We start from the raw sequence: 143130 nt of genomic DNA on the forward strand, positions 1-143130 counted from the left end.
AGGAATCCGCCCTATTACATGGAATCCGCCCACTGTGTACCCCAGTCCCTCCCCATTACAAGGAATCCACCCATTGTGCACCCCAGGCCTGCCCCATTACACGGAATCCACCCACTGTGAACCCCAGCCCCACCCTATTACATGGAATCCGCCCACTGTGCACCCCAGTCCCTGCGCATTACACGGAATCCACCCACTGTGTACCTGAGCCCCGCCCCATTACATGGAATCCGCCCACTGTGTATTGCAGTCCCTCCCCATTACAAGGAATCCGTCCACTGTGCACCCCAGTCCTGCCCCATTACATGGAATCCGCGAGAGAGGGCGTGAGTGCACAAGAGGGGGCTTAAGTGCACAAGAGGGCATGAGTGCGCAAGAGAGGGCGTGAGTGTGCGAGAGGGTGCATGAAAGAGGGCGTCGTGAGTGCGCGAGAGGGTGCATGAGAGAGGGCGTGAGTGCGACAGAGAGGGCGTGAGTGCACGAGAGAGGGCGTGAGTGCACGAGAGAGGGCGTGAGTGCATGAGAGGGTGCATGAGAGAGGATGTGAGTGTGCGAGAGAGGGCGTGAGTGTGCGAGAGAGGGCGTGAGTGCGCGAGAGCGGGCAAGAGTGCGCGAGAGCGGGCAAGAGTGCGCAAGAGCGGGCGTGAGTGCGCAAGAGAGGGCGTGAGTGCGTGTGAGGGTGCATGAGAGAGGGTGTGAGTGCGCAAGAGAGAGCGTGAGTGCACGAGAGAGGGTGTGAGTGCATGAGAGAGGGCGTGAGTGCGCAAGAGAGGGCGCGAGTGCACGAGAGAGGGCGTGAGTGCATGAGAGAGGGCGTGAGTGCACAAGAGAGGGCTTGAGTGCACAAGAGAGGGTGTGAGTGCGCGAGAGAAGGCGTGAGTGTTCAACAGACGGTGTGAGTGCGTGAGAGGGTGCATGAGAGAGGGCATGAGAGCGCGAGAGAGGGCGGGAGTGCGTGAGAGAGGGCGGGAGTGCGCGAGAGAGGGCGAGTGTGCGAGAGAGGGCGTGAGTGCATGAGAGAGGGCGTGAGTGCGCGAGAAAGGGCGTGAGTGTTCAAGAGAGGGCGTGAGTGCACGAGGGGGTGCATGAGAGGGGGCATGAGTGTGCGAGAGAGGGCCTGAGTGCGCGAGAGAGGGCGAGTGCGCGAGAGAGGGCGTGAGTGCACGAGAGAGGGCGTGAGTGCGCGAGAGAGGGCGTGAGTGCGCGAGAGAGGGCGTGAGTGCACGACAGAGGGCGTGAGTGCACGAGAGAGGGTGTGAGTGCACGAGAGAGGGCATGAGTGCACGAGAGGGTGCATGAGTGCACGAGAGGGTGCATGAGAGAGGGCGTGAGTGCGCAAGAGAGGGCGTTAGTGCGCAAGAAGGTGCATGAGAGAGGGCGTGAGAGAGGGCGTGGGTGCGCGAGAGAGGGCGTGAGAGCATGAGGGAGGGCGTGAGAGAGAGTGTGAGTGCGTGAGAGAGAGCATGAGTGCATGAGAGGAGGTGTGAGTGCACAAGAGAGGGTGTAAGTGCGCAAGAGAGGGCGTGAGTGCGCGAGAGAGGGCGTGAGTGCGCGAGAGAGGGCGTGAGTGCGCGAGAGAGGGCGTGAGTGCGCGAGAGAGGGCGTGAGTGCGCGAGAGAGGGCGTGAGTGCGCGAGAGAGGGCGCATGAGATAGGGCGTGAGTGTGCAAGAGAGGGCGTGAGTGCACAAGAGAGGGAGTGAGTGCATGAGAGAGGGCGTGAGTGCGCGAGAGGGTGCATGAGAGAGGGCGTGAGTGCACGAGAGAGGGCGTGAGTGCGCGAAAGGGTGCATGAGAGAGGGCGTGAGTGCGCGAGAGAGGACGTGAGTGCACAAGAGAGGGCTTGAGTGCGCGAGAGGGCGTGAGTACATGAGAGAGGGTGTGAGTGCACGAGAGTGTGTGAGTGCACAAGAGAGGGTGTGAGTGCATGAGAGAGGGCGTGAGTGCACGCGTGAGTGCACGCGTGAGTGCACGAGAGAGGGTGTAAGTGTGCAAGAGAGGTCGTGAGTGCGCAAGAGAGGGCGAGTGAGCGAGAGAGGGCGTGAGTGCATGAGAGAGGGCGTGAGTGCACGAGAGAGGGAGTGAGTGCACGAGAGAGGGAGTGAATGCACGAGAGAGGGCGTGAGTGCGCAAGAGGGTGCATGAGAGAGGGCGTGAGTGCGCGAGAGAGGGCGTGAGTGCACTAGAGAGGGCGTGAGTGCACAAGAGAGGGCGTGAGTGCACAAGAGAGGGCGTGAGTGCACAAGAGAGGGCGTGAGTGTGCGAGAGAGGGCGTGAATGCGTGAGAGGGTGCATGAGAGAGGGCAGGAGTGCGCGAGAGAGGGTGTGAGTGCATGAGAGAGGGCGTGAGTGCACGAGAGAGGGCGTGAGTGCATGAGAGAGGGCGTGAGTGCATGAGAGAGGGCGTGAGAGGGTGCATGAGAGAGAGGGCGTGAGTGCGCAAGAGAGGGCGTTAGTGCGCGAGAGGGTGCATGAGAGAGGGCGTGAGTGCGCGACAGGGCGTGGGTGCGCGAGAGAGGCCGTGAGAGCATGAGGGAGGGCGTGAGAGAGAGTGTGAGTGCGTGAGAGAGAGCATGAGTGCATGAGAGGAGGTGTGAGTGCACAAGAGAGGGTGTGAGTGTGCAAGAGAGGGCGTGAGTGCGCAAGAGAGGGTGTGAGTGCGCAAGAGAGGGCGTGAGAGCATGCGAGAGGGCGTGAGAGAGAGTGTGAGTGCGTTAGAGAGAGCGTGAGTGCGCGAGAGAGGGCATGAGTGCGCAAGAGAGGGCGTGAGTGCGCAAGAGAGTGCATGAGAGAGGGCGTGAGTGCGCAAGAGATGGCGTGAGTGTACAAGAGAGGGTGTGAGTGCACGAGAGAGGGCATGAGTGCACGAGAGAGGGGGCATGAGTGCGCGAAAGGGTGCATGAGAGAGGGCATGAGTGCGCGAGAGAGGACGTGAGTGCACAAGAGAGGGCTTGAGTGTGCGAGAGAGGGGGTGAGTACATGAGAGAGGGTGTGAGTGCACGAGAGTGTGTGAGTGTACGAGAGAGGGTGTGAGTGCATGAGAGAGGGTGTGAGTGCACGCGTGAGTGCATGAGAGAGGGCGTGAGTGTTCAAGAGAGGGCGTGAGTGTGTGAGAGGGTGCATGAGAGAGGGTGTAGTGTGCAAGAGAGGGCGTGAGTGCGCGAGAGAGGGCGTGAGTGCACGACAGAGGGCGTGAGTGCACGAGAGAGGGTGTGAGTGCACGAGAGAGGGCATGAGTGCACGAGAGGGTGCATGAGAGAGGGCGTGAGTGCGCAAGAGAGGGCGTTAGTGCGCAAGAGGGTGCATGAGAGAGGGCGTGAGTGCGTGAGAGAGGGCGTGGGTGCGCGAGAGAGGGCGTGAGAGCATGAGGGAGGGCGTGAGAGAGAGTGTGAGTGCGTGAGAGAGAGCATGAGTGCATGAGAGGAGGTGTGAGTGCACAAGAGAGGGCGTGAGTGTGCGAGAGAGGGCGTGAGTGCGCGAGAGAGGGCGTGAGTGCGCGAGAGAGGGCGTGAGTGCGCGAGAGGGTGCATGAGATAGGGCGTGAGTGTGCAAGAGAGGGCGTGAGTGCACAAGAGAGGGCGTGAGTGCACAAGAGAGGGAGTGAGTGCATGAGAGAGGGCGTGAGTGCGCGAGAGGGTGCATGAGAGAGGGCGTGAGTGCACGAGAGAGGGCGTGAGTGCGCGAAAGGGTGCATGAGAGAGGGCGTGAGTGCGCGAGAGAGGACGTGAGTGCACAAGAGAGGGCTTGAGTGCGCGAGAGAGGGCGTGAGTACATGAGAGAGGGTGTGAGTGCACGAGAGAGGGTGTGAGTGCACGAGAGAGGGTGTGAGTGCATGAGAGAGGGCGTGAGTGCACGCGTGAGTGCACGAGAGAGGGTGTAAGTGTGCAAGAGAGGTCGTGAGTGCGCGAGAGAGGGCGAGTGAGCGAGAGAGGGCGTGAGTGCATGAGAGAGGGCGTGAGTGCACGAGAGAGGGAGTGAGTGCACGAGAGAAGGAGTGAGTGCACGAGAGAAGGAGTGAGTGCACGAGAGAGGGCGTGAGTGCGCAAGAGGGTGCATGAGAGAGGGCGTGAGTGCGCGAGAGAGGGTGTGAGTGCACTAGAGAGGGCGTGAGTGCACAAGAGAGGGCGTGAGTGCACAAGAGAGGGCGTGAGTGCACAAGAGAGGGCGTGAGTGCACAAGAGAGGGCGTGAGTGTGCGAGAGAGGGCGTGAATGCGTGAGAGGGTGCATGAGAGAGGGCAGGAGTGTGCGAGAAAGGGTGTGAGTGCATGAGAGAGGGCGTGAGTGCACGAGAGAGGGCGTGAGTGCATGAGAGAGGGCGTGAGTGCATGAGAGAGGGCGTGAGAGGGTGCATGAGAGAGAGGGCGTGAGTGCGCAAGAGAGGGCGTTAGTGCGCGAGAGGGTGCATGAGAGAGGGCGTGAGTGCGCGACAGGGCGTGGGTGCGCGAGAGAGGCCGTGAGAGCATAAGGGAGGGCGTGAGAGAGAGTGTGAGTGCGTGAGAGAGAGCATGAGTGCATGAGAGGAGGTGTGAGTGCACAAGAGAGGGTGTGAGTGTGCAAGAGAGGGCGTGAGTGCGCAAGAGAGGGCGTGAGAGCATGAGAGAGGGCGTGAGAGAGAGTGTGAGTGCGTTAGAGAGAGCGTGAGTGCGCGAGAGAGGGCATGAGTGCGCAAGAGAGGGCGTGAGTGCGCAAGAGAGTGCATGAGAGAGGGCGTGAGTGCGCAAGAGATGGCGTGAGTGCACAAGAGAGGGTGTGAGTGCACGAGAGAGGGCATGAGTGCACGAGAGAGGGGGCGTGAGTGCGTGAAAGGGTGCATGAGAGAGGGCATGAGTGCGCGAGAGAGGACGTGAGTGCACAAGAGAGGGCTTGAGTGTGCGAGAGAGGGGGTGAGTACATGAGAGAGGGTGTGAGTGCACGAGAGTGTGTGAGTGTACGAGAGAGGGTGTGAGTGCATGAGAGAGGGTGTGAGTGCACGCGTGAGTGCATGAGAGAGGGCGTGAGTGTTCAAGAGAGGGCGTGAGTGTGTGAGAGGGTGCATGAGAGAGGGTGTAGTGTGCAAGAGAGGGCGAGTGCGCGAGAGGGCGTGAGTGCACGAGAGAGGGCGTGAGTGTACGAGAGAGGGTGTGAGTGCATGAGAGAGGGCGTGAGTGCACGCGTGAGTGCACGAGAGAGGGCGTGAGTGTTCAAGAGAGGGCGTGAGTGTGTGAGAGGATGCATGAGAGAGGGTGTAAGTGCGCGAGAGAGGGCGAGTGCGCGAGAGGGCACGAGTGCACAAGAGAGGGCGTGAGTGCGCGAGAGAGGGCATGAGTGCGCGAGATGGTGCATGAGAGAGGGCGTGAGTGCGCAATAGAGGGCGTGAGTGCACGAGAGTGGGCGTGAGTGCGTGAGATGGTGCATGAGAGAGGGCGTGAGAGAGGGCGTGTGTGCGAGAGAGGGCGTGAGTGTGTGAGACAGGGTGTGGGTGCGCAAGAGAGGGCATGAGTGAGGGCGTGAGTGCGTGAGAGGGTGCATGAGAGAGGACGTGAGTGCATGACAGAGGGTGTGAGTGCGCGAGAGAGGGTGTGAGCGCGTGAGAGGGTGCATGACAGAGGGCGTAAGTGCACAAGAGAGGGCGTGAGAGAGGGCGTGAGAGAGGGCGTGAGTGTGTGGGAGAGGGCGTGAGTGCACGAGAGAGGGCGTGAGTGTACGAGAGAGGGTGTGAGTGCATGAGAGAGGGCGTGAGTGCACGCGTGAGTGCACGAGAGAGGGCGTGAGTGTTCAAGAGAGGGCGTGAGTGTGTGAGATGATGCATGAGAGAGGGTGTAAGTGCGCGAGAGAGGGCGAGTGCGCGAGAGGGCACGAGTGCACAAGAGAGGGCGTGAGTGCGCGAGAGAGGGCATGAGTGCGCGAGATGGTGCATGAGAGAGGGCGTGAGTGCGCAATAGAGGGCGTGAGTGCACGAGAGTGGGCGTGAGTGCGTGAGATGGTGCATGAGAGAGGGCGTGAGAGAGGGCGTGTGTGCGAGAGAGGGCGTGAGTGTGTGAGACAGGGTGTGGGTGCGCAAGAGAGGGCATGAGTGAGGGCGTGAGTGCGTGAGAGGGTGCATGAGAGAGGACGTGAGTGCATGACAGAGGGTGTGAGTGCGCGAGAGAGGGTGTGAGCGCGTGAGAGGGTGCATGAGAGAGGACGTGAGTGCATGACAGAGGGCGTGAGTGCACAAGAGAGGGCGTGAGAGAGGGCGTGAGAGAGGGCGTGAGTGTGTGGGAGAGGGCGTGAGTGCGCGAGAGAGGGCGTGAGTGAGGGCGCACGGGCGTGCGCAGTATGGAGCGGCCCATCTTTCGGAGCACTCGGGTACCAGAAGACTTCCGAAGCCTCCTTCTGAGGCAGATTGAGCAATATTTGTACGACTTGGTTGAATACTGGTACCAGGAATCAGCAGTGGAACGCGGAGATCGAGAAAGGAGTGGAAAGGGTCTATAGGACCCAGAGCTGTCCCTCTCCTTAGGTAAGTGTTTGGCTGATTTTTTTTTCTTTTTTTTTTTAGTTCTCATTGACTTTAACCCCCTTGCCGTTCCAATTCTGACGGCAAGGGGGCGGCGCTGACAAGCGGCATCCCCCTACCTACTTCGATCGCCGCCGGCGATCTTTGCAAGCAGGAAATCCCGTTCAGAACTGGGCCATGGCGACGGGGCGGGAGGACGTCACCGACGTCATGGACGTCAGAGGGATAACCGTCAAGAAGGTTAAAGATATTAAAGTTTGGAGAGTGACAGATGTGTTGTGGAAGGGGATTCCAGAGGAGGGGTGAGGCACGTGAGAAATCTTGTATACTATGTATACGTGAATGTGAGCAGGTAATTCGAGAAGATGAGATGGGGATGCTCATGTCCAGATCTAAGATTGCGGTTGGGTTGGTATTTGGAAACTAGTAAATAGATATACGGGGGAGAGAGATTGTGGAGAGCTTTGAGTTTGAACTGGATCCTCTGGTTAATTGGTATCCAATGAAGAGCTTGGCAGAGAGGAGAGGAAGAGCGAGAAGAGAGATGAATGAGACAAGCAGCCGAGTTCAGTAAAGATTGGAGGGGTGCCAGTCTGTTAGTCAAGATGAGATATTATAAGAGCATATATTAATATTTTAGTTGTGTCCTGAGTGAGAAAAGGTCAGATGTGAGATATGGTTTTGAGTTGGAGATGACAGGAGCTGGTTAGGGAGTGAATGTGAGGAATAAAAGAGAGAAGGGAGTCAAATATTTCCCCTAAGCACCGGGCTTTGGAAACTGAAGTTATGGGAGTGTTATTGCCTACATCACATCAAGGCTGGACTACTGCAATGTTTTCTATACGGGCCTTCCAAACAAAGACCTGCACCGCCTGCAGCCAGTACAGAATGCCGCTGCAAGGCTGTTACCAAGCCAACCTCGCCATTGCCACATAACACCAACCCTTCCCTCACTACACGGCCTTCCGATAAAATGGAGAATTCTGTTTAAGATTGGCTTATTGACATTCAAATCCTTGCACAATCTGGGCCCTGGGTACCTGAAGGACTTGTCACAACTGCATCACCCCCCCCCCCCCCCCCAAACTTAGATCAAAAGGATCTAATAACTTGGTCACCCCCAGAGTCCACCTCAAACCCTCTGGAGACAGAGTCTTCTGTCATGCTGCTACTATACTCTGGAACTCCCTGCCACACCCAATCAGGACTGCTCCATCCCTGGAAGCATTTAAGTCCAAACTGTAAGGCCACCTGCTTAGTCACCTGACTATTCCCTCTGTAACACAGTCCACCCTGCAGCCCTTTATTGATCTAACCATATCTATGGGCTTTGAGTCCTATGGGAGAAAAGCGCTTTACAAATGGTATTGTATTGTATACAGGTAGTTCCTGACTTACGAACTGACATACAAACGACCCGCCCATACAAACGAGCCGTTAATTCCATCACGTGACGTCAGGGACTCCCCTTGTGCCTCCGTCCGACCCCGTCCTGCGCACCCCGAGTAGAGTGTAATGTAATCTAATCACCTCTATGCTGGAGTCCATGGCCGGGTGACATTCCTTACAGCTTACAGCTCACTCTAGCGTCCAGCATCAACTACTGTATGAGGCGTGTAATTACACGTCATGCAGGAAGAAATGCCGGGCACTAGAGTGAGCTGTAAGCAGAGAGGAATGTCACCCAGCAATGGACTCCGGCATGGAGGTGAGTGTGATGGACGGATTCACCGGCGGAAATGCGCCATCCGCACAATCATACAAAAATACACAAACAAAAATATGAGTTGGAGCGCCCCTTTAATTTTGTAACTTTGTTTAAAAGAAAAACAGTGTTCATTTCAGCCCAGACCTCTGCTAGACAGGAAAGGGTGTCTGTCTATCTCTCCCGGGCAAGGGGACATAAAGCAACACTTTACAGTCATTGTTCCCTAGAGGGAGCCCCATAAAGCAATAAAAAGTTAGAGAGACATTGGAGAGGCCTGTATGCTAGAAGCAGCCAGTGGCCCTTAGATACACTTTGATATATAATTCCACATGATTCCATAATTCAATGGAAATGCTGGAACCGCGGGGGCCCAGTGGTCCACAATTCCCAGAGCATCATGCAACCAGTGCAGCACACCTTCTGAGACGTTAATCGATCACATAGCCGTGTCACAGCCTGAGATATCGATTCCCTAGACAGAGATGGTGTCACCCCAAGCGAGTTATCGATTGGTTCAGAGCATGATGACGGAATGTAAAATGCTGGTTTTTATATCATATGTCTGATATCCACCGAGTTATGGCATAATTGGAGAACATACCCAATTCGGCCCCAAAGACAATAGGGGCCGGACTCAGCCTGAGGACAGATTGCTGAGGGTGGGGGAACCTCTCTTGTTACCATCCCCACCCTCCTGCGGAGAAAGGGTTAACCTCCCTGGCGGTCTATTAGAAACCGCCAGGGGGCAGCGCAGCACCATTTTTAAATTTTTTTTTCTTTAAATCATGTAGCGAGCCTAGGGCTCGCTACATGATGGCCGCTGTGCAGCGGCATCCCCCCGCCCACTTCGATTGCCTCCGGCGATCTTTGATCAGGAAATCCCGTTCAAAGAAAGGGATTTCCTGAAGGGCTTCCCCGGTCACCATGGCGACGGGGCAGGATGACATCACCGACGCCATGACGTCTAAGGGAGTCCCGATCCACCCCTCAGCGCTGCCTGGCACTGATTGGCCAGGCAGCGCACGGGGTCTGGCATGGCGCGGCAAACAGCGGCGATCGAGCGCGGAGCGGGGGCGATCGGAATGCACACGCAGCTAGCAAAGTGCTAGCTGTGTGTTGCAAAAAAAAAAAAGTGAGCAAATCGGCCCAGCAGGGCCTGAGAAATCCTCCTGCGCGGCATTGCCCGAGCTCGGCTCGGGCTTACCGGCAGTAAGGTTAAAATGGTTGGACACACAGGCTGAGGGAATGAGAGCCCATTATATATGTAGAAAGGACCATATAAAAGAAGCAAATTGTAAGGTCTTGCAGTACAAAAAGTCATAAAAATCTTTATTTGACATAAATATAAGGTAATTCCATAAAAAAGGGGCTCCATATTTCAATGGGAAACATCCAAAGACAGGGATATAGTTATCAAATAACAGTACAGGCTTAAACCACTGAACGACCGCCTAACGCCGAGCGGCCTTTCCATGCCAGGTCACGGAGGGTGTCTCCGTGAACAGTGTGCGAGCCGCCGATCGCGGCTCGCACGCCGAATGTAAACACGTGGGGAAGAAATCCAACATACGGCACAGCAGTGCCGTAAGGCAGATCGGCGATCCCCGGCCTCTGGTTGGCCGGGGATCGCTGGCATCTGATAGGCTAAAGCCTATCCTACAATGCGCAGGACGGATATCCGTCCTGCGCAGCTTACAACCAGAGGGAGAGGACGGTAAGGGCAGAGAGGGCGGAAATCGCTGCGGAGGGGGGCTTTGAAGAGCCCCCCCCCCTGCAAAGCGCAGCAAGCCGGCGGCGATCAGACCTCCCAGATGGGGGGGGGGGGGGGGAGTCTGATCGCCGCTGTGGGCTGGAGAGCCCACACAGCACCGATCTAAAGAAAATAGCCCGGTCCTTAAAGAGGAACTCCAGTGAACATTTTTCTGCTGGCAGGTGATGTAGCTGCTGCATGGTTTTTGGCAGATGGAAACAGCTGTAACAGCTATTTCCCACAATGCAACAAGGTTCACAGACAGGAAACTGCAAAAAAAAAGTACGTACTTTTCTTGTGGAAGAGGTTTCTTGTGGGAGGGGTTTCACCACAATATCAGTCATACAGTGCCCCCTGATGGTCTGTTTGTGAAAAGGAATAGATTTCTCTTGTAAAAGGGGGTATCAGCTACTGACTGGGATAAAGTTCAATTTTTGGTCGGAGTTTCTCTTTAAGTGGTTAATACATTCAATTTAGGCAACGACACGCTCATTTCGGGCACACATAAGCCCTTCGTCGGGAAACTGTATAAAGCACAATCTATAGACCCTGCAGGCAAGACATGGTAGGAGCAGCAAAGAAGGATGGAAACTGCACGATCCTAATGGCCGGCAGACCTTCACTAATTACTGCCGGTGTAATGTCTGATTGTGCTGCCCGGAAGCTTCCTTCCACACTGAGTAGCATGCATGCTGGTTCCGGGGCTCCCTTCCACACTGAGTAGCACACATGCTGGTTCCGGGGCTCCCTTCCACACTGAGTAGCATGCATGCTGGTTCCGGGGCTCCCTTCCACATTGAGTAGCACGCATGCTGGTTCTGGGGCTCCCTTCCACATTGAGTAGCACGCATGTTGGTTCTGGGGCTCCCTTCCACACTGAGTAGCACGCATGCTGGTTCCGGGGCTCCCTTCCACACTGAGTAGCACACATGCTGGTTCCAGGGCTCCCTTCCACACTGAGTAGCACGCATGCTGGTTCCAGGGCTCCCTTCCACACTGAGTAGCACGCATGCTGGTTCCAGGGCTCCCTTCCACACTGAGTAGCACGCATGCTGGTTCCAGGGCTCCCTTCCACACTGAGTAGCACGCATGCTGGTTCCAGGGCTCCCTTCCACACTGAGTAGCACGCATGCTGGTTCCGGGCTCCCTCCCACACTGAGTAGCACGCATGCTGGTTCCAGGGCTCCCTCCCACACTGAGTAGCACACATGCTGGTTCCAGGGCTCCCTTCCACACTGAGTAGCACGCATGCTGGTTCCAGGGCTCCCTCCCACACTGAGTAGCACACATGCTGGTTCCAGGGCTCCCTCCCACACTGAGTAGCACACATGCTGGTTCCAGGGCTCCCTTCCACACTGAGTAGCACGCATGCTGGTTCCAGGGCTCCTTCCCACACTGAGTAGCACGCATGCTGGTTCCAGGGCTCCCTCCCACACTGAGTAGCACACATGCTGGTTCCAGGGCTCCCTTCCACACTGAGTAGCACGCATGCTGGTTCCAGGGCTCCCTCCCACACTGAGTAGCACGCATGCTGGTTCCAGGGCTCCCTCCCACACTGAGTAGCACGCATGCTGGTTCCGGGGCTCCCTCCCACACTGAGTACCACGCATGCTGGTTCCGGGGCTCCCTCCCACACTGAGTAGCACGCATGCTGGTTCCAGGGCTCCCTCCCACACTGAGTAGCACGCATGCTCAGTGTGAAGTTAATGATGCTGCTGGTGGTAAAATACTAAATATCTCCGCTTCATTACATTCTATACTCCTCAAATTTTCAGGGTAGGGAGGGGACCCCCAGAACTACCTCTATGCCAAACTGCAGCCCCCGAGACCGGCTGGTTCAGGAGATAGATTAGCGAAACCTCTCTCGGGAACCAGTGGGGCTCGGGGGCTGCAGTTTGGCATAGAGGTAGTTCTGGGGGTCCCCTCCCTACCCTGACAATGTGGGGAGTGTAAGAGGTGGGGGAGCGGAGATATTTAGTATTTTACCACCAGCAGCATCATTCAATAGGAAATGTGGCCGCACAGTCTCCTACTGCGCATGCGGGGCAGCACAAATTATTAACAGCTTACCTTGAGAAAATGTATGCGTGCTCAAACACCAAGTTTTAACCCTAGCAAGTCTGGCTTTGCAAATCTGGCCTAATTGGCTATTCATGAGGCAATGCTCATGCAAATATGCATTTGCCTTCGCATGCCAAACTATGCAGGGTCAGAAAACCAATACTGCAAAGCGGTTGCCCTGCGGGAATTAGTTCATGCTACATTAGCACTATCCAGGAGCGCCACGGGGAGGCTTCCCAATGCCCCCATACAACCGGGGGGACTGCAGGGTCCCAGGCTCTCTCACTGCCTGGGAACCACAGCGGCACCCCGGAGGGGGAGGCTGGGTGGCGCAGGCGACCCCCCCCAAGCGTGGCCAGCACCGGGGAGAGCCGTCCGCACCCACCTCCCAATATTACAAACAGGCACTTACCTTAACGTCCATTGCGTTCTGCTACATGCGCATTAACTTGGGGGCACCACATTAGAAAGGAGTGAAGCATGGGTCACCTCGAGCTTTAGAGCTCAGGGCTGGCTCGCATACAGCACTCCAGAGGGGGGGGGAGGGGGGGGGGGGAGGACAGGCGCAGACAACTCACTCCAGGGCTCACACCACCAGAGCAAGCCATCCACCACCTGCCAGCAAAAAATGCTTTCCATGAGAAAATGTATGCATGCTCAAACACCAAGTTTAACCCTAGCAAGTCTGGCTTTGCAAATCTAGCCTAATTGGCTATTCATGAGGCAATGCTCATGCAAATATGCATTTGCCTTCGCATGCCAAACTATGCAGAGTCAGAAAACCAATACCACAAAGCGGTCGCCCTGCGGGAATTAGTTCATGCTACATTAGCACTATCCAGGAGCGCCACGGGGAGGCTTTCCAATGCCCCCATACAACCGGGGTACCGCGGGGTCCCAGGCGCAACCCCTTTGCGGTATTGGTTTTAACCCCGCAAACTTTGGCAAGCGAAAGCAAATGCATATTTGCATGAGCTATGCCTCGTGAATAGCCAATTAGGCCAAATTTGCAAAGCCAGATTTGCCAGGTGTTACTTGGTTTGATGCACATATAAATTCTCTATAAAGTGTAGTGTTCATTTTTATCCCCCTTTGGAGGCAGGTGGTGGATGGCTTGTTCCAGGAGGTGAGAGCCCTGGGGTGAGCTGTCTGCGCCTGTCCTCCCCCCTCTCGGAGTGTTGTATGTGAGCCAGCTCTGAGCTCCAAAGCGAAGTTCTCATATGGTGCCCCCAAGGCATGCACATGTAGCAGAACGCAATGGACGTTAAGGTAAGTGCCTGTTTTTAATATTGGGAAGTGGGTGCGGATGGCCCTCCCTGGCGCTGGCCACGCTTGGGGGGGTTGCCTGCACCACCCAGCCTCCCCTTCCGGGGTGCCGCTGTGGTTCCCAGGCAGTGAGAGAGCCTGGGACCCCGCGGTACCCCAATTGTATGGGGGCATTGGGAAGCCTCCTTGTGGCGCTCCTGGATAGTGCTAATGTAGCATGAACTAATTCCCGCAGGGCGATCGATTTGCGGTATTGGTTTTTGGACCCTGCATAGTTTGGCATGGGAAAGCAAATGCATATTTGCATGAGCATTGCCTCATGAATAACTAATTAAGTCAGATTTGTAAAGCCAGACTTGTCAGGTGTTACTTGGTTTGATGCACACATAAAAATTCTCTATGAAGTGCAAATTATTAATAGGCAGCTCAATCATACCTCCCAACTTTTTCAGATGAGAAAAAGAGACACTTAAGCCACACCCCTGGCCACACCCTCACCACGCCTCTAGTCACGCATACCATAAAGATTTCCTAAGAAAAATATGTTGTTTTATAATTGAAACCACACTGGTCCTTTCTATCCTGGTTCATTTTCCTTCATAGTAACATTTTAAAATTAGTAATATTTAAATTTACAGGATGGGAATAAAGTTTAGAGTCAAACACATTTTTAGTAGAGAAATATATATATTTACATAGAAAGAGGGACACATGAGGGGGACAGAGGGACAGTTGGGAGCCAGTATGCGCCCAATCAGACACATCACCTGTGTAATAGTGATGGGTCGGTCGGGAACGAGGCACCTCTAAGAGCCAGATCTTTGCTGCGAACGACAAGAGCCGGTTCTCAGTTTTAAAAGAGCCGATGCCTCAGCCGCCCCACACAGCTCTGCTTTGCTGTGTAATAAAGGGCGCTGAGGCATGCTGGGAGATGTAGTCCTCCTCTTGCTCAGCCGCCCCACACAGCTCTGCTTTGCTGTGTAATAAAGGGCGCTGAGGCATGCTGGGAGATGTAGTCCTCCTCTTGCTCAGCCGCCCCACACAGCTCTGCTTTGCTGTGTAATAAAGGGCGCTGAGGCATGCTGGGAGATGTAGTCCTCCTCTTGCTCAGCCGCCCCACACAGCTCTGATTTGCTGTGTGATAAAGGGCGCTGAGGCATGCTGGGAGATGTAGTCCTCCTCTTGCTCAGCCGCCCCACACAGCTCTGATTTGCTGTGTAATAAAGGGCGCTGAGGCATGCTGGGAGATGTAGTCCTCCTCTTGCTCAGCCGCCCCACACAGCTCTGATTTGCTGTGTGATAAAGGGCGCTGAGGCATGCTGGGAGATGTAGTCCTCCTCTTGCTCAGCCGCCCCACACAGCTCTGATTTGCTTTGTAATAAAGGGCGCTGAGGCATGCTGGGAGATGTAGTCCTCCTCTTGCTCAGCCGCCCCACACAGCTCTGCTTTGCTGTGTGATAAAGGGCGCTGAGGCATGCTGGGAGATGTAGTCCTCCTCTTGCTCAGCCGCCCCACACAGCTCTGCTTTGCTGTGTGATAAAGGGCGCTGAGGCATGCTGGGAGATGTAGTCCTCCTCTTGCTCAGCCGCCCCACACAGCTCTGCTTTGCTGTGTGATAAAGGGCGCTGAGGCATGCTGGGAGATGTAGTCCTCCTCTTGCTCAGCCGCCCCACACAGCTCTGCTTTGCTGTGTAATAAAGGGCGCTGAGGCATGCTGGGAGATGTAGTCCTCCTCTTGCTCAGCCGCCCCACACAGCTCTGCTTTGCTGTGTAATAAAGGGCGCTGAGGCATGCTGGGAGATGTAGTCCTCCTCTTGCTCAGCCGCCCCACACAGCTCTGCTTTGCTGTGTGATAAAGGGCGCTGAGGCATGCTGGGAGATGTAGTCTTCCTCTTGCTCAGCCGCCCCACACAGCTCTGCTTTGCTGTGTGATAAAGGGCGCTGAGGCGTGCTGGGAGATGTAGTCCTCCTCTTGCTCAGCCGCCCCACACAGCTCTGCTTTGCTGTGTGATAAAGGGCGCTGAGGCATGCTGGGAGATGTAGTCCTCCTCTTGCTCAGCCGCCCCACACAGCTCTGCTTTGCTGTGTGATAAAGGGCGCTGAGGCATGCTGGGAGATGTAGTCCTCCTGTTGCTCAGCCGCCCCACACAGCTCTGCTTTGCTGTGTGATAAAGGGCGCTGAGGCGTGCTGGGAGATGTAGTCCTCCTCTTGCTCAGCCGCCCCACACAGCTCTGCTTTGCTGTGTGATAAAGGGCGCTGAGGCGTGCTGGGAGATGTAGTCCTCCTCTTGCTCAGCCGCCCCACACAGCTCTGCTTTGCTGTGTAATAAAGGGCGCTGAGGCATGCTGGGAGATGTAGTCCTCCTCTTGCTCAGCCGCCCCACACAGCTCTGCTTTGCTCTGTGATAAAGGGCGCTGAGGCATGCTGGGAGATGTAGTCCTCCTCTTGCTCAGCCGCCCCACACAGCTCTGATTTGCTCTGTGATAAAGGGCGCTGAGGCGTGCTGGGAGATGTAGTCCTCCTCTTGCTCAGCCGCCCCACACATCTCTTTTTTGCTCTGTAATAAAGGGCGCTGAGGCATGCTGGGAGATGTAGTCCTCCTCTTCCAGCTTGTAGGAGTGTATGGGGCGGAGCAGAGCAGTAACAGGAGGGATTGCCCCAGTCAGAGAAGCCGTCTGGAGTTGTCATGGAGACGGGGGCGGGGCTTTTACTCCTATTCTGAGTGGTGTCCAGTGATATTTCATGAAGAGCCGATTGAGAGCCATAAGAGCCGGCTCTTTAATGGGAGCCGATTCAGAAGAGCCGATTCTCCGAGAAGAGCCGGAATTCCCATCACTACTGTGTAATGTCTGATACAGGCGGCGCTAGGTAGCAGGTAGGGGCGGAGCTAGGCAAGAGGTAGGGGCGGAGTCTATTTGGTCGCTCTCAGGGGAGCAGAGACGAGCAGGTGTCAGGTTTTGCTACCCGATAGGTGGGGATGACTGAGCGACTAAGAAGCTGTTGTGCGCATGCGCCTTTCGCTAAGGAAAACGTACACTGCACTGGATTTCAAGTGAGGCGCAGCGTTGGCGGAAGTGGCTGCGGAGCTCGCAGTGAGGGCGGAAGTGATGCGGAGAAGAGATGGGAGGTGTCAGGCGGCGATGCCGGAAGTCAGGTGAGGCGCAGCGCTGGCGGAAGTGGCTGCGGAGCTTGCAGTGAGGGCGGAAGTGATGCGGAGAAGAGATGGGAGGTATCAGGCGGCGATGCCGGAAGTCAGGTGAGGCGCAGCGCTGGCGGAAGTGGCTGCAGAGCTGGCAATGAGGGCGGAAGTGATGCGGGATAGAGATGGGAGGTGTCAGGCGGCGATGCCGGAAGTCAGGTGAGGCGCAGCGCTGGCGGAAGTGGCTGCAGAGCTGGCAGTGAGGGCGGAAGTGATGCGGGATAGAGATGGGAGCGGAGCTGTCAGGCGGAGAGCCCCGGTAGAGGTGGGTATTGGAGGTATTGGTGATGGGAAGCCCCTGTAGTCAGTGCAGCCCCTCCTCTCAGCGCTGTGATTGGATGTTCTGCCAGTGACGTCATACATGTAGGGCAGGGAAACAGGATGATGTCTGTCTATAGACCGGCATGAGCAGGTAACTGTCACCTGAGCCTACATGGGTATCCCTCATCCAGGGAGTGTGTGGGGGGGAATGGTGTCACCTGTCCATGGTGGGCTGGGTTGGGTGTCACCTGTCCATGGTGGGCTGGGTTGGGTGTCACCTGTCCATGGTGGGCTGGGTTGGGTGTCACCTGTCCATGGTGGGCTGGGTTGGGTGTCACCTGTCCATGGTGGGCTGGGTTGGGTGTCACCTGTCCATGGTGGGTTGGGTGTCACCTGTCCATGGTGAGCTGGGTTGGGTGTCACCTGTCCATGGTGGGCTGGGTTGGGTGTCACCTGTCCATGGTGGGCTGGGTTGGGTGTCACCTGTCCATGGTGGGCTGGGTTGGGTGTCACCTGTCCATGGTGGGCTGGGTTGGGTGTCACCTGTCCATGGTGGGTTGGGTGTCACCTGTCCATGGTGGGCTGGGTGTCACCTGTCCATGGTGGGCTGGGTGTCACCTGTCCATGGTGGGCTGGGTGTCACCTGTCCATGGTGGGCTGGGTGTCACCTGTCCATGGTGGGCTGGGTGTCACCTGTCCATGGTGGGCTGGGTGTCACCTGTCCATGGTGGGCTGGGTGTCACCTGTCCATGGTGGGCTGGGCTGGGTGTCACCTTTCCATGGTGGGCTGGGTTGGGTGTCACCTGTCCATGGTGGGCTGGGTTGGGTGTCACCTGTCCATGGTGGGCCGGGTTGAATGTCACCTGTCCATGGTGGGCTGGGTTGGGTGTCACCTGTCCATGGTGGGCTGGGTTGGGTGTCACCTGTCCATGGTGGGTTGGGTGTCACCTGTCCATGGTGGGCTGGGTGTCACCTGTCCATGGTGGGCTGGGTGTCACCTGTCCATGGTGGGCTGGGTTGGGTGTCACCTGTCCATGGTGGGCTGGGTTGGGTGTCACCTGTCCATGGTGGGCTGGGTTGGATGTCACCTTTCCATGGTGGGCTGGGCTGGGTGTCACCTGTCCATGGTGGGCTGGGTGTCACCTGTCCATGGTGGGCTGGGTGTCACCTGTCCATGGTGGGCTGGGTTGGATGTCACCTGTCCATGGTAGGCTGGGTGTCACCTGTCCATGGTGGGCTGGGTTGGATGTCACCTGTCCATGGTGGGCTGGGTTGTATGTCACCTGTCCATGGTGGGCTGAGTTGGATGTCACCTGTACGTGGTGGGCTGGGTTGGATGTCACCTGTCCGTGGTGGGCTGGGTTGGGTGTCACCTGTCCATGGTGGGCTGGGTTGGGTGTCACCTGTCCATGGTGGGCTGGGTTTAATGTCACCTGTCCATGGTGGGCTGGGTTGGGTGTCACCTGTCCATGGTGGGCTGGGTTGGGTGTCACCTGTCCATGGTGGGCTGGGTTGGATGTCACCTGTCCATGGTGAGCTGGGTTGGGTGTCACCTGTCCATGGTGGGCTGGATTGGGTGTCACCTGTCCATGGTGGGCTGGATTGGGTGTCACCTGTCCATGGTGGGCTGGGTTGGGTGTCACCTGTCCATGGTGGGCTGGGTTGGGTGTCACCTGTCCATGGTGGGCTGGGTTGGGTGTCACCTGTCCATGGTGGGCTGGGTTGGGTGTCACCTGTCCATGGTGGGCTGGGTTGCAGTGGGGTTACGGAAATACGAACTTACACACGATTTCAGGGTATAGCTGCCACCACCACTGGTATGGGCCAGTGGACCCGACTGACTGACTGGTCCTGCGAATAAAAACGGTTAAACACACTCTATTCTGTCTAGATATCAACAATAGTAGTAGCGTCTCTCCAGAGACCTGGGATCAGTTTCTGTGTATGGCTAAAAAGCAGGGTAGCGGAACAGTGAATGACTTTAATAAAGTCTTTTATTCACGGCAATATAAATAATTAATATATACAGACAATTATTAAAATCAACAATTATTGAGACATGAGATAACACAGTAGGAAAATAAAGAAAGAGAGAAAAAATACTTAGTTTCTGGAAAGATGTAATTTAGTGGGAAGAATCAAAGTTCCTTGGTAAAGTCCTTTGTTTAAGCTCAATTTAAAATCCAAGCAAAATGGAAAATGTCCTTTGTTTCAGTTCAGAGAAAGATGGCCGAACAAGATGGCCGATAGCCATGTGTCCTCTGGCTAGCACCAGACAGCTTTCATATAGATGGAATGTGGAGGACTAAATTGCCCGGGCAGCTCATTCACTTTTAATGGAGCTGAGTTCAGAGGCGGGCTTCCAGAGTCGGCCCCTGGGCCGGATTATGGTAATCACATCTGGGCAGGGGCTTTCACCAGCCCCATAACCCTGACATTTTCTGTAGGCCGACCTACGCGGCCGGCACACAAATAATAATTACATATTCATATTTCTCAGACTAGGCCAGTTCATATGACACCAAACTTGGGCATGTTTGCATGCCCGGTTAAAAAACGGGGGAATCCCCCGAGTTCTGGTTATGCCAGTGGCCCCAATTTAATATCAAAATACTCCCAAGATCCGGACCAGCAGAATGATATAACTTTCACATTTCTCACCTGAACGGTATTGCTTAAACATGCTCAAAATCCTAAACTCCATGCTTTCTTATTCTGTCTATATGGCTCCGGCCAGTCTGGGGGGGAGCAGGTTTTGAATAGCCCCCTGCTGGGATTAGCTTCCTGAAGGAAAGGGTTTGTTCCTGCTCATTAGCATATCAAAAGAGCCATCCTGCAGTTAAGTTAGGCAGGGGAGAAAAAAAACTTGTAGTTTAAAAAAAAAAACAGGACTGTCGGTTCTGCTTGCTGCAATGACTGGCAAATCCGACCAAGACATCGGAAAGTCGATGGCGAATCGGCCAGATTCGCCACGTTCCTTCCGGCTGTTCTGTGACAGCTGGGAGGAAGAGAAACTCCAGGTTGCTACAGGTAGCCCCTACACAACCAATCCAGACTCTATTGATCTGAACTGCAATCGATGCAGAGAATCGGGTGCGATTTCATTTTCTTCACGGGCGGTTCCAGGACGCGTCTGCGGCCCCGCAACCGTCCGTGACAACCTGTACATGCTGGGTTGGGTGTCACCTGTCCATGGTGGGCTGGGTTGGGTGTCACCTGTCCATGGTGGGCTGGGTTGGGTGTCACCTGTCCATGGTGGGCTGGGTTGTGTGTCACCTGTCCATGGTGGGCTGGGTTGTGTGTCACCTGTCCATGGTGGGCTGGGTTGGGTGTCACCTGTCCATGGTGGGCTGGGTTGAATGTCACCTGTCCATGGTGGGCTGGGTTGGGTGTCACCTGTACGTGGTGGGCTGGGTTGGGTGTCACCTGTACGTGGTGGGCTGGGTTGGGTGTCACCTGTCCATGGTGGGCTGGTTTGGGTGTCACCTGACCATGGTGGGCTGGTTTGGGTGTCACCTGACCATGGTGGGCTGGTTTGGGTGTCACCTGACCATGGTGGGCTGGTTTGGGTGTCACCTGACCATGGTGGGCTGGTTTGGGTGTCTCCTGACCATGGTGGGCGGGTTTCGTTGTCTCCTGTCTATGGCGGGCCCCCATGTCCTATATGTGAAGCAATGTCCTGTGTCATGTTAGTTGTGTGTGGGACCCCATATCCTTTGTTAGGTAACGTTTCCTCATACACAGGAAATGGTCACTGAGATGATGATATTCATGGGGTTTTATTTATTTTTATTTAAGTATTTATATAGCGCCAACATATTACACAGCGCTGTACAGAGTATATTGTTTTCTTACTAACTGTCCCTCAGAGGGGCTCACAGTCTAGTCCCAACCATAGTCCTATGTCTATGTATGTATTGTGTAGTGTACGCATTATAGTCTAGGGCCAATTTAGGGGAAGCCAATTATCTGTATGTTTTTGGGATGTGGGAGGAAACCGGAGTGCCCAGAGGAAACCCACGTAGACACGGGGAGAACATACAAACTCCTTGCAGATGTTGACCTTGCTGGGATTCAAACCAGGGACCCAGCAGTGCAAGGCGAGAGCGCTAACCATTACGCCACCGTGCTGCCCATGGCTTGCATGCGGATTTCATGCATCTTATGTAGAGCAAGGGCCGTGGCTGCAGGATGTGGAATTAATGGCCCCATTTCAAGCTGGGAACAATTTCAAGCTGGGAACAATTTTTGCATGACACTTGCATGGGAACTGGAATGATTTGCAAATTTTATAGTCATGTGACCATCTTGTCTCCTCCTCCAGGACGTTTGAAGCTGCTGGTACTGGAGTTGGATGGAGTCAGTAGAGATCTTCTCCCCGGAGCGGGATGTGGACGAGGATGAGGACAATGCTGGAGTGGAAGAAGAGGATGATGGGAGGAAGGCCAAGGATGAGGACAATGCTGGAGTGGAAGAAGAGGATGATGGGAGGAAGGCCGAGGATGAGGACAATGCTGGAGTGGAAGAAGAGGATGATGGGAGGAATGAGGAGTCAGACCTTGAGCAGAACCCGTTTGATGGGCTTCCCTTCTCTTCTCGCTATTACCAGTTCCTGGCCAGGCGGCGGGCGCTGCCAGTGTGGTCTGTGAAGTACCAGTTCATGGAGAGCCTGCAGAACAGCAACATTATTATTGTGAGCGGAGAGCCAGGGTCCGGGAAAAGCACCCAGGTGGGTCCTTCAGCAGATGTCATCATGGATGCCTGGTGTGTACTGGAGTATATGGTGTGTACTGGAGTATATGGTGTGCTCCTGGTGTGTACTGGAGTATATGGTGTGTACTGGAGTATATGGTGTGCTCCTGGTGTGTACTGGAGTATATGGTGTGCTCCCGGTGTGTGTAATGGAGTATATGGTGTGCTCCTGGTGTGTACTGGAGTATATGGTGTGCTCCCGGTGTGTGTAATGGAGTATATGGTGTGCTCCTGGTGTGTACTGGAGTATATGGTGTGTACTGGAGTATATGGTGTGTACTGGAGTATATGGTGTGCTCCTGGTGTGTGTAATGGAGTATATGGTGTGTAATGGAGTATATGGTGTGTAATGGAGTATATGGTGTGTAATGGAGTATATGGTGTGTAATGGAGTATATGGTGTGTAATGGAGTATATGGTGTGTAATGGAGTATATGGTGTGTAATGGAGTATATGGTGTGTAATGGAGTATATGGTGTGTACTGGAGTATATGGTGTGTACTGGAGTATATAGTGTGCTCCTGGTGTGTAATGGAGTATATGGTGGCACTGCTCCTGGTGTGTACTGGAGTATATGGTGTGCTCCCGGTGTGTGTAATGGAGTATATGGTGTGCTCCTGGTGTGTACTGGAGTATATGGTGTGTACTGGAGTATATGGTGTGCTCCTGGTGTGTACTGGAGTATATGGTGTGCTCCCGGTGTGTGTAATGGATTATATGGTGGCACTGCTCCTGGTGTGTACTGGAGTATATGGTGTGTACTGGAGTATATGGTGTGCTCCCGGTGTGTGTATTGGTGTATATGGTGGCATTGCTCCTGGTGTGTGTATTGGTGTATATGGTGGCACTGTTCCTGGTGTGTATATGGTGGGACTGCTCCTGGTGTGTACTGGAGTATATGGTGTGCTCCTGGTGTGTGTATTGGTGTATATGGCAGCATTGCTCCTGGTGTGTGTGTTGGTGTATATGGCGTGCTCCTGGTGTGTGTGTTGGTGTATATGGCGTGCTCCTGGTGTGTGTGTTGGTGTATATGGCGTGCTCCTGGTGTATGGAGTATATGGTGTGTAATGGAGTATATGGTGTGTAATGGAGTATATGGTGTGTAATGGAGTATATGGTGTGTAATGGAGTATATGGTGTGTAATGGAGTATATGGTGTGTAATGGAGTATATGGTGTGTACTGGAGTATATGGTGTGTACTGGAGTATATAGTGTGCTCCTGGTGTGTAATGGAGTATATGGTGGCACTGCTCCTGGTGTGTACTGCAGTATATGGTGTGCTCCCGGTGTGTGTAATGGAGTATATGGTGTGCTCCTGGTGTGTACTGGAGTATATGGTGTGTACTGGAGTATATGGTGTGCTCCTGGTGTGTACTGGAGTATATGGTGTGCTCCCGGTGTGTGTAATGGATTATATGGTGGCACTGCTCCTGGTGTGTACTGGAGTATATGGTGTGTACTGGAGTATATGGTGTGCTCCCGGTGTGTGTATTGGTGTATATGGTGGCATTGCTCCTGGTGTGTGTATTGGTGTATATGGTGGCACTGTTCCTGGTGTGTATATGGTGGCACTGCTCCTGGTGTGTACTGGAGTATATGGTGTGCTCCTGGTGTGTGTATTGGTGTATATGGCAGCATTGCTCCTGGTGTGTGTGTTGGTGTATATGGCGTGCTCCTGGTGTGTGTTGGTGTATATGGCGTGCTCCTGGTGTGTGTGTTGGTGTATATGGCGTGCTCCTGGTGTATGGAGTATATGGTGTGTAATGGAGTATATGGTGTGTAATGGAGTATATGGTGTGTAATGGAGTATATGGTGGCACTGCTCCTGGTGTGTACTGGAGTATATGGTGTGCTCCCGGTGTGTGTACTGGAGTATATGGTGTGTACTGGAGTATATGGTGTGTACTGGAGTATATGGTGTGTACTGGAGTATATGGTGTGTACTGGAGTATATGGTGTGTACTGGAGTATTGTGAGAATCCGCTCAGCTGCCTGCGCAGGCAGGCAGCCTTTTGACCATTGTTTAGGTTTGCATGCTGCAGGACTCTGGAACAGAGACCTGTCTTTCCATTGCAAGTTCTGGTCTGTCCTCTTGCTGGGGAATTTGCATACATTCGTTATGCAAATCCCCTACCTGCCTTCTTTGATGACTGGCACTATAAGAGCTTTATGTTTCCCAGAAGGCTTTGCTGGACATTTCCCTTCCATGGTCTGTTCCTGATGGACACTGCTGGAGTGTCAGCCATTGCTATCTAGTATAGTTAATTCCTGGGGGTTGCTTTAGGCTCCCCTTCTAGCCCAGTCAGGTTGTATTATCTGTATTGCCTGTTCTGTCTTGTCTTGCCTGTTGCCATTATCCTGTCCCAAAGGTGGTTGACAGGAAATGGTTCTGATCTCTGTTCTTGGAGTATAGCTGGTGCAGCGGTTGCTACCAGCTATCTCTTCTGTTCTGTCTCCTGAGATCGCGCTAGCTACTTTTCGCTAGCGCTGGGGATCCTTCTGTTCTGTCTTCTGGGATCGCGCTAGCTACTTTTCGCTAGCGCTGGGGATCCTTCTGTTCTGCTACTCTGTACCTGGATCGCGCTAGCCACTTTTCGCTAGTGCTTTGGATCCTATCTCTCGCTTGTCCCTGTTTTCGTGTGTCTGTCTTGTCTGCTACGCTTGCTGGAGGCTCGGTGAGGTAACCGTTAAGCAAGTGCTCGCGTCCTCTGTTTCATGTTTGTCTGTCGATGGTTAGTTAGGCATGCTTGTCTCTATTGTGCTTATCACGTGGAGACCGCGCATAACCGCGTGCACTGTTGCGAATGAGTGCGGTGTTCGCGGTTAGCTAGCATTTGTTATTTTCCGTATCTCCTTATTGTATTATTTGCTGTGCCTTTGCTACCCTCGTATTCTATTCTGATCTGCCTTGTGTCACGTCTGGCGATCGCACCTCTCGCGATCGCGTTCCTATTTCATATCTGCTGTTGTGTGTGCGCGGTCGCGGGGTGGCGACTGGATTGGCGCACACACATACAACCTGTCCCTTTGCTCAATCTCATTCGCAATCGCCTCTCTTGCGATTGCGTTCTGCGCTTCGTACAATTCCTGTCTGGCACTTGTGGAGGTACAGAGGATTGGTTCCTCTGCACTCCCCAGCGCCATCTGCCAACAGGAATTTCCCTCTACAGGTACGTAGCACCTTTTGCTGGGTGCCTGCAAATATACGCTTGTGGAGGATTTCCGCCGTGTCAGCGCACGCGTTGTGAGCTGATCACGGAGAAAGTTCCACAATCGTTACAAGTATATGGTGTGTACTGGAGTATATGGTGGGTACTGGAGTATATGGTGGGTACTGGAGTATATGGTGGGTACTGGAGTATATGGTGGGTACTGGAGTATATGGTGTGTACTGGAGTATATGGTGTGTACTGGAGTATATGGTGTGTACTGGAGTATATGGTGTGTACTGGAGTATATGGTGTGTACTGGAGTATATGGTGTGTACTGGAGTATATGGTGTGTACTGGAGTATATGGTGTGTACTGGAGTATATGGTGTGTACTGGAGTATATGGTGTGCTCCTGGTGTGTACTGGAGTATATAGTGTGCTCCTGGTGTGTACTGGAGTATATAGTGTGCTCCTGGTGTGTACTGGAGTATATGGTGTGCTCCCGGTGTGTGTAATGGAGTATATGGTGGCACTGCTCCTGGTGTGTACTGGAGTATATGGTGTGCTCCTGGTGTGTACTGGAGTATATGGTGTGCTCCCGGTGTGTGTAATGGATTATATGGTGGCACTGCTCCTGGTGTGTACTGGAGTATATGGTGTGTACTGGAGTATATGGTGTGCTCCCGGTGTGTGTATTGGTGTATATGGTGGCACTGCTCCTGGTGTGTGTATTGGTGTATATGGTGGCACTGCTCCTGGTGTGTATATGGTGGCACTGCTCCTGGTGTGTACTGGAGTATATGGTGTGCTCCTGGTGTGTGTAATGGAGTATATGGTGTGTAATGGGAGTATATGGTGGCACTGCTCCTGGTGTGTACTGGAGTATATGGTGTGTACTGGAGTATATGGTGTGTACTGGAGTATATGGTGTGTACTGGAGTATATGGTGTGTACTGGAGTATATGGTGTGTACTGGAGTATATGGTGTGTACTGGAGTATATGGTGTGTACTGGAGTATATGGTGTGTACTGGAGTATATGGTGTGCTCCTGGTGTGTACTGGAGTATATAGTGTGCTCCTGGTGTGTACTGGAGTATATAGTGTGCTCCTGGTGTGTACTGGAGTATATGGTGTGCTCCCGGTGTGTGTAATGGAGTATATGGTGGCACTGCTCCTGGTGTGTACTGGAGTATATGGTGTGCTCCTGGTGTGTACTGGAGTATATGGTGTGCTCCCGGTGTGTGTAATGGATTATATGGTGGCACTGCTCCTGGTGTGTACTGGAGTATATGGTGTGTACTGGAGTATATGGTGTGCTCCCGGTGTGTGTATTGGTGTATATGGTGGCACTGCTCCTGGTGTGTGTATTGGTGTATATGGTGGCACTGCTCCTGGTGTGTATATGGTGGCACTGCTCCTGGTGTGTACTGGAGTATATGGTGTGCTCCTGGTGTGTGTATTGGTGTATATGGTGGCACTGCTCCTGGTGTGTGTATTGGTGTATATGGTGGCACTGCTCCTGGTGTGTATATGGTGGCACTGCTCCTGGTGTGTACTGGAGTATATGGTGTGCTCCTGGTGTGTGTATTGGTGTATATGGCAGCACTGCTCCTGGTGTGTGTGTTGGTGTATATGGCGTGCTCCTGGTGTTTGTGTGTTGGTGTATATGGCGTGCTCCTGGTGTGTGTGTGTTGGTGTATATGGCGTGCTCCTGGTGTGTGTATTGGTGTATATGGTGGCACTGCTCCTGGTGTGTACTGGAGTATATGGTGTGCTCCTGGTGTGTGTAATGGAGTATATGGTGTGCTCCTGGTGTGTGTAATGGAGTATATGGTGTGTACTGGAGTATATGGTGTGCTCCCGGTGTGTGTATTGGTGTATATGGTGGCACTGCTCCTGGTGTGTGTGTGTGTATAGGTGTATATGGTGGCACTGCTCCTGGTGTGTACTGGAGTATATGGTGTGCTCCTGGTGTGTGTATTGGTGTATATGGCAGCACTGCTCCTGGTGTGTGTGTTGGTGTATATGGCGTGCTCCTGGTGTGTGTATTGGTGTATATGGTGTGCTCCTGGTGTGTGTATTGGTGTATATGGTGGCACTGCTCCTGGTGTGTGTGTTTGGAGATATAACAACACTTCTGTTGGATTTCCACCTTCATGCTCTGTGTACTGATTTGGGTTTGTGTCTGGCAGGTGCCGCAGTGGTGCACAGAGTTCGCACTTTCCCAGCAGTACAGTGAAGGTTCCGTTACCTGCTCCCAACCACACGCGGCCGCGGCCTTCAGCTTGGCTCTCAGAGTTGCCGATGAGATGGACCTTAACCTGGGGCATGAAATCGGGTACTCCGTACCCCATGAAGACTGTACCACAGCTAATACTATACTGAGGTGAGCAGTGGTTCCTGCGAAAGATGGTCTCTCTGGTCTCTGTGTGAGGAGTATCTGAGGTATCAGTGTGGTGTGTCCCATGTGGACAGTGTTGGGGGTGTTTGTGTTATACGGTGTCTCCTGTATGTGAGGAGATCAGTGATGTACATTTGTTAGTTGTATCTATGTTCCCCTTGTCGTCTTATTGTGCTTTGTAAAGCGCTGCGGAATGTGTTGGCGCTATATAAATAAATAATAATAATAATGGACCTCAGTGGTCTCTGTGTGAGGAGTATCTGAGGTATCAGTGTGGTGTGTCCCCACGTGGTCAGTGTTGGGAGTGTTTGTGTTATACGGTGTCTCCTGTATGTGAGGAGATCAGGAGGAGGACCTCGGTGGTCTCTGTGTGAGGAGTATCTGAGGTATCAGTGTGGTGTGTCCCATGTGGACAGTGTTGGGGATGTTTGTGTTATACGGTGTCTCCTGTATGTGAGGAGATCAGTGATGGACCTCAGTGGTCTCTGTGTGAGGAGTATCTGAGGTATCAGTGTGGTGTGTCCCATGTGGACAGTGTTGAGGATGTTTTTGTTATACGGTGTCTCCTGTATGTGAGGAGATCAGTGATGGACCTCAGTGGTCTCTGTGTGAGGAGTATCTGAGGTATCAGTGTGGTGTGTCCCATGTGGTCAGTGTTGGGAGTGTTTGTGTTATACGGTGTCTCCTGTATGTGAAGAGATCAGGAGGAGGACCTCAGTGGTCTCTGTGTGAGGAGTATCTGAGGTATTAGTGTGGTGTGTCCCATGTGGACAGTGTTGGAGGTGTTTGTGTTATACGGTGTCTCCTGTATGTGAGGAGATCAGTGATGGACCTCAGAGGTCTCTGTGTGAGGAGTATCTGAGGTATCAGTGTGATGTGTCCCATGTGGACAGTGTTAGGGATGTTTTTGTTATACGGTGTCTCCTGTATGTGAGGAGATCAGTGATGGACCTTAGCGGTCTCTGTGTGAGGAGTATCTGAGGTATCAGTGTGGTGTGTCCCATGTGGACAGTGTTGGGTGTTTGTGTTATACAGTGTCTCCTGTATGTGAGGAGATCAGTGATGGACCTCAGTGGTTTCTGTGTGAGGAGTATCTGAGGTATCAGTGTGGTGTGTCCCCATGTGGACAGTGTTGGGAGTGTTTGTGTTATACGGTGTCTCCTGTATGTCAGGAGATCAGTGATAGATACTCCTCACACAGAGACCACTGAGGTCCATCACTGATCTCCTCACATACAGGAGACACATTATAACACAAACACTCCCAACACTGTCCACATGGGACACACCACACTGATACCTCAGATACTCCTCACACAGACCACTGAGATCCGAGGTATCAGTGTGGTGTGTCCCATGTGGACAGTGTAGGGAGTGTTTGTGGGATATGGTGTCTTCTGTATGTGAGGAGATCAGTGATGGAACTCAGTGGTCTCTGTGTGAAGCGTATCTGAGGTATCAGTGTGGTGTGTCCCATGTGGACAGTGTTGGGAGTGTTTGTGTTATACGGTGTCTTCTGTATGTGAGGAGATCAGTGATGGAACTCAGTGGTCTCTGTGTGAAGCGTATCTGAGGTATCAGTGTGGTGTGTCCCATGTGGACAGTGTTGGGAGTGTTTGTGTTATACGGTGTGTCCTGTATGTGAGAAGATCAGGAGGAGGACCTCAGTGGTCTCTGTGTGAGGAGTATCTGAGGTATCAGTGTGGTGTGTCCCATGTGGACAGTGTTGGGGATGTTTGTGTTATACGGTGTCTCCTGTATGTGAGGAGATCAGTGATGGACCTCAGTGGTCACTGTGTGAGGAGAATCTGAGGTATCAGTGCGGTGTGTCCCCATGTGGTCAGTGTTGGGGGTGTTTGTGTTATACAGTGTCTCCTGTATGTGAGGAGATCAGTGATGGACCTCAGTGGTCTCTGTGTGAGGAGTATCTGAGGTATCAGTGTGGTGTGTCCCATGTGGACAGTGTTGGGAGTGTTTGTGTTATACGGTGTCTCCTGTATGTGAGGAGATCAGGAGGAGGACCTCAGTGGTCTCTGTGTAAGGAGTATCTGAGGTATCAGTGTGATGTGTCCCATGTGGACAGTGTTGGGAGTGTTTGTGTTATACGGTGTCTCCTGTATGTGAGGAGATCAGTGATGGACCTCAGTGGTCTCTGTGTGAGGAGTATCTGAGGTATCAGTGTGGTGTGTCCCATGTGGACAGTGTCAGGAGTGTTTGTGTTATACGGTGTCTCCTGTATGGGAGGCGATCAGGAGGAGGACCTCAGTGGTCTCTGTGTGAGGAGTATCTGAGGTATCAGTGTGGTGTGTCCCTTGTGGACAGTGTTGGGGGTGTTTGTGTTATACGGTGTCTCCTGTATGTGAGGAGATCAGTGATGGACCTCAGTGGTCTCTGTGTGAGGAGTATCTGAGGTATCAGTGTGGTGTGTCCCATGTGGACAGTGTTTGGGGAGTGTTTGTGTTATAAGGTGTCTCCTGTATGTGAGGAGATCAGTGATGGATCTCAGTGGTCTCTGTGTGAGGAGTATCTGAGGTGTCAGTGTGGTGTGTCGCATGTGGTCAGTGTTGGGGGTGTTTGTGTTATACGGTGTCTCCTGTATGTGAGGCGATCAGGAGGAGGACCTCAGTGGTCTCTGTGTGAGGAGTATCTGAGGTATCAGTGTGGTGTGTCCCATGTGGACAGTGTTGGGGGTGTTTGTGTTATACGGTGTCTCCTGTATGTGAGGAGATCAGTGATGGACCTCAGTGGTCACTGTGTGAGGAGAATCTGAGGTATCAGTGCGGTGTGTCCCCATGTGGACTGTGTTGGGGGTGTTTGTGTTATACGGTGTCTCCTGTATGTGAGGAGATCAGTGATGGAATTCAGTGGTCTCTGTGTGAGGAGTATCTGAGGTGTCAGTGTGGTGTGTCGCATGTGGTCAGTGTTGGGGGTGTTTGTGTTATACGGTGTCTCCTGTATGTGTGGCGATCAGGAGGAGGACCTCAGTGGTCTCTGTGTGAGGAGTATCTGAGGTATTAGTGTGGTGTGTCCCATGTGGACAGTGTTGGAGGTGTTTGTGTTATACGGTGTCTCCTGTATGTGAGGAGATCAGTGATGGACCTCAGAGGTCTCTGTGTGAGGAGTATCTGAGGTATCAGTGTGGTGTGTCCCATGTGGACAGTGTTGGGGGTAGGTGAGATCAGTACCTTGGTGGATTCTACTCAGTGATTGGTTCTTATAGTGATCTCAGTGATCTGTTCTAGCTGTTGCATTGGTGAAGTAGCTTCTAGTTGGACACACAAGGGCAGAATCATGACTCAGCATCCTTAGTCTCTAAGCGTTGGATGAGTAGAGCGTACAGAGTTCAGCTTGTTGTGTATTTTCCGGTTTGTCTGCCCTGATGGGACTCTTCAGCCAGTGATTATAGTGCAGATAATTGGACAGGGAGTGGAGAAGATGACACCGCATCTCCGCCACGTTTATTACAGTCCAAGGTGCAGCTGACACAAGCCGGCCGTGTCACACAGAGGAGGCGTGAGATCATAACGGGCGTCTGGTTAAATAATAGCTGGAGATGTATAAATCTGCTTATCTTCCATGATGACATCAGAGTCCAGAGCTCGCACCAGCACTCCTCATCAGATAAAGTGTTCCTGCAGTGACACAAACACACGTAATTGCTGTTCCCAGTCTGACCTAAAGCCTTGAGGAACAAGCATGCAGCTTACTGGCCAGTAAACTGTGTGATGTAATCAGTATTGGTTCCGGGCCCAACACAATTCATGTTGAAATACCCTGTTTGTACTGGTAGCGGTATTCCTCAAAATTGTTAACTGTTCCTTTCAATCAGGGATATTTCCTGCTTTACTGAAGGAAGCAATCATCAGGCCTCTCCTCAAAAAACCCTCCCTGGACCCAGATGCAATGACCAGCTACAGACCTGTCTCTAACCTCCCCTTTCTGGGAAAGGTCATTGAAAAAGCTGTATACCTCCAGCAGGGCTGTGGAGTCAGAGTTGGGAAAAAATACTCCGACTCCTAATGAATTTGTAACTGTAATTCAAATAGAAAATGTGATAAAACGTTCTATTCTCAGATAAGTCATTAAAAATAATTTTATATATACAGTAATAGCTGTGCTTAGTCCACAAAAATGAAATAAACCAATCAAAATGAGTTACTTGTGCTGCTTCAATAAAGCAGTCCCCGTATTTTTAAAGTCAGATATACAGATCTGATTGTAAGTGTACAGTGGGATGAGAAAGTTTGGGCAACCTTGTTAATTGTCATGATTTTCCTGTGTAAACCGTTGGTTGTTACAATAATAAATGTCAGTTAAATATATCATATAGGAGACACACACAGTGATATGAATATATCATACAGGAGACACACACAGTGATATAAATATATCCTATAGGAGACACACACAGTGATATAATTATATCCTATAGGAGACACACACAGTGATATAATTATATCCTATAGGAGACACACACAGTGATATAAATATATCCTATAGGAGACACACACAGTGATATAAATATATCCTATAGGAGACACACACAGTGATATAAATATATCCTATAGGAGACACACACAGTGATATAAATATATCCTATAGGAGACACACACAGTGATATAAATATATCCTATAGGAGACACACACAGTGATATAAATATATCCTATAGGAGACACACACAGTGATATAATTATATCCTATAGGAGACACACACAGTGATATAAATATATCCTATAGGCGACACACACAGTGATATAAATATATCCTATAGGAGACACACACAGTGATATAAATATATCCTATAGGAGACACACACAGTGATATAAATATATCATATAGGAGGCACACACAGTGATATAAATATATCCTATAGGAGACACACACAGTGATATAAATATATCCTATAGGAGACACACACAGTGATATAAATATATCCTATAGGAGACACACACAGTGATATAAATATATCCTATAGGAGACACACACAGTGATATAAATATATCCTATAGGAGACACACACAGTGATATAAATATATCCTATAGGAGACACGCACAGTGATATAAATATATCCTATAGGAGACACGCACAGTGATATAAATATATCCTATAGGAGACACGCACAGTGATATAAATATATCCTATAGGAGACACGCACAGTGATATAAATATATCCTATAGGAGACACACACAGTGATATAAATATATCCTATAGGAGACACACACAGTGATATAAATATATCCTATAGGAGGCACACACAGTGATATAAATATATCCTATAGGAGGCACACACAGTGATATAAATATATCCTATAGGAGACACACACAGTGATATAAATATATCCTATAGGAGGCACACACAGTGATATAAATATATCCTATAGGAGGCACACACAGTGATATAAATATATCCTATAGGAGACACACACAGTGATATAAATATATCCTATAGGAGACACACACAGTGATATAAATATATCCTATAGGAGACACACACAGTGATATAAATATATCCTATAGGAGACACACACAGTGATATAAATATATCATATAGGAGACACACACAGTGATATAAATATATCATATAGGAGACACACACAGTGATATAAATATATCCTATAGGAGACACACACAGTGATATAAATATATCCTATAGGAGACACACACAGTGATATAAATATATCCTATAGGAGACACACACAGTGATATAAATATATCCTATAGGAGACACACACAGTGATATAAATATATCCTATAGGAGACACACACAGTGATATAAATATATCCTATAGGAGACACACACAGTGATATAAATATATCCTATAGGAGACACACACAGTGATATAAATATATCCTATAGGAGACACACACAGTGATATAAATATATCCTATAGGAGACACACACAGTGATATAAATATATCCTATAGGAGACACACACAGTGATATAAATATATCCTATAGGAGGCACACACAGTGATATAAATATATCCTATAGGAGGCACACACAGTGATATAAATATATCCTATAGGAGACACACACAGTGATATAAATATATCCTATAGGAGACACACACAGTGATATAAATATATCATATAGGAGACACACACAGTGATATAAATATATCCTATAGGAGACACACACAGTGATATAAATATATCCTATAGGAGACACACACAGTGATATAAATATATCCTATAGGAGACACACACAGTGATATAAATATATCCTATAGGAGACACACACAGTGATATAAATATATCCTATAGGAGACACACACAGTGATATAAATATATCCTATAGGAGACACACACAGTGATATAAATATATCCTATAGGAGACACACACAGTGATATAAATATATCCTATAGGAGACACACACAGTGATATAAATATATCCTATAGGAGACACACACAGTGATATAAATATATCCTATAGGAGACACACACAGTGATATAAATATATCCTATAGGAGACACACACAGTGATATAAATATATCCTATAGGAGACACACACAGTGATATAAATATATCCTATAGGAGGCACACACAGTGATATAAATATATCCTATAGGAGGCACACACAGTGATATAAATATATCCTATAGGAGACACACACAGTGATATAAATATATCCTATAGGAGACACACACAGTGATATAAATATATCATATAGGAGACACACACAGGGATATTTGAGAAGTGAAATGAAGTTTATTGGATTTACAGAAAGTGCGCAATAATTGTTTAAATAAAATGAGGCAGGTGCATACATTTGGGCACCACAAAAAAGAAATGAAATCAATATTTAGTAGATCCTCCTCCTGCAGAAATTACAGCCTCTAAATGCTTCCTGTACATTCCAATGAGAGTCTGGATTCTGGTTGAAGGTATTTTGGACCATTCCTCTTTAAAAAACATTGAGGGAATCCATGCGTCCCTCAACTTTGACAAGATTCCCAGTCCCTGCACTGGCCACACAGCCCCACAGCATGATGGAACCACCACCATATTTTACTGTAGGTAGCAGGTGTTTTTCTTGGAATGCTGTGTTCTTTTTCCTCCATGCATAACGCCCCTTGTTACGCCCAAATAACTCATCAGTCCACAGCACCTTATTCCAGAATGAAGCTGGCTCATCCAAATGTGCTTTTAGCATACCTCAAGCGGCTCTGTTTCTGCTGTGGGTGGAGAAAAGGCTTCCTCTGCATCACTCTCATACAGCATCTCCTTGTGTAAAGTGCGCAGGATGGTTGAAGGATGCACAGTGACTCCATCTGCAGCAACATGATGTTGTAGGTCTTTGGTGCTGGTCTGTGGGTTGACTCTGACTGTTCTCACCATTCATCACATCTGTTTATCTCAGGTTTTGCTTGGTCTGCCACTTCAAGCCTTAACTTGAACTGAGCCTGTGGTCGTCCATTTCCTCAATATGTTCCTAACTGTGGAAACAGACAGCTGAAATCTCTGAGACAGCCTTCTGTATCCTTTCCCTAAACCATGATGGTGAACAATCTTTGTCTTCAGGTCATGTGAGAGTTGTTTTGAAACTCCCATGTTGCTAATCTTCATAGAAAATTAAAAGAGGAGGAAAACTTACAACTGACCCCCTTAAATACTATTTCTTATAATTGGATTCACCTGTGTATGTAGGTCAGTGGTCACTGAGCTTACCAAGCCAATTTGAGTTCCAATAATTAGTTCTAAAGGTATTGGAATCAATACAATGACAACAGTGCCCAAATGTATGCACCTGCCTAATATTGTTTAAACAATTATTGAGCACTTTCTGTAAATCCAATAAACTTCATTTCACTTCGCAAATATCACTGTGTGTGTCTCCTATATATATTTAACTGACATTTTTTATCATAACAACCAACGTTTTATACAGGGAAAGCACGACAATTAACAAAGTTGCCTAAACTTTCGCATCACACTGTATATAGGATGTGTACACAGGAATCTTTTATATATACTAAATAACATCTATGCTGTAAGAATAAAGCCTGATGTGTAGCTGTGTCACTAATAGAGATGGTCAATGAGATGGAAATAATTCTGCACTGATGCTGATTTATGCAAATTTATGCACTCCCTTTGGGGTGGTTTGGTGACAATGAATCTTCTGCTATGAGTCCTGGTAATTCAGCCAGTCAGCGCTGTCCGGCCGCATGCCGCTCCCACAGCCAGGAACATTCTGCATCTGTGCAATAGTGCTGCGCAGGTGTAGTACGCTCTCGGCGGCGAAGTGTTTGCATGCAAACTAAACAAGACTGGCTCAAGTACCTGGGCTCATAGCAGAAGATCCAGGTGGTGGAGGAGGACAACGAGGGACTGATTAGCCTGAAGGGCGCTGGAGGAAGCCCCAGGTATGTATAAAACTTTAATTTCATCTGTCTCAGGTTTACTTTCTTACACAGTAGTACTAGACACTACATATGCACTCCCCACAGAGCTGCAGGGAATCCACTGAGAATGCTGTGCACATTGAACACAGAGGTGTTGTCTGTCACCGATAAAACTTGTTCAGATTGTGCACGAAGAATGTGTGATAGAGGAAGAATCCCCTCATTCTTCTGCAGAGTACCTGCACATCACTCTTACATGTACCCACAGTTACATTGCCTAGGGCCTGATCCATGTTCAGATTGTGCATGAAGAATGTGTAATAGAGGAAGAATCTCCTCATTCTCCTGCAGAGTACCTGCACATCACTCTTACATGTGCCCAAAGTCACATTGCCTAGGGCCTGATCCATGTTCAGATTGTGCATGAAGAATGTGTAATAGAGGAGGAATCCCCTCATTCTCCTGCAGAGTACCTGCACATCACTCTTACATGTACCCACAGTTACATTACCTAGGACCTGATCCATGTTCAGATTGTGCATGAGGAATGTGTAATAGAGGAAGAATCCTCTCATTCTTCTGCAGAGTACCTGCACATCACTCTTACATGTGCCCAAAGTCACATTGCCTAGGGCCTGATCCATGTTCAGATTGTGCATGAAGAATGTGTAATAGAGGAGGAATCCCCTCATTCTCCTGCAGAGTACCTGCACATCACTCTTACATGTACCCACAGTTACATTGCCTAGGGCCTGATCCATGTTCAGATTGTGCATGAAGAATGTGTAATAGAGGAAGAATCTCCTCATTCTCCTGCAGAGTACCTGCACATCACTCTTACATGTACCCACAGTCACATTGCCTAGGGCCTGATCCATGATCATATTGTGCATGAAGAATGTGTAATAGAGGAAGAATCTCCTCATTCCCCTGCAGAGTACCTGCACATCACTCTTATATGTACCCACAGTTACATTGCCTAGTGTCTGATCCATGTTCAGATTGTGCATGAAGAATGTGTAATAAAGGAAGAATCCCCTCATTCCCCTGCAGAGTACCTGCACATCACTCTTACATGTACCCACAGTTACATTGCCTAGGGCATGATCCATGTTCAGATTGTGCATGAAGAATGTGTAATAAAGGAAGAATCCCCTCATTCCCCTGCAGAGTACCTGGACATCACTCTTACATGTACCCACAGTTACATTGCCTAGGGCCTGATCTATGTTCAGATTGTGCATGAAGAATGTGTAATAGAGGAAGAATCTCCTCATTCCCCTGCAGAGTACCTGCACATCACTCTTACATGTACCCACAGTTACATTGCCTAGGGCCTGATCCATGTTCAGATTGTGCATGAAGAATGTGTAATAGAGGAGGAATCCCCTCATTCTCCTGCAGAGTACCTGCACATCACTCTTACATGTACCCACAGTTACACTGCCTAGGGCCTGATCCATGTTCAGATTGTGCATGAAGAATGTGTAATAAAGGAAGAATCTCCTCATTCTCCTGCAGAGTACCTGCACATCACTTTTACATGTACCCACAGTCACATTGCCTAGGGCCTGATCCATGTTCAGATTGTGCATGAAGAATGTGTAATAGAGGAAGAATCCCATCATTCCCCTGCAGAGTACCTGCACATTACTCTTACATGTACCCACAGTTACATTGCCTAGAGCCTGATCCATGTTCAGATTGTACATGAAGAATGTGTAATAGAGGAAGAATCTCCTCATTCTCCTGCAGAGTACCTGCACATCACTCTTACATGTACCATCAGTTACATTGCCTAGGGCCTGATAGATGTTCAGATTGTGCATGAAGAATGTGTAATAGAGGAAGAATCCCCTCATTCCCCTGCAGAGTACCTGCACATTACTCTTACATGTACCCACAGTTACATTGCCTAGAGCCTGATCCATGTTCAGATTGTACATGAAGAATGTGTAATAGAGGAGGAATCCCCTCATTCTCCTGCAGAGTACCTGCACAACACTCTTACATGAACCCACAGTCACATTGCCTAGGGCCTGATCCATGTTCAGATTGTGCATGAAGAATGTGTAATAGAGGAAGAATCTCCTCATTCCCCTGCAGAGTACCTGCACATCATTCTTACATGTACCCACACTTACATTGCCTAGAGCCTGATCCATGTTCAGATTGTGCATGAAGAATGTGTAATAGAGGAAGAATCTCCTCATTCCCCTGCAGAGTACCTGCACATCATTCTTACATGTACCCACAGTTACATTGCCTAGGGCCTGATCCATGTTCAGATTGTGCATGAAGAATGTGTAATAGTGGAAGAATCTCCTCATTCCCCTGCAGAGTACCTGCACATCACTCTTATATGTACCCACAGTTACATTGCCTAGGGCCTGATCCATGTTCAGATTGTACATGAAGAATGTGTAATAGAGGAAGAATCCCCTCATTCCCCTGCAGAGTACCTGCACATCACTCTTACATGTACCCACAGTTACATTGCCTAGGGCCTGATCCATGTTCAGATTGTGCATGAAGAATGTGTAATAGAGGAAGAATCCCCTCATTCCCCTGCAGAGTACCTGCACATCACTCTTACATGTACCCACAGTTACATTGCCTAGGGCCTGATCCATGTTCAGATTGTGCATGAAGAATGTGTAATAGAGGAAGAATCCCCTCATTCCCCTGCAGAGTACCTGCACATCACTCTTACATGTACCCACACTTACATTGCCTAGGGCCTGATCCGTGTTCAGATTGTGCATGAAGAATGTGTTAGGCTGGGTCCACACTAGACACAGTTGCAGGACGGACACTGCAGTCCGGATCAGGGGGAAGTACCACCGTACTGCAAACTGATGAAAGTGCATCAGTTTTGCATCAGTTTCCGTTCAGTTTTTCCCTGACAGAAAACGTCTCTATCATTAGGAAGGAGTGGGAGGATTTTTTTGGGCCAATCATAAAGCTCAGGCTATCCGTTTTCACATCAGTTTTTTGCCTGTGGAGCTGGAGATGCGTTTTCTCATTGCTTTTCACTACCCCTGCGTGTATCCGTGGTCCTGATCCATTGCGTGAAAATGCAGCAGATCCGGACCTTCCGTTCAGGTTTTGAAAACGGATCCCCGCAAACGCAGACGGATCCGTTTTTTACTTGGGTGTGGCTGGCTGCTATTTTGAACATTAGTATCCGGGACTCCGTTTTTCATCAGGTTTGAAAAACGCAGCCACGGATACGTTTCCGGACCTAGTGTGGACCAGGTCTAATAGAAGAAGAATCTCCTTATTCCCCTGCAGAGTACCTGCACATCACTCTTACATGTACCCACAGTTACATTGCCTAGGGCCTGATCCATGTTCAGATTGTGCATGAAGAATGTGTAATAAAGGAAGAATCTCCTCATTCCCCTGCAGAGTACCCGCACATCACTCTTACATGTACTCACAGTTACATTGCCTAGGGCCTGATCCATGTTCAGATTGTGCATGACGAATGTGTAATAGAGGAGGAATCCCCTCATTCCCCTGCAGAGTACCTGCACATCACTCTTACATGTACTCACAGTTACATTGCCTAGGGCCTGATCCATGTTCAGATTGTGCATGAAGAATGTGCAATAAAGGAAGAATCCCATCATTCCCCTGCAGAGTACCTGCACATTACTCTTACATGTACCCACAGTCACATTGCCTAGGGCCTGATCCATGTTCAGATTGTGCATGAAGAATGTGTAATAGAGGAAGAATCCCCTCATTCCCCTGCAGAGTACCTGCACATCACTCTTACATGTACCATCAGTTACATTGCCTAGGGCCTGATAGATGTTCAGATTGTGCATGAAGAATGTGTAATAGAGGAAGAATCCCCTCATTCTCCTGCAGAGTACCTGCAAATCACTCTTACATGTACCCACAGTTACATTGCCTAGGGCCTGAGCCATGTTCAGATTGTACATGAAGAATGTGTAATAGAGGAAGACTCCCCTCATTCCCCTGCAGAGTACCTGCACATCACTCTTACATGTACCCACAGTCACATTGCCTAGGGCCTGATCCATGTTCAGATTGTGCATGAAGAATGTGTAATAGAGGAAGAATCCCCTCATTCCCCTGCAGAGTACCTGCACATCACTCTTACATGTACCATCAGTTACATTGCCTAGGGCCTGATAGATGTTCAGATTGTGCATGAAGAATGTGTAATAGAGGAAGAATCTCCTCATTCCCCTGCAGAGTACCTGCACATCACTCTTACATGTACCCACAGTTACATTGCCTAGGGCCTGATCCATGTTCAGATTGTGCATGAAGAATGTGTAATAGAGGAGGAATCCCCTCATTCTCCTGCAGAGTACCTGCACATCACTCTTACATGTACCCACAGTTACACTGCCTAGGGCCTGATCCATGTTCAGATTGTGCATGAAGAATGTGTAATAAAGGAAGAATCTCCTCATTCTCCTGCAGAGTACCTGCACATCACTTTTACATGTACCCACAGTCACATTGCCTAGGGCCTGATCCATGTTCAGATTGTGCATGAAGAATGTGTAATAGAGGAAGAATCCCATCATTCCCCTGCAGAGTACCTGCACATTACTCTTACATGTACCCACAGTTACATTGCCTAGAGCCTGATCCATGTTCAGATTGTACATGAAGAATGTGTAATAGAGGAAGAATCTCCTCATTCTCCTGCATAGTACCTGCACATCACTCTTACATGTACCATCAGTTACATTGCCTAGGGCCTGATAGATGTTCAGATTGTGCATGAAGAATGTGTAATAGAGGAAGAATCCCCTCATTCCCCTGCAGAGTACCTGCACATTACTCTTACATGTACCCACAGTTACATTGCCTAGAGCCTGATCCATGTTCAGATTGTACATGAAGAATGTGTAATAGAGGAGGAATCCCCTCATTCTCCTGCAGAGTACCTGCACAACACTCTTACATGAACCCACAGTCACATTGCCTAGGGCCTGATCCATGTTCAGATTGTGCATGAAGAATGTGTAATAGAGGAAGAATCTCCTCATTCCCCTGCAGAGTACCTGCACATCATTCTTACATGTACCCACACTTACATTGCCTAGAGCCTGATCCATGTTCAGATTGTGCATGAAGAATGTGTAATAGAGGAAGAATCTCCTCATTCCCCTGCAGAGTACCTGCACATCATTCTTACATGTACCCACAGTTACATTGCCTAGGGCCTGATCCATGTTCAGATTGTGCATGAAGAATGTGTAATAGTGGAAGAATCTCCTCATTCCCCTGCAGAGTACCTGCACATCACTCTTATATGTACCCACAGTTACATTGCCTAGGGCCTGATCCATGTTCAGATTGTACATGAAGAATGTGTAATAGAGGAAGAATCCCCTCATTCCCCTGCAGAGTACCTGCACATCACTCTTACATGTACCCACAGTTACATTGCCTAGGGCCTGATAGATGTTCAGATTGTGCATGAAGAATGTGTAATAGAGGAAGAATCCCCCCATTCCCCTGCAGAGTACCTGCACATCACTCTTACATGTACCCACAGTTACATTGCCTAGGGCCTGATAGATGTTCAGATTGTGCATGAAGAATGTGTAATAGAGGAAGAATCTCCTCATTCCCCTGCAGAGTACCTGCACATCACTCTTACATGTACTCACAGTTACATTGCCTAGGGCCTGATCCATGTTCAGATTGTGCATGAAGAATGTGTAATAGAGGAAGAATCCCCTCATTCCCCTGCAGAGTACCTGCACATCACTCTTACATGTACCCACACTTACATTGCCTAGGGCCTGATCCGTGTTCAGATTGTGCATGAAGAATGTGTTAGGCTGGGTCCACACTAGACACAGTTGCAGGACGGACACTGCAGTCCGGATCAGGGGAAGATTAGGGGAAGTACCCACCGTACTGCAAACTGATGAAAGTGCATCAGTTTTGCATCAGTTTCCGTTCAGTTTTTCCCTGACAGAAAACGTCTCTATCATTAGGAAGGAGTGGGAGGATTTTTTTGGGCCAATCATAAAGCTCAGGCTATCCGTTTTCACATCAGTTTTTTGCCTGTGGAGCTGGAGATGCGTTTTCTCATTGCTTTTCACTACCCCTGCGTGTATCCGTGGTCCTGATCCATTGCGTGAAAATGCAGCAGATCCGGACCTTCCGTTCAGGTTTTGAAAACGGATCCCCGCAAACGCAGACGGATCCGTTTTTTACTTGGGTGTGGCTGGCTGCTATTTTGAACATTCGTATCCGGGACTCCGTTTTTCATCAGGTTTGAAAAACGCAGCCACGGATACGTTTCCGGACCTAGTGTGGACCAGGTCTAATAGAAGAAGAATCTCCTTATTCCCCTGCAGAGTACCTGCACATCACTCTTACATGTACCCACAGTTACATTGCCTAGGGCCTGATCCATGTTCAGATTGTGCATGAAGAATGTGTAATAAAGGAAGAATCTCCTCATTCCCCTGCAGAGTACCCGCACATCACTCTTACATGTACTCACAGTTACATTGCCTAGGGCCTGATCCATGTTCAGATTGTGCATGACGAATGTGTAATAGAGGAGGAATCCCCTCATTCCCCTGCAGAGTACCTGCACATCACTCTTACATGTACTCACAGTTACATTGCCTAGGGCCTGATCCATGTTCAGATTGTGCATGAAGAATGTGTAATAAAGGAAGAATCTCCTCATTCTCCTGCAGAGTACCTGCACATCACTCTTACATGTACCCACAGTTACATTGCCTAGGGCCTGATCCATGTTCAGATTGTACATGAAGAATGTGTAATAGAGGAAGACTCCCCTCATTCCCCTGCAGAGTACCTGCACATCACTCTTACATGTACCCACAGTCACATTGCCTAGGGCCTGATCCATGTTCAGATTGTGCATGAAGAATGTGTAATAGAGGAAGAATCCCCTCATTCCCCTGCAGAGTACCTGCACATCACTCTTACATGTACCATCAGTTACATTGCCTAGGGCCTGATAGATGTTCAGATTGTGCATGAAGAATGTGTAATAGAGGAAGAATCCCCTCATTCTCCTGCAGAGTACCTGCAAATCACTCTTACATGTACCCACAGTTACATTGCCTAGGGCCTGATCCATGTTCAGATTGTGCATGAAGAATGTGTGATAGAGGAAGAATCCTCTCATTCTTCTGCAGAGTACCTGCACATCACTCTTACATGTACCCACAGTTACATTGCCTAGGGCCTGATCCGTGTTCAGATTGTGCATGAAGAATGTGTAATAGAGGAAGAATCTCCTCATTCCCCTGCAGAGTACCTGCACATCACTCTTATATGTACCCACAGTCACATTGCCTAGGGCCTGATCCATGATCATATTGTGCATGAAGAATGTGTAATAGAGGAAGAATCCCCTCATTCTCCTGCAGAGTACCTGCACATCATTCTTACATGTACCCACAGTTACATTGCCTAGGGCCTGATCCATGTTCAGATTGTGCATGAAGAATGTGTAATAGAGGAAGAATCTCCTTATTCCCCTGCAGAGTACCTGCACATCACTCTTACATGTACCCACAGTCACACTGCCTAGGGCCTGATCCATGATCATATTGTGCATGAAGAATGTGTAATAGAGGAAGAATCTCCTCATTCTCCTGCAGAGTACCTGCACATCACTCTTACATGTACCCACAGTTACATTGCCTAGGGCCTGATCTATGTTCAGATTGTGCATGAAGAATGTGTAATAGAGGAAGAATCCCCTCATTCCCCTGCAGAGTACCTGCACATCACTCTTACATGTACCCACAGTTACATTGCCTAGGGCCTGATCCATGTTCTTTTTTCCTGCCTGTACCTTTTACAAGTACTCTTACCAAGGACTAGTTTTAGGCCTCGCTCACATCTTTGCAGCGCAGATGGCCATGCGATCGGAACGCAACGTGTACGATCGCACGCCATCCGCGCTGCTACCCGCTGCACTGCTGATCCCATCCATTGACAGTGAATGGGTCAGCTCTGCGCTTGCGGGCAGAATGCATGCAGCAGTACACAAGCACATCATAGCGCATCGTACTGCTGCGCAGCGCATTTATTGTGAACGGCAGAAGTGCTGTCTATACCCTTCTGCCTCTCTTGCATGTTACCACGTAATACGTGCTTCCAAATGTGCACCACAGCGCGCATGATGTGAACGAGGTCTAAGTCTATGACTGAAAGTATTAGAGGCAGAAGATCAGCAGGACAGCCAGGCAACTGGTATTGTTTAAAAGGGAATAAATATGGCAGCCTCCATATCCCTCTCACTTCAGTTGTCTTTTAAAATTCCTAAGCGTTGGCAGTTAAGCGATGCGTTTTATGTTACTTTCAATCAATAAGATTGTAATATGCAAATTAGAGGAGTCGGAGTCAGTGGAATCCTAACCTGAGGAGTTGGAGGATTTTTGTTCCGACTCCACAGCCCTGACCTCCAGCTAGAAGCCAGAATCCTACAAAACAACAATTATGACCCATTCCAGTCTGGCTTCAGGAAACACCACAGCACTAAAACTGCCCTCATCCAAATATGCAACCACCTGCTCATGGCAAGAGACAGAGGAGAGTGCTCGATCCTCATACTGCTAGACCTTTCTGCAGCCTTTGATACAGTTGACCATGACATCTTGATAAACAGGCTACAGGAATACTGCGGCATTGATGGCATAGTTCTTCAGTGGTTCCAATCCTTCTTGAGTGGCAGAACCCACAAAGTGTCTATGGGGCCCTTCCTGTCCACCCCTGTATCACTTAAGTATGGGGTGCCCCAGGGCTCAATCCTCTCTCCCCTGCTTTTCACGATTTACATGTTACCGCTTGGGAAAACTAATCCAAAAACATGGCCTGACATACCACTGCTATGCGGACGACACCCAACTATCTTTCCTTCAAGCCTGGTGTGACAGACCCAACTCCAACTATAAACGCCTGCTTACGTGAACTACAGAACTGGATGAATGACAACTGGCTGAAACTAAATGCAGACAAAACTGAAGTCCTTCTGATAGGAGGGCAGAGCATGATAACAAAACAACTTAACTTGCAGTCTTCACCACTGGGAATAGGAGGCACGGATCTGCGCAGCTCTGATCATGTGCGTAGCCTGGGAGTTCTAATTGATGGGAATATACACTTCAGAACTCAAATCTCTGCTGTGGTGAAATCATCCTATTTTCACCTGAAGAACATTGCAAAAATCAAGCACCTCATACCCCCAGAAGATCTGCCAACCTTAGTCCATGCCTTCATCACATCCCGACTGGACTACTGCAATGCTCTCTACACTGGCCTTCCAAAAAAGGTCTTGTACCGCCTACAGCTGATACAGAATACTGCTGCCAGACTGCTAACCAACCAACCCCGTCACTGCCACATAACGCCAGTCCTGCACTCCCTTCATTGGCTACCTATAAAATGGAGGCCAGTGACAGGGGGGACAGGGAGGGGAGGCCAGTGACAGGGAGGCTGTAGGAAGGCCAGTGACAGGGAGGGGAGACAGGGAAGGGGAGGCAGGGAGGGTGCAAGGAGGCCAGTGACAGGGAAGGGAGGCCAGTAACAGGGACGGGAAGCAGGGAGGTTAGTGACGGAGGAGAGGCAGGGAGGGTGCAGGGATGCCAGTGACAGTGATGGGAGGCAGGGTGTGGGGAGGCAGGAATGCCAGTGACAGTGATGGAAGGGAGGCTAGTGACAGGGAGGGAAGGCAGGGAGACTAGTGACAGGGAGGGTGCAGGGAGGGTGCAAGGAGGCCAGTGACAGGGAGGGTAGGCAGGGAGACCAGTGATGGAGAGAAGGCAGGGAGGACAGGGAGAGGGAAGGCCAGTGACAGGGAGAGGGGAGGCCAGTGACAGGGAGAGGGGAGGCCAGTGACAGGGAGAGGAGGTAGGGAGGCTAGTGACAGGGAGGGTCTTGGCCACCATGGTATGTGTAGGATCGGGCCTTGTGTGTTCACGGCCACCGTGGTATGTTTAGGATCGGGGCTTGTGTAGTCTTGGCCACCGAGGTATGTTCAGGATCAGGACTTGTGTGGTCTTGGCCACCGAGGTATGTTCAGGATCAGGGCTTGTGTAGACTTGGCCACCGAGGTATGTTCAGGATCAGGGCTTGTGTAGTCTTGGCCACCGAGGTATGTTCAGGATCAGGACTTGTGTGGTCTTGGCCACCGAGGTATGTTCAGGATCAGGGCTTGTGTGGTCTCGGCCACCATGTTATGTTCAGGATCGGGGCTTGTGTGGTCTCGGCCAACGTGGAATGTTCAGGATCGGGGCTTGTGTGGTCTCGGCCACCATGGTATGTTCAGGATCGGGGCTTGTGTGGTCTCGGCCACCATGGTATGTTCAGGATCAGGGCTTGTGTGCTCACGGCCACCATGGTATGTTCAGGATCAGGGCTTGTGTGGTCTCAGCCACCATGTTATGTTCAGGATCAGGGCTTGTGTGGTCTCGGCCACCATGGTATGTTCAGGATCGTGCCTTGTGTGGTCTCGGCCACCATGGTATTTGTAGGATCGGGGCTTGTGTGGTCTCGGCCACCGTGGTATGTTCAGGATCGGGGCTTGTGTGGTCTCGGCCAACGTGGAATGTTGAAGATCGGGGCTTGTGTGGTCTCGGCCACCATGGTATGTTTAGGATCAGGGCTTGTGTGGTCACGGCCACCATGGTATGTTCAGGATCAGGGCTTTTGTGGTCACGGCCACCATGGTATGTTCAGGATCAGGGCTTGTGTGGTCTCTGCCACCATGTTATGTTCAGGATCGGGGCTTGTGTAGTCTCGGCCACCATGGTATGTTGAAGATTGGGGCTTGTGTGGTCTCCCCACCATGGTATGTTCAGGATCGGGGCTTGTGTGGTCTCGGCCACCATGGTATGTTCAGGATCGGGGCTTGTGTGGTTTTGGCTACCATGTTATGTTCAGGTCGGGGCTTAGGTGGTCCCGGCCACCATGGAATGTTGAAGATCGGGGCTTGTGTGGTCTCCCCACCATGGTATGTTCAGGATCGGGGCTTGTGTGGTTTTGGCTACCATGTTATGTTCAGGTCGGGGCTTAGGTGGTCCCGGCCACCATGGAATGTTGAAGATCGGGGCTTGTGTAGTCTCGGCCACCATGGTATGTTGAAGATCGGGGCTTGTGTGGTCTCCCCACCATGGTATGTTCAGGATCGGGGCTTGTGTGGTCTCGGCCACCATGGTATGTTCAGGATCGGGGCTTGTGTGGTTTTGGCTACCATGTTATGTTCAGGTCGGGGCTTAAGTGGTCCCGGCCACCATGGAATGTTGAAGATCGGGGCTTGTGTGGTCTCGACCACCATGGTATGTTCAGGATCGGGGCTTGTGTGGTTTTGGCTACCATGTTATGTTCAGGTTCGGGGCTTAGGTGGTCCCGGCCACTGTCCTGTGTTTAGAGTGGGAGAGGGTCCATTACTGGTCAGCTTGATGATTCATTTCTCACAGAGGCGCCTGGTGTCACCCGGACCCGTTACTGTTGTGTGCTCCGATATTTTATTGCTTGAGGAAGCACGTTTACACTTGTGAAACGCATTGCAGCCCCCCTTTTTGTAGTATGCCAATAACATTTATATCTACTTAAATAGACAGTTTCTAGTGTCTACTTGCAGGAGATAAGTCCACCACAGCCTCCTTAGCACTTTTAACCTTTTTTATTTTTGTGGTTTTATTCTTTTGGCGCCTCTGCTTTCCTACATGATGATTAATTTCTTGTTCCTTTCCTTCTCTTTTGCAGGTTCTGCTGGGACTCTCTCCTTCTCCAAGACCTGACCTGGAGCCCACTTATGCAGTCAGCTGGTGTGGTGATTCTAGATGAGGTGGATGAGCGAACGGTAGCGACTGACCTCCTTCTTGGCCTGCTGAAGGACGTTGTTCAGCAGAGACCGGCCCTGCGACTAGTGGTCATCACTTTGCCATCTTTGCAGCAATGTCTAGTGGATTTCCTGGGACCAGGAACATCTGTGGTCTCCATCCCAAGCCGAGGTCATATGGCAAGTGTGGTGTACCGACCCTCCCAGGCACATGACCGAGTGATGGCGGCATGTCACATGGTTCTGGATATCCACCGCAAAAACGAGCCTGGAGATGTTCTGGTATTTCTGGCCAGCGAGGAGGTGGGTGTGGTTGGATTAGAATGATATGACTTGTGTCCTCACGTTTTGGAAGGTGATATTTGTTTTTCCCTCACAGGAAGTACAGCGGTGCTCGGCCGCCCTCCTCACAGAGTCTGTGTCGCTGAGCCCCAGCCTAGGGTCTCTGCAGCCGCTGTCTCTGCTGCCCTCTGGTGGAAGTTCTGTGCAGAGCGTGTATGAAGCATCCCGCAGTGACTATGAACGCCATGTCTTCCTCACCTTTTCCGTGGCTGAATTGTCTTTCTCCCTGCCGGATATCCGATTTGTCATCGATACCGGGAGCGAGGTGCAATCTGTGAGTATTGCCTGTGTACGGTGTAACAGGAAGGGGAGGGTGTAAATGCCTTTGACAGAAGAATCCTACTAATATAATAAATGGGAAAGTTCGGATGTTTGGATGTTTGTTACTCGATCACGCAAAAATGACTGAACGGATTTGAATGAAATTTGGCACACACATCGTACATTACCTGGTATAAAGTATAGGATACTTTTTATTCCCATAACCAAAAAGGGGGCGGAGACAAATACAAATTTCACTGGAAAATGTAAACTGCAGCCATTCTTACACTGTTAATGGCAGGGTTCTCAAACTTTGCACAGTTGGTTACTGGGTGACTGGGATTAATATTCAGAAAAGTGGGTGGAGCCTATAAAAGCCAATCAAAATTCACCTATTGATTTTCAAAGGGAATATGTAATTGCTGCCATTCTTGCACTGTTAATGGCACAAGCCTCAAACCTGGTACAGTTGATCATTGGGTGACTGGGGTTCCATTTCAGAAAGGGGGTGGAGCCACAAACAGCTAATCAGATTTGTTTCATTCCAATGAAAATTATTGATGTCAAACACTGCAAAGCTCACAAACTTGGTAATTGAGTAATTGAGTAATTGTGTGTGAGGATTAGGAAAAGTGGGCACAGCCAACACCAGCCAAATACATAAGCGGGCAACACGGGGTCATAAGTGGGCGGAGACAAATACAAATTTCACTGGGAAAATGTAAACTGCAGCCATTCTTACACTGTTAATGGTAGGGTTCTCAAACTTTGCACAGTTGGTCGTTGGGTGACTAGGGTTAATATTCAGAAAAGTGGGTGGAGCCTACAAAAGCCAATCATAATTCACCTATTGATTTTCAAGTAGAATATTTACATTGCTGCCATTCTTGCACTGTTAATGGCACAAGCCTCAAACCTGGTACAGTTGGTCATTGGGTGACTGGGGTTCAATTTCAGAAAGGGGGTGGAGCCACAAATAGCCAATTAGATTTGTTTCTTTCCAATGCAAATTATTGATGCCAAACACCGCAAAGCCCACAAACTTGGTAATTGAGTAATTGATTATTTGTGTGTTAGGGTTAGGAAAGTGGGCGGAGCCAACACCAGCCAAATACATAATCAGGCAATGCCGGGTCATAAGTGGGTGGAGTCAAATACAAATATTACTGGGAAAATGTAAACTGCAGCCATTCTTACACTGTTAATGGCAGGGTTCTCAAACTTTACACAGTTAATTACTGGGTGACTGGGATTAATATTCAGAAACGTGGGAGGAGTCTACAAAAGCCAATCAAAAATTACCTATTGATTTTTCATGGGAGTATTTCATTGCTGCCATTATTGCACTGTTAATGGCACAAGCCTCAAACCTGGTACAGTTGATCATTGGGTGATTGGGGTTTGAATTGATAAAAGGGGGTGGAGCCACAAACAGCCAATCTTATTTGTTTCATTTTAACGCAGGTTATGGATGCCAAAGACCGCAAAGCGCACAAACTTGGTCATTGAGTAATTGTGTGTTAGGGTTAGGAAAAGTGGGTGGAGCCAACACCAGCCAAATACATACCCGAACAATGTCAGGAAATCAGTGGGCGGAGACAAATACAAATTTCATTGTGAAAATGTATACAGCAGCCATTCTTACACTGGTAATGGCAGGGTTCTCAAACTTTGCACAGTTGGTCACTGGGTGACTGGGATTAATATTCAGAAAGGTGGGTGGAGCCTACAAAAGCCAATTAAAATCCACCTATTGATTTTTAAGGGTAATATTTAATTGCTGCCATTCTTGCACTGTTAATGGCACAAGCCTCTTGCACTGTTAATCACCTGTACCTGGTACACTTGGCCATTGGGTGATTGGGGTTCAAATTCAGAAAAGGGGTGGAGCCACATCCAATCAGATTAATTTTATTTCAATTCAAATTATTGATGCCAAAGACCGCAAAGCTCACAATCTTGGTCATTAAAGAGACACTGAAGCGAAAAAAAATATATGATGAATTGGTTGTGCACTATGAATAATTACTAGAAGATTAGCAGCAAAGAAAATATTCTCATATTTTTATTTTCAGGTATATAGTGTTTTTTCTAACATTGCATCATTCTCTAATATGTGCAGATTACACAACACTCAGCATTCAAAATGATTATTTCAGAGCAGTCTGTGAACTAATGACCTCTCCTCTGGCAGAGAAAAAGTAAATAGTTGAGATAATAAAAGTCAGAAGACAGCCTTCTCCACGACTTTGAAAGTCGTAGAGCTTAATGGCTTTTTTGTAGAGAGATAACAACTGGAGTTTAACTCTTCCTGTACTAGAAACAATTAGACTGATGTATCTGATCTTAATGTTTTATTTCTTAGCTGTACTACACATACAAATCATAATATCGTAATTTTTTTTTCGCTTCAGTGTCTCTTTAAGTAATTAAGTAATTGTGTGTTATGGTTAGGAAAAGTGGGCGGGCCAACACCAGCCAAATACATACCCGGGCAACGCCGAGCGTCCAGCTAGTCATTTCATAAGTGTTGATTTAAAGAGTACTTGAACTGAAGCTCTGGTACAAAATGAGATGCTTACCTAAAGAGAGGGAAGTCTCAGGATTGTACTGAGGCCTCTCTCCCTGCTCTGATGTCCCCCGTCACTGAGCGTGGCCCCCCAGAAGAGGCATTGTTGGTAATCACATTGGGGCCGTGCAGCTCCTCTTCCTCCAGCGCAGCCGCGCAGTAGCTGACCCAGCTCACCCGCGCATGCTCAGTAAGCCAGAGCTGCGGTCTCCATGGTACAGCGCAGGCGGGCTCGCACAGTGCACAGTAGCTGACCCAGCTCGCCCGCGCATGCTCAGTAAGCCAGAGCTGTGGTCTCCATGGTACAGTGCAGGTGGGCTCGCACAGTGCACAGTAGCTGACCCAGCTCACCCGCGCATGCTCAGTAAGCCAGAGCTGCGGTCTCCATGGTACAGCGCAAGAGGGCTCGCACAGTGCACAGTAGCTGACCCAGCTTGCCCGCGCATGCTCAGTAAGCCAGAGCTGTGGTCTCCATGGTACAGTGCAGGTGGGCTCGCACAGTGCACAGTAGCTGACCCAGCTCGCCCGCGCATGCTCAGTAAGCCAGAGCTGCGGTCTCCATGGTACAGCGCAGGCGGGCTTCCACAGTAGCTGACCCAGCTCGCCCGCGCATGCTCAGTAAGCCAGAGCTGTGGTCTCCATGGTACAGTGCAGGCGGGCTCGCACAGTGCACAGTAGCTGACCCAGCTCGCCCGCGCATGCTCAGTAAGCCAGAGCTGTGGTCTCCATGGTACAGTGCAGGTGGGCTCGCACAGTGCACAGTAGCTCACCCGCGCATGCTCAGTAAGCCAGAGCTGTGGTCTCCATGATACAGTGCAGGTGGGCTCGCACAGTGCACAGTAGCTGACCCAGCTCACCCGCGCATGCTCAGTAAGCCAGAGCTGCGGTCTCCATGGTACAGCGCAAGAGGGCTCGCACAGTGCACAGTAGCTGACCCAGCTCACCCGCGCATGCTCAGTAAGCCAGAGCTGCGGTCTCCATGGTACAGTGCAGGTGGGCTCGCACAGTGCACAGTAGCTGACCCAGCTCGCCCGCGCATGCTCAGTAAGCCAGAGCTGTGGTCTCCATGGTACAGTGCAGGTGGGCTCGCACAGCGCGCAGTAGCTGACCCAGCTCGCCCGCGCATGTTCAGTAAGCCAGAGCTGCGGTCTCCATGGTACAGCGCAGGAGGGCTCGCACAGTGCACAGTAGCTGACCCAGCTCGCCCGCGCATGCTCAGTAAGCCAGAGCTGTGGTCTCCATGGTACAGTGCAGGTGGGCTCGCACAGTGCACAGTAGCTGACCCAGCTCGCCCGCGCATGCTCAGTAAGCCAGAGCTGCGGTCTCCATGGTACAGCGCAGGCGGGCTTCCACAGTAGCTGACCCAGCTCGCCCGCGCATGCTCAGTAAGCCAGAGCTGTGGTCTCCATGGTACAGTGCAGGCGGGCTCGCACAGTGCACAGTAGCTGACCCAGCTCGCCCGCGCATGCTCAGTAAGCCAGAGCTGTGGTCTCCATGGTACAGTGCAGGTGGGCTCGCACAGTGCACAGTAGCTCACCCGCGCATGCTCAGTAAGCCAGAGCTGTGGTCTCCATGATACAGTGCAGGTGGGCTCGCACAGTGCACAGTAGCTGACCCAGCTCGCCCGCGCATGCTCAGTAAGCCAGAGCTGCGGTCTCCATGGTACAGCGCAGGCGGGCTTCCACAGTAGCTGACCCAGCTCGCCCGCGCATGCTCAGTAAGCCAGAGCTGTGGTCTCCATGGTACAGTGCAGGCGGGCTCGCACAGTGCACAGTAGCTGACCCAGCTCGCCCGCGCATGCTCAGTAAGCCAGAGCTGTGGTCTCCATGGTACAGTGCAGGTGGGCTCGCACAGTAGCTCACCCGCGCATGCTCAGTAAGCCAGAGCTGTGGTCTCCATGATACAGTGCAGGTGGGCTCGCACAGTGCACAGTAGCTGACCCAGCTCACCCGCGCATGCTCAGTAAGCCAGAGCTGCGGTCTCCATGGTACAGCGCAAGAGGGCTCGCACAGTGCACAGTAGCTGACCCAGCTCACCCGCGCATGCTCAGTAAGCCAGAGCTGCGGTCTCCATGGTACAGTGCAGGTGGGCTCGCACAGTGCACAGTAGCTGACCCAGCTCGCCCGCGCATGCTCAGTAAGCCAGAGCTGTGGTCTCCATGGTACAGTGCAGGTGGGCTCGCACAGCGCGCAGTAGCTGACCCAGCTCGCCCGCGCATGTTCAGTAAGCCAGAGCTGCGGTCTCCATGGTACAGCACAGGAGGGCTCGCACAGTGCACAGTAGCTGACCCAGCTCGCCCGCGCATGCTCAGTAAGCCAGAGCTGTGGTCTCCATGGTACAGTGCAGGTGGGCTCGCACAGTGCACAGTAGCTGACCCAGCTCGCCCGCGCATGCTCAGTAAGCCAGAGCTGCGGTCTCCATGGTACAGCGCAGGCGGGCTTCCACAGTAGCTGACCCAGCTCGCCCGCGCATGCTCAGTAAGCCAGAGCTGTGGTCTCCATGGTACAGTGCAGGCGGGCTCGCACAGTGCACAGTAGCTGACCCAGCTCGCCCGCGCATGCTCAGTAAGCCAGAGCTGTGGTCTCCATGGTACAGTGCAGGTGGGCTCGCACAGTGCACAGTAGCTCACCCGCGCATGCTCAGTAAGCCAGAGCTGTGGTCTCCATGATACAGTGCAGGTGGGCTCGCACAGTGCACAGTAGCTGACCCAGCTCACCCGCGCATGCTCAGTAAGCCAGAGCTGCGGTCTCCATGGTACAGCGCAGGCGGGCTCGCACAGTGCCCAGTAGCTGACCCAGCTCGCCCGCGCATGCTCAGTAAGCCAGAGCTGCGGTCTCCATGGTACAGCGCAGGCGGGCTCGCACAGTGCACAGTAGCTGACCCAGCTCGCCCGCACATGCTCAGTAAGCCAGAGCTGTGGTCTCCATGGTACAGTGCAGGTGGGCTCGCACAGTGCCCAGTAGCTGACCCAGCTCGCCCGCGCATGCTCAGTAAGCCAGAGCTGTGGTCTCCATGGTAAAGTGCAGGCGGGCTCGCACAGTGCACAGTAGCTGACCCAGCTCGCCCGCGCATGCTCAGTAAGCCAGAGCTGTGGTCTCCATGGTACAGTGCAGGTGGGCTCGCACAGTGCACAGTAGCTGACCCAGCTCGCCCGCGCATGCTCAGTAAGCCAGAGCTGTGGTCTCCATGGTACAGTGCAGGTGGGCTCGCACAGTGCCCAGTAGCTGACCCAGCTCACCCGCGCATGCTCAGTAAGCCAGAGCTGTGGTCTCCATGGTAAAGTGCAGGCGGGCTCGCACAGTGCACAGTAGCTGACCCAGCTCGCCCGCGCATGCTCAGTAAGCCAGAGCTGTGGTCTCCATGGTACAGTGCAGGTGGGCACGCACAGTGCACAGTAGCTGACCCAGCTCGCCCGCGCATGCTCAGTAAGCCAGAGCTGCAGTCTCCATGGTACAGCGCAGGCGGGCTCGCACAGTAGCTGACCCAGCTCGCCCGCGCATGCTCAGTAAGCCAGAGCTGTGGTCTCCATGGTACAGTGCAGGCGGGCTCGCACAGTAGCTGACCCAGCTCGCCCGCGCATGCTCAGTAAGCCAGAGCTGCGGTCTCCATGGTAAAGTGCTGGCGGGCTCGCACAGTGCACAGTAGCTGACCCAGCTCGCCCGCGCATGCTCAGTAAGCCAGAGCTGCGGTCTCCATGGTAAAGTGCAGGCGGGCCTGCACAGTGCACAGTAGCTGACCCAGCTCGTCCGCGCATGCTCAGTAAGCCAGACCTGTGGTCTCCATGGTACAGCGCAGGCGGGCTCGCACAGCGCGCAGTAGCTGACCCAGCTCGCCCGCGCATGCTCAGTAAGCCAGAGCTGTGGTCTCCATGGTACAGCGCAGGCGGGCTCGCACAGCGCGCAGTAGCTGACCCAGCTCGCCCGCGCATGCTCAGTAAGCCAGAGCTGTGGTCTCCATGGTACAGCGCAGGCGGGCTCGCACAGTGCACAGTAGCTGACCCAGCTCGCCCGCGCATGCTCAGTAAGCCAGAGCTGTGGTCTCCATGGTACAGTGCAGGTGGGCTCGCACAGTGCCCAGTAGCTGACCCAGCTCGCCCGCGCATGCTCAGTAAGCCAGAGCTGTGGTCTCCATGGTACAGTGCAGGTGGGCTCGCACAGTGCACAGTAGCTGACCCAGCTCGCCCGCGCATGCTCAGTAAGCCAGAGCTGCGGTCTCCATGGTACAGCGCAAGCGGGCTCGCACAGTGCACAGTAGCTGACCCAGCTCGCCCGCGCATGCTCAGTAAGCCAGAGCTGCGGTCTCCATGGTACAGCGCAAGCGGGCTCGCACAGTGCACAGTAGCTGACCCAGCTCACCCGCGCATGCTCAGTAAGCCAGAGCTGCGGTCTCCATGGTACAGCGCAGGCGGGTTCTCACAGTGCACAGTAGCTGACCCAGCTCGCCCGCGCATGCTCAGTAAGCCAGAGCTGCGTTCTCCATGGTACAGCGCAGGCGGGCTCGCATGCGCGCAGTAGCTGACCCAGCTCGCCCGCGCATGCTCAGTAAGCCAGAGCTGTGGTCTCCATGGTACAGCGCAGGCGGGCTCGCACAGCGCGCAGTAGCTGACCCAGCTCGCTCACGCATGCTCAGTCAGCCAGAGCTGTGGTCTCCATGGTACAGCGCAGGCGGGCTCGCACAGTGCACAGTAGCTGACCCAGCTCGCCCGCGCATGCTCAGTAAGCCAGAGCTGTGGTCTCCATGGTACAGTGCAGGTGGGCTCGCACAGTGCCCAGTAGCTGACCCAGCTCGCCCGGGCATGCTCAGTAAGCCAGAGCTGTGGTCTCCATGGTACAGTGCAGGTGGGCTCGCACAGTGCACAGTCGCTGACCCAGCTCGCCCGCGCATGCTCAGTAAGCCAGAGCTGCGGTCTCCATGGTACAGCGCAAGCGGGCTCGCACAGTGCACAGTAGCTGACCCAGCTCACCCGCGCATGCTCAGTAAGCCAGAGCTGCGGTCTCCATGGTACAGCGCAGGCGGGCTCGCACAGCGCGCAGTAGCTGACCCAGCTCACCCGCGCATGCTCAGTAAGCCAGAGCTGCGGCCTCAATGGTACAGCTCAGGCGGGCTCGCACAGTGCACAGTAGCTGACCCAGCTCGCCCGCGCATGCTCAGTAAGCCAGAGCTGCGGTCTCCATGGTACAACGCAGGCGGGCTCGCACAGTGCACAGTAGCTGACCCAGCTCGCCCGCACATGCTCAGTAAGCCAGAGCTGCGGTCTCCATGGTACAGTGCAGGTGGGCTCGCACAGCGCGCAGTAGCTGACCCAGCTCGCCCGCGCATGCTCAGTAAGCCAGAGCTGTGGTCTCCATGGTACAGTGCAGGCGGGCTCGCACAGTGCACAGTAGCTGACCCAGCTCGCCCGCGCATGCTCAGTAAGCCAGAGCTGCGGTCTCCATGGTACAGCGCAGGCGGGCTCGCACAGTGCACAGTAGCTGACCCAGCTCGCCCGCGCATGCTCAGTAAGCCAGAGCTGCGGTCTCCATGGTACAGCGCAGGCGGGCTCGCACAGTGCACAGTAGCTGACCCAGCTCGCCCGCGCATGCTCAGTAAGCCAGAGCTGCGGTCTCCATGGTACAGCGCAAGCGGGCTCGCACAGTGCACAGTAGCTGACCCAGCTCACCCGCGCATGCTCAGTAAGCCAGAGCTGCGGTCTCCATGGTACAGCGCAGGCGGGCTCTCACAGTGCACAGTAGCTGACCCAGCTCGCCCGCGCATGCTCAGTAAGCCAGAGCTGCGGTCTCCATGGTACAGCGCAGGCGGGCTCGCACAGCGCGCAGTAGCTGACCCAGCTCACCCGCGCATGCTCAGTAAGCCAGAGCTGCGGCCTCCATGGTACAGCTCAGGCGGGCTCGCACAGTGCACAGTAGCTGACCCAGCTCGCCCGCGCATGCTCAGTAAGCCAGAGCTGCGGTCTCCATGGTACAACGCAGGCGGGCTCGCACAGTGCACAGTAGCTGACCCAGCTCGCCCGCACATGCTCAGTAAGCCAGAGCTGCGGTCTCCATGGTACAGTGCAGGTGGGCTCGCACAGCGCGCAGTAGCTGACCCAGCTCGCCCGCGCATGCTCAGTAAGCCAGAGCTGTGGTCTCCATGGTACAGTGCAGGCGGGCTCGCACAGTGCACAGTAGCAGACCCAGCTCGCCCGCGCATGCTCAGTAAGCCAGAGCTGCGGTCTCCATGGTACAGCGCAGGCGGGCTCGCACAGTGCACAGTAGCTGACCCAGCTCGCCCGCGCATGCTCAGTAAGCCAGAGCTGCGGTCTCCATGGTACAGCGCAGGCGGGCTCGCACAGTGCACAGTAGCTGACCCAGCTCGCCCGCGCATGCTCAGTAAGCCAGAGCTGCAGTCTCCATGGTACAGCGCAGGCGGGCTCGCACAGTAGCTGACCCAGCTCGCCCGCGCATGCTCAGTAAGCCAGAGCTGCGGTCTCCATGGTACAGCGCAGGCGGGCTCGCACAGTAGCTGACCCAGCTCGCCCGCGCATGCTCAGTAAGCCAAAGCTGCGGTCTCCATGGTACAGCGCAGGCGGGCTTGCACAGTAGCTGATCCAGCTCGCCCGCGCATGCTCAGTAAGCCAGAGCTGTGGTCTCCATGGTACAGCGCAGGCGGGCTCGCACAGCGCGCAGTAGCTGACCCAGCTCGCCCGCGCATGCTCAGTAAGCCAGAGCTGCGGTCTCAATGGTAAAGTGCAGACGGGCTCGCACAGTGCACAGTAGCTGACCCAGTTCGCCTGCGCATGCTCAGTAAGCCAGAGCTGCGGTCTCCATGGTACAGTGCAGGTGGGCTCGCACAGCGCGCAGTAGCTGACCCAGCTCGCCCGCGCATGCTCAGTAAGCCAGAGCTGTGGTCTCCATGGTACAGTGCAGGCGGGCTCGCACAGTGCACAGTAGCTGACCCAGCTCGCCCGCGCATGCTCAGTAAGCAAGAGCTGCGGTCTCCATGGTACAGCGCAGGCGGGCTCGCACAGTGCACAGTAGCTGACCCAGCTCGCCCGCGCATGCTCAGTAAGCAAGAGCTGCGGTCTCCATGGTACAGCGCAGGCGGGCTCGCACAGTGCACAGTAGCTGACCCAGCTCGCCCGCGCATGCTCAGTAAGCCAGAGCTGCGGTCTCCATGGTACAGCGCAGGCGGGCTCGCACAGTGCACAGTAGCTGACCCAGCTCGCCCGCGCATGCTCAGTAAGCCAGAGCTGCAGTCTCCATGGTACAGCGCAGGCGGGCTCGCACAGTAGCTGACCCAGCTCGCCCGCGCATGCTCAGTAAGCCAGAGCTGCGGTCTCCATGGTACAGCGCAGGCGGGCTCGCACAGTAGCTGACCCAGCTCGCCCGCGCATGCTCAGTAAGCCAAAGCTGCGGTCTCCATGGTACAGCGCAGGCGGGCTTGCACAGTAGCTGATCCAGCTCGCCCGCGCATGCTCAGTAAGCCAGAGCTGTGGTCTCCATGGTACAGCGCAGGCGGGCTCGCACAGCGCGCAGTAGCTGACCCAGCTCGCCCGCGCATGCTCAGTAAGCCAGAGCTGCGGTCTCCATGGTACAGTGCAGGTGGGCTCGCACAGTGCACAGTAGCTGACCCAGCTCGCCCGCGCATGCTCAGTAAGCCAGAGCTGCGGTCTCCATGGTACAGTGCAGGTGGGCTCGCACAGTGCACAGTAGCTGACCCAGCTCGCCCGCGCATGCTCAGTAAGCCAGAGCTGTGGTGTCCATGGTACAGTGCAGGTGGGCTCGCACAGTGCACAGTAGCTGACCCAGCTCGCCCGCGCATGCTCAGTAAGCCAGAGCTGTGGTCTCCATGGTACAACGCAGGCGGGCTCGCACAGTGCACAGTAGCTGACCCAGCTCGCCCGCGCATGCTCAGTAAGCCAGAGCTGCGGTCTCCATGGTACAGTGCAGGCGGGCTCGCACAGTGCACAGTAGCTGACCCAGCTCGCCCGCGCATGCTCAGTAAGCCAGAGCTGTGGTCTCCATGGTACAGTGCAGGTGGGCTCGCACAGTGCACAGTAGCTGACCCAGCTCGCCCGCGCATGCTCAGTAAGCCAGAGCTGCGGTCTCCATGGTACAGTGCAGGCGGGCTCGCACAGTGCACAGTAGCTGACCCAGCTCGCCCGCGCATGCTCAGTAAGCCAGAGCTGTGGTCTCCATGGTACAGCGCAGACGGGCTCGCACAGTGCCCAGTAGCTGACCCAGCTCGCCCGCGCATGCTCAGTAAGCCAGAGCTGTGGTCTCCATGGTACAGCGCAGGCGGGCTCGCACAGTGCACAGTAGCTGACCCAGCTCGCCCGCGCATGCTCAGTAAGCCAGAGCTGTGGTCTCCATGGTACAGCGCAGGCGGGCTCGCACAGTAGCTGACCCAGCTCGCCCGCGCATGCTCAGTAAGCCAGAGCTGTGGTCTCCATGGTACAGCGCAGGCGGGCTCGCACAGTGCACAGTAGCTGACCCAGCTCGCCCGCGCATGCTCAGTAAGCCAGAGCTGTGGTCTCCATGGTACAGCGCAGACGGGCTCGCACAGTGCACAGTAGCTGACCCAGCTCACCCGCGCATGCTCAGTAAGCCAGAGCTGTGGTCTCCATGGTACAGCGCAGGCGGGCTCGCACAGTAGCTGACCCAGCTCGCCCGCGCATGCTCAGTAAGCCAGAGCTGTGGTCTCCATGGTACAGCGCAGGCGGGCTCGCACAGTGCACAGTAGCTGACCCAGCTCGCCCGCGCATGCTCAGTAAGCCAGAGCTGCGGTGTCCATGGTACAGTGCAGGTGGGCTCGCACAGTGCACAGTAGCTGACCCAGCTCGCCCGCGCATGCTCAGTAAGCCAGAGCTGTGGTCTCCATGGTACAGCGCAGGCGGGCTCGCACAGTGCACAGTAGCTGACCCAGCTCGCCCGCGCATGCTCAGTAAGCCAGAGCTGCGGTCTCCATGGTACTGTGCAGGCGGGCTCGCACAGTGCACAGTAGCTGACCCAGCTCGCCCGCGCATGCTCAGTAAGCCAGAGCTGTAGTCTCCATGGTACAGTGCAGGTGGGCTCGCACAGTGCACAGTAGCTGACCCAGCTCGCCCGCGCATGCTCAGTAAGCCAGAGCTGCGGTCTCCATGGTACAGTGCAGGCGGGCTCGCACAGTGCACAGTAGCTGACCCAGCTCGCCCGCGCATGCTCAGTAAGCCAGAGCTGTGGTCTCCATGGTACAGCGCAGACGGGCTCGCACAGTGCCCAGTAGCTGACCCAGCTCGCCCGCGCATGCTCAGTAAGCCAGAGCTGTGGTCTCCATGGTACAGCGCAGGCGGGCTCGCACAGTGCACAGTAGCTGACCCAGCTCGCCCGCGCATGCTCAGTAAGCCAGAGCTGTGGTCTCCATGGTACAGCGCAGGCGGGCTCGCACAGTAGCTGACCCAGCTCGCCCGCGCATGCTCAGTAAGCCAGAGCTGTGGTCTCCATGGTACAGCGCAGGCGGGCTCGCACAGTGCACAGTAGCTGACCCAGCTCGCCCGCGCATGCTCAGTAAGCCAGAGCTGTGGTCTCCATGGTACAGCGCAGACGGGCTCGCACAGTGCACAGTAGCTGACCCAGCTCACCCGCGCATGCTCAGTAAGCCAGAGCTGTGGTCTCCATGGTACAGCGCAGGCGGGCTCGCACAGTAGCTGACCCAGCTCGCCCGCGCATGCTCAGTAAGCCAGAGCTGTGGTCTCCATGGTACAGCGCAGGCGGGCTCGCACAGTGCACAGTAGCTGACCCAGCTCGCCCGCGCATGCTCAGTAAGCCAGAGCTGCGGTCTCCATGGTAAAGTGCAGGCGGGCTCGCACAGTGCACAGTAGCTGACCCAGCTCGCCCGCGCATGCTCAGTAAGCCAGAGCTGCGGTCTCCATGGTACAGCGCAGGCGGGCTCGCACAGTGCACAGTAGCTGACCCAGCTCGCCCGCGCATGCTCAGTAAGCCAGAGCTGCGGCCTCCATGGTACAACGCAGGCGGGCTCGCACAGTGCACAGTAGCTGACCCAGCTCGCCCGCGCATGCTCAGTAAGCCAGAGCTGCGGTCTCCATGGTACAGCGCAGGCGGGCTCGCACAGTGCACAGTAGCTGACCCAGCTCGCCCGCGCATGCTCAGTAAGCCAGAGCTGTGGTCTCCATGGTACAGCGCAGGCGGGCTCGCACAGTGCGCAGTAGCTGACCCAGCTCGCCCGCGCATGCTCAGTAAGCCAGAGCTGCGGTCTCCATGGTACAGCGCAGGCGGGCTCGCACAGTGCACAGTAGCTGACCCAGCTCGCCCGCGCATGCTCAGTAAGCCAGAGCTGCGGTCTCCATGGTACAACGCAGGCGGGCTCGCACAGTGCGCAGTAAGCTGACCCAGCTCGCCCGCGCATGCTCAGTAAGCCAAAGCTGCGGTCTCCAAGGTACAACGCAGGCGGGCTCGCACAGTGCGCAGTAGCTGACCCAGCTCGCCCGCGCATGCTCAGTAAGCCAGAGCTGTGGTCTCCATGGTACAGTGCAGGTGGGCTCGCACAGTGCACAGTAGCTGACCCAGCTCGCTCGCGCATGCTCAGTAAGCCAGAGCTGCGGTCTTCATGGTACAGTGCAGGCGGGCTCGCACAGTGCACAGTAGCTGACCCAGCTCGCCCGCGCATGCTCAGTAAGCCAGAGCTGCGGTCTCCATGGTACAGCGCAGGCGGGCTCGCACAGTGCACAGTAGCTGACCCAGCTCGCCCGCGCATGCTCAGTAAGCCAGAGCTGTGGTCTCCATGGTACAGTGCAGGTGGGCTCGCACAGTGCACAGTAGCTGATCCAGCTCGCCCGCGCATGCTCAGTAAGCCAGAGCTGCGGTCTCCATGGTACAGCGCAGGCGGGCTCGCACAGTGCACAGTAGCTGACCCAGCTCGCCCGCGCATGCTCAGTAAGCCAGAGCTGCGGTCTCCATGGTACAGCGCAGGCGGGCTCGCACAGTGCACAGTAGCTGACCCAGCTCGCCCGCGCATGCTCAGTAAGCCAAAGCTGCGGTCTCCATGGTACAACGCAGGCGGGCTCGCACAGTGCGCAGTAAGCTGACCCAGCTCGCCCGCGCATGCTCAGTAAGCCAAAGCTGCGGTCTCCAAGGTACAACGCAGGCGGGCTCGCACAGTGCGCAGTAGCTGACCCAGCTCGCCCGCGCATGCTCAGTAAGCCAGAGCTGTGGTCTCCATGGTACAGTGCAGGTGGGCTCGCACAGTGCACAGTAGCTGACCCAGCTCGCTCGCGCATGCTCAGTAAGCCAGAGCTGCGGTCTTCATGGTACAGTGCAGGCGGGCTCGCACAGTGCACAGTAGCTGACCCAGCTCGCCCGCGCATGCTCAGTAAGCCAGAGCTGCGGTCTCCATGGTACAGCGCAGGCGGGCTCGCACAGTGCACAGTAGCTGACCCAGCTCGCCCGCGCATGCTCAGTAAGCCAGAGCTGTGGTCTCCATGGTACAGTGCAGGTGGGCTCGCACAGTGCACAGTAGCTGATCCAGCTCGCCCGCGCATGCTCAGTAAGCCAGAGCTGCGGTCTCCATGGTACAGCGCAGGCGGGCTCGCACAGTGCACAGTAGCTGACCCAGCTCGCCCGCGCATGCTCAGTAAGCCAGAGCTGCGGTCTCCATGGTACAGCGCAGGCGGGCTCGCACAGTGCACAGTAGCTGACCCAGCTCGCCCGCGCATGCTCAGTAAGCCAGAGCTGCGGTCTCCATGGTAAAGTGCAGGCGGGCTCGCACAGTGCACAGTAGCTGACCCAGCTCGCTCGCGCATGCTCAGTAAGCCAGAGCTGCGGTCTTCATGGTACAGTGCAGGCGGGCTCGCACAGTGCACAGTAGCTGACCCAGCTCGCCCGCGCATGCTCAGTAAGCCAGAGCTGCGGTCTCCATGGTACAGCGCAGACGGGCTCGCACAGTGCACAGTAGCTGACCCAGCTCGCCCGCGCATGCTCAGTAAGCCAGAGCTGTGGTCTCCATGGTACAGTGCAGGTGGGCTCGCACAGTGCACAGTAGCTGATCCAGCTCGCCCGCGCATGCTCAGTAAGCCAGAGCTGCGGTCTCCATGGTACAGCGCAGGCGGGCTCGCACAGTGCACAGTAGCTGACCCAGCTCGCCCGCGCATGCTCAGTAAGCCAGAGCTGCGGTCTCCATGGTACAGCGCAGGCGGGCTCGCACAGTGCACAGTAGCTGACCCAGCTCGCCCGCGCATGCTCAGTAAGCCAAAGCTGCGGTCTCCATGGTACAACGCAGGCGGGCTCGCACAGTGCGCAGTAAGCTGACCCAGCTCGCCCGCGCATGCTCAGTAAGCCAAAGCTGCGGTCTCCAAGGTACAACGCAGGCGGGCTCGCACAGTGCGCAGTAGCTGACCCAGCTCGCCCGCGCATGCTCAGTAAGCCAGAGCTGTGGTCTCCATGGTACAGTGCAGGTGGGCTCGCACAGTGCACAGTAGCTGACCCAGCTCGCTCGCGCATGCTCAGTAAGCCAGAGCTGCGGTCTCCATGGTACAGCGCAGGCGGGCTCGCACAGTGCACAGTAGCTGACCCAGCTCGCCCGCGCATGCTGTGGTCTCCATGGTACAGTGCAGGTGGGCTCGCACAGTGCACAGTAGCTGATCCAGCTCGCCCGCGCATGCTCAGTAAGCCAGAGCTGCGGTCTCCATGGTACAGCGCAGGCGGGCTCGCACAGTGCACAGTAGCTGACCCAGCTCGCCCGCGCATGCTCAGTAAGCCAGAGCTGCGGTCTCCATGGTACAGCGCAGGCGGGCTCGCACAGTGCACAGTAGCTGACCCAGCTCGCCCGCGCATGCTCAGTAAGCCAGAGCTGCAGTCTCCATGGTAAAGTGCAGGCGGCCTCGCACAGTGCACAGTAGCTGACCCAGCTCGCCCGTGCATGCTCAGTAAGCCAGAGCTGCGGTCTCCATGGTACAACGCAGGAGGGCTCGCACAGTGCGCAGTAGCTGACCCAGCTCGCCCGCGCATGCTCAGTAAGCCAAAGCTGCGGTCTCCAAGGTACAACGCAGGCGGGCTCGCACAGTGCGCAGTAGCTGACCCAGCTTGCCCGCGCATGCTCAGTAAGCCAGAGCTGTGGTCTCCATGGTACAGTGCAGGTGGGCTCGCACAGTGCACAGTAGCTGACCCAGCTCGCCCGCGCATGCTCAGTAAGCCAGAGCTGCGGTCTCCATGGTACAGTGCAGGTGGGCTCGCACAGTGCGCAGTAGCTGACCCAGCTCGCCCGCGCATGCTCAGTAAGCCAGAGCTGCGGTCTTCATGGTACAGTGCAGGCGGGCTCGCACAGTGCACAGTAGCTGACCCAGCTCGCCCGCGCATGCTCAGTAAGCCAGAGCTGCGGTCTCCATGGTACAGCGCAGGCGGGCTCGCACAGTGCACAGTAGCTGACCCAGCTCGCCCGCGCAATCTCAGTAAGCCAGAGCTGCGGTCTCCATGGTACAGCGCAGGCGGGCTCGCACAGTAGCTGACCCAACTCGCCCGCGCATGCTCAGTAAGCCAGAGCTGTGGTCTCCATGGTACAGCGCAGGTGGGCTCGCACAGTGCACAGTAGCTGATCCAGCTCGCCCGCGCATGCTCAGTAAGCCAGAGCTGCGGTCTCCATGGTACAGCGCAGGCGGGCTCGCACAGTGCACAGTAGCTGACCCAGCTCACCCGCGCATGCTCAGTAAGCCAGAGCTGCGGTCTCCATGGTACAGCGCAGGCGAGCTCGCACAGTGCACAGTAGCTGACCCAGCTCGCCCGCGCATGCTCAGTAAGCCAGAGCTGCAGTCTCCATGGTAAAGTGCAGGCGGCCTCGCACAGTGCACAGTAGCTGACCCAGCTCGCCCGTGCATGCTCAGTAAGCCAGAGCTGCGGTCTCCATGGTACAACGCAGGCGGGCTCGCACAGTGCACAATAGCTGACCCAGCTCGCCCGCACATGCTCAGTAAGCCAGAGCTGCAGTCTCCATGGTAAAGTGCAGGCGGCCTCGCACAGTGCACAGTAGCTGACCCAGCTCGCCCGTGCATGCTCAGTAAGCCAGAGCTGCGGTCTCCATGGTACAACGCAGGCGGGCTCGCACAGTGCACAATAGCTGACCCAGCTCACCCGCGCATGCTCAGTAAGCCAGAGCTGCGGTCTCCATGGTACAGCGCAGGCGAGCTCGCACAGTGCACAGTAGCTGACCCAGCTCGCCCGCGCATGCTCAGTAAGCCAGAGCTGCAGTCTCCATGGTAAAGTGCAGGCGGCCTCGCACAGTGCACAGTAGCTGACCCAGCTCGCCCGCGCATGCTCAGTAAGCCAGAGCTGCGGTCTCCATGGTACAGTGCAGGCGGGCTCGCACAGCGCGCAGTAGCTGACCCAGCTCGCCCGCGCATGCTCAGTAAGCCAGAGCTGTGGTCTTCATGGTACAGTGCAGGCGGGCTCGCACAGTGCACAGTAGCTGACCCAGCTCGCCCGCGCATGCTCAGTAAGCCAGAGCTGCGGTCTCCATGGTACAGTGCAGGCGGGCTCGCACAGTGCACAGTAGCTGACCCAGCTCGCCCGCGCATGCTCAGTAAGCCAGAGCTGTGGTCTCCATGGTACAGTGCAGGTGGGCTCGCACAGTGCACAGTAGCTGACCCAGCTCACCCGCGCATGCTCAGTAAGCCAGAGCTGTGGTCTCCATGATACAGTGCAGGTGGGCTCGCACAGTGCACAGTAGCTGACCCAGCTCGCCCGCGCATGCTCAGTAAGCCAGAGCTGCGGTCTCCATGGTACAGTGCAGGCGGGCTCGCACAGTGCACAGTAGCTGACCCAGCTCGCCCGCGCATGCTCAGTAAGCCAGAGCTGTGGTCTCCATGGTACAGCGCAGACGGGCTCGCACAGTGCCCAGTAGCTGACCCAGCTCGCCCGCGCATGCTCAGTAAGCCAGAGCTGTGGTCTCCATGGTACAGCGCAGGCGGGCTCGCACAGTGCACAGTAGCTGACCCAGCTCGCCCGCGCATGCTCAGTAAGCCAGAGCTGTGGTCTCCATGGTACAGCGCAGGCGGGCTCGCACAGTAGCTGACCCAGCTCGCCCGCGCATGCTCAGTAAGCCAGAGCTGTGGTCTCCATGGTACAGCGCAGGCGGGCTCGCACAGTGCACAGTAGCTGACCCAGCTCGCCCGCGCATGCTCAGTAAGCCAGAGCTGTGGTCTCCATGGTACAGCGCAGACGGGCTCGCACAGTGCACAGTAGCTGACCCAGCTCACCCGCGCATGCTCAGTAAGCCAGAGCTGTGGTCTCCATGGTACAGCGCAGGCGGGCTCGCACAGTGCACAGTAGCTGACCCAGCTCGCCCGCGCATGCTCAGTAAGCCAGAGCTGTGGTCTCCATGGTACAGCGCAGGCGGGCTCGCACAGTGCACAGTAGCTGACCCAGCTCGCCCGCGCATGCTCAGTAAGCCAGAGCTGCGGTCTCCATGGTAAAGTGCAGGTGGGCTCGCACAGTGCACAGTAGCTGACCCAGCTCGCCCGCGCATGCTCAGTAAGCCAGAGCTGCGGTCTCCATGGTACAGCGCAGGCGGGCTCGCACAGTGCACAGTAGCTGACCCAGCTCGCCCGCGCATGCTCAGTAAGCCAGAGCTGCGGCCTCCATGGTACAACGCAGGCGGGCTCACACAGTGCACAGTAGCTGACCCAGCTCGCCCGCGCATGCTCAGTAAGCCAGAGCTGCGGTCTCCATGGTACAGCGCAGGCGGGCTCGCACAGTGCACAGTAGCTGACCCAGCTCGCCCGCGCATGCTCAGTAAGCCAGAGCTGTGGTCTCCATGGTACAGCGCAGGCGGGCTCGCACAGTGCGCAGTAGCTGACCCAGCTCGCCCGCGCATGCTCAGTAAGCCAGAGCTGCGGTCTCCATGGTACAGCGCAGGCGGGCTCGCACAGTGCACAGTAGCTGACCCAGCTCGCCCGCGCATGCTCAGTAAGCCAGAGCTGCGGTTTCCATGGTACAACGCAGGCGGGCTCGCACAGTGCGCAGTAGCTGAACCAGCTCGCCCGCGCATGCTCAGTAAGCCAAAGCTGCGGTCTCCAAGGTACAACGCAGGCGGGCTCGCACAGTGCGCAGTAGCTGACCCAGCTTGCCCGCGCATGCTCAGTAAGCCAGAGCTGTGGTCTCCATGGTACAGTGCAGGTGGGCTCGCACAGTGCACAGTAGCTGACCCAGCTCGCCCGCGCATGCTCAGTAAGCCAGAGCTGCGGTCTCCATGGTACAGTGCAGGTGGGCTCGCACAGTGCGCAGTAGCTGACCCAGCTCGCCCGCGCATGCTCAGTAAGCCAGAGCTGCGGTCTTCATGGTACAGTGCAGGCGGGCTCGCACAGTGCACAGTAGCTGACCCAGCTCGCCCGCGCATGCTCAGTAAGCCAGAGCTGCGGTCTTCATGGTACAGTGCAGGCGGGCTCGCACAGTGCACAGTAGCTGACCCAGCTCGCCCGCGCATGCTCAGTAAGCCAGAGCTGCGGTCTCCATGGTACAGCGCAGGCGGGCTTGCACAGTGCACAGTAGCTGACCCAGCTCGCCCGCGCATGCTCAGTAAGCCAGAGCTGCGGTCTCCATGGTACAGCGCAGGCGTGCTCGCACAGTGCACAGTAGCTGACCCAGCTCGCCCGCGCATGCTCAGTAAGCCAGAGCTGTGGTCTCCATGGTACAGTGCAGGTGGGCTCGCACAGTGCACAGTAGCTGATCCAGCTCGCCCGCGCATGCTCAGTAAGCCAGAGCTGCGGTCTCCATGGTACAGCGCAGGCGGGCTCGCACAGTGCACAGTAGCTGACCCAGCTCACCCGCGCATGCTCAGTAAGCCAGAGCTGCGGTCTCCATGGTACAGCGCAGGCGGGCTCGCACAGTGCACAGTAGCTGACCCAGCTCGCCCGCACATGCTCAGTAAGCCAGAGCTGCAGTCTCCATGGTAAAGTGCAGGCGGCCTCGCACAGTAGCTGACCCAGCTCGCCCGTGCATGCTCAGTAAGCCAGAGCTGCGGTCTCCATGGTACAGCGCAGGCGGGCTTGCACAGTGCACAGTAGCTGACCCAGCTCGCCCGCGCATGCTCAGTAAGCCAGAGCTGCAGTCTCCATGGTAAAGTGCAGGCGGCCTCGCACTGTGCACAGTAGCTGACCCAGCTCGCCCGCGCATGCTCAGTAAGCCAGAGCTGCGGTCTCCATGGTACAGCGAGGACGGGCGCGCACAGTGCACAGTAGCTGACCCAGCTCGCCCGCGCATGCTCAGTAAGCCAGAGCTGTGGTCTCCATGGTACAGTGCAGGCGGGCTCGCACAGTGCACAGTAGCTGACCCAGCTCGCCCGCGCATGCTCAGTAAGCCAGAGCTGCGGCCTCCATGGTACAGCGCAGGCGGGCTCGCACAGTGCACAGTAGCTGACCCAGCTCACCCGCGCATGCTCAGTAAGCCAGAGCTGCGGCCTCCATGGTACAGCGCAGACGGCCTCGCACAGTGCACAGTAGTTGACCCAGCTCGCCCGCGCATGCTCAGTAAGCCAGAGCTGTGGTCTCCATTGTACAGTGCAGGCGGGCTCGCACAGCATCTGACCCAGCTCGCCCGCGCATGCTCAGTAAGCCAGAGCTGCGGTCTCCATGGTACAGCGCAGGCGGGCTCGCACAGTGCACAGTAGCTGACCCAGCTCGCCCGCGCATGCTCAGTAAGCCAGAGCTGCGGTCTCCATGGTAAAGTGCAGGCGGGCTCGCACAGTGCACAGTAGCTGACCCAGCTCGCCCGCGCATGCTCAGTAAGCCAGAGCTGTGGTCTCCATGGTACAGCGCAGGCGGGCTTGCACAGTAGCTGACCCAGCTCGCCCGCGCATGCTCAGTAAGCCAGAGCTGTGGTCTCCATGGTACAGCGCAGGCGGGCTCGCACAGTGCACAGTAGCTGACCCAGCTTGCCCGCGCATGCTCAGTAAGCCAGAGCTGTGGTCTCCATGGTACAGTGCAGGCGGGCTCGCACAGTGCACAGTAGCTGACCCAGCTCGCCCGCGCATGCTCAGTAAGCCAGAGCTGCGGTCTCCATGGTAAAGTGCAGGCGGGCTCGCACAGTAGCTGACCCAGCTCGCCCGCGCATGCTCAGTAAGCCAGAGCTGTGGTCTCCATGGTACAGTGCAGGCGCACTCGCACAGCGCGCAGTATCTGACCCAGCTCGCCCGCGCATGCTCAGTAAGCCAGAGCTGTGGTCTCCATGGTACAGTGCAGGTGGGCTCGCACAGTGCACAGTAGCTGATCCAGCTCGCCCGCGCATGCTCAGTAAGCCAGAACTGCGGTCTCCATGGTACAGCGCAGGCGGGCTCGCACAGTGCACAGTAGCTGACCCAGCTCGCCCGCGCATGCTCAGTAAGCCAGAGCTGCAGTCTCCATGGTACAGCGCAGGCGGGCTTGCACAGTGCACAGTAGCTGACCCAGCTCGCCCGCGCATGCTCAGTAAGCCAGAGCTGCAGTCTCCATGGTAAAGTGCAGGCGGCCTCCCACAGTGCACAGTAGCTGACCCAGCTCGCCCGCGCATGCTCAGTAAGCCAGAGCTGCGGTCTCCATGGTACAGCGAGGACGGGCGCGCACAGTGCACAGTAGCTGACCCAGCTCGCCCGCGCATGCTCAGTAAGCCAGAGCTGTGGTCTCCATGGTACAGTGCAGGCGGGCTCGCACAGTGCACAGTAGCTGACCCAGCTCGCCCGCGCATGCTCAGTAAGCCAGAGCTGCGGCCTCCATGGTACAGCGCAGGCGGGCTCGCACAGTGCACAGTAGCTGACCCAGCTCGCCCGCGCATGCTCAGTAAGCCAGAGCTGCAGTCTCCATGGTAAAGTGCAGGCGGCCTCGCACAGTGCACAGTAGCTGACCCAGCTCGCCCGCGCATGCTCAGTAAGCCAGAGCTGTGGTCTCCATGGTACAGTGCAGGCGGGCTCGCACAGCGCGCAGTATCTGACCCAGCTCGCCCGCGCATGCTCAGTAAGCCAGAGCTGCGGTCTCCATGGTACAGCGCAGGCGGGCTCGCACAGTGCACAGTAGCTGACCCAGCTCGCCCGCGCATGCTCAGTAAGCCAGAGCTGTGGTCTCCATGGTACAGTGCAGGTGGGCTCGCACAGTGCCCAGTAGCTGACCCAGCTCGCCCGCGCATGCTCAGTAAGCCAGAGCTGTGGTCTCCATGGTACAGTGCAGGTGGGCTCGCACAGTGCACAGTAGCTGACCCAGCTCGCCCGCGCATGCTCAGTAAGCCAGAGCTGCGGTCTCCATGGTACAGCGCAAGCGGGCTCGCACAGTGCACTGTAGCTGACCCAGCTCACCCGCGCATGCTCAGTAAGCCAGAGCTGCGGTCTCCATGGTACAGCGCAGGCGGGCTCTCACAGTGCACAGTAGCTGACCCAGCTCGCCCGCGCATGCTCAGTAAGCCAGAGCTGCGGTCTCCATGGTACAGCGCAGGCGGGTTCGCACAGCGCGCAGTAGCTGACCCAGCTCACCCGCGCATGCTCAGTAAGCCAGAGCTGCGGCCTCCATGGTTCAGCTCAGGCGGGCTCGCACAGTGCACAGTAGCTGACCCAGCTCGCCCGCGCATGCTCAGTAAGCCAGAGCTGCGGTCTCCATGGTACAACGCAGGCGGGCTCGCACAGTGCACAGTAGCTGACCCAGCTCGCCCGCACATGCTCAGTAAGCCAGAGCTGCGGTCTCCATGGTACAGTGCAGGTGGGCTCGCACAGCGCGCAGTAGCTGACCCAGCTCGCCCGCGCATGCTCAGTAAGCCAGAGCTGTGGTCTCCATGGTACAGTGCAGGTGGGCTCGCACAGTGCACAGTAGCTGACCCAGCTCGCCCGCGCATGCTCAGTAAGCCAGAGCTGCGGTCTCCATGGTACAGCGCAGGCGGGCTCGCACAGTGCACAGTAGCTGACCCAGCTCGCCCGCGCATGCTCAGTAAGCCAGAGCTGCGGTCTCCATGGTACAGCGCAGGCGGGCTCGCACAGTGCACAGTAGCTGACCCAGCTCGCCCGCGCATGCTCAGTAAGCCAGAGCTGCAGTCTCCATGGTACAGCGCAGGCGGGCTCGCACAGTAGCTGACCCAGCTCGCCCGCGCATGCTCAGTAAGCCAGAGCTGCGGTCTCCATGGTACAGCGCAGGCGGGCTCGCACAGTAGCTGACCCAGCTCGCCCGCGCATGCTCAGTAAGCCAAAGCTGCGGTCTCCATGGTACAGCGCAGGCGGGCTTGCACAGTAGCTGATCCAGCTCGCCCGCGCATGCTCAGTAAGCCAGAGCTGTGGTCTCCATGGTACAGCGCAGGCGGGCTCGCACAGTGCACAGTAGCTGACCCAGCTCGCCCGCGCATGCTCAGTAAGCCAGAGCTGGGGTCTCCATGGTACAGCGCAGGCGGGCTCGCACAGTGCACAGTAGCTGACCCAGCTCGCCCGCGCATGCTCAGTAAGCCAGAGCTGCGGTCTCCATGGTACAGCACAGGCGGGCTCGCACAGCGTGCAGTAGCTGACCCAGCTCGCCCGCGCATGCTCAGTAAGCCAGAGCTGCGGTCTCCATGGTAAAGTGCAGACGGGCTCGCACAGTGCACAGTAGCTGACCCAGCTCGCCTGCGCATGCTCAGTAAGCCAGAGCTGCGGTCTCCATGGTACAGCGCAGGCGGGCTCGCACAGTAGCTGACCCAGCTCGCCCGCGCATGCTCAGTAAGCCAGAGCTGCGGTCTCCATGGTACAGCGCAGGCGGGCTCGCACAGTAGCTGACCCAGCTCGCCCGCGCATGCTCAGTAAGCCAAAGCTGCGGTCTCCATGGTACAGCGCAGGCGGGCTTGCACAGTAGCTGATCCAGCTCGCCCGCGCATGCTCAGTAAGCCAGAGCTGCGGTCTCCATGGTAAAGTGCAGGCGGGCTCGCACAGTGCACAGTAGCTGACCCAGCTCGCCCGCGCATGCTCAGTAAGCCAGAGCTGCAGTCTCCATGGTACAGCGCAGGCGGGCTTGCACAGTAGCTGACCCAGCTCGCCCGCGCATGCTCAGTAAGCCAGAGCTGTGGTCTCCATGGTACAGCGCAGGCGGGCTCGCACAGTGCACAGTAGCTGACCCAGCTCGCCCGCGCATGCTCAGTAAGCCAGAGCTGCGGTCTCCATGGTAAAGTGCAGGCGGGCTCGCACAGTAGCTGACCCAGCTCGCCCGCGCATGCTCTGTAAGCCAGAGCTGTGGTCTCCATGGTACAGTGCAGGCGGGCTCGCACAGCGCGCAGTATCTGACCCAGCTTCCCCGCGCATGCTCAGTAAGCCAGAGCTGTGGTCTCCATGGTACAGTGAAGGTGGGCTCGCACAGTAGCTGATCCAGCTCGCCCGCGCATGCTCAGTAAGCCAGAGCTGCGGTCTCCATGGTACAGCGCAGGCGGGCTCGCACAGTGCACAGTAGCAGACCCAGCTCGCCCGCGCATGCTCAGTAAGCCAGAGCTGCGGTCTCCATGGTACAGCGCAGGCGGGCTCGCACAGTGCACAGTAGCTGACCCAGCTCGCCCGCGCATGCTCAGTAAGCCAGAGCTGCAGTCTCCATGGTAAAGTGCAGGCGGCCTCGCACAGTGCACAGTAGCTGACCCAGCTCGCCCGTGCATGCTCAGTAAGCCAGAGCTGCGGTCTCCATGGTACAGCGCAGGCGGGCTCGCACAGTGCACAGTAGCTGACCCAGCTCGCCCGCGCATGCTCAGTAAGCCAGAGCTGCAGTCTCCATGGTAAAGTGCAGGCGGCCTCCCACAGTGCACAGTAGCTGACCCAGCTCGCCCGCGCATGCTCAGTAAGCCAGAGCTGCGGTCTCCATGGTACAGCGAGGACGGGCGCGCACAGTGCACAGTAGCTGACCCAGCTCGCCCGCGCATGCTCAGTAAGCCAGAGCTGTGGTCTCAATGGTACAGTGCAGGCGGGCTCGCACAGTGCACAGTAGCTGACCCAGCTCGCCCGCGCATGCTCAGTAAGCCAGAGCTGCGGCCTCCATGGTACAGCGCAGGCGGGCTCGCACAGTGCACAGTAGCTGACCCAGCTCGCCCGCGCATGCTCAGTAAGCCAGAGCTGCAGTCTCCATGGTAAAGTGCAGGCGGCCTCGCACAGTGCACAGTAGCTGACCCAGCTCGCCCGCGCATGCTCAGTAAGCCAGAGCTGTGGTCTCCATGGTACAGTGCAGGCGGGCTCGCACAGCGCGCAGTATCTGACCCAGCTCGCCCGCGCATGCTCAGTAAGCCAGAGCTGCGGTCTCCATGGTACAGCGCAGGCGGGCTCGCACAGTGCACAGTAGCTGACCCAGCTCGCCCGCGCATGCTCAGTAAGCCAGAGCTGCGGTCTCCATGGTACAGCGCAGGCGGGCTCGCACAGTGCACAGTAGCTGACCTCGCCCGCGCATGCTCAGTAAGCCAGAGCTGCGGTCTCCATGGTACAGCGCAGGCGGGCTCGCACAGTGCACAGTAGCTGACCCAGCTCGCCCGCGCATGCTCAGTAAGCCAGAGCTGTGGTCTCAATGGTACAGTGCAGGCGGGCTCGCACAGTGCACAGTAGCTGACCCAGCTCGCCCGCGCATGCTCAGTAAGCCAGAGCTGCGGCCTCCATGGTACAGCGCAGGCGGGCTCGCACAGTGCACAGTAGCTGACCCAGCTCGCCCGCGCATGCTCAGTAAGCCAGAGCTGCAGTCTCCATGGTAAAGTGCAGGCGGCCTCGCACAGTGCACAGTAGCTGACCCAGCTCGCCCGCGCATGCTCAGTAAGCCAGAGCTGTGGTCTCCATGGTACAGTGCAGGCGGGCTCGCACAGCGCGCAGTATCTGACCCAGCTCGCCCGCGCATGCTCAGTAAGCCAGAGCTGCGGTCTCCATGGTACAGCGCAGGCGGGCTCGCACAGTGCACAGTAGCTGACCTCGCCCGCGCATGCTCAGTAAGCCAGAGCTGCGGTCTCCATGGTACAGCGCAGGCGGGCTCGCACAGCGCGCAGTAGCTGACCCAGCTCACCCGCGCATGCTCAGTAAGCCAGAGCTGCGGCCTCCATGGTACAGCTCAGGCGGGCTCGCACAGTGCACAGTAGCTGACCCAGCTCGCCCGCGCATGCTCAGTAAGCCAGAGCTGCGGTCTCCATGGTACAACGCAGGCGGGCTCGCACAGTGCACAGTAGCTGACCCAGCTCGCCCGCACATGCTCAGTAAGCCAGAGCTGCGGTCTCCATGGTACAGTGCAGGTGGGCTCGCACAGCGCGCAGTAGCTGACCCAGCTCGCCCGCGCATGCTCAGTAAGCCAGAGCTGTGGTCTCCATGGTACAGTGCAGGTGGGCTCGCACAGTGCACAGTAGCTGACCCAGCTCGCCCGCGCATGCTCAGTAAGCCAGAGCTGCGGTCTCCATGGTACAGCGCAGGCGGGCTCGCACAGTGCACAGTAGCTGACCCAGCTCGCCCGCGCATGCTCAGTAAGCCAGAGCTGCGGTCTCCATGGTACAGCGCAGGCGGGCTCGCACAGTGCACAGTAGCTGACCCAGCTCGCCCGCGCATGCTCAGTAAGCCAGAGCTGCAGTCTCCATGGTACAGCGCAGGCGGGCTCGCACAGTAGCTGACCCAGCTCGCCCGCGCATGCTCAGTAAGCCAGAGCTGCGGTCTCCATGGTACAGCGCAGGCGGGCTCGCACAGTAGCTGACCCAGCTCGCCCGCGCATGCTCAGTAAGCCAAAGCTGCGGTCTCCATGGTACAGCGCAGGCGGGCTTGCACAGTAGCTGACCCAGCTCGCCCGCGCATGCGCAGTAAGCCAGAGCTGTGGTCTCCATGGTACAGCGCAGGCGGGCTCGCACAGTGCACAGTAGCTGACCCAGCTCGCCCGCGCATGCTCAGTAAGCCAGAGCTGGGGTCTCCATGGTACAGCGCAGGCGGGCTCGCACAGTGCACAGTAGCTGACCCAGCTCGCCCGCGCATGCTCAGTAAGCCAGAGCTGCGGTCTCCATGGTACAGCACAGGCGGGCTCGCACAGTGCACAGTAGCTGACCCAGCTCGCCCGCGCATGCTCAGTAAGCCAGAGCTGTGGTCTCCATGGTACAGTGCAGGCGGGCTCGCACAGTGCACAGTAGCTGACCCAGCTCGCCCGCGCATGCTCAGTAAGCCAGAGCTGCGGTCTCCATGGTACAGCGCAGGCGGGCTCGCACAGCGTGCAGTAGCTGACCCAGCTCGCCCGCGCATGCTCAGTAAGCCAGAGCTGCGGTCTCCATGGTAAAGTGCAGACGGGCTCGCACAGTGCACAGTAGCTGACCCAGCTCGCCTGCGCATGCTCAGTAAGCCAGAGCTGCGGTCTCCATGGTACAACGCAGGTGGGCTCGCACAGTGCACAGTAGCTGACCCAGCTCGCCCGCGCATGCTCAGTAAGCCAGAGCTGCGGTCTCCATGGTACAGTGCAGGTGGGCTCGCACAGTGCACAGTAGCTGACCCAGCTCGCCCGCGCATGCTCAGTAAGCCAGAGCTGCGGTCTCCATGGTACAGTGCAGGTGGGCTCGCACAGTGCACAGTAGCTGACCCAGCTCGCCCGCGCATGCTCAGTAAGCCAGAGCTGTGGTGTCCATGGTACAGTGCAGGTGGGCTCGCACAGCGCGCAGTAGCTGACCCAGCTCGCCCGCGCATGCTCAGTAAGCCAGAGCTGTGGTCTCCATGGTACAGCGCAGGCGGGCTCGCACAGTGCACAGTAGCTGACCCAGCTCGCCCGCGCATGCTCAGTAAGCCAGAGCTGCGGTCTCCATGGTACAGTGCAGGTGGGCTCGCACAGCGCGCAGTAGCTGACCCAGCTCGCCCGCGCATGCTCAGTAAGCCAGAGCTGTGGTCTCCATGGTACAGCGCAGGCGGGCTCGCACAGTGCACAGTAGCTGACCCAGCTCGCCCGCGCATGCTCAGTAAGCCAGAGCTGCGGTCTCCATGGTACAGTGCAGGCGGGCTCGCACAGTGCACAGTAGCTGACCCAGCTCGCCCGCGCATGCTCAGTAAGCCAGAGCTGTGGTCTCCATGGTACAGTGCAGGTGGGCTCGCACAGTGCACAGTAGCTGACCCAGCTCACCCGCGCATGCTCAGTAAGCCAGAGCTGTGGTCTCCATGATACAGTGCAGGTGGGCTCGCACAGTGCACAGTAGCTGACCCAGCTCGCCCGCGCATGCTCAGTAAGCCAGAGCTGTGGTCTCCATGGTACAGTGCAGGCGGGCTCGCACAGCGCGCAGTATCTGACCCAGCTCGCCCGCGCATGCTCAGTAAGCCAGAGCTGCGGTCTCCATGGTACAGCGCAGGCGGGCTCGCACAGTGCACAGTAGCTGACCCAGCTCGCCCGCGCATGCTCAGTAAGCCAGAGCTGCGGTCTCCATGGTAAAGTGCAGGCGGGCTCGCACAGTGCACAGTAGCTGACCCAGCTCGCCCGCGCATGCTCAGTAAGCCAGAGCTGTGGTCTCCATGGTACAGCGCAGGCGGGCTCGCACAGTAGCTGACCCAGCTCGCCCGCGCATGCTCAGTAAGCCAGAGCTGTGGTCTCCATGGTACAGCGCAGGCGGGCTCGCACAGTGCACAGTAGCTGACCCAGCTTGCCCACGCATGCTCAGTAAGCCAGAGCTGTGGTCTCCATGGTACAGTGCAGGCCGGCTCGCACAGTGCACAGTAGCTGACCCAGCTCGCCCGCGCATGGTCAGTAAGCCAGAGCTGCGGTCTCCATGGTACAGCGCAGGCGGGCTCGCACAGTGCACAGTAGCTGACCCAGCTCGCCCGCGCATGCTCAGTAAGCCAGAGCTGTGGTCTCCATGGTACAGCGCAGGCGGGCTCGCACAGTGCACAGTAGCTGACCCAGCTCGCCCGCGCATGCTCAGTAAGCCAGAGCTGTGGTCTCCATGGTACAGTGCAGGTGGGCTCGCACAGTGCACAGTAGCTGATCCAGCTCGCCCGCACATGCTCAGTAAGCCAGAGCTGCGGTCTCCATGGTACAGCGCAGGCGGGCTCGCACAGTGCACAGTAGCTGACCCAGCTTGCCCGCGCATGCTCAGTAAGCCAGAGCTGCAGTCTCCATGGTAAAGTGCAGGCGGCCTCGCACAGTGCACAGTAGCTGACCCAGCTCGCCCGCGCATGCTCAGTAAGCCAGAGCTGCGGTCTCCATGGTACAGCGAGGACGGGCACGCACAGTGCACAGTAGCTGACCCAGCTCGCCCGCGCATGCTCAGTAAGCCAGAGCTGTGGTCTCCATGGTACAGTGCAGGCGGGCTCGCACAGTGCACAGTAGCTGACCCAGCTCGCCCGCGCATGCTCAGTAAGCCAGAGCTGCGGCCTCCATGGTACAGCGCTGGCGGGCTCGCACAGTGCACAGTAGCTGACCCAGCTCGCCCGCGCATGCTCAGTAAGCCAGAGCTGCAGTCTCCATGGTAAAGTGCAGGCGGCCTCGCACAGTGCACAGTAGCTGACCCAGCTCGCCCGCGCATGCTCAGTAAGCCAGAGCTGTGGTCTCCATGGTACAGTGCAGGCGGGCTCGCACAGCGCGCAGTATCTGACCCAGCTCGCCCGCGCATGCTCAGTAAGCCAGAGCTGCGGTCTCCATGGTACAGCGCAGGCGGGCTCGCACAGTGCACAGTAGCTGACCCAGCTCGCCCGCGCATGCTCAGTAAGCCAGAGCTGCGGTCTCCATGGTAAAGTGCAGGCGGGCTCGCACAGTGCACAGTAGCTGACCCAGTTCGCCCGCGCATGCTCAGTAAGCCAGAGCTGTGGTCTCCATGGTACAGCGCAGGCGGGCTCGCACAGTAGCTGACCCAGCTCGCCCGCGCATGCTCAGTAAGCCAGAGCTGTGGTCTCCATGGTACAGCGCAGGCGGGCTCGCACAGTGCACAGTAGCTGACCCAGCTTGCCCACGCATGCTCAGTAAGCCAGAGCTGTGGTCTCCATGGTACAGTGCAGGTGGGCTCGCACAGTGCACAGTAGCTGATCCAGCTCGCCCGCACATGCTCAGTAAGCCAGAGCTGCAGTCTCCATGGTAAAGTGCAGGCGGCCTCGCACAGTGCACAGTAGCTGACCCAGCTCGCCCGCGCATGCTCAGTAAGCCAGAGCTGCGGTCTCCATGGTACAGCGAGGACGGGCACGCACAGTGCACAGTAGCTGACCCAGCTCGCCCGCGCATGCTCAGTAAGCCAGAGCTGTGGTCTCCATGGTACAGTGCAGGCGGGCTCGCACAGTGCACAGTAGCTGACCCAGCTCGCCCGCGCATGCTCAGTAAGCCAGAGCTGTGGTCTCCATGGTACAGTGCAGGTGGGCTCGCACAGTGCACAGTAGCTGATCCAGCTCGCCCGCGCATGCTCAGTAAGCCAGAGCTGCGGTCTCCATGGTACAGCGCAGGCGGGCTCGCACAGTGCACAGTAGCTGACCCAGCTCGCCCGCGCATGCTCAGTAAGCCAGAGCTGCGGTCTCCATGGTACAGCGCAGGCGGGCTCGCACAGTGCACAGTTGCTGACCCAGCTCGCCCGTGCATGCTCAGTAAGCCAGAGCTGCGGTCTCCATGGTACAGCGAGGACGGGCGCGCACAGTGCACAGTAGCTGACCCAGCTCGCCCGCGCATGCTCAGTAAGCCAGAGCTGTGGTCTCCATGGTACAGTGCAGGCGGGCTCGCACAGTGCACAGTAGCTGACCCAGCTCGCCCGCGCATGCTCAGTAAGCCAGAGCTGCGGCCTCCATGGTACAGCGCAGGCGGGCTCGCACAGTGCACAGTAGCTGACCCAGCTCGCCCGCGCATGCTCAGTAAGCCAGAGCTGCAGTCTCCATGGTAAAGTGCAGGCGGCCTCGCACAGTGCACAGTAGCTGACCCAGCTCGCCCGCGCATGCTCAGTAAGCCAGAGCTGCGGTCTCCATGGTAAAGTGCAGGCGGGCTCGCACAGTGCACAGTAGCTGACCCAGCTCGCCCGCGCATGCTCAGTAAGCCAGAGCTGGGGTCTCCATGGTACAGCGCAGGCGGGCTCGCACAGTAGCTGACCCAGCTCGCCCGCGCATGCTCAGTAAGCCAGAGCTGTGGTCTCCATGGTACAGCGCAGGCGGGCTCGCACAGTGCACAGTAGCTGACCCAGCTTGCCCGCGCATGCTCAGTAAGCCAGAGCTGTGGTCTCCATGGTACAGCGCAGGCGGGCTCGCACAGTGCACAGTAGCTGACCCAGCTTGCCCGCGCATGCTCAGTAAGCCAGAGCTGTGGTCTCCATGGTACAGTGCAGGCGGGCTCGCACAGTGCACAGTAGCTGACCCAGCTCGCCCGCGCATGCTCAGTAAGCCAGAGCTGCGGTCTCCATGGTAAAGTGCAGGCGGGCTCGCACAGTGCACAGTAGCTGACCCAGCTCGCCCGCGCATGCTCAGTAAGCCAGAGCTGTGGTCTCCATGGTACAGTGCAGGCGGGCTCGCACAGCGCGCAGTATCTGACCCAGCTCGCCCGCGCATGCTCAGTAAGCCAGAGCTGCGGTCTCCATGGTACAGCGCAGGCGGGCTCGCACAGTGCACAGTAGCTGACCCAGCTCGCCCGCGCATGCTCAGTAAGCCAGAGCTGCGGTCTCCATGGTAAAGTGCAGGCGGGCTCGCACAGTGCACAGTAGCTGACCCAGCTCGCCCGCGCATGCTTAGTAAGCCAGAGCTGTGGTCTCCATGGTACAGCGCAGGCGGGCTCGCACAGTAGCTGACCCAGCTCGCCCGCGCATGCTCAGTAAGCCAGAGCTGTGGTCTCCATGGTACAGTGCAGGCGGGCTCGCACAGTGCACAGTAGCTGAACCAGCTCGCCCGCGTATGCTCAGTAAGCCAGAGCTGCGGTCTCCATGGTAAAGTGCAGGCGGGCTCGCACAGTAGCTGAGCCAGCCCGCCCGCGCATGCTCAGTAAGCCAGAGCTGTGGTCTCCATGGTACAGCGCAGGCACAGTAGCTGACCCAGCTCGCCCGCGCATGCTCAGTAAGCCAGAGCTGTGGTCTCCATGGTACAGCGCAGGCGGGCTCGCACAGCTAGTGCGCGGCCACGCTTCAGCAGAAGGAAAAGCTGCGCGGCCGCGCTCAACAAATCAGCGAGGGGAACCTCAATAGGATCCTGAGAATTCCCTCTCTTAAGGTACGGCTCTGATTTTGATGCTATACTTCAGCTCGGGATCACTTTAATTACTTATTGATCTCCATAAAAGTACAAATCAATAAGGTTACAGTGTGATAAAAGTAAAATACTGACAAAATGCTGTATAATCTGTGTGTATATAGAGCTGGTTGATAAAAGCTATTATCTTTATAAATGTACTAGCTGATGTCCTGGAATTGACCGGGTATGTATTTGGCTTCCTTTGGCTCTGCCCACTTTTTCTAACCCTAACACTCAATGACGTAGTTTGTGAGCTTTGCGGTCCTTGGCATTCAGTAATGTGAGTTTTAACCCCAGTGCCCCAATGACCAACTGTACCAGGTTTGAGGCTTGTGCCATTAACAGTGCAAGAATGGCAGCAATTACATATTACCCTTGAAAATCAATAGGTGAATTTTGATTGGCTTCTGTAGGCTCCACCCACTTTTCTGAATATTAATCTCAGTCACCCAGTTACCAACTGTGCAAAGTTTGAGAACCCTGCCATTAATAGTGTAAGAATGGCTGCAGTTTACATTTTCCCAGTGAAATTTGTATTTGTCTCCGCCCACTAATGATCCGGCGTTGCCCGCTTATGTATTTGGCTGGTGTTGGCTGCACCCACTTTTCCTAACCCTAACACACAATTACTCAATGACCAAGATTGTGAGCTTTGCGGTCTTTGAGATCAATAATTTACATTGAATTGAAACAAATCTGACTGTTTTTTGTGGCTCCACCCCCTTTTCTGAATTTGAACGCCAGTCACTCAATGACCAACTGTACCAGGTTTGAGGCTTGTGCCATTAACAGTGCAAGAATGGCAGCAATGTAAATATTCCCCTTGAAAATCAATAGGTTAATTTTGATTGGCTTATGCAGGCTCCACCCACTTTTCTGAATATTAATCCCGGTCACCCAGCGACCGACTGTGCAAAGTTTGAGAACCCTACCATTAACAGTGTAAGAATGGCTGCAGTTTACATTCTCCAGTGAAATTTGCATTTGTCTCCGCCCCCTTTTTGGGTATGGGAATAAAAAGTATCCTATACTTTATTCCAGGTAATGTACGATGTGTGTCCCAAATTTCATTCAAATCCGTTCAGCCATTTTTGCGTGATCGAGTAACAAACATCCAAACATCCAAATATCCGAACTTTCCTATTTATTGTATCAGTAGGATTAGTAGCATTTTCCATCATCTGATGTAAATGTATATTATTATGCTATCTCTCCCTTTGCCTCCAAATCAGATTACAAAGTTTCTATATACAAACTATTAATTATAGAATGAATAATTCCTGCACCATCTGAAATTCCTTCAATAATGATTCAATCAAGCTTGCAAACTATCCTTGGCCTGCAGGACCTATTCTGGAACCTTTCCCTGTCAAACATTTACATCTCCAAACAAGAATTACACATTTACATTTCCAAACAAGAATTACACATTCACATTTTCTAAAAATAAAACAAATTAATTTGATCTAAAAGTGAATACATTGGAAAACATGTTCATTATTGTATGAGAAACATCACATAAACTCTAAAACTAATCCTATCCTATTCTATGACATAAAACGTAAAACATAAACAATTCAACATAAAACAAAAATTCCTCTTCATATGTGTCCAATAAGTTGTGTATCCAGAGATATTACATATTACAGATATGAGAGCGTTGCTGCACTGTAACAGCCAGCAGTCCCATGAGACCTCTCTTCTGCAGGTATACAATCCGTGCATTCCTAGACAGCACTGCTTGGGGCCCCTCCCCCTCTCCGGCACCCTCCCCAGGCTCTGGGCCCCTCCTCCTCTCCCAGCCTTCCCCAGGCTTTGGGCCCCTCCTCCTCTCCCAGCCTTCCCCAGGCTCAGGGCCCCTCCCTCTCTTGGGCCCCTCTCCCTCTCTGGCACCCTCCCTAGGCTCTGGGCCCCTCCTCCTCTCCCAGCCTTCCCCAGGCTCTGGGCCCCTCCTCCTCTCCCAGCCTTCCCCAGGCTCAGGGCCCCTCCTCCTCTCCCAGCCTTCCCCAGGCTCAGGGCCCCTCCCTCTCTTGTGCCCCTCCCCCTCTCTGGCACCTCCCCTAGGCTCTGGGCCCCTCCTCCTCTCCCAGCCTTCCCCAGGCTCTGGGCCCCTTCTCCTCTCCCAGCCTTCCCCAGGCTCAGGGCCCCTCCTCCTCTCCCAGGCTCAGGGCCGCTCCTCCTCTCCCAGCCTTCCCCAGGCTCAGGGCCCTCCCTCTCTTGGGCCCCTCCCCCTCTCTGGCACCCTCCCTAGGCTCGGGGCCCCTCCTCCTCTCCCAGCCTTCCCCAGGCTCTGGGCCCCTCCTCCTCTCCTAGCCTTCCCCAGGCTCAGGGCCCCTCCCCCTCTCCGGCACCCTCCCCAGGCTCTGGGCCCCTCCTCCTCTCCCAGCCTTCCCCAGGCTCTGGGCCCCTCCCCCTCTCCCTTCCCTCCCATCCCTTGCAGGGGTGATTGTTACGTCACTGGTTGTTGTTGCACTATGACAGCCAGCAGTCTTGTCTCTTCCTCTTCTGCAGGTTTACAATCCGCGCATCCATGCAGATTCTCAGGTCCAGCGGTTGATCAGTAAAACGAGAGCGGAGATCCGCAGGATGAGAGCGGCGGCTCCTGATGGTGAGTATTCTCATAGGTTGCCTCTGACTTCCCCTTGTGGTGGATCTGCATTCTCCAGCCAGATCTGAGCTCATCATCATGTGACCTCTAGTATCTGACTGCAGTTACTCTGGGGCCACCTTCAGAGCACCGGACCTCTGGGGCCGTCTTCAGAGCACCGGACCTCTGGGGCCGTCTTCAAGGCACCGGACCGGTGGGGCCGCCTTTAGAGCGCTGGACCTCTGGGGCCGTCTTCAGAGCACCAGACCCCTGGGGCGGTCTTCAGAGCACCAGACCTCTGGGGCCGTCTTCAGAACACCGGACCTCTAGGGATGTCTTCTGAGCACCGGACCTCTGGGGCCCTCTTCAGAACACCGGACCTCTGGGGCAGTCTTCAGAGCACCGGACCTCTGGGGACGTCTTCAGAGCACCGGACCTCTGGGGACGTCTTCAGAGCGCCGGACCTCTGGGGACGTCTTCAGAGCACCGGACCTCTGGTGCCATCTTCAGAGCCACGGACCTCTGGGGCCGTCTTCAGAGCACCGGACCTCTGGGGCAGTCTTCAGAGCACCGGACCTCTGGGGCCTCCTTTAGAGCGGCGTACCTCTGGGGTCGTCTTCAGAGCACCAGACCTCTGGGGCCGTCTTCAGAGCACCAGTCCTCTGGGGTCGTCTTCAGAGCGCCGGACCTCTGGGGTCGTCTTCAGAGCGCCGGACCTCTGGGGTCGTCTTCAGAGCGCCGGACCTCTGGGGCAGTCTTCAGAGCACCGGACCTCTGGGGACGTCTTCAGAGCACCGGACCTCTGGGGACGTCTTCAGAGCGCCGGACCTCTGGGGACGTCTTCAGAGCACCGGACCTCTGGGGCAGTCTTTAAAGCACCGGACCTCTGGGGCAGTCTTCAGAGCACCGGACCTCTGGGGCCTCCTTTAGAGCGGCGTACCTCTGGGGTCGTCTTCAGAGCACCAGACCTCTGGGGCCGTCTTCAGAGCACCAGTCCTCTGGGGTCGTCTTCAGAGCGCCGGACCTCTGGGGTCGTCTTCAGAGCGCCGGACCTCTGGGGTCGTCTTCAGAGCGCCGGACCTCTGGGGTCGTCTTCAGAGCGCCGGACCTCTGGGGCCGTCTTCAGAGCACCGGACCTCTGGGGCCGTCTTCAGAGCACCGGACCTCTGGGGCCGTCTTCAGAGCACCGGACCTCTGGGGCCTCCTTTAGAGCGGCGTACCTCTGGGGCCGTCTTCAGAGCACCGGACCTCTGGGGCCGTGTTCAGAGCACCAGACCTCTGGGGTCGTCTTCAGGGCACCGGACCTCTGGGGCCATCTTCAGAGCACCGGACCTCTGGGGCCTCCTTTAGAGCGGCATACCTCTGGGATCGTCGTCAGAGCACCAGACCTCTGGGGCCGTCTTCAGAGCACCGGACCTCTGGGGCCGTCTTCAGCATGCTGGACCCCTGGGACAGTCTTCAGCATGTAGGACCTCTGGGGCCGTCTTCTTCAGTAAGCCTGTAGACATGACTCACAGTGGGTATTACAATTACCTCTTCTCCCTCTCAGGTGTGTGTTACCGCTTGTACCCAGAGAACTCCTTCCTAAGCCAAATGGCAGAGTTTTCCTCTCCTCGGATTCTGGAAGAGAATCTCAGCCGGATGGTTCTGTTGCTAAAGAGGCTGGACATAGCGGACCTTGGACAGTGTGACTTCTTGGATCGACCTGGTAAGCACACCTCCATATCTGTGTTATGTCTGTCCTCCTTGTCTCACCCACTTCCTCTTCCTGTAGATTCGGAGTCCCTCCATGGAAGCACTAGAGGATGTAAAACTGTGTTGTGTCTGTCCTCCTTATCTCACCCACTTCATCTTCCTGTAGGTCCGGAGTCTCTCATGCAAGCACTAGAGGATGTATATCTGTGTTATGTCTGTCCTCCTTGTCTCACCCACTTCCTCTTCCTGTAGCTCCGGAGTCCCTCATGCAGGCACTAGAGGATGTATATCTGTGTTATGTCTGTCCTCCTTGTCTCACCCACTTCCTCTTCCTGTAGCTCCGGAGTCCCTCATGCAGGCACTAGAGGATGTATATCTGTGTTGTGTCTGTCCTCCTTGTCTCACCCACTTCCTCTACCTGTAGCTCCGGAGTCCCTCATGCAGGCACTAGAGGATGTATATCTGTGTTATGTCTGTCCTCCTTGTCTCACCCACTTCCTCTTCCTGTAGCTCCGGAGTCCCTCATGCAGGCACTAGAGGATGTATATCTGTGTTATGTCTGTCCTCCTTGTCTCACCCACTTCCTCTTCCTGTAGCTCCAGAGTCCCTCATGCAGGCACTAGAGGATGTATATCTGTGTTATGTCTGTCCTCCTTGTCTCACCCACTTCCTCTTCCTGTAGCTCCGGAGTCCCTCATGCAGGCACTAGAGGATGTATATCTGTGTTGTGTCTGTCCTCCTTGTCTCACCCACTTCCTCTACCTGTAGCTCCGGAGTCCCTCATGCAGGCACTAGAGGATGTATATCTGTGTTATGTCTGTCCTCCTTGTCTCACCCACTTCCTCTTCCTGTAGCTCCGGAGTCCCTCATGCAGGCACTAGAGGATGTATATCTGTGTTATGTCTGTCCTCCTTGTCTCACCCACTTCCTCTTCCTGTAGCTCCAGAGTCCCTCATGCAGGCACTAGAGGATGTATATCGGTGTTGTGTCTGTCCTCCTTGTCTCGCCCACTTCCTCTTCCTGTAGCTCCGGAGTCTCTCATGCAGGCACTAGAGGATGTATATCTGTGTTGTGTCTGTCCTCCTTGTCTCACCCACTTCCTCTTCCTGTAGCTCCGGTGTCCCTCCATGGAAGCACTAGAGGATGTATATCTGTGTTATGTCTGTCCTCCTTGTCTCACCCACTTCCTCTTCCTGTAGCACCGGAGTCCCTCATGCAGGCACTAGAGGATGTATATCGGTGTTCTGTCTGTCCTCCTTGTCTCACCCACTTCCTCTTCCTGTAGCTCCGGAGTCTCTCATGCAAGCACTAGAGGATGTATATCTCTGTTATGTCTGTCCTCCTTGTCTCACCCACTTCCTCTTCCTGTAGCCCCGGAGTCCATCATGCAGGCACTAGAGGATGTATATCTGTGTTATGTCTGTCCTCCTTGTCTCACCCACTTCCTCTTCCTGTAGCCCCGGAGTCTCTCATGCAGGCACTAGAGGATGTATATCTGTGTTATGTCTGTCCTCCTTGTCTCACCCACTTCCTCTTCCTGCAGCTCCGGAGTCCCTCATGCAGGCACTAGAGGATGTATATCTGTGTTATGTCTGTCCTCCTTGTCTCATCTACTTCCTCTTCCTGTAGATTCGGAGTCCCTCCATGGAAGCACTAGAGGATGTATACCTGTGTCATGTCTGTCCTCCATGTCTCACCCACTTCCTCTTCCTGTAGCCCCGGAGTCTCTCATGCAGGCACTAGAGGATGTATATCTGTGTTACGTCTGTCGTCCTTGTCTCACCCACTTCCTCTTCCTGTAGCCCCGGAGTCCCTCATGCAGGCACTAGAGGATGTATATCTGTGGTATGTCTGTCGTCCTTGTCTCACCCACTTCCTCTTCCTGTAGCTCCGGAGTCCCTCATGCAGGCACTAGAGGATGTATATCTGTGTTATGTCTGTCCTCCTTGTCTCACCCACTTCCTCTTCCTGTAGCCCCGGAGTCCCTCATGCAGGCTCTAGAGGATGTATATCTGTGTTGTGTCTGTCCTCCTTGTCTCACCCACTTCCTCTTCCTGTAGCTCCGGAGTCCCTCATGCAGGCACTAGAGGATGTATATCTGTGTTCTGTCTGTCCTCCTTGTCTCACCCACTTCCTCTTCCTGTAGCCCCGGAGTCCCTCATGCAGGCTCTAGAGGATGTATATCTGTGTTGTGTCTGTCCTCCTTGTCTCACCCACTTCCTCTTCCTGTAGCCCCGGAGTCCCTCATGCAGGCACTAGAGGATGTATATCTGTGTTCTGTCTGTCCTCCTTGTCTCACCCACTTCCTCTTCCTGTAGCCCCGGAGTCCCTCATGCAGGCACTAGAGGATGTATATCTGTGTTATGTCTGTCCTGCTTGTCTCACCCACTTCCTCTTCCTGTAGCCCCGGAGTCCCTCATGCAGGCTCTAGAGGATGTATATCTGTGTTCTGTCTGTCCTCCTTGTCTCACCCACTTCCTCTTCCTGTAGCCCCGGAGTCCCTCATGCAGGCACTAGAGGATGTATATCTGTGTTATGTCTGTCCTCCTTGTCTCACCCACTTCCTCTTCCTGTAGCACCGGAGTCCCTCATGCAGGCACTAGAGGATGTATATCGGTGTTGTGTCTGTCGTCCTTGTCTCACCCACTTCCTCTTCCTGCAGCCCTGGAGTCCCTCATGCAAGCACTAGAGGATGTATATCTGTGTTATGTCTGTCCTCCTTGTCTCACCCACTTCCTCTTCCTGCAGCCCCGGAGTCCATCATGCAGGCACTAGAGGATGTATAGCTGTGTTATGTCTGTCCTCCTTGTCTCATCTACTTCCTCTTCCTGTAGATTCGGAGTCCCTCCATGGAAGCACTAGAGGATGTATACCTGTGTCATCTCTGTCCTCCATGTCTCACCCACTTCCTCTTCCTGTAGCCCCGGAGTCTCTCATGCAGGCACTAGAGGATGTATATCTGTGTTATGTCTGTCCTCCTTGTCTCACCCACTTCCTCTTCCTGTAGCTCCGGAGTCCCTCATGCAAGCACTAGAGGATGTATATCTGTGTTATGTCTGTCCTCCTTGTCTCACCCACTTCCTCTTCCTGTAGCTCCAGAGTCCCTCATGCAGGCACTAGAGGATGTATATCGGTGTTGCGTCTGTCCTCCTTGTCTCACCCACTTCCTCTTCCTGTAGCTCCGGAGTCCATCATGCAGGCACTAGAGGATGTATAATGCAAACAGTGAAGAGGCGGCACACAAAAGGCTTGCTATTCAAAGCATATATTGGTGGAGCAACACTACATGTTACGAACCATCACGGTTCTTCATCAGGTGTAAAATGAAACCAAATGCAGTCCACACATTTATACCGATTCAAAACCACACCCCTTAGCTCAGGGGCGTGGTGATCTTAACTAGACATTGGCCACACCTAGCTGTCACAGTTACATTCTATCTACATTTACAACTTATCTGATAGAGAAATCGGTCAAAGATTAACAATATTACAAATTAGCATACTCCCAATACTTCTAAACACAATACCACATTAGGGGAACTCCAAAATATGGCTACCCCATCTAATAAACATTTTAACTGACCGTAATCCCAGGGCACTCCACTAGGGCTACCCGTAAACTCCGACCTAAAAAAAGAAAGGCAAAGGTTGTAACTGTAGTCACTACCACAGAATTCCATAATACATTGCACCACTAACGTTACCTGGCCTAATTGCAAAGTGGCAATAAAAAGCACCTTAAGCGGCACAGCAAAAATCACAATTACTGTAAATGTTCTGCAAAATGCTAAATAACCGCTATAAAAATGCTGCCATGATGCCATAAAGCAGCCGAAAAAATGCTGACATACTGCTATAAACGGCTGTGCAATAATGCTATATAAGTGCTCTGCAAAATGCTAAATAACCGCTGTAAAGATGCTGCCATAATGCCATAAAGCAGCTGAAAAAAATACTAGAAAAATGCTGAAAAACAGCTGTGCAAAAATGCTATATAAATGCTCTGCAAAATGCTGAATAACTGCTGTAAAGATGCTGCCATAATGCCATAAAGCAGCTGAAAAAAATACTAGAAAAATGCTGAAAAACAGCTGTGCAAAAATGCTATATAAATGCTCTGCAAAATGCTGAATAACTGCTGTAAAAATACTGCCATAATGTCATAAAGCAGTTGAAAGCAATACTGGCAAAATGCTGAAAAAATGCTACCATACTGCTATAAACAGCTGTGCAATATAAATGCTCTACAAAATACTAAATAACTGCTATAAAACTGCAGCCATAGTGCCCTAAAGCAGCTGAAAAGAATACTGGGAAAATGCTGGAAAAATGCAACCATACTGCTATAAACAGCTGTGCAAAGATGCTATATAAATACTCTGCAAATTGCTAAATAACTGCTGTAAAAATGTTGCCATAATGCCATAAAGCAGCTGAAGAAACGCTGACAAAATGCTGAAAAAATGCCACCATAATGCTATAAAACAGCTATGCAAAAAATGCTATATAAAAAACAATAATACAAAGATATTATATAAAACATTTCCACTGCAAATGCTCATTCATCCCTCTTGGGAACATCACATCAAGATAACTGATCCATCGTGCCTCTTTTTGAAGGAGGAGCTTTTCTCTGTCCCCCCCACACCGTTGTAAATCTAGGGAATCGAGTACCATCCATCTTAATTGTGAGACCCTATGTCGCGCCTCCCGAAAATGTCTAGACACAGAGGTCTCATAAATTCCTTTGCCCTCTAGGAATCCACTGATAAATCGCTTGTGCTCTTGGATTCGCACACGCACTGCCCGTGTGGTCATGCCTACATACATCATGCCACACGGGCATTTTAGACCATATACCACATGGGTGCTGGCACAGGTATATCTGCCTCGGATCTGCACTCGCCTACCAGTGTGAGGGTGGGAAATGGAGTTGCCACCTACAATTGCTGAGCACACGTTACAACTGCAGCAGGCAAAGGTACCATTCCTCTGGTTATTCAGCCTTTTAGTGATGGTGGCAGTATCTACCTTCCTCACTGTATTCTGGATCGTTCTCCCTCTTTTGAGAGCAAACAAAGGTTGCTCTCGAAAAAGGTCTCCTATCCCCTGATCGCTACTAAGGACCGGCCAGAACTTCCTGACTACCTTTTTAACTAAGGGAGTGTTTTTTCCAAACTGCATGACGAATGGTATACGCTTACCTCCACTTCCTGTTTTTCTATTGTTACCTCTCAGCAGATCCTCTCTCTTTAATGCCCCAACTTCTTCTTGGATTCTAACTACTTGCTCCCTTGGGTACCCCTTCGTGACAAATTTATCTACCAAGTCCTGCCCAGCCAGAGCATAATCCTCTGGTGTAGAGCAAATCCTCTTGGCCCTTAAAAATTGGCCCCTGGGTATAGCTTTAGTAGTATGGGGATGATGATAACTGTCTTTCCTTAGTAAATTGTTACGATCAGTGGGTTTTTTAAAAAATTTAGTGCTCAAGCTGTTCCCATGTTTAGAGATGGTGACGTCTAGGAAATTAACCATCTCACATGACGTCTCCATGGTAAACCTGATGGTACTGTGGCCTCTATTGGCCTCATTTACCATCTCCTCAAGTGATTCCCTAGATCCGCTCCAAAAGATGAGCACATCATCAACAAATCTAAAATATTGATAAACGTGCTCTCTATATCTTGGATTATCAAAAAAGAATTTCCTCTCAAGGGACTCAACAAATATATTAGCCACCGAAGGGGCAGCTGGTGAACCCATGCTAGCCCCTTGTTTCTGGAAATAGAACCTGCCGTGAAATTTGAAATAATTACATTTGAGGATTAGCTCCAACACATCCACAAGAAAGTACACTTCAGCATTAGTCAAATTCATATCCAACAAATTGCTCTCCACACAGCTAATAGCCTCATCCTGTGGAATAGCAGTGAACAGGCTTTGTATATCTAAACTGCAGAAAATCAATTCATCTGGGACCTTATTCAAAGACTCCAATCTACATAATAGATCTGTAGTATCCTTTAGGCAATGAGTAAAGGTTCTTACTATCTCTTGCAGGTAACCATCTAGATACCCCGCTAGTGGGTACAGGACACTCCCCCGGCTCGCCACAATGGGGCGACCAGGAGGATCCTGTAACCCCTTGTGAATCTTAGGAAGAAGATATAGCAACGGGACACAAGGATGGTCAGTGGTCAAACCTCTAGCTGTTTGTTGTGAGATTGTCCCATCCTCAACTGCACATGTTAACAGGAAGTCCACCTTGGCTTTGACTTTAATTGTTGGATCGTCATCACAAAGTTCATAATGCTCAACGATCCCCACTTGCTTCAATCCTTCCTGTACATAACTGTCCTTGTCTTGCACAACTGTGGCACCCCCCTTATCGGCTTTAAGTATGATGATGCTATCATTGTCCCGAATTGTACTGAGTGCCTGCTTTTCTGCCATAGAGAGATTGCTGTGTACCTTTTTATTGTCCCATTTTGCTTTTATTTCATTTTTCACTGCCTTTTCAAATGCATCAATTGCTGGACAACAGACATCAGGAATCCACTCTGATCTATTTAAATATTTTGTAACGTTCATATGCTTATGTTCAATGCTGAGTGGCTGATCCTTAAAGTGCACTTTCAACTTCAAAGTACGAATGAATTTATAGAAAGCAACTTCCCATTCAAATAGCTGGTCATTATATACGGGGACAAAACCTAGTCCTTTTTCCAGCACTGACACCTCAGCTGGAGACAAGACATAGTTAGAAATATTAATGACATTGCTCACCTTTGGCCGGTTTCTTGTATTGTAGCCCTCTCGCGGTGGCAGTGCCTCGGTGGGGTCAGTGCTAGTACCGGCGATAGCCCGATTCGTCTGGCTTCCTAGGGTAGCTCTTTCGTATTCGGCCCCCGAGTCATCTGTCATGGAATCCGAGGAGGCCGTCTGTCTATATACTGTGCCCCTCGTACCGCCATGTCCACGGCGCACGCGGCGTCCTCGCTGTCCGCGGCCTCCTCCTCTACCTCTTTCCATCCTGGCTCTTCCGCCGTGCCGCTGCGCAAAGCGGCGTCTCTGCGAGAACTCCTCCCTAGTGCTTCCGGGTCGTTCACTCGCTCCAGACGTGACGTAACCTTGATACACCAGTTCCTCCTCAGCTGTTTCAGAACGGGGGTAACGGCTTCTCATCTGGCGTCTGTCATTTTTCCAGGAATACACTCGATCCAAGGTATAGTCCTCAAGGTCTCTTTGTATTTTTTTCTTTTTCTTGTCCGAAATGGCCAGCTTTTCATCCTCAATCTTATTGTCTAGCTCCTCCATTATGTCAATGTATTCGCAATCCTTCGTGCAGCTTTCTAAATCACGTCTGGAGCGAGTGAACGACCCGGAAGCACTAGGGAGGAGTTCTCGCAGAGACGCCGCTTTGCGCAGCGGCACGGCGGAAGAGCCAGGATGGAAAGAGGTAGAGGAGGAGGCCGCGGACAGCGAGGACGCCGCGTGCGCCGTGGACATGGCGGTACGAGGGGCACAGTATATAGACAGACGGCCTCCTCGGATTCCATGACAGATGACTCGGGGGCCGAATACGAAAGAGCTACCCTAGGAAGCCAGACGAATCGGGCTATCGCCGGTACTAGCACTGACCCTACCGAGGCACTGCCACCGCGAGAGGGCTACAATACAAGAAACCGGCCAAAGGTGAGCAATGTCATTAATATTTCTAACTATGTCTTGTCTCCAGCTGAGGTGTCAGTGCTGGAAAAAGGACTAGGTTTTGTCCCCGTATATAATGACCAGCTATTTGAATGGGAAGTTGCTTTCTATAAATTCATTCGTACTTTGAAGTTGAAAGTGCACTTTAAGGATCAGCCACTCAGCATTGAACATAAGCATATGAACGTTACAAAATATTTAAAGAGAAACTCCGACCAAGAATTGAACTTTATCCCAATCAGTAGCTGATACCCACTTTTACATGAGAAAAATAATGATTTTCACAAACAGACCATCAGGGGGCGCTGTATGACTGATTTTGTGCTGAAACCCCTCCCACAAGAGGCTCTGGTACCGTACGGTACTCTGGGCAAACTGCCACAATGTAACAATGTTCAGACAGGAAATAGCTGCTTACAGCTGTCTGTTAAAGCCAGACCAGCTACATAATCTGCCCACAGTAACAATGTCACCATGTAAAACATGTCAGAATGTGAATCTGGGAGAGGAAAGATTTTACAATGAGCAAACACTGACTAAATCATGTATACATAATTATTGTAAAAATGAAGCACTTTTTTTATTACATTATTTTCACTGGAGTTCCTCTTTAAATAGATCAGAGTGGATTCCTGATGTCTGTTGTCCAGCAATTGATGCATTTGAAAAGGCAGTGAAAAATGAAATAAAAGCAAAATGGGACAATAAAAAGGTACACAGCAATCTCTCTATGGCAGAAAAGCAGGCACTCAGTACAATTCGGGACAATGATAGCATCATCATACTTAAAGCCGATAAGGGGGGTGCCACAGTTGTGCAAGACAAGGACAGTTATGTACAGGAAGGATTGAAGCAAGTGGGGATCGTTGAGCATTATGAACTTTGTGATGACGATCCAACAATTAAAGTCAAAGCCAAGGTGGACTTCCTGTTAACATGTGCAGTTGAGGATGGGACAATCTCACAACAAACAGCTAGAGGTTTGACCACTGACCATCCTTGTGTCCCGTTGCTATATCTTCTTCCTAAGATTCACAAGGGGTTACAGGATCCTCCTGGTCGCCCCATTGTGGCGAGCCGGGGGAGTGTCCTGTACCCACTAGCGGGGTATCTAGATGGTTACCTGCAAGAGATAGTAAGAACCTTTACTCATTGCCTAAAGGATACTACAGATCTATTATGTAGATTGGAGTCTTTGAATAAGGTCCCAGATGAATTGATTTTCTGCAGTTTAGATATACAAAGCCTGTTCACTGCTATTCCACAGGATGAGGCTATTAGCTGTGTGGAGAGCAATTTGTTGGATATGAATTTGACTAATGCTGAAGTGTACTTTCTTGTGGATGTGTTGGAGCTAATCCTCAAATGTAATTATTTCAAATTTCACGGCAGGTTCTATTTCCAGAAACAAGGGGCTAGCATGGGTTCACCAGCTGCCCCTTCGGTGGCTAATATATTTGTTGAGTCCCTTGAGAGGAAATTCTTTTTTGATAATCCAAGATATAGAGAGCACGTTTATCAATATTTTAGATTTGTTGATGATGTGCTCATCTTTTGGAGCGGATCTAGGGAATCACTTGAGGAGATGGTAAATGAGGCCAATAGAGGCCACAGTACCATCAGGTTTACCATGGAGACGTCATGTGAGATGGTTAATTTCCTAGACGTCACCATCTCTAAACATGGGAACAGCTTGAGCACTAAATTTTTTAAAAAACCCACTGATCGTAACAATTTACTAAGGAAAGACAGTTATCATCATCCCCATACTACTAAAGCTATACCCAGGGGCCAATTTTTAAGGGCCAAGAGGATTTGCTCTACACCAGAGGATTATGCTCTGGCTGGGCAGGACTTGGTAGATAAATTTGTCACGAAGGGGTACCCAAGGGAGCAAGTAGTTAGAATCCAAGAAGAAGTTGGGGCATTAAAGAGAGAGGATCTGCTGAGAGGTAACAATAGAAAAACAGGAAGTGGAGGTAAGCGTATACCATTCGTCATGCAGTTTGGAAAAAACACTCCCTTAGTTAAAAAGGTAGTCAGGAAGTTCTGGCCGGTCCTTAGTAGCGATCAGGGGATAGGAGACCTTTTTCGAGAGCAACCTTTGTTTGCTCTCAAAAGAGGGAGAACGATCCAGAATACAGTGAGGAAGGTAGATACTGCCACCATCACTAAAAGGCTGAATAACCAGAGGAATGGTACCTTTGCCTGCTGCAGTTGTAACGTGTGCTCAGCAATTGTAGGTGGCAACTCCATTTCCCACCCTCACACTGGTAGGCGAGTGCAGATCCGAGGCAGATATACCTGTGCCAGCACCCATGTGGTATATGGTCTAAAATGCCCGTGTGGCATGATGTATGTAGGCATGACCACACGGGCAGTGCGTGTGCGAATCCAAGAGCACAAGCGATTTATCAGTGGATTCCTAGAGGGCAAAGGAATTTATGAGACCTCTGTGTCTAGACATTTTCGGGAGGCGCGACATAGGGTCTCACAATTAAGATGGATGGTACTCGATTCCCTAGATTTACAACGGTGTGGGGGGGACAGAGAAAAGCTCCTCCTTCAAAAAGAGGCACGATGGATCAGTTATCTTGATGTGATGTTCCCAAGAGGGATGAATGAGCATTTGCAGTGGAAATGTTTTATATAATATCTTTGTATTATTGTTTTTTATATAGCATTTTTTGCATAGCTGTTTTATAGCATTATGGTGGCATTTTTTCAGCATTTTGTCAGCGTTTTTTCAGCTGCTTTATGGCATTATGGCAACATTTTTACAGCAGTTATTTAGCAATTTGCAGAGTATTTATATAGCATCTTTGCACAGCTGTTTATAGCAGTATGGTTGCATTTTTCCAGCATTTTCCCAGTATTCTTTTCAGCTGCTTTAGGGCACTATGGCTGCAGTTTTATAGCAGTTATTTAGTATTTTGTAGAGCATTTATATTGCACAGCTGTTTATAGCAGTATGGTAGCATTTTTTCAGCATTTTGCCAGTATTGCTTTCAACTGCTTTATGACATTATGGCAGTATTTTTACAGCAGTTATTCAGCATTTTGCAGAGCATTTATATAGCATTTTTGCACAGCTGTTTTTCAGCATTTTTCTAGTATTTTTTTCAGCTGCTTTATGGCATTATGGCAGCATCTTTACAGCGGTTATTTAGCATTTTGCAGAGCACTTATATAGCATTATTGCACAGCCGTTTATAGCAGTATGTCAGCATTTTTTCGGCTGCTTTATGGCATCATGGCAGCATTTTTATAGCGGTTATTTAGCATTTTGCAGAACATTTACAGTAATTGTGATTTTTGCTGTGCCGCTTAAGGTGCTTTTTATTGCCACTTTGCAATTAGGCCAGGTAACGTTAGTGGTGCAATGTATTATGGAATTCTGTGGTAGTGACTACAGTTACAACCTTTGCCTTTCTTTTTTTAGGTCGGAGTTTACGGGTAGCCCTAGTGGAGTGCCCTGGGATTACGGTCAGTTAAAATGTTTATTAGATGGGGTAGCCATATTTTGGAGTTCCCCTAATGTGGTATTGTGTTTAGAAGTATTGGGAGTATGCTAATTTGTAATATTGTTAATCTTTGACCGATTTCTCTATCAGATAAGTTGTAAATGTAGATAGAATGTAACTGTGACAGCTAGGTGTGGCCAATGTCTAGTTAAGATCACCACGCCCCTGAGCTAAGGGGTGTGGTTTTGAATCGGTATAAATGTGTGGACTGCATTTGGTTTCATTTTACACCTGATGAAGAACCGTGATGGTTCGTAACATGTAGTGTTGCTCCACCAATATATGCTTTGAATAGCAAGCCTTTTGTGTGCCGCCTCTTCACTGTTTGCATGATTCTACCCTCAGGTGGGTGACCTGAGTGAGGCGTAGCACCGGCAGTTCAAGGATTAATTTTCCTGAAGGGGTTCCAGGACCGTGGCCGAGTTCACTAGAGGATGTATATCTGTGTTATGTCTGTCCTCCTTGTCTCACCCACTTCCTCTTCCTGTAGCCCCGGAGTCCATCATGCAAGCTCTGGAGGATGTATATCTGTGTTATGTCTGTCCTCCTTGTCTCACCCACTTCCTCTTCCTGTAGCTCCGGAGTCCCTCATGCAGGCACTAGAGGATGTATACCTGTGTTATGTCTGTCCTCCTTGTCTCACCCACTTCCTCTTCCTGTAGCTCCGGAGTTCCTCATGCAGGCACTAGAGGATGTATACCTGTGTTATGTCTGTCCTCCTTGTCTCACCCACTTCCTCTTCCTGTAGCTCCGGAGTCCCTCATGCAGGCACTAGAGGATGTATACCTGTGTTATGTCTGTCCTCCTTGTCTTACCCACTTCCTCTTCCTGTAGCTCCGGAGTCCCTCGTGCAGGCACTAGAGGATGTATACCTGTGTTATGTCTGTCCTCCTTGTCTCACCCACTTCCTCTTCCTGTAGCCCCGGAGTCCATCATGCAAGCTCTGGAGGATGTATATCTGTGTTATGTCTGTCCTCCTTGTCTCACCCACTTCCTCTTCCTGTAGCTCCGGAGTCCCTCATGCAGGCACTAGAGGATGTATATCTGTGTTACGTCTGTCCTCCTTGTCTCACCCACTTCCTCTTCCTGTAGCTCCGGAATCCCTCATGCAGGCACTAGAGGATGTATATCGGTGTTGTGTCTGTCGTCCTTGTCTCACCCACTTCCTCTTCCTGCAGCCCTGGAGTCCCTCATGCAAGCACTAGAGGATGTATATCTGTGTTATGTCTGTCCTCCTTGTCTCACCCACTTCCTCTTCCTGTAGCTCCGGAGTCCCTCATGCAGGCACTAGAGGATGTATATCTGTGTTATGTCTGTCCTCCTTGTCTCACCCACTTCCTCTTCCTGTAGCTCCGGAGTCCCTCATGCAGGCACTAGAGGATGTATATCTGTGTTATGTCTGTCCTCCTTGTCTCACCCACTTCCTCTTCCTGTAGCCCCGGAGTCCCTCATGCAGGCACTAGAGGATGTATATCGGTGTTATGTCTGTCCTCCTTGTCTCACCCACTTCCTCTTCCTGTAGCTCCGGAGTCCCTCATGCAGGCACTAGAGGATGTATATCTGTGTTATGTCTGTCCTCCTTGTCTCACCCACTTCCTCTTCCTGTAGCCCCGGAGGCCCTCATGCAGGCACTAGAGGATGTATATCTGTGTTATGTCTGTCCTCCTTGTCTCACCCACTTCCTCTTCCTGTAGCTCCGGAGTCCCTCATGCAAGCTCTGGAGGATCTGGACTATTTGGCAGCGCTGGATGATGATGGGAATCTGTCAGAGGTTGGGATTATCATGTCGGAATTTCCTCTCGACCCCCAGATCTCCAAGTCCCTGATCGCGGCCTGCGAGTTTCAGTGCGTCTCCGAGATGCTAACCTTGGCTGCCATGCTGACTGGTATGTGGGAGGAGCTACAAGGGGAGGTAGAGGGATGTTGGGGAAGCCAGTATGCAGTGTGATACCGACATGGTGACCAGTGTGTGGGAGGAGCTACAAAGGGAGGTGGAGGGATGTTGGGGAAGCCAGTATGCAGTGTGATACCGACATGGTGACCAGTGTGTGGGAGGAGCTACAAGGGGAGGTAGAGGGATGTTGGGGAAGCCAGTATGCAGTGTGATACCGACATGGTGACCAGTGTGTGGGAGGAGCTACAAAGGGAGGTGGAGGGATGTTGGGGAAGCCAGTATGCAGTGTGATACCGACATGGTGACCAGTGTGTGGGAGGAGCTACAAGGGGAGGTAGAGGGATGTTGGGGAAGCCAGTATGCAGTGTGATACCGACATGGTGACCAGTGTGTGGGAGGAGCTACAAAGGGAGGTGGAGGGATGTTGGGGAAGCCAGTATGCAGTGTGATACCGACATGGTGACCAGTGTGTGGGAGGAGCTACAAGGGGAGGTAGAGGGATGTTGGGGAAGCCAGTATGCAGTGTGATACCGACATGGTGACCAGTGTGTGGGAGGAGCTACAAAGGGAGGTGGAGGGATGTTGGGGAAGCCAGTATGCAGTGTGATACCGACATGGTGACCAGTGTGTGGGAGGAGCTACAAGGGGAGGTAGAGGGATGTTGGGGAAGCCAGTATGCAGTGTGATACCGACATGGTGACCAGTGTGTGGGAGGAGCTACAAAGGGAGGTGGAGGGATGTTGGGGAAGCCAGTATGCAGTGTGATACCGACATGGTGACCAGTGTGTGGGAGGAGCTACAAAGGGAGGTGGAGGGATGTTGGGGAAGCCAGTATGCAGTGTGATACCGACATGGTGACCAGTGTGTGGGAGGAGCTACAAAGGGAGGTGGAGGGATGTTGGGGAAGCCAGTATGCAGTGTGATACCGACATGGTGACCAGTGTGTGGGAGGAGCTACAAAGGGAGGTGGAGGGATGTTGGGGAAGCCAGTATGCAGTGTGATACCGACATGGTGACCAGTGTGTGGGAGGAGCTACAAAGGGAGGTGGAGGGATGTTGGGGAAGCCAGTATGCAGTGTGATACCGACATGGTGACCAGTATGTGGGAGGAGCTACAAGGGGAGGTGGAGGGATACAGAGATAAGGTTAGTAATACATGTTGAAGGGCGGAGCTAGAAGCAGGAATGTGGCATGCTGGGACTTGTAGTGTAATATCTGTTCCTCTTTTTTATCTGTGTACTACCTGCTCATCTTTCCTCTCTGTAGTCAGTCTCACCCAGTAGGGGGCGTCCCTCCTGTTAGGCTTGTTCTGCTATTGACATCCCCCCTCCATTCCATGTCTCTCCCTCTCCTCCATTATCTGCCGGATTCTGTTCTATCTCTTCCCTGACTTTCTATTTCACCCTTTGATTATCCCCTTTTCTCTCTCTTTCTCTCCTTTGCTTTAGTTTCCCCCCCTTGCTTCCTGCCCCCGCCCCACAGTGAGTCGGTGCTCTGCGCACGACGAGATCTGCAGCTTCTGGAGGGAGATCACATGACTCTTATCCATGTCTACAACCACTACAAGGAAAGTGAGTACCTGTCATTTCTCCTAAATGGTTCATGCTAAATTGTGTGTGGTTGAGTATGACTTGGTAAGGTACGGGGGAGGACCTGCACTAGTACACGCCGGGGTGGGGTGGATGCCAGTGGTGCAGGGTTGATGTGTTATTCTGTGCTGGGGGTTGGTACAGCTGCATAGAATGACGATGATTGTTTTGTGTCTGTGTAGATGGTGACAGTTGGTGTGTCCATGCTGCCATCTGTCCCCGGGCCCTGCACCTGGCTGACCTTCTCCGCACTGAGCTGCAGGAAATCATGCAGCGGATTGAGCTGCCCATATCTGCTCCATGCTTCCCAGAGGAGGAGTGTTTGCAGAATGTCACCAGAGCCCTTCTCTCTGGGGGCTTCCTTAAGGTAAGATCCATCACCCAACATGTCACACAAGCACTACACCACCTTCCAAATTATTATTCCAATGATCAGGGCTGTGGAGTCGGTAAAAAATTATTTACCTCCGACTAAGGCCCTTCTCCCCCAATCGCTCAGCTTAGATTACCAGCTCTAGGAAGAGTCCTGGTGGTTTTGAACTTCTTCCACTTACAGATGATGGAGGGCACTATGCTCATTGGGACCTTCAAAGCAGCAGCAATGTTTCGGTAACCTTGCCCAGATTTGTGCCTGGAGACAATCCTGTCTCGGAGGTCTACAGACAATTCCTTTGGCTTTATGCTTGGTTTGTGCTCTGATGTTCTGTCAGCTGTGGGACTTTATATAGACAGGTGGGCACCTTTCCAAATCTTGTCCAATCAGCTGAATTCCCCACAGTTAGACTCTAATCAAGCAGCAGAAACATCTCAAGGATGATCAGGGGGAAACGGTGCACCCAAGCTCAATTTTCAGCTTCATGGCAAAGGCTGTGAATACCTATGTATGCGGGCTTTCTCAATTCTTCTTGTTATTAATAAATTTACCAAAATATCATGTAAACTTTTACTCACCTTGTCAATATGAAGTGTTGTGTATAGAATTCTGAGGAAAAAATGAGTTTACTCCATTTTGGAAATCACATGACAGAGCTCCAGGCTCACTGCGGTCACATGACAGAGCTCCAGGCTCACTGCGGTCACATGACAGAGCTCCAGACTCACTGCGGTCACATGACAGAGCTCCAGGCTCACTGCGATCACATGACAGAGTTCCAGACTCACTGCGGTCACAAGACAGAGCTCCAGACTCACTGCGGTCACATGCCAGGGCTCACTGCGGTCACATGACAGAGCTCCAGGCTCACTGCGGTCACATGACAGAGCTCCAGGCTCACTGCGGTCACATGACAGAGCTCCAGGCTCACTGCGGCCACATGACAGAGCTCCAGGCTCACTGCGGTCACATGACAGGGCTCCAGGCTCACTGCGGTCACATGACAGGGCTCCAGGCTCACTGCGGTCACATGACAGGGCTCCAGGCTCACTGCGGTCACATGACAGGGCTCCAGGCTCACTGCGGTCACATGACAGGGCTCCAGGCTCACTGCGGTCACATGACAGGGCTCCAGGCTCACTGCGGTCACATGACAGAGCTCCAGGCTCACTGCGGTCACATGACAGAGCTCCAGGCTCACTGCGGTCACATGACAGAGCTCCAGGCTCACTGCGGTCACATGACAGAGCTCCAGGCTCACTGCGGTCACATGACAGGGCTCCAGGCTCACTGCGGTCACATGACAGGGCTCCAGGCTCACTGCGGTCACATGACAGGGCTCCAGGCTCACTGCGGTCACATGACAGGGCTCCAGGCTCACTGCGGTCACATGACAGGGCTCCAGGCTCACTGCGGTCACATGACAGAGCTCCAGGCTCACTGCGGTCACATGACTGAGCTCCAGGCTCACTGCGGTCACATGACAGAGCTCCAGGCTCACTGCGGTCACATGACAGAGCTCCAGGCTCACTGCGGTCACATGACAGAGCTCCAGGCTCACTGCGGTCACATGACAGAGCTCCAGGCTCACTGCGGTCACATGACAGAGCTCCAGGCTCACTGCGGTCACATGACAGAGCTCCAGGCTCACTGCGGTCACATGACAGAGCTCCAGGCTCACTGCGGTCACATGACAGAGCTCCAGGCTCGCTGCGGTCACATAACAGAGCTCCAGGCTCGCTGCGGTCACATGACAGAGCTCCAGGCTCACTGCGGTCACATGACAGGGCTCCAGGCTCACTGCGGTCACATGACAGAGCTCCAGGCTCACTGCGGTCACATGACAGGGCTCCAGGCTCACTGCGGTCACATGACAGTGCTCCAGGCTCACTGCGGTCACATGACAGTGCTCCAGGCTCACTGCGGTCACATGACAGTGCTCCAGGTTCACTGCGGTCACATGCCAGAGCTCCAGGCTCACTGCGGTCACATGACAGTGCTCCAGGCTCACTGCGGTCACATGACAGTGCTCCAGGCTCACTGCGGTCACATGACAGGGCTCCAGGCTCACTGCGGTCACATGACAGGGCTCCAGGCTCACTGCGGTCACATGACAGTGCTCCAGGCTCACTGCGGTCACATGACAGTGCTCCAGGCTCACTGCGGTCACATGCCAGAGCTCCAGGCTCACTGCGGTCACATGACAGTGCTCCAGGCTCACTGCGGTCACATGACAGTGCTCCAGGCTCACTGCGGTCACATGACAGTGCTCCAGGCTCACTGCGGTCACATGCCAGAGCTCCAGGCTCACTGTGGTCACATGACAGAGCTCCAGACTCACTGCGGTCACATGACAGAGCTCCAGGCTCACTGCGGTCACATGACAGTGCTCCAGGCTCACTGCGGTCACATGACAGTGCTCCAGGCTCACTGCGGTCACATGACAGTGCTCCAGGCTCACTGCGGTCACATGCCAGAGCTCCAGGCTCACTGCGGTCACATGCCAGAGCTCCAGGCTCACTGCGGTCACATGACAGAGCTCCAGACTCACTGCGGTCACATGACAGAGCTCCAGGCTCACTGCGGTCACATGCCAGGGCTCACTGCGGTCACATGACAGGGCTCCAGGCTCACTGCGGTCACATGCCAGGGCTCACTGCGGTCACATGACAGGGCTCCAGGCTCACTGCGGTCACATGACAGAGCTCCAGGCTCACTGCGGTCACATGACAGTGCTCCAGGCTCACTGCGGTCACATGACAGAGCTCCAGGCTCACTGCGGTCACATGACAGAGCTCCAGGCTCACTGCGGTCACATGACAGAGCTCCAGGCTCACTGCGGTCACATGACAGTGCTTCAGGCTCACTGCGGTCACATGACAGTGCTCCAGGCTCACTGCGGTCACATGACAGTGCTCCAGGCTCACTGCGGTCACATGACAGAGCTCCAGGCTCACTGCGGTCACATGCCAGGGCTCACTGTGGTCACATGACAGGGCTCACTGCGGTCACATGCCAGGGCTCACTGCGGTCACATGACAGAGCTCCAGGCTCACTGCGGTCACATGCCAGGGCTCACTGCGGTCACATGACAGGGCTCCAGGCTCTTATGTAATTAGAATAGTTCTCTATCATACAGGAAATATAGTTACTGTAAAGTTTTATATTGAACCTTGTAGTGTCATTCATCGTTCAGGAGACATGTAAGAGAAAGCACTTGCCAGGGACCGTGTGAGACAAGCAGTGGTTTTCTGATGAGCCCTTCCTCTTTTGTGCAGGTGGCGCGGGATGTGGATGGACAAGGAAACTATGTTATGCTGAGTCACAAACATGTAGCCAATCTGCATCCTTCCTCCGTCTATTATGGCTGCAACCCTCCCCCTACCTGGGTCCTCTTCCATGACTTCAGCATTACTCAGGACAACTGCATCAGTGTGGCCACCGAGATCCAACCAGAAATGTGAGTGACCACAGGAGCCTTCTAACCTGACACAGCCTCGCTTCCTCCTGGCCTCCTTCTCATACTGGTGTCCTGATTCCTTCAGCCTCCCCTCCTGGCACAGCCTCGCTTCCTCCTGGCCTCCTTCTCATACTGGTTTCCTGATTCCCTCAGCCTCCCCCCCCCCCTCCGATACACCCCCGCTTCCTCCTTGCCTCCTTCTCATACTGGTGTCCTGATTCCCTCACCCCCCCTCTCCTGACACAGCCTCGCTTCCTTCTCATACTGGTGTCCTGATTGCCTCAGCCTCCCCTCCTGGCACAGCCTCGATTCCTCCTGGCCTCCTTCTCATACTGGTTTCCTGATTCCCTCAGCCTCCCATCCTGATACAGCCTCGCTTCCTCCTGGCCTCCTTTTCATACTGGTGTCCTGATTCCCTCAGCCTCCCCTCCTGACACAGCCTCGCTTCCTCCAGGCCTTCTCCTCATACTGGTGTCCTGATTCTCTCAGCCTCCCCTCCTGATACAGCCTCGCTTCCTCCCGGCCTCCTCCTCATACTAGTGTCCTGATTCCCTCAGCCCACCTCCTCCCTCTCCTGACACAGCCTCGCTTCCTCCTGGCCTCCTCCTCATACTGGTGTCCTGATTCCCTCAGCCTCCCCTCCTGATACAGCCTCGTTGCCTCCTCCTTATACTAGTGTCCTGATTCCCTCAGCCCACCTCCCCCCTCTCCTGACACAGCCTCGCTTCCTCCTGGCCTCCTTCTCATACTGGTGTCCTGATTCCCTCAGCCTCCCCTCCTGATACAGCCTCGTTGCCTCCTCCTCATACTAGTGTCCTGATTCCCTCAGCCCACCTCCCCCCTCTCCTGACACAGCCTCGCTTCCTCCTGGCCTCCTTCTCATACTGGTGTCCTGATTCCCTCAGCCTCCCCTCCTGATACAGCCTCGTTGCCTCCTCCTCATACTAGTGTCCTGATTCCCTCAGCCCACCTCCTCCCTCTCCTGACACAGCCTCGCTTCCTCCTGGCCTCCTTCTCATACTGGTGTCCTGATTCCCTCAGCCTCCCATCCTGATACAGCCTCGCTTCCTCCTAGCCTCCTTCTCATACTGGTGTCCTGATTCCCTCAGCCTCCCCTCCTGACACAGCCTCGCTTCCTCCTCCTCATACTGGTGTCCTGATTCCCTCAGCCTCCCCTCCTGACACAGCCTCACTTCCTCCTCCTCATACTAGTGTCCTGATTCCCTCAGCCCACCTCCCCCCTCTCCTGACACAGCCTCGCTTCCTCCTGGCCTCCTTCTCATACTGGTGTCCTGATTCCCTCAGCCTCCCATCCTGATACAGCCTCGCTTCCTCCTGGCCTCCTCCTCATACTAGTGTCCTGATTCCCTCAGCCTCCCCTCCTGACACAGCCTCGCTTCCTCCTCCTCATACTAGTGTCCTGATTCCCTCAGCCCACCTCCTCCCTCTCCTGATACAGCCTCGCTTCCTCCTGGCCTCCTTCTCATACTGGTGTCCTGATTCCCTCAGCCTCCCCTCCTGATACAGCCTCGTTGCCTCCTCCTCATACTAGTGTCCTGATTCCCTCAGCCCACCTCCTCCCTCTCGTGACACAGCCTCGCTTCCTCCTGGCCTCCTTCTCATACTGGTGTCCTGATTCCCTGAGCCTCCCATCCTGATACAGCCCCGCTTCCTCCTAGCCTCCTTCTCATACTGGTGTCCTGATTCCCTCAGCCTCCCCTCCTGACACAGCCTCGCTTCCTCCTCCTCATACTGGTGTCCTGATTCCCTCAGCCTCCCCTCCGGACACAGCCTCACTTCCTCCTGGCCTCCTTCTCATACTGGTGTCCTGAATCCTGCAGCCTCCCTTCCTGACACAGCCTCGCTTCCTCCTCCTCATACTGGTGTCCTGATTCCCTCAGCCTCCCCTCCTGATACAGCCTCGTTGCCTCCTCCTCATACTAGTGTCCTGATTCCCTCAGCCCACCTCCTCCCTCTCCTGACACAGCCTCGCTTCCTCCTGGCCTCCTTCTCATACTGGTGTCCTGATTGCCTCAGCCTCCTCTCCTGGCACAGCCTCGCTTCCTCCTGGCCTCCTCCTCATACTGGTGTCCTGATTCCCTCAGCCTCCCCTCCTGACACAGCCTCGCTTCCTCCTCAGCTCCTTCTCATGCTGGTGTCCTGATTCCTGCAGCCTCCCCTCCTGACACAGCCTCGCTTCCTCCTGGCCTCCTCCTCATACTGGTGTCCTGATTCCCTCAGCTTCCCCTCCTGACACAGCCTCCCTTCCTCCTGGCCTCCTTCTCGTACTGGTGTCCTAAATTCCCTCAGCCTCCCCTCCGGACACAGCCTCGCTTCCTCCTGGCCTCCTTCTCGTACTGGTGTCCTAAATTCCCTCAGCCTCCCCTCCGGACACAGCCTCGCTTCCTCCTGGCCTCCTCCTCATACTGGTGTCCTGATTCCCTCAGCCTCCCCTCCGGACACAGCCTCGCTTCCTCCTGGCCTCCTTCTCATACTGGTGTCCTGAATCCTGCAGCCTCCCTCTCCTGACACAGCCTCGCTTCCTCCTGGCCTCCTCCTCATACTGGTGTCCTGAATCCTGCAGCCTCCCTTCCTGACACAGCCTCGCTTCCTCCTCAGCTCCTTCTCATACTGGTGTCCTGAATCCTGCAGCCTCCCTTCCTGACACAGCCTCGCTTCCTCCTGGCCTCCTTCTCATGCTGGTGTCCTGATTCCCTCAGCCTCTCCTCCTGACACAGCCTCGCTTCCTCCTGGCCTCCTTCTCATACTGGTGTCCTGATTCCCTCAGCCTCCCTTCCTGACACAGCCTCGCTTCCTCCTCAGCTCCTTCTCATGCTGGTGTCCTGATTCCCTCAGCCTCCCTTCCTGACACAGCCTCGCTTCCTCCTGGCCTCCTTCTCATGCTGGTGTCCTGATTCCCTCAGCCTCTCCTCCTGACACAGCCTCGCTTCCTCCTGGCCTCCTTCTCATACTGGTGTCCTGATTCCCTCAGCCTCCCTTCCTGACACAGCCTCGCTTCCTCCTCAGCTCCTTCTCATGCTGGTGTCCTGATTCCTGCAGCCTCCTCTCCTGACACAGCCTCGCTTCCTCCTGGCCTCCTTCTCATGCTGGTGTCCTGATTCCTGCAGCCTCCTCTCCTGATGCTAATCTCATCAGCCCTGCATTCCCTTCTGCTCATACCAGTCACATTGCCCCATCTTTCCCCTATCTTTTGCTTTGAATATCCCCACCCCCTGATTTGGTTTCCACAGGCCCGGAAATATCTTTAGATTCCCTTCTCTTGATGCTGAGGTTCATCCTTGCAGTTTAGTGATGGCCTGCTGCCGATGTGACATCATTAATAAACCTTCTCAGCAGAAGTTGTGGCATAAACAGCCCCACTTCTCCCTTCATCTTCTGTAACATCTCACAACACCACGTATACCTGAAATTTATGGTGACAAAATATGAGCAGAAAGCATGGAGGCAACAGTCATAAAATGTGTTGATGAAATGTAGGGAGCATGTTCTGCTCAGGCTGCGTCTCTTAAGGTACGCTTCTCTTTTTAATGTCCCAATACGGGAACACTAATATTATGTCTCCCTTCCCCGTGCAGGTTGGTGGAATTTGCCCCTCAATACTACTTGAGTAACCTCCCGGCCAGTGAGAGTCGAGATCTTCTCATGGAACTTCGGGAGAAGCTCCAGAACGAGGAGGAATTTCCAGGACAGACAGAGGAAGATGAAGAAGTGCATGGGACGGATGAGGAAGAGAAGGATTCCTGCTGTCTGCAGTGAGGACGTTTCCAGGAGTCATGAGCAACGTGCACTTTATCTGCTGAGCCAGCCAGAGGGGCAGAGGCCATTAATGAGTAGCTGACTCAGGATCTGACCCTAGAGGTAGAGCGTCTCTCCCCGCCAGACCTGCCAATCAGAGAGTCCCTGAGTGCTGGTTACCCCTCTGCCTGTAGCATAGTTTCGCATGTTATGTACCTCTGCATAGAACTCCAGTAATGCTATTATTTATTGATCAGACAGATGTCACCCTACACATCAGATAATTCTCCATAATCACTCTTGGGTACAGTGACAGAAACACGTGACTTGTGTTATCCTTTTCTAACAGTGTCAGAGTCTGAACTATACAGATCACACCATATTATCGTGTATGGTATGCGTAGAAGATTATATAAGCTACACATCAGGCCTTCTCCGTAAAGCAAAATATCCATTTTTTATACATAAATGTTTTTAAGGTAGAGTTTTTGTTATTACACAATTGTTGTGCTACATTGTATGTCACAACTGGTTTAGCTGGAGTTTTCATTCAGGCTACAAATGCTTTTCTTAGATGAAATCTTAGAGGAGTCAGTAATGGGGGCAGCATTCAGGCCTGATCAGTCACTGCTGTGTGTCATTAATGGGAGCAGCATTCAGGCCTAATCAGTCATTTCTGCTGTGTGTTTGTAATGGGAGCAGCATTCAGACCTGTTCAGTCACTGCTGTGTGTCAGTAATGGGACCAGCATTCAGGCCTGATCAGTCATTGCTGTGTGTAAGTAATGGGGGCAGCATTCAGGCCTAATCAGTCATTTCTGCTGTGTGTTAGTAATGGGAGCAGCATTCAGACCTGATCAGTCACTGCTGTGTTTCAGTAATGGGACCAGCATTCAGGCCTGATTAGTTACTGCTGTGTGTCAGTAATGGGTCAGCATTCAGGCCTGATCAGTCACTGCTGTGTGTCAGTAGTGAGAGCACCATTCAGGCCTGATCAGTCCTTTCTGCTGTGTGTCAGTAATGGGATCAGCATTCAGGCCTGATCAGTCACTGCTGTGTTTCAGTAATGGGATCAGCCTTCAGGCCTGATCAGTTATTGCTGTGTGTCAGTAGTGAGAGCAGCATTCAGGCCTGATCAGTCACTGCTGTGTGTCAGTAGTGAGAGCAGCATTCAGGCCTGATCAGTCCTTTCTGCTGTGTGTCAGTAATGGGAGCAGCATTCAGGCCTGATCAGTCACTGCTGTGTGTCAGTAATGGGAGCAGTATTCAGGCCTGATCAGTCACTGCTGTGTGCCAGTAATGGGAGCAGCATTCAGGCCTGATCAGTCATTTCTGCTGTGTGCCAGTTGGGGAGGCAGTGTAAGGGTACGGGCAGGTGGCTGTCTAGCCTTCCCTCTCATCACTAGTCGCTGCTGATAGTGGGAGGGAGGGGTAAGGGTATGGGGCAGGCAGCTGTATATGCTTCCCTCTCACCACTAGTGCTGATAGTGGGGGGGGGGGGGTAGTATAGGGCTATGGGGCAGGTGGCTGTCTATCCTTCCCTCTCACCACTAGTGACTGCTAATAGTGGGGGAGGCAGGGTAAGGGTACAGGGCAGGTGGCTGTCTATCCTTCCCTCTCACCACTAGTGGCTGCTGATAGTGGGGGGGGGGTGTGTCAGGGTAAGGGTACAGGGCAGGTGGCTGTCTATCCTTCCCTCTCACCACTAGTGGCTGCTGATGGGGGGGGGGGGTTAGGGTAAGGGTACAGGGCAGGCAACTGTCTATCCTTCCCTCTCACCACTAGTGGCTGCTGATAGTGGGGGGGGGGGGCAGTATAGGGGTGTGGGGCAGGTGGCTGTCTATCCTTCCCTCTCACCACTAGTGGCTGCTGATAGTGGTGGGGGGGGGGGGGGGATAAGGGTACAGGGCAGGCAACTGTCTATCCTTCCCTCTCACCACTAGTGCTGATAGTGGGGGGGGGGGGGGGCAGTATAGGGGTGTGGGGCAGGTGGCTGTCTATCCTTCCCTCTCACCACTAGTGGCTGCTGATAGTGGGGGGGGGATAAGGGTACAGGGCAGGCAACTGTCTATCCTTCCCTCTCACCACTAGTGCTGATAGTGGGGGGGGGGGCAGTATAGGGGTGTGGGGCAGGTGGCTGTCTATCCTTCCCTCTCACCACTAGTGGCTGCTGATAGTGGGGGGGGGGAGATAAGGGTACAGGGCAGGCAACTGTCTATCCTTCCCTCTCACCACTAGTGCTGATAGTGGGGGGTGGGGGGGAAGTATAGGGGTGTGGGGCAGGTGGCTGTCTATCCTTCCCTCTCACCACTAGTGGCTGCTGATAGTGGGGGGGGGGGGGTGTCAGGGTAAGGGTACAGGGCAGGTGGCTGTCTATCCTTCCCGCTCACCACTAGTGGCTGCTGATGGGGGGGGGGTTAGGGTAAGGGTACAGGGCAGGCAACTGTCTATCCTTCCCTCTCACCACTAGTGGCTGCTGATAGTGGGGGGGGGGGGATAAGGGTACAGGGCAGGCAACTGTCTATCCTTCCCTCTCACCACTAGTGCTGATAGTGGGGGGGGGGGGCAGTATAGGGGTGTGGGGCAGGTGGCTGTCTATCCTTCCCTCTCACCACTAGTGGCTGCTGATAGTGGGGGGGGGGGGGGGGGGATAAGGGTACAGGGCAGGCAACTGTCTATCCTTCCCTCTCACCACTAGTGGCTGCTGATAGTGGGGGGGGGGGGCAGTATAGGGGTGTGGGGCAGGTGGCTGTCTATCCTTCCCTCTCACCACTAGTGGCTGCTGATAGTGGGGGGGGAGATAAGGGTACAGGGCAGGCAACTGTCTATCCTTCCCTCTCACCACTAGTGCTGATAGTGAAGGGTGGGGGGGGGGGCAGTATAGGGGTGTGGGGCAGGTGGCTGTCTATCCTTCCCTCTCACCACTAGTGCTTATAGTGGGGGGGGGGGGGGCAGTATAGGGGTGTGGGGCAGGTGGCTGTCTATTCCTCCCTCTCACCACTAGGGAAGCGGTAAATCTTTATTCATTCACTTACATAAGCTCTGCTTACTGGGAGTCTCTGCAGACACACAGGACTACTTGTCGTGTGACCTGTATTTGCCCCGCAGTGCCAATCCTGATGGGTCCATTGTAAAGGGTTATTGACTGTTCTGAGCCAGTAACTGTTCACAGCAGTAGCAACATATTCCTAAATACTCAGAGTCCTTTCTATTGTGAGTGATTACAGGGTTGAGGCATGCAGTCATTTACACCCGATTGTTGGCAATCTCTCCACCTGCAATCTGATGGAAAGCACAGAATGGCTCTTCCTCAGGGACTCCAGTGGTGAGATCTCTGAAGCCTGAGTTCCCAGCTTTTCATGTGAGTAGCTCAGCCCCTGGATGAAGTGAACTGCTGAGTGTGAAATGCAGGGGTGTCAGGGACCCCTGATGGACTTCAGTTATTGGGGGATATCTATCGATTTGTTGCTGCTTTGGAGTAATTCTGTTCTTACAAAATAATGATGGCTGCGCATCAACATCCTCCTCTTCTGTGATTGGAGATATTCTACTGCAAGATGACCTGTATTCTGGACAATGAAGCCTGGAGTAAGGGGGGTCTTGATTACGGCTGGAAAAAGGGACTAGTGCAATAAATTATGACATGTCCCCAAGTCTCCGGATCAGCCACTGATCTTCTGGTCTGATGGGGCTGTGGAGGATATCTCAGCATCTCAATAAACAGCACTACAAACACCCAGATACTTGTGTCCAGTCACTGCCTCGCCTATATACACTGGGGGCAGGGGACAGAATCTTCCAGGGCTCTCCCACCTACAGTGGGATGCGAAAGTTTGGGTAACCTTGCTAATCGTCATGATTTTCCTGTATAAATCGTTGGATCTTACGATAAAAAATGTCATTTAAATATATATAGGAGACACACACACAGTAATATCTGAGAAGTGAAATGAAGTTTATTGGATCTACAGAAAGTGCGCAATAATTGTTTAAACAAAATTAGGAAGGTGCATAGATTTGGGCACTGTTGTCATTTTATTGATTCCAAAACCTTTAGAACTAATTATTGGAACTCAAATTGGCTTGGTAAGCTCAGTGACCCCTGACCTACATACACAGGTGAATCCAATTATAAGAAAGTGTATTTAAGGGGGTCAGTTGTAAGTTTCCCTCCTCTTTTAATTTTCTATGAATAGTAGCAACTTGGGGGTCTCAAAACAACTCTCAAATGACCTGAAGACAAAGATTTATAAAAAGAAGAACCGAGAGCCCAATATAGTGTAGTAAGTCAAGGCAATTGGTATAATGAAAGGAGTAAGATATATACTCACAAACCAGGGCTACCTCCAGGCAACCACTGTATACGCAGGTGAGGAGATTAGCCTGTCCCCACTCAGGATTAAGAAGTCGCTCTCTGTAGACGTGAGAAGAAAGGGGTATCCCCCTCCACCAAGGGTGGATATGTACTATGTTGTAAACTGAACAGAGGCGCCAAAAGGATAAAAACAATATTTAAAATATTTAAAAATGCTTAGGAGGCAGTGGTGGACTTACCTCCCTCAAGTAGACACAAAAACTGTGTAGTAGAATAACAATAAATTTATTGGTACACTCCAGGATTTTTATACAACGCGTTTCGCAGGTCTATACCCGCTTCATCAGGCAATGGAGGTAGGAGAACACAGCAGAAAGTCTGAAACACACCTGGCGCCTTTGTGAAACACACCAGGCGCCAGGTGTGTTTCAGACTTTCTGCTGTGTACTCCTACCTCCATTGCCTGATAAAGCGGGTATAGACCTGCGAAACGCGTTGTATAAAAATCCTGGAGTGTACCAATAAATTTATTGTTATTCTACTACACAGTTTTTGTGTCTACTTGAGGGAGGTAAGTCCACCACTGCCTCCTAAGCATTTTTAAATATTTTAAATATTGTTTTTATCCTTTTGGCGCCTCTGTTCAGTTTACAACATGAAGACAAAGATTGTTCACCATCATGGTTTAGGGGAAGGATACAGAAAGCTGTCTCAGAGACTTCAGCTGTCTGTTTCCACAGTTAGGAACATATTGAGGAAATGGACGACCACAGGCTCAGTTCAAGTTAAAGGGGCACTATGGCGATAAATTGTAACATTTAAAATATGTGCAAACATATACAAATAAAAAGTTTTTTTTTCCAGAGTAAAATGAGCCATAAATACTTTTCTCCTATGTTGCTGTCGCTTACAGTAGGTCTGACAGAAGTGACAGGTTTTGGACTAGTCCATCTCTTCATGGGGGATTCTCCGGGATTTATTTATTTTTAAAAGCACTTAGTGAATGGCAGTTGCTCTGTTCAGCTGCCAAAAAAACTGTGTAGCGAGCAGGGAAGCTGGCCAGCATCATTGTATGAATCCTTTTTAGAGAATATCTTTATAAAGAATAAAAGCCTTGCTGAGAATCCCCTATGAAGAGATGAACTAGTCCAAAACCTGTTGCTTCTGTCAGATTTCTACTACCTACTGTAACTGACAGCAACATAGGAGAAAAGTAATTTATGGCTCATTTTACTCTGGAAATTTTTTTTACTTCTTACTTGTCTATGTTTGCTCGTTTTAAATTTTACAATTTTTTGCCATAGTGCTCCTTTAAGGCTCAAAGTGACAGACCAAGAAAAATCTCGGATAAACAGAAGCGACGAATGGTGAGAACAGTCAGAGTCAATCCACAGACCAACACCAAAGACCTACAACATCATCTTGCTGCAGATGGAGTCACTGTATCATTGTTCAACCATTCAGCGCACTTTACACAAAGAGATTCTGTATGCGAGAGTGGAGCAGAGGAAGCCTTTTCTCTACCCACAGCACAAACAGAGCCGCTTGAGGTATGCTAAAGCACATTTGGACAAGCCAGCTTCATTTTGGAATAAGGTGCTGTGGACTGATGAAACTAAAATTGAGTTATTTGGGCATAACAAGGGGTGTTATGCATGGAGGAAAAAGAACACAGAATTCCAAGAAAAACACCTGCTACCTGCAGTAAAATATGGTGGTTGTTCCATCATGCTGTGGGGCTGTGTGGCCAGTGCAGGGACTGGGAATCTTGTCAAAGTTGAGGGACGCATGGATTCCACTCAGTATCAGCAGATTCTGGAGACCAATGTCCAGGAATCGGTGACAAAGCTGAAGCTGTGCCAGGGCTGGATCTTTCAACTAGACAACGACCCTAAACACTGCTCAAAATCCACCAAGGCATTCATGCATAGGAACAAGTACAACATTCTGGAATGGCCATCTCAGTCCCCAGACCTGAATATAACTGAAAATCTGTGGTGTGAGTTAAAGAGAGCTGTCCATGCTCGGAAGCCATCAAACCTGAATGAACTAGAGATGTTTTGTAAAGAGGAATGGTCCAAAATACCTTTAACCAGAATCCAGACTCTCATTGGAACCTACAGGAAGCATTTAGAGGCTGTAATTTCTGCAAAAGGAGTATCTACTAAATATTGATTTCATTTCTTGTTTGTGGTGCCCAAATTTATGCACCTGCCTAATTGTGTTTAACCACTTTATGACAACCTGACTTATAAAAAAAACACTATATTGTTTGTCGAGCAAACAGAATTATATGTCCATGAATAACATTCAGGGGAAACATATTCAAATCATAAACATAAAGAAAAGGACTCCCCTATGAATGAATTCTGGTAATTTATACAAATCAATCCGTGAAATCGTTTGTATCAAGATAATTAAATTTTATTAACAATCAATTCACATAATAAAAACATGAAAAACGCATAAAACCCCCCACAGTTCCTGCAATAAGGAATCTTTGGATATAAATACATGTGTAATGACATATTATTGGGTACATAAGTCTTGGGCAGAAAATTGAGCCGTGCAAAAAAGGAAGAGGCTGTTTACAGCCATCAAACATGGAAATACAGTGAACCTACAGTATACAAAAATAGTGCAATAACAGTGCATAAGGGGTGGGATATTGGGCTGCGCCCCACACCCAGAAACACCGGGATATGCGCCGCAGTCCACACCCCACCACCAGTGCTGACCACTACCTCAAAAGATATTTTTCACATACATAGAAAAAAGTGCATTAGTACATAGTTATTAATTATAAAGTGCAGAGTGCAAAGCTGATCTAATGCCCAAGGGTGTTACCTTAAATAGATACAGGGATCCAGAGTGGGGGATGCCGCCCTATGCGCTCGCAGATTTCCGTCTGCTTCAATCGAGGCTAAAGTTTGCTGTGAGCCAGATTGCTTTAAGTACGGAGTGGTTTGGGGCGGGGAATTCCTATTCGGACGTACGTGGCCATGTACTAGACACACGCCCACCGCCGCTAACCAATAGCGGCGGCGGCGTTTTCCTGTTACCAAGGAGATGTGTGGGGAATGTTGTGGGCGTGGCATCAGTCACCTCGTCATCCCCGCAGCCTGCCGGACGCATCGGATTGACATTGTGAATCACGCGACCCTACAGGTCGCATAAATAATGTTTCTGTGCGTTCCAATTGTAGCCATCCGGCCAACCAGACGCACAGATGTGACACTAAAAGGATGCGACCCTGCGGTCGCATGTATACTAATGCGTAGCACAGCTAGCTCCCCCTTGCGTTCCAGGGCCATCAATCCAGTCCCCTCAAGCCCCACCTCTGCCTACATAGTTCTACATATCACGGTCATCATCAAAAAGATATACAATCAACATACAATGGATCTGTGCAACATAACACAATAATTATTTGATAATAGATAATAAGTAAAATATTGTTTCCAATCCCAGACTTGTGGATCACTTGGGCAAATTTCTGATGTTATCCTGCCATCTTGTGGTAGAGAGGGTAATTCCAACAAAGTAACCTAGGGAAATTTGCAAAAGGTGTTATGCCGTTTAATGAAATCAAGTTACTATTTCATATATATTTTTACACCAGGCACAAATTGAGTTTCGAGTCAAATCGTGAGGTCCGCTACTCACCAACAGACCCCAACCTATACTCAATACAATGTGGCGTGAAGAGTCAGAAAAGAGGGATAAAACAGAGGATCCACATAGCAAGTCATAGGTGTGTAGTCAAAAAAGAACAATGTATACATGGCAAAACCAGTGTCACCAAAAATGTTCCAAACAAAAGGAATGGCCCAAGTAAACCCTGAATCCAGTGCACGTCAACACACCCAGTTCAAGCACCTGTTACTCACTTACAGGTGCATGGTTGCTATACCTACCAGCCGCAACCATATATGTGTTGTAGTTATGCTATAATCATTGCCTCAGAGTCATACTCACCAATGCTTCGTTATACGTCCATTTGGTCTGGGAAACAAGAAACCACACATAACAGTTGTTAGCATAAACGACAGTCGAATCAATTTGCCCCTATTGTCTTAAAAAACAGCCATAGCTAAACTCTTCATTTAGACCCCAGGGAAATCTGGTTTTCAATTCGTGTATCCATTTAAGTTCTTTTTTAAGTAAAATCACAGATATGTTTCCTCCCCTCTCATTCAATCTTACCTGCAGTATTCCCATGAATTTCCACCCCCTCAAATCACTGCCATGGTGATCAAGGGCGTGTTCTGCCACTGGGATTAGGGTCCTTCCTTCCTGCCTATCCCTCTCTGCCAGTTTTATGGTTGAAATATGCTTTTGTAGTCTTAATTTTAACTGGTTTTTAGTCTGGCCCACATATTGTCTATGGCAGGGACATTCCAGTAGGTATATTACTCCTTTAGTCTGACAGTTAATAAAGTCCCTAATCTCATAGGACTTACCTGTTTTTGAACTTTGAAATGTTTTACTAGTGATCATCAATGGGCATATGGAGCAGCTTCCACATCTGTGACTTCCCTTTAGGTGTCGACTTCTCGTGTCTTCTGAGAAGTGGCTTGTGCTTAGGATATTCTTTAGTGTCGGTGCTTTTTTGGCTGTCATACTGGGGTAATTGGTGATACATTTCTTTATTATCGCGTCATTCTGCAGGATATTCTAGTGTCTCTTCATGACTTGATGGATTTCATCCCATGCATTATTGTATGGCGTGACAAACCGTGTCAATTTCTCCTGATCCCTCCTTTTAGGTCTTGTGGCCAACAGGTCCTCTCTTGGCGTTGCTTTTGCTCTTCTCATCGCTCGTTCAAGGCAATTCCGGGGGTATCCCCTTTGTTGGAAACGTTTCTGCATTTTCTTACATTCTCTTTCATATTCCTCTGTTGTTGAGCAATTCCGCTTTCGATGTATAAACTGTCCCGTGGGTACGTTGGTCTTCAGATTCCTAGTATGGTGGGAGTCAAAGCTAAGTAAGCTATTGGCAGCCGTCGGTTTCCTGAAAATGGTCGTTTGCAGGGAGTCGTCTCGAACCTGACTTATAAAAACGTCCTGCTAGAGCCTCTTAATGGCTCCAGGACGTTTTTATAAGTCAGACAGTGCTGCCGCCGCTGTGCGCGTGCACGTGCGCGCTCCCGCGGGTGCACGTGCATCCTTGTGCATGTGCACGTGAAAATTGTGAGGGAAAAAAATACACCTTTATTTTGTCACCATACTTTGTACTAGGGACATAATTAAAATCTTGTGATAACCAGAACAAGTAGGCAGATACAATGTGTGGGTTTTATGTACAGTAGCAGTGTTTATATTAAAACCATAGGGGATGAAATTGGAGAAATAGTGTATTTTTTCATTTTTTCCTTTTTTCCTTGTATTTCCCTTTAAAATGCATAGAAAATAGAGTAATTACTGAAAACAAATATCAACCCCAAAAAGCCCAATTGGTGGTGAAAAAAATAAGATATAGATCATTTCATTGTGATTAGTAGTGATTAAGCTATCGGCAAATGAAAGGGATGAGCACTGAACGGTGAAAATCGCTCTTGTCCGTTAGGGTAAAAACCGCCTTGGGGTGAAGGGGTTAAACAATGATTGCGCACTTTCTGTAAATCAACTTCATTTCACTTCTCAAATATTACTGTGTGTGTCTCCTATATGATTTAAGTGATATTTTGTATCGTAACAGCCAATGATTTATACAAATCATGACGATTAACAAGGTTGCCCAAACTTTTGCATCCCACTGTATATACACCGGGAGGGGGGATCTTGTAGGATCCTACATGAAGGGATCAGATGTTATGTGTCAGACTTGTGAGACTGGTAATCCCAGACATCCAATAGAACAAATGGGTAAAAAGCAAGAACCAGGAAGTCCATCAAATTCCTATATTCATAAAAGTTCATCACATGTACATAGGTCTGCTGTTAATGTGACCACAAGGTACAGTCCATATATCTAGAGCAATGACTGCTAGGGATTAAACCCCCCTTCAGATCCCCACTCACCGGACACAGCGGCCTAGATGGGCCCGTCACGGCATCCACCTCACAGCCTCTCGACCCAATACAGGTCTCACGTATGTAGATGGGGTCTCCGCAGTCCAATGCAGTCAGATGTCGGTTATGGCACCCAAGAAAAACAAAAGTGCTCACATCGCGTAAAAATATCAAGATTTATTTCTTAAAATGTCACATATGACAATAGAATGCCAGCAGGCCCAAAAATAGATAGAGTATAAAACTTGTAATAACGGTGCACAGCGGTATATCAGATAAACCTCAGACTGGGTCTGACAGGGTACTGCGCAAACACAATGCGCCCAACAGATGTATTTGTATCCCCGCAGTAAGTAACAGTCTTACCGCTAGCGTGCGCCCGCCGACATAGCTCAAAGCTGCGCGTGTACCGACGTACCGCGCCCGGTGACGTCACACGCTCAGCACGTCGCTCCGTAGCTCCGCCCTACGCGTTTTGTTGCTAAGCAACTCCTCAGGGAGCCATATGTGACATTTTAAGAAATAAATCTAGATATTTTTATGCGATGTGAGCACTTTTGTTTTTCTTGGGTGCCATAACCGACATCTGACTGCATTGGATTGCGGAGACCCCATCTACATACGTGAGACCTGTATTGGATCGAGAGGCTGTGAGGTGGAAGCCGTGACGGGCCCATCTAGGCCGCTGTGTCCGGTGAGTGGGGATCTGAAGGGGGGTTTAATCCCTAGCAGTCATTGCTCTAGATATATGGACTGTACCTTGTGGTCACATTAACAGCAGACCTATGTACATGTGATGAACTTTTATGAATATAGGAATTTGATGGACTTCCTGGTTCTTGCTAATTAGTATGCAGCGCTTTTTACCCATTTGTTCTATTTGATACTTACGGCTCGCACAAAGCAGGGCAGCGCTCTACATGATTACTTTCTGGTGCATAAAACATTGGTGCACAAATTGTAATATCTATTGTTCATAGTTGGTTGAGCGCTAATCTAATTGTTAAGCTAATCCCAGACATCCAGACAGAGCACCAAACGTTGATTTTATGAAGGGCTTTTTCATGTCTCCAGATTTATAATGCATGCATTCATTAGCCAGATTTTAAGTACTGGCATGAATAGAAAGGGCTCATGTAGACCTTATGTATGCAGTTTGTGGCGTATTACTATAATTCTGTACAAGAACTTTCGAAACCTCCGGTGCGAAGGAAGAGTCCTGAGTGACTGATCTTCATAGGAATGAATGGTTTTAGCCTCTTGTCAAACATATAAAGTGTGATTCCGGACCCTCAGCTGAGGAGCAGCACTTGGGGTAGGGAGGGAAGATGATCTCACGTCCGGAGCCTGATCCCTCCAGAGTTTGGGCAATAATGGACCTGTCGGCAGAAGCTCCATAACCACAGCTGAGGCGCAGCACTTGGGATAGGGAGGGAAGGGTATCTTACATCCAGAGCCTGATCTCTCCAGAGTTTGGCCAATAATGGACCTGTCAGCAGAAGCTCCAGAACCACAGCTGAGGAGCAGCACTTGGGGCAGGGAGGGAAGGGTATCTTACATCCAGAGCCAGATCTCTCCAGAGTTTGGGCAATAATGGACCTGTCGACAGAAGCTCCAGAACCACAGCTGAGGAGCAGCACTTGGGGCAGGGAGGGAAGGGTATCTTACATCCAGAGCCTGATCTCTCCAGAGTTTGGGCAATAATGGACCTGTCACCAGAAGCTCCAGAACCACAGCTGAGGAGCAGCACTTGGGGCAGGGAGGGAAGGGTATCTTACATCCAGAGCCTGATCTCTCCAGAGTTTGGGCAATAATGGATCTTCAGCAGAAGCTCCAGACCCACAGCTGAGAAGCAGCACTTGGGGTAGGGAGGGAAGGGTATCTTACATCCAGAGCCTGATCTCTCCAGAGTTTGGGCAATAATGGATCTTCAGCAGAAGCTCCAGACCCACAGCTGAGAAGCAGCACTTGGGGTAGGGAGGGAAGGGTATCTTACATCCAGAGCCTGATCTCTCCAGAGTTTGGGCAATAATGGATCTTCAGCAGAAGCTCCATAACCACAGCTGAGGAGCAGCACTTGGGCAGGGAGGGAAGGGTATCTTACATCCAGAGCCTGATCTCTCCAGAGTTTGGGCAATAATGGATCATCAGCAGAAGCTCCAGACCCACAGCTGAGAAGCAGCACTTAGGCAGGGAGGGAAGGGTATCTTACATCCAGAGCCTGATCTCTCCAGAGTTTGGGCAATAATGGATCTTCAGCAGAAGCTCCAGACCCACAGCTGAGGCGCAGCACTTGGGGTAGGGAGGAAAGGGTATCTTACATCCAGAGCCAGATCCCTCCAGAATTTGGGCAATAATGCACCTGTCACCAGAAGCTCCAGAACCACAGCTGAGGAGCAGCACTTGGGGTAGGGAGGGAAGGGTGTCTTACATCCAGAGCCTGATCTCTCCAGAGTTTGGGCAATAATGGAGCTGTCGGCAGAAGCTCCACACCTACAGCTGAGGAGCAGCACTTGGGGCAGGGAGGGAAGGGTATCTTACATCCAGAGCCAGATCTCTCCAGAGTTTGGGCAATAATGGACCTGTCAGCAGAAGCTCCAGAACCACAGCTGAGGAGCAGCACTTTGGGCAGGGAGGGAAGGGTATCTTACATCCAGAGCCTGATCTCTCCAGAGTTTGGTCAATAATGGATCTTCAGCAGAAGCTCCAGAACCACAGCTGAGGAGCAGCACTTGGGGCAGGGAGGGAAGATGATCTCTCGTCCGGAGCCTGATCCCTCCAGAGTTTGGGCAATAATGGACCTGTCGGCAGAAGCTCCATAACCACAGCTGAAGAGCAGCACTTGGGGTAGGGAGGGAAGGGTATCTTACATCCAGAGCCAGATCTCTCCAGAGTTTGGGCAATAATGGATCTTCAGCAGAAGCTCCAGAACCACAGCTGAGAAGCAGCACTTGGGGTAGGGAGGGAAGGGTATCTTACATCCAGAGCCTGATCTCTCCAGAGTTTGGTCAATAATGGACCTGTCAGCAGAAGCTCCATAACCACAGCTGAGGAGCAGCACTTGGGGTAGGGAGGGAAGGGTATCTTGCATCCAGAGCCTGATCTCTCCAGAGTTTGGGCAATAATGGACCTGTCAGCAGAAGCTCCATAACCACAGCTGAGGCGCAGCACTTGGGGTAGGGAGGGAAGGGTATCTTACATCCAGAGCCTGATCTCTCCAGAGTTTGGGCAATAATGGACCTGTCAGCAGAAGCTCCAGAACCACAGCTGAGGAGCAGCACTTGGGGCAGGGAGGGAAGGGTATCTTACATCCAGAGCCTGATCTCTCCAGAGTTTGGGCAATAATGGACCTGTCAGCAGAAGCTCCAGAACCACAGCTGAGGCGCAGCACTTGGGGTAGGGAGGGAAGGGTATCTTACATCCAGAGCCTGATCTCTCCAGAGTTTGGGCAATAATGGACCTGTCAGCAGAAGCTCCAGAACCACAGCTGAGGAGCAGCACTTGGGGTAGGGAGGGAAGGGTATCTTACATCCAGAGCCTGATCTCTCCAGAGTGTGGGCAATAATAGACCTGTCAGCAGAAGCTCCAGAACCACAGCTGAGGAGCAGCACTTGGGGCAGGGAGGGAAGGGTATCTTACATCCAGATCCTGATCTCTCCAGAGTTTGGGCAATAATGGACCTGTCAGCAGAAGCTCCAGAACCACAGCTGAGGAGCAGCACTTGGGGCAGGGAGGGAAGGGTATCTTACATCCAGAGCCTGATCCCTCCAGAGTTTGGGCAATAATGGACCTGTCAGCAGAAGCTCCAGAACCACAGCTGAGGAGCAGCACTTGGGGTAGGGAGGGAAGGGTATCTTACATCCAGAGCCTGATCTCTCCAGAGTGTGGGCAATAATAGACCTGTCAGCAGAAGCTCCAGAACCACAGCTGAGGAGCAGCACTTGGGGCAGGGAGGGAAGGGTATCTTACATCCAGAGCCTGATCTCTCCAGAGTTTGGGCAATAATGGACCTGTCAGCAGAAGCTCCAGAACCACAGCTGAGGAGCAGCACTTGGGGCAGGGAGGGAAGGGTATCTTACATCCAGAGCCTGATCCCTCCAGAGTTTGGGCAATAATGGACCTGTCAGCAGAAGCTCCAGAACCACAGCTGAGGAGCAGCACTTGGGGCAGGGAGGGAAGGGTATCTTACATCCAGAGCCTGATCTCTCCAGAGTTTGGGCAATAATGGATCTTCAGCAGAAGTTTCAAAACCACAGCTGAGGAGCAGCACTTGGGGCAGGGAGGGAAGATGATCTCTCGTCCGGAGCCTGATCCCTCCAGAGTTTGGGCAATAATGGACCTGTCGGCAGAAGCTCCATAACCACAGCTGAGGAGCAGCACTTGGGGTAGGGAGGGAAGGGTATCTTACATCCAGAGCCTGATCTCTCCAGAGTTTGGGCAATAATGGACCTGTCAGCAGAAGCTCCATAACCACAGCTGAGGAGCAGCACTTGGGGCAGGGAAGGAAGGGTATCTTACATCCAGAGCCTGAGCTCTCCAGAGTTTGGCCAATAATGGACCTGTCAGCAGAAGCTCCAGAACCAGAGCTGAGGAGCAGCACTCGGGGCAGGGAGGGAAGGGTATATTACATCCAGAGCCTGATCTCTCCAGAGTTTGGGCAATAATGGACCTGTCGGCAGAAGCTCCATAGCCACAGCTGAGGAGCAGCACTTGGGGCAGGGAGGGAAGGGTATCTTACATCCAGAGCCTGATCCCTCCAGAGTTTGGGCAATAATGGACCTGTCGGCAGAAGCTCCATAGCCACAGCTGAGGAGCAGCACTTGGGGCAGGGAGGGAAGGGTATCTTACATCCAGAGCCTGATCTCTCCAGAGTTTGGGTAATAATGAACCTGTCAGCAGAAGCTATGCAGGGTGGCATTATATAATAATAACCATAATAATAAAGCATTGTCACTTCCACTTCTGCTTTGTGTCAGAGCGGAACCCTCAGATAAAGCAGAAAATGAGGAAGGAGAAGGTCTGATAGCTATCTGCTGAGGTTGGACTTGTATGACTCACAGGAGAACGAGGACATAAACTGGCACAAATATCACCAATCTGAGCAAAACACCCAATTCCATTCAATGACCTCTCACAGAACCTTCCAAATTTCCCGAGGAAGACAGAGCGTGTGTCATGGGAATGTTCCTCCTATATCTGTGGAGGAACCAGCTAACCTGCTGTCTGATAGTTGGGTGAGGTCACAGCCATCATAATCTACTCCACATAGTTCCTATAAAAATCTATGAATAATAAAGGCCTACACTCCTGGTTATCAGGCGTTGTCTGGGTAAGCCTTTTCTCTATCCTATTAAGCAGGCAGAAGAGAGGGGATCCATGTTGAATGGTGGGGCCTGTAGTGAAGGACGGCCTGTAGTGAAGCTTGGGGACTGTGGTGAACAGCATGGAATTGTAGTGAAGAAAGAGGGCCATGGTAAAGGGAGTGGCCCATGGTAAAGAACAGACCTGTGATGAAAAGTAGGGAACCGTGGTGAAGAGAAGGGCCTGTGGTGAAGGGTGGGGCCTCTGATATAGAGTGGGGACCCGTGGTAAATGGCAGGGCCTGTGGAGAAGGGCGGGGACCCATGGTGAAGGGTGGGGCCTGTGGTGAAGGGCAGGGCTTCTGATGAAGTGTGGGGACCCTTGGTAAAGGGCGGGGTCTGTGACAAAGAGTGGAGACCCGAGGTAAATGGCAGGGCCTGTGGTGAAGGGCGGGGCCTGTGGTGAAGGGCGGGGTCTGAGACAGAGTGGAGACCTGTGAGGAAAGGTGGGGCCTAAAGATGACAAGCAGGCCTGTGCTGAGAGTGACTGATGTCTGCAGTATACAGTTGGTGAGTGAATATTAGATTTCTGCTGAGAGCTGATTTTACGCCTGGAAGGTGCCAATAAACAATATCGGGCAGATATTAATTGTTTACCTGATCTGATGTACAGTATGTGTGTATAATGCCATTCAAGTAGACCGGAAGTATTGCAGAGGACAGATGGAAATAGAGAGAAATGCACCCTGTGTGTATTTAGATAGTTTAGCCTGTCTAATTCCCCCTCATCTGTAACTAATCACCACTGTAATTTGATCTCTCAGCTGTATCCGCTCAGGAGTCTCATCTGTCATGGCAGAGCAACTATTTTGTAAACAAAGGATGTTCAAGAGAATATGAAGTGATTATTTAAGAAGTAAACAGATAATTACCTAAGGAGAGGGAAGGCTCGGGTCCTAATGAGTCTTCCGTTCCTCTACTGGTCCCTGCGTTCCAGCACTGGCTCCCCCATTCATATCGCCCACCGCGGGGGGCTTCATGAGTCTTTGGGAGCCCGAGTGCCCCTGAAGACGGGAGCGTATTCACGCATGCGCAGCGCAGGCTCCCCCATTCATATCTCCCACCGTGGGGGCTCCAGGAGTCTTTGGGAGCCCGAGTGCCCCTGAAGACGGGAGCGTATTCACGCATGCGCAGCGCAGGCTCCCCCATTCATATCTCCCACCGTGGGGGCTCCAGGAGTCTTTGGGAGCCTGAGTGCCCCTGAAGACGGGAGCGTATTCACGCATGCGCAGCGCAGGCTCCCCCATTCATATCTCCCACCGTGGGGGCTCCAGGAGTCTTTGGGAGCCCAAGTGCTCCTGAAGATAGGAGCGTATTCACGCATGCGCAGTGCAGAGTGGCCTCTATTCAGGAAAACTTCCGAAGCCTCCCGCATCGGTCAGAGACTGCTAACCGGGGACCCAGAGCCTTCCCTCTCCGTAGGTAAGTATGTTTTTTTACATATATAACATAATAAAAACAATGGCTGCAACATGGTCCTGCAATGTAATTGCGCTCAAGCTCACTGACTGCGCCAAATTATCTTCCATATGGTGAGTCCTACTCTAACCTCCTCCACCTCCTCCTTCTTCCTGTTCTGTGAGGCTGCCATGTAACATTGGTGTTAGCAGCTGCAGGAATTAGTTTAAGCAGAGTAGGGTCAGTGTGTGGATCCTGGTGGGTGGTACCACATCAAATAATAATCAAAAATATTTACAGCAGCAGGAGGAATTCTCCTCCTTACTATTCTTTTTCCTCTTCATCATCTTCTACTTCTTTTCTTTGGCATGCAAGTTGGCATAAGCTCACTCGTTTCTCGAACACTTCCTCTTTGTATTCTTCTTCCTCTTCATCTAAATCTTTTTCTTCTTCTAAATCAGGGGTCTTAAACTCGCGGCCCGAGGGCCATTTGCGGCCCTCGGTACAATATTTTGTGGCCCGCGCCGGCAAAAGCAAAAGAGACACGGAAGCAAACTGTTTTACCTTATAGTTCGCTTCAGTGCTCCCAAGTAATCCGCCACATCCCCACCTCTAAACGAGGGCTGCAGAGGCCCCAAATCCCCCGGGCAAACATCCACGACTGCGCTGAGGGGCAGAGCTTCCAGCTGTAGCTCTGCCCCTCCTGACGTCAATCGCTGTACAGATCGACGCCTCTCTCCGCCCCTCTCTGTGAAGGAAGAGTGAGAGGGGCGGGCAGAGGCGGCGATATGCTGTGATTGACATCAGGAGGGGCAGAGCTACAGCTGGAAGCTCTGCCCCTTCCAGGAAATGCCGGCGTATTTCCCCCTGGGCGATTTGGGGGCTCTGCAGCCTCATTTTGCGGAGGGGACACGGCGGATTACTTGTAATGGGAGCACTGACGCGAACTATAAGGTAGGACACTTCATGTTCAGAAGAAATAATTAAAACTGTTAATAATGACATTTGAGGACTTTTTGTGTGAAATCCCTTATGCGGCCCAGCCTCATCCTGACTTTGCCTCCTGCGGCTCCCAGGTAAATGGAGTTTGAGACCCCTGTTCTAAATCATCTTTTTTCCTTCTCGCCTTCCTCTTCATCTCCTTCTCTGCCTCCTTCTTTGTCCTCTTCTTCTAAGTCGTCTTCTTTTCCTTCTCATTCTCCTTCTTCTTCTCTGTGGCATGTAACGTTGGCATGGGCAGCTGAAGGATTAGCTGTTAGCAGAGTAGGCTATGGAACCTGACATTTGTACCAGAGCAATAATTACAAGAAATAACAGCAGGAGGAGGAAGTTGTAGCAGCAGAGTGTGTTCTAATACAGCAAATAATTGTTACATTTTTCACAGCAGCAGTAGGAGCATGTGGCAGCAAAGTGGGCCATGGACCGTGGCGGTGGGAACACAGTCAGAACAATTGTTACAATTTTTGCAGCAGCTGGAGGAGTAGCATGTGGCAGCAAAGTGGGCCATGGACCCTGGCGGTGGGAACACAGTCAGAACAATTGTTACAATTTTTGCAGCAGCTGGAGGAGTAGCATGTGGCAGCAGAGTAGGCCGTGGACCCTGGCGGTGGGAACACAGTCAGAACAATTGTTACAATTTTTGCAGCAGCTGGAGGAGTAGCATGTGGCAGCAGAGTAGGCCGTGGACCCTGGCGGTGGGAACACAGTCGGAACAATTGTTACAATTTTCACAGCAGCTGGAGGAGTAGCATGTGGCAGCAGAGTGGGCCGTGGACCCTGGCGGTGGGAACACAGTCGGAACAATTGTTACAATTTTTGCAGCAGCTGGAGGAGTAGCATGTGGCAGCAAAGTGGGCCGTGGACCCTGGCGGTGGGAACACAGTCGGAACAATTGTTACAATTTTTGCAGCAGCTGGAGGAGTAGCATGTGGCAGCAGAGTAGGCCATGGACCCTGGCGGTGGGAACACAGTCGGAACAATTGTTACAATTTTTGCAGCAGCTGGAGGAGTAGCATGTGGCAGCAGAGTAGGCCGTGGACCCTGGCGGTGGGAACACAGTCGGAACAATTGTTACAATTTTTGCAGCAGCTGGAGGAGTAGCATGTGGCAGCAGAGTAGGCCATGGACCCTGGCGGTGGGAACACAGTCGGAACAATTGTTACAATTTTTGCAGCAGCAGTAGGAGCATGTGGCAGCAAAGTGGGCCATGGACCCTGGCGGTGGGAACACAGTCGGAACAATTGTTACAATTTTTGCAGCAGCTGGAGGAGTAGCATGTGGCAGCAGAGTAGGCCGTGGACCCTGGCGGTGGGAACACAGTCAGAACAATTGTTACAATTTTTGCAGCAGCTGGAGGAGTAGCATGTGGCAGCAGAGTAGGCCGTGGACCCTGGCGGTGGGAACACAGTCGGAACAATTGTTACAATTTTTGCAGCAGCTGGAGGAGTAGCATGTGGCAGCAAAGTGGGCCGTGGACCCTGGCGGTGGGAACACAGTCGGAACAATTGTTACAATTTTTGCAGCAGCTGGAGGAGTAGCATGTGGCAGCAGAGTGGGCCATGGACCCTGGCGGTGGGAACACAGTCGGAACAATTGTTACAATTTTTGCAGCAGCTGGAGGAGTAGCATGTGGCAGCAGAGTAGGCCGTGGACCCTGGCGGTGGGAACACAGTCGGAACAATTGTTACAATTTTTGCAGCAGCTGGAGGAGTAGCATGTGGCAGCAGAGTAGGCCGTGGACCCTGGCGGTGGGAACACAGTCAGAACAATTGTTACAATTTTTGCAGCAGCTGGAGGAGTAGCATGTGGCAGCAGAGTAGGCCATGGACCCTGGCGGTGGGAACACAGTCGGAACAATTGTTACAATTTTTGCAGCAGCTGGAGGAGTAGCATGTGGCAGCAGAGTAGGCCGTGGACCCTGGCGGTGGGAACACAGTCGGAACAATTGTTACAATTTTTGCAGCAGCTGGAGGAGTAGCATGTGGCAGCAAAGTGGGCCGTGGACCCTGGCGGTGGGAACACAGTCGGAACAATTGTTACAATTTTTGCAGCAGCTGGAGGAGTAGCATGTGGCAGCAGAGTAGGCCGTGGACCCTGGCGGTGGGAACACAGTCAGAACAATTGTTACAATTTTTGCAGCAGCTGGAGGAGTAGCATGTGGCAGCAGAGTAGGCCGTGGACCCTGGCGGTGGGAACACAGTCGGAACAATTGTTACAATTTTTGCAGCAGCTGGAGGAGTAGCATGTGGCAGCAGAGTAGGCCGTGGACCCTGGCGGTGGGAACACAGTCAGAACAATTGTTACAATTTTTGCAGCAGCTGGAGGAGTAGCATGTGGCAGCAGAGTAGGCCGTGGACCCTGGCGGTGGGAACACAGTCGGAACAATTGTTACAATTTTTGCAGCAGCTGGAGGAGTAGCATGTGGCAGCAGAGTAGGCCGTGGACCCTGGCGGTGGGAACACAGTCGGAACAATTGTTACAATTTTCACAGCAGCTGGAGGAGTAGCATGTGGCAGCAGAGTAGGCCGTGGACCCTGGCGGTGGGAACACAGTCGGAACAATTGTTACAATTTTTGCAGCAGCTGGAGGAGTAGCATGTGGCAGCAGAGTAGGCCGTGGACCCTGGCGGTGGGAACACAGTCGGAACAATTGTTACAATTTTTGCAGCAGCTGGAGGAGTAGCATGTGGCAGCAGAGTAGGCCGTGGACCCTGGCGGTGGGAACACAGTCGGAACAATTGTTACAATTTTTGCAGCAGCTGGAGGAGTAGCATGTGGCAGCAAAGTGGGCCGTGGACCCTGGCGGTGGGAACACAGTCGGAACAATTGTTACAATTTTTGCAGCAGCTGGAGGAGTAGCATGTGGCAGCAGAGTGGGCCATGGACCCTGGCGGTGGGAACACAGTCGGAACAATTGTTACAATTTTTGCAGCAGCTGGAGGAGTAGCATGTGGCAGCAAAGTGGGCCGTGGACCCTGGCGGTGGGAACACAGTCGGAACAATTGTTACAATTTTTGCAGCAGCTGGAGGAGTAGCATGTGGCAGCAGAGTAGGCCGTGGACCCTGGCGGTGGGAACACAGTCAGAACAATTGTTACAATTTTTGCAGCAGCTGGAGGAGTAGCATGTGGCAGCAGAGTAGGCCGTGGACCCTGGCGGTGGGAACACAGTCGGAACAATTGTTACAATTTTTGCAGCAGCTGGAGGAGTAGCATGTGGCAGCAAAGTGGGCCATGGACCCTGGCGGTGGGAACACAGTCGGAACAATTGTTACAATTTTTGCAGCAGCTGGAGGAGTAGCATGTGGCAGCAGAGTAGGCCGTGGACCCTGGCGGTGGGAACACAGTCGGAACAATTGTTACAATTTTCACAGCAGCTGGAGGAGTAGCATGTGGCAGCAGAGTAGGCCGTGGACCCTGGCGGTGGGAACACAGTCGGAACAATTGTTACAATTTTTGCAGCAGCTGGAGGAGTAGCATGTGGCAGCAGAGTAGGCCGTGGACCCTGGCGGTGGGAACACAGTCGGAACAATTGTTACAATTTTTGCAGCAGCTGGAGGAGTAGCATGTGGCAGCAGAGTAGGCCGTGGACCCTGGCGGTGGGAACACAGTCGGAACAATTGTTACAATTTTTGCAGCAGCTGGAGGAGTAGCATGTGGCAGCAAAGTGGGCCGTGGACCCTGGCGGTGGGAACACAGTCGGAACAATTGTTACAATTTTTGCAGCAGCTGGAGGAGTAGCATGTGGCAGCAGAGTGGGCCATGGACCCTGGCGGTGGGAACACAGTCGGAACAATTGTTACAATTTTTGCAGCAGCTGGAGGAGTAGCATGTGGCAGCAAAGTGGGCCGTGGACCCTGGCGGTGGGAACACAGTCGGAACAATTGTTACAATTTTCACAGCAGCTGGAGGAGTAGCATGTGGCAGCAGAGTAGGCCGTGGACCCTGGCGGTGGGAACACAGTCGGAACAATTGTTACAATTTTTGCAGCAGCTGGAGGAGTAGCATGTGGCAGCAGAGTAGGCCGTGGACCCTGGCGGTGGGAACACAGTCGGAACAATTGTTACAATTTTCACAGCAGCTGGAGGAGTAGCATGTGGCAGCAGAGTAGGCCGTGGACCCTGGCGGTGGGAACACAGTCGGAACAATTGTTACAATTTTTGCAGCAGCTGGAGGAGTAGCATGTGGCAGCAGAGTAGGCCGTGGACCCTGGCGGTGGGAACACAGTCGGAACAATTGTTACAATTTTTGCAGCAGCTGGAGGAGTAGCATGTGGCAGCAGAGTAGGCCGTGGACCCTGGCGGTGGGAACACAGTCGGAACAATTGTTACAATTTTTGCAGCAGCTGGAGGAGTAGCATGTGGCAGCAAAGTGGGCCGTGGACCCTGGCGGTGGGAACACAGTCGGAACAATTGTTACAATTTTTGCAGCAGCTGGAGGAGTAGCATGTGGCAGCAGAGTGGGCCATGGACCCTGGCGGTGGGAACACAGTCGGAACAATTGTTACAATTTTTGCAGCAGCTGGAGGAGTAGCATGTGGCAGCAAAGTGGGCCGTGGACCCTGGCGGTGGGAACACAGTCGGAACAATTGTTACAATTTTTGCAGCAGCTGGAGGAGTAGCATGTGGCAGCAGAGTAGGCCGTGGACCCTGGCGGTGGGAACACAGTCAGAACAATTGTTACAATTTTTGCAGCAGCTGGAGGAGTAGCATGTGGCAGCAGAGTAGGCCGTGGACCCTGGCGGTGGGAACACAGTCGGAACAATTGTTACAATTTTTGCAGCAGCTGGAGGAGTAGCATGTGGCAGCAAAGTGGGCCATGGACCCTGGCGGTGGGAACACAGTCGGAACAATTGTTACAATTTTTGCAGCAGCTGGAGGAGTAGCATGTGGCAGCAGAGTAGGCCGTGGACCCTGGCGGTGGGAACACAGTCGGAACAATTGTTACAATTTTCACAGCAGCTGGAGGAGTAGCATGTGGCAGCAGAGTAGGCCGTGGACCCTGGCGGTGGGAACACAGTCGGAACAATTGTTACAATTTTTGCAGCAGCTGGAGGAGTAGCATGTGGCAGCAGAGTAGGCCGTGGACCCTGGCGGTGGGAACACAGTCAGAACAATTGTTACAATTTTTGCAGCAGCTGGAGGAGTAGCATGTGGCAGCAGAGTAGGCCGTGGACCCTGGCGGTGGGAACACAGTCGGAACAATTGTTACAATTTTTGCAGCAGCTGGAGGAGTAGCATGTGGCAGCAAAGTGGGCCGTGGACCCTGGCGGTGGGAACACAGTCGGAACAATTGTTACAATTTTTGCAGCAGCTGGAGGAGTAGCATGTGGCAGCAGAGTAGGCCGTGGACCCTGGCGGTGGGAACACAGTCGGAACAATTGTTACAATTTTTGCAGCAGCTGGAGGAGTAGCATGTGGCAGCAAAGTGGGCCGTGGACCCTGGCGGTGGGAACACAGTCGGAACAATTGTTACAATTTTCACAGCAGCTGGAGGAGTAGCATGTGGCAGCAGAGTGGGCCGTGGACCCTGGCGGTGGGAACACAGTCGGAACAATTGTTACAATTTTTGCAGCAGCTGGAGGAGTAGCATGTGGCAGCAAAGTGGGCCGTGGACCCTGGCGGTGGGAACACAGTCGGAACAATTGTTACAATTTTTGCAGCAGCTGGAGGAGTAGCATGTGGCAGCAGAGTAGGCCATGGACCCTGGCGGTGGGAACACAGTCGGAACAATTGTTACAATTTTTGCAGCAGCTGGAGGAGTAGCATGTGGCAGCAGAGTAGGCCGTGGACCCTGGCGGTGGGAACACAGTCGGAACAATTGTTACAATTTTCACAGCAGCTGGAGGAGTAGCATGTGGCAGCAGAGTAGGCCGTGGACCCTGGCGGTGGGAACACAGTCGGAACAATTGTTACAATTTTTGCAGCAGCTGGAGGAGTAGCATGTGGCAGCAGAGTAGGCCGTGGACCCTGGCGGTGGGAACACAGTCGGAACAATTGTTACAATTTTTGCAGCAGCTGGAGGAGTAGCATGTGGCAGCAGAGTAGGCCGTGGACCCTGGCGGTGGGAACACAGTCGGAACAATTGTTACAATTTTTGCAGCAGCTGGAGGAGTAGCATGTGGCAGCAAAGTGGGCCGTGGACCCTGGCGGTGGGAACACAGTCGGAACAATTGTTACAATTTTTGCAGCAGCTGGAGGAGTAGCATGTGGCAGCAGAGTGGGCCATGGACCCTGGCGGTGGGAACACAGTCGGAACAATTGTTACAATTTTTGCAGCAGCTGGAGGAGTAGCATGTGGCAGCAAAGTGGGCCGTGGACCCTGGCGGTGGGAACACAGTCGGAACAATTGTTACAATTTTTGCAGCAGCTGGAGGAGTAGCATGTGGCAGCAGAGTAGGCCGTGGACCCTGGCGGTGGGAACACAGTCAGAACAATTGTTACAATTTTTGCAGCAGCTGGAGGAGTAGCATGTGGCAGCAGAGTAGGCCGTGGACCCTGGCGGTGGGAACACAGTCGGAACAATTGTTACAATTTTTGCAGCAGCTGGAGGAGTAGCATGTGGCAGCAAAGTGGGCCATGGACCCTGGCGGTGGGAACACAGTCGGAACAATTGTTACAATTTTTGCAGCAGCTGGAGGAGTAGCATGTGGCAGCAGAGTAGGCCGTGGACCCTGGCGGTGGGAACACAGTCGGAACAATTGTTACAATTTTCACAGCAGCTGGAGGAGTAGCATGTGGCAGCAGAGTAGGCCGTGGACCCTGGCGGTGGGAACACAGTCGGAACAATTGTTACAATTTTTGCAGCAGCTGGAGGAGTAGCATGTGGCAGCAGAGTAGGCCGTGGACCCTGGCGGTGGGAACACAGTCAGAACAATTGTTACAATTTTTGCAGCAGCTGGAGGAGTAGCATGTGGCAGCAGAGTAGGCCGTGGACCCTGGCGGTGGGAACACAGTCGGAACAATTGTTACAATTTTTGCAGCAGCTGGAGGAGTAGCATGTGGCAGCAAAGTGGGCCGTGGACCCTGGCGGTGGGAACACAGTCGGAACAATTGTTACAATTTTTGCAGCAGCTGGAGGAGTAGCATGTGGCAGCAGAGTAGGCCGTGGACCCTGGCGGTGGGAACACAGTCGGAACAATTGTTACAATTTTTGCAGCAGCTGGAGGAGTAGCATGTGGCAGCAAAGTGGGCCGTGGACCCTGGCGGTGGGAACACAGTCGGAACAATTGTTACAATTTTCACAGCAGCTGGAGGAGTAGCATGTGGCAGCAGAGTGGGCCGTGGACCCTGGCGGTGGGAACACAGTCGGAACAATTGTTACAATTTTTGCAGCAGCTGGAGGAGTAGCATGTGGCAGCAAAGTGGGCCGTGGACCCTGGCGGTGGGAACACAGTCGGAACAATTGTTACAATTTTTGCAGCAGCTGGAGGAGTAGCATGTGGCAGCAGAGTAGGCCATGGACCCTGGCGGTGGGAACACAGTCGGAACAATTGTTACAATTTTTGCAGCAGCTGGAGGAGTAGCATGTGGCAGCAGAGTAGGCCGTGGACCCTGGCGGTGGGAACACAGTCGGAACAATTGTTACAATTTTTGCAGCAGCTGGAGGAGTAGCATGTGGCAGCAGAGTAGGCCGTGGACCCTGGCGGTGGGAACACAGTCAGAACAATTGTTACAATTTTTGCAGCAGCTGGAGGAGTAGCATGTGGCAGCAGAGTAGGCCGTGGACCCTGGCGGTGGGAACACAGTCGGAACAATTGTTACAATTTTTGCAGCAGCTGGAGGAGTAGCATGTGGCAGCAGAGTAGGCCGTGGACCCTGGCGGTGGGAACACAGTCGGAACAATTGTTACAATTTTTGCAGCAGCTGGAGGAGTAGCATGTGGCAGCAGAGTAGGCCATGGACCCTGGCGGTGGGAACACAGTCGGAACAATTGTTACAATTTTTGCAGCAGCAGTAGGAGCATGTGGCAGCAAAGTGGGCCATGGACCCTGGCGGTGGGAACACAGTCGGAACAATTGTTACAATTTTTGCAGCAGCTGGAGGAGTAGCATGTGGCAGCAGAGTAGGCCGTGGACCCTGGCGGTGGGAACACAGTCAGAACAATTGTTACAATTTTTGCAGCAGCTGGAGGAGTAGCATGTGGCAGCAGAGTAGGCCGTGGACCCTGGCGGTGGGAACACAGTCGGAACAATTGTTACAATTTTTGCAGCAGCTGGAGGAGTAGCATGTGGCAGCAAAGTGGGCCGTGGACCCTGGCGGTGGGAACACAGTCGGAACAATTGTTACAATTTTTGCAGCAGCTGGAGGAGTAGCATGTGGCAGCAGAGTAGGCCATGGACCCTGGCGGTGGGAACACAGTCGGAACAATTGTTACAATTTTTGCAGCAGCTGGAGGAGTAGCATGTGGCAGCAGAGTAGGCCGTGGACCCTGGCGGTGGGAACACAGTCGGAACAATTGTTACAATTTTTGCAGCAGCTGGAGGAGTAGCATGTGGCAGCAGAGTAGGCCGTGGACCCTGGCGGTGGGAACACAGTCAGAACAATTGTTACAATTTTTGCAGCAGCTGGAGGAGTAGCATGTGGCAGCAGAGTAGGCCATGGACCCTGGCGGTGGGAACACAGTCGGAACAATTGTTACAATTTTTGCAGCAGCTGGAGGAGTAGCATGTGGCAGCAGAGTAGGCCGTGGACCCTGGCGGTGGGAACACAGTCGGAACAATTGTTACAATTTTTGCAGCAGCTGGAGGAGTAGCATGTGGCAGCAAAGTGGGCCGTGGACCCTGGCGGTGGGAACACAGTCGGAACAATTGTTACAATTTTTGCAGCAGCTGGAGGAGTAGCATGTGGCAGCAGAGTAGGCCGTGGACCCTGGCGGTGGGAACACAGTCAGAACAATTGTTACAATTTTTGCAGCAGCTGGAGGAGTAGCATGTGGCAGCAGAGTAGGCCGTGGACCCTGGCGGTGGGAACACAGTCGGAACAATTGTTACAATTTTTGCAGCAGCTGGAGGAGTAGCATGTGGCAGCAGAGTAGGCCGTGGACCCTGGCGGTGGGAACACAGTCAGAACAATTGTTACAATTTTTGCAGCAGCTGGAGGAGTAGCATGTGGCAGCAGAGTAGGCCGTGGACCCTGGCGGTGGGAACACAGTCGGAACAATTGTTACAATTTTTGCAGCAGCTGGAGGAGTAGCATGTGGCAGCAGAGTAGGCCGTGGACCCTGGCGGTGGGAACACAGTCGGAACAATTGTTACAATTTTCACAGCAGCTGGAGGAGTAGCATGTGGCAGCAGAATAGGCCGTGGACCCTGGCGGTGGGAACACAGTCGGAACAATTGTTACAATTTTTGCAGCAGCTGGAGGAGTAGCATGTGGCAGCAGAGTAGGCCGTGGACCCTGGCGGTGGGAACACAGTCGGAACAATTGTTACAATTTTTGCAGCAGCTGGAGGAGTAGCATGTGGCAGCAGAGTAGGCCGTGGACCCTGGCGGTGGGAACACAGTCGGAACAATTGTTACAATTTTTGCAGCAGCTGGAGGAGTAGCATGTGGCAGCAAAGTGGGCCGTGGACCCTGGCGGTGGGAACACAGTCGGAACAATTGTTACAATTTTTGCAGCAGCTGGACTAGTAGCATGTGGCAGCAGAGTGGGCCATGGACCCTGGCGGTGGGAACACAGTCGGAACAATTGTTACAATTTTTGCAGCAGCTGGAGGAGTAGCATGTGGCAGCAAAGTGGGCCGTGGACCCTGGCGGTGGGAACACAGTCAGAACAATTGTTACAATTTTTGCAGCAGCTGGAGGAGTAGCATGTGGCAGCAGAGTAGGCCGTGGACCCTGGCGGTGGGAACACAGTCGGAACAATTGTTACAATTTTTGCAGCAGCTGGAGGAGTAGCATGTGGCAGCAAAGTGGGCCATGGACCCTGGCGGTGGGAACACAGTCGGAACAATTGTTACAATTTTTGCAGCAGCTGGAGGAGTAGCATGTGGCAGCAGAGTAGGCCGTGGACCCTGGCGGTGGGAACACAGTCGGAACAATTGTTACAATTTTCACAGCAGCTGGAGGAGTAGCATGTGGCAGCAGAGTAGGCCGTGGACCCTGGCGGTGGGAACACAGTCGGAACAATTGTTACAATTTTTGCAGCAGCTGGAGGAGTAGCATGTGGCAGCAGAGTAGGCCGTGGACCCTGGCGGTGGGAACACAGTCGGAACAATTGTTACAATTTTTGCAGCAGCTGGAGGAGTAGCATGTGGCAGCAGAGTAGGCCGTGGACCCCGGCGGTGGGAACACAGTCGGAACAATTGTTACAATTTTTGCAGCAGCTGGAGGAGTAGCATGTGGCAGCAAAGTGGGCCGTGGACCCTGGCGGTGGGAACACAGTCGGAACAATTGTTACAATTTTTGCAGCAGCTGGAGGAGTAGCATGTGGCAGCAGAGTGGGCCATGGACCCTGGCGGTGGGAACACAGTCGGAACAATTGTTACAATTTTTGCAGCAGCTGGAGGAGTAGCATGTGGCAGCAAAGTGGGCCGTGGACCCTGGCGGTGGGAACACAGTCGGAACAATTGTTACAATTTTCACAGCAGCTGGAGGAGTAGCATGTGGCAGCAGAGTAGGCCGTGGACCCTGGCGGTGGGAACACAGTCGGAACAATTGTTACAATTTTTGCAGCAGCTGGAGGAGTAGCATGTGGCAGCAGAGTAGGCCGTGGACCCTGGCGGTGGGAACACAGTCGGAACAATTGTTACAATTTTCACAGCAGCTGGAGGAGTAGCATGTGGCAGCAGAGTAGGCCGTGGACCCTGGCGGTGGGAACACAGTCGGAACAATTGTTACAATTTTTGCAGCAGCTGGAGGAGTAGCATGTGGCAGCAGAGTAGGCCGTGGACCCTGGCGGTGGGAACACAGTCGGAACAATTGTTACAATTTTTGCAGCAGCTGGAGGAGTAGCATGTGGCAGCAGAGTAGGCCGTGGACCCTGGCGGTGGGAACACAGTCGGAACAATTGTTACAATTTTTGCAGCAGCTGGAGGAGTAGCATGTGGCAGCAAAGTGGGCCGTGGACCCTGGCGGTGGGAACACAGTCGGAACAATTGTTACAATTTTTGCAGCAGCTGGAGGAGTAGCATGTGGCAGCAGAGTGGGCCATGGACCCTGGCGGTGGGAACACAGTCGGAACAATTGTTACAATTTTTGCAGCAGCTGGAGGAGTAGCATGTGGCAGCAAAGTGGGCCGTGGACCCTGGCGGTGGGAACACAGTCGGAACAATTGTTACAATTTTTGCAGCAGCTGGAGGAGTAGCATGTGGCAGCAGAGTAGGCCGTGGACCCTGGCGGTGGGAACACAGTCAGAACAATTGTTACAATTTTTGCAGCAGCTGGAGGAGTAGCATGTGGCAGCAGAGTAGGCCGTGGACCCTGGCGGTGGGAACACAGTCGGAACAATTGTTACAATTTTTGCAGCAGCTGGAGGAGTAGCATGTGGCAGCAAAGTGGGCCATGGACCCTGGCGGTGGGAACACAGTCGGAACAATTGTTACAATTTTTGCAGCAGCTGGAGGAGTAGCATGTGGCAGCAGAGTAGGCCGTGGACCCTGGCGGTGGGAACACAGTCGGAACAATTGTTACAATTTTCACAGCAGCTGGAGGAGTAGCATGTGGCAGCAGAGTAGGCCGTGGACCCTGGCGGTGGGAACACAGTCGGAACAATTGTTACAATTTTTGCAGCAGCTGGAGGAGTAGCATGTGGCAGCAGAGTAGGCCGTGGACCCTGGCGGTGGGAACACAGTCGGAACAATTGTTACAATTTTTGCAGCAGCTGGAGGAGTAGCATGTGGCAGCAAAATGGGCCGTGGACCCTGGCGGTGGGAACACAGTCGGAACAATTGTTACAATTTTTGCAGCAGCTGGAGGAGTAGCATGTGGCAGCAGAGTGGGCCATGGACCCTGGCGGTGGGAACACAGTCGGAACAATTGTTACAATTTTTGCAGCAGCTGGAGGAGTAGCATGTGGCAGCAAAGTGGGCCGTGGACCCTGGCGGTGGGAACACAGTCGGAACAATTGTTACAATTTTTGCAGCAGCTGGAGGAGTAGCATGTGGCAGCAGAGTAGGCCGTGGACCCTGGCGGTGGGAACACAGTCAGAACAATTGTTACAATTCTTGCAGCAGCTGGAGGAGTAGCATGTGGCAGCAGAGTAGGCCGTGGACCCTGGCGGTGGGAACACAGTCGGAACAATTGTTACAATTTTTGCAGCAGCTGGAGGAGTAGCATGTGGCAGCAGAGTAGGCCGTGGACCCTGGCAGTAGGAACACAGCAAGAATAAACAAAAACAATAATACAAGGTGTGAAGGGATGAGGGTTTTTACACCATGAGCAGACCAATAGTTCGAATATATCTCCTTTATTCCATCTCAAGCAGTAGAAAAAACTCCATCTCACGCAATAGTAAAAATCCAAAACTCCATGGACAAAATACACCGCAGACTGTTCACTCACTGCCCCAGCACAATTGTCAGCCAAAACTGATATCCCTCCCCTATTATATTTCTCAAAAAGAAGTTTCCAGAGAAGCCTAGATCTCTTTGGTCTTATCAGGCTTTTGTTTTACAGAAGATTCCAGCAAGACCTACATAGCCCTGGTCTTATCTGGGGCCATTGTTTGAATTTGGAAACGAGGCAGCAGACTACTCAGCAATATATCCCATACAGCTATTTGAAGCAGCATCAATGCAAGGTCTCAATAACAATAGCTGACATCCAACAGAGTTTAACTAGTGATGGGCCGAACCTCCGATTTTAGGTTCGCAAACCGGGTTTGCGAACTTCCACGGAAGGTTCGGTTCGCGGAAAAGTTCGCGAACCGCAATAGACTTCAATGGGGAGGCGAACTTTGAAAAATAGAAAAAATTATGCTGGCCCCAAAAGTGATGGAAAAGATGTTTCAAGGGGTCTAACACCTGGAGGGGGGCATGGCGGAGTGGGATACATGCCAAAAGTCCCGGGGAAAAATCTGGATGTGACGCAAAACAGCGTTTTAAGGACAGAAATCACATTGAATGCTAAATTGCAGGCCTAACTTGCTTTAAAACATCTTGCATGTGTATACATCAATCAGGGACTGTAATTAGAGTACTGCTTCACACGGACGCACCAAACTAACTGTGTAACGCACCGCAAGTTACCAGCTGTTTGTGTAGTGACGGCCATGCTGGACTACTGCGCAACATGGCGAGATTGCTCTTCCTCACTCAGTGATGTCAGGTAATGTGTGACTACCTTCTCAACTTTCCATGGCATTGTTAAAAAGCTTACGTTTTGTTTTTAAATTACATTTTCTACTTGTTGTGTACTTGTTCAGTACTTCTACAATGAGAATCATATGGAGGCGGGTAAGTCTGCCATTTGTGACCCCGGGTAATGGCCGGGGAATGAGGGATGGAATCCGGTGTGGAGCCTGAGCAACGGCTACCACTACACATCCAAGGAGGGCAGCAGTCAGGCATGCACGCCCGCCCCGAGGTAGTGACCAAAAATAACAATACAGGAGGACTATCGAGGGCTTGCTGTATTTGAAATGAACGTACTTTAAATCCTTTAACGAGAACCAGTTATGGCAGGCAAAGGTGACACCACATTCCTTTCACGAGAATCATATGGAGGCGGGCAAGTCTGCCATTTGTGACCCCGGGTAATGGCTGGGGAATGAGGGATGGAATCCGGTTTGGAGCCTGAGCAACGGCTACCACTACACACCCAAGGAGGGCAGCAGGCAGGCATGCACGTCCGCCCCGAGGTAGTGACCAAAAATAACAATACAGGAGGACTATCGAGGGCTTGCTGTATTTGAAATAAATGTATTTTAAATCCTTTAACGAGAACCAGTTATGGTGAGCAAAGATGACACCACATTCCTTTCACGAGAATCATATGGAGGCGGGCAAGTCTGACATTGTCACTACGGGTAATGGGCGGGGAATGAAGGTTGGATTCCGGCCCGAAGTGGGAGCTTGCTGAGATCCATGCTGTAGCTGCCCTGACCGTGCTTTGCAAATGTAGATGGTTGTATTTTTAAATTGTTTTAAAATGTAGATGGTTGTATTTTTAAATTGTTTAAAACTGTATCCATTCAAGTGCAAGTTATGCACTGACTGCAAGGTATAATGTGTAGTCATAGATGCAGTGAAAGGTATGCAGTGACTGCAAATAGTGTTGGGCGAACACCTGGATGTTCGGGTTCGGGTCCCTTCGCCGAACATGGGCCAGATGTTCGGCATGTTCGGGCCGAACCCCGAACTCCCCTGAACATCCCGCTTTTGGGGGCCCTATGGGGTCGCAGGCATAAGGGGGGAGCATGCCCCGATCGCGGGGGGGGGGGGGGGTCGGAAATTCCCCCCACCCCCTCCGCTAGTGCTCCCCCCTCTGCCCGCTTCCCCATACAAAAATTTTGCGGAAAGTTAAATAGTACCGGTGGTGGCTGGCTGGCAGTGGTGTGAGTGAGGAGGAGGAGTCCGACTAGGATGCGTTGAGGCCGGGCAGCAGGCGGTTCAGCGGTAGTACCCTTGTGGTACTTCCGCCCTTTCTCTGACCTCACGTCCTCTACATGATGATGCATACGAGGGTACGCGTGACGCGTACCCTCGTATGCGTCATCACGTAGAGGACGTGAGGTCAGAGAAAGGGCGGAAGTACCACAAGGGTACTACCGCTGAACCGCCCGCTGCCCGGCCTCAACGCGTCCTAGTCGGACTCCTCCTCCTCACTCACACCACTGCCAGCCAGCCACCACCGGTACTATTTAACTTTCCTCAAAATTTTTGTATGGGGAAGCGGGCAGAGGGGGGAGTGCTAGCGGAGGGGGTGGGGGGAATTTCCGACCCCCCCGCGATCGGGGCATGCTCCCCCCTTATGCCTGCGACCCCATAGGGGGGCCGTATTCGGCCGAACAGGGGCCCTGTTCGGCCCTGTTCGGCCGGGCATTGAGTAGTTCGGGCGAACCCGAACGGTTTGGCCGAACACCATCAGGTGTTCGGCCGAACTTGAACATCACCCGAACAGGGTGATGTTCTGCAGAACCCGAACAGTGGCGAACACTGTTCGCCCAACACTAACTGCAAACAGCCGTTTGTGTAGTGACGGGCGTGCTGGACTGGTGCGCACCATGACGAGAGTGCAGGTGATGGTGGCTTTTCAGCCCATATGGTCGCCCGGCTGATGTAGCTGGATGATAGAACAGTGACTGTCCAGCTGATCAAATTTGGTCTGACCACAATGAAACAACGACCTTATTATCTTTGGTGTGCCACCCCCACCCGAGACACTCATATAGCCGGCGGTCATTGCTTCATTGTGATACGCAAGCCCCTTCACCGCGGCAAGGTAATGATCACGAAGGGGGATGGGCACATGTACATGCCTTTTTTTTTTTTGTTGCAGCCGCCTGCAGTTCAGCCAGAAAAATTAGGCAGGCATGTGCACGCCCCAGAAAAGTTAGTATAGCGGCCGCTGCTAGCAGCGGCCTTAAAAATTCTGGAATCCGCCTAGAGTCCTGGACCCTGGTGGTGGTGGCGGAGAAGGCAGTCAAGCGGCCTGCAGGCAGAGATGCTGTGTGTGGGTACTGAACACTGTCATGACTTAGGCGACTTCTCTTCTCAGTGACAATGCCTCCAGCTGCACTGAAGGTCCTTTCTGACAGGACGCTTGCGGCAGGGCAAGAGAGAAGTTGGATGGCAAATTGGGACAGCTCTGGCCACAGGTCAAGCATGCGCAACCAGTAGAGCAAGGGTTCATCGTCGCTGCTCGCAGTCACAGTGTGTACATCCACCCTTAAGGCCAGGCAGTCGGCTACCTGCCGGTCCAGGCGTTGGTGGAGGGTGGATCCCGAAGGGCTACTGCGAGGCGTTGGACTAAAGAATGTCCGCATGTCCGACATCACCCCGAGATCGCTGGAGCGTCCTGTCCTTGCCTGCGTGGTCTGGTGAGGAGGAGGAGGAATACTGCCAGTGGTACCTTTATTGCGTTTTACTGTCACATCACCCTTAAATGCATTGTAAAGCATCATTGACAGCTTGTTCTGCAAGTGCTGCATCCTTTCCGCCTTGTGTTGAGTTGGTAACAGGTCTGCCACTTTGTGCCTGTACCGAGGGTCTAGTAGCGTGGCCACCCAGTACAGGTCATTCCCCTTGAGTTTTTTGATACGGGCGTCCCTCAACAGGCTGGACAACATGAAAGAGGCCATCTGCACAAAGTCGGATCCAGACGTACTCTCCATCTCCTCTTGCTCTTCCACAGTGACGTCACGCAACTCCTCTTCCTCCCCCCAGCCACGAACAATACCACGGGAACATGGAGAGGCAGAAGCCCCCTGTGACGGCTGCTGCGGTTGTTCTTCTGCCGCTGCCGCCTCTTCCTCCTCCACAGAAACACCTTCCTCATAATCATCCGAGTCTGACTCCTCTCCTTCCCCACATGACTCCTCTTCTTCCTCCTCCTCCCCCCTCTGTGGTGCCGCAGGTGTCGAGGAAACATGTGGTTCGGTTGTAAATTGCTCCCACGACTCCTCCTGCCGTACCTGTTCTTCTTCACGCTCCTCCACAGCTTCATCCACCACTCTGCGCACGGCACGCTCCAGGAAGTAAGCGTAGGGGATCAAGTCGCTGATGGTGCCTTCAGCGCGACTCACCAGGTTGGTCACCTCCTCAAACGGCCGCATGGTCCTGCATGCATTTCGCATCAGTGTCCAGCTGTTGGGCCACAACATCCCCATCTTCCCAGATTGTGTCCTTCTACTGTAGTTGTACAGGTACTGGGTGACGGCTTTCTCCTGGTCTAGCAGGCGAGAGAACATGAGCAGGGTGGAATTCCAGCAAGTCGGGCTATCGCATAACAAGCGTCTCATCGGCAAGTTGTTTTTCCGCTGAATGTCCGCAAAGCGTGCCATGGCCGTATAAGACCGCCTGAAATGCCCACACAACTTCCTGGCCTGCTTCAGGACGTCCTCTAAGCCTGGGTACTTTGAGACAAATCTTTGCACGACCAGATTCAGCACATGTGCCATGCAGGGTACATGTGTCAGCTTTCCCAAATTCAAAGCGGAAAGGAGATTGCTGCCGTTGTCACACACCACGTTGCCGATCTCCAGCTGGTGCGGGGTCAGCCATTGCTCCACCTGTTTGTTAAGAGCAGCCAGGAGAGCTGCTCCAGTGTGACTCTCCGCTTTGAGGCGTCTAAAATGTCTAAAATTGCGTGACACCGTCGTACCTGGCATGCAGCGTAGGCTCTGGGGAGATGGGGCTGTGTAGCTGGAGAGGAAGAGGAGATGGCAGCACCACTAGAGTTCAACTGACACTCAGCTGAGGAGGAGGAGGTTGACAGCGAAGAGGATGTAGCTGGAGGAGAAGGAGGGGAGGTGGCAGGAGGCCTGCCTGCAAGCCGTGGAGGTGTGACAAGTCGGTCCGCTGAACAGCCATGTACTCCCTGCTTGTTGCCATCGGTCACCAGGTTGACCCAATGGGCTGTGTACATAATGTAGCGGCCCTGCCCGTGCTTGGTAGACCAGGCATCCGTGGTCAGGTGGACCCTTGACCCAACGCTCTTCGCAATAGATGACACCACTTGCCTCTGAACTGCACGGTACAATTTGGGTATGGCCTTTCGTGAAAAATAAGTGCGGCCTGGTATCTTCCACTGCGGTGTCCCAATGGCCACAAATTTACGGAAAGCCTCTGACTCCACCAGCTTGTATGGTAATAGCTGGCGAGCTAATAGTTCCGCCACACCAGCTGTCTGACGCCGGGCAAGAGGGTGACTGGCCGAAATTGGCTTCTTCCGCTCAAAGACTTCCTTCACGGACACCTGGCTACTGCTGTGGGCAGAGGAGCAGGAACCGTTTAAGGGCAGAGGCGGTGAGAAGGAGGGTGGCTGTGAAGGTTCAAGGGAGAAAGTAGATGAAGACGATGCACCTGAAGGAGGAAGAGGAGAAGGAGGGTGGCTTGTCTTTTGAGGGGTGCTGCTTTTCCTCAGGTGTTCTTCCCATAGCTGTTTGTGCCTTCTCTCCAGGTGCCTTCGTAAGGCACTTGTCCCTACGTGAGAGTTGGCCTTTCCACGGCTCAATTTTTGCTGGCAGAGACAACAGATGGCTTTGCTCCGATCTGAGACACACGTTAAAAAATTTCCAGACCGCTGAGCCCCCCTGGGGTGATGGCGCTACGGTGGCATCAGCAGCTGACGTTGAAGGGCATGTTGGCTGGCTGCCGGACACTGCCCCCAGCTGTTTCTGAGGACGAGCTCCCTCTGCTTCTATCATGGAGTCGTCTCCTCCTACTCCTCTCTGGCTCCCCCTCTGAACAACCATGGTCGGAATAGCCCATTTCCGTTTCCGGCACAATTCCGCATTCCGTCATATAGAAATTCCGTTACCGTTCCCTTCCGACGGTATACCGGGGCAGTTCCGCGGAATTCCGTATAAGTCGGAATTCCGCCGGAAAAATTTTAAAATCTCTCTCTATCCATCCATCCATCCAATGCAGTAGGGAATTGCAGATTTTCAAAACAGCTTATATACCATAGCTGGGATTTGAACCCAGAACCTAGTGTGTAGTAGGTATGTGTCTTAACCTCTAGACCATGACCCACACTACATGTTAAAGCTGGCGGTAGCATAAACCATACTTCTATTATGATCAATTCGATACAAAAAGTAGCATGATTAAGGATTTGTACTTTTTGAAAAGCATGCCTCTATACCATAGCTGGGATTTGAAGCCAGGACCTAGTGTGTAGTAGGTATGTGTCTTAACCTCTAGACCATGACCCACACTACATGCTAAAGCTGGCGGTAGCATAAACCATACTTCCATTATGATCAATTTGATACAAAAAGTAGCATGATTAAGGATTTGTACTTTTTGAAAAGCATGCCTCTATACCATAGCTGGGATTTGAACCCAGGACCTAGTGTGTAGTAGGTATGTGTCTTAACCTCTAGACCATGA

General features: G+C 53.0%; 1 protein-coding gene across 2 annotated transcripts; it reads left to right on the top strand.

Annotated features, from left to right (window-relative positions):
* Positions 1-16642: 16642 nt before the first annotated feature.
* On the top strand, positions 16643-107528 carry DQX1 (DEAQ-box RNA dependent ATPase 1). Of its 2 annotated transcripts, none has more exons than XM_068273646.1 (12): positions 16643-16727; positions 21048-21452; positions 26821-27014; positions 47144-47522; positions 47599-47835; positions 81973-82069; positions 83598-83756; positions 96674-96865; positions 98322-98444; positions 98645-98829; positions 102114-102295; positions 105892-107528. In XM_068273646.1, the coding sequence occupies exons 2-12, from the start codon at positions 21078-21080 to the stop codon at positions 106070-106072; spliced, it is 2304 nt and encodes a 767-aa protein (XP_068129747.1). In that variant the 5' UTR covers positions 16643-16727; positions 21048-21077; the 3' UTR covers positions 106073-107528. The 2 variants fall into 2 exon arrangements, with proteins under 2 accessions (XP_068129747.1, XP_068129750.1); XM_068273649.1 differs by lacking the exon at positions 16643-16727 and adding an exon at positions 16786-16874.
* Positions 107529-143130: the final 35602 nt, after the last annotated feature.

The sequence above is a fragment of the Hyperolius riggenbachi genome, chromosome 1 (genome assembly GCF_040937935.1).
Source record: "Hyperolius riggenbachi isolate aHypRig1 chromosome 1, aHypRig1.pri, whole genome shotgun sequence".
In the NCBI taxonomy this organism is placed as follows: Eukaryota; Metazoa; Chordata; class Amphibia; order Anura; family Hyperoliidae; genus Hyperolius; species Hyperolius riggenbachi.

Excerpts from the sequence above, each read along its gene's own strand:
- DQX1 (XM_068273646.1), top strand. The coding sequence starts at position 21,078 with ATGGAGTCAGTAGAGATCTTCTCCCCGGAGCGGGATGTGGACGAGGAT. Across the intron at positions 82,070-83,597 it reads GAGAGCGGCGGCTCCTGATG|GTGTGTGTTACCGCTTGTAC; the intron begins GTGAGTATTCTC and ends TCTCCCTCTCAG. Across the intron at positions 102,296-105,891 it reads ACCGAGATCCAACCAGAAAT|GTTGGTGGAATTTGCCCCTC; the intron begins GTGAGTGACCAC and ends TTCCCCGTGCAG.